The sequence below is a fragment of the Entelurus aequoreus genome, linkage group LG17 (genome assembly GCF_033978785.1).
Source record: "Entelurus aequoreus isolate RoL-2023_Sb linkage group LG17, RoL_Eaeq_v1.1, whole genome shotgun sequence".
In the NCBI taxonomy this organism is placed as follows: Eukaryota; Metazoa; Chordata; class Actinopteri; order Syngnathiformes; family Syngnathidae; genus Entelurus; species Entelurus aequoreus.
The window spans coordinates 45657645-45801823 of record NC_084747.1 but is presented as its reverse complement, the minus strand read 5'-3'; the positions used below and the strand labels follow the sequence as shown (position 1 = coordinate 45801823).

Sequence of the window (144179 nt, the reverse complement as noted above, 5' to 3'; positions counted from 1 at the left end):
ACCAGAATTGTGCTGCTGAAGCAAGTCTGTTTTTTTGAATTTTTTTTACGACATTTTGCAAAATATTTTTTTTCCGTAAAATATGTATTTTCTTCTAATTTCTTCCATTTTTGGGTTTAGTCGGGACTCCTGATGACATTTTGAGACATCTCCTACAACTACAGCACCAGAATTGTGCTGCTGAAGCAAGTCCGTTTTTTGGAATTTTTACGACAGGGTCCCCCCTTACGACATTTTAAGAAAAAATGTTTTTCTTAAAAAATGCATTTTCTTACATTTTCTTACATTTACAGGTTAGGTCGGGACTCCTGATGACGTTTTGAGACATCTCCTACAACTACAGCACCAGAATTTTGCTGCTGAAGCAAGTCCGTTTTTTGGAATTTTTACGACAGGGTCCCCCCTTACGACATTTTAGCAAAAAAATGTTTTCTTAAAAAATGCATTTTCTTACATTTACGGGTTTAGTCGGGACTCCTGATGACGTTTTGAGACATCTCCTACAACTACAGCACCAGAATTGTGCTGCTGAAGCAAGTCCGTTTTTTGGAATTTTTACGACAGGGTCCCCCCTTACGACATTTTAGTAAAAAATGTTTTTCGTAAAAAATGCATTTTCTTACATTTTCTTACATTTACGGGTTTAGTCGGGACTCCTGATGACGTTTTGAGACATCTCCTACAACTACAGCACCAGAATTGTGCTGCTGAAGCAAGTCTGTTATTTGAATTTTTTTTGTAAAAAAAAAGTTTTCCCAAAAAAAGCATTTTATGCCATTTTTAGGTTTTGTAGGGACTCCTGATGACGTTTTGAGACATCTCCTACAACTACAGCACCAGAATTGTACTGCTGAAGCAAGTCCGTTTTTTGGCATTTTTACGACAGGGTCCCCCCTTACGACATTTTAGCAAAAAATGTTTTTCTTAAAAAATGCATTTTCTTACATTTTCTTACATTTACGGGTTAAGTCGGGACTCCTGATGACGTTTTGAGACATCTCCTACAACTACAGCACCAGAATTGTGCTGCTGAAGCTAGTCCGTTTTTTGGAATTTTTTTTACGACATTTTGCAAAATATTTTTTTTCCGTAAAATATGCATTTCCTTCTAATTTCTTCCATTTTCGGGTTTAGTCGGGACTCCTGATGACTTTTTGAGACATCTCCTACAACTACAGCACCAGAATTGTGCTGCTAAAGCAAGTACGTTTTTTGGAATTTTTAACGACAGGGTCCCCCCTTACGACATTTTAGCAAAAAATGTTTTTCTTAAAAAATGCATTTTCTTACATTTTCTTACATTTACGGGTTTAGTCGGGACTCCTGATGACATTTTGAGACATCTCCTACAACTACAGCACCAGAATTGTGCTGCTGAAGCAAGTCCGTTTTTTTGAATTTTTTTTACGACATTTTGCAAAATATTTTTTTTCCGTAAAATATGCATTTTCTTCTAATTTCTTCCATTTTTGGGTTTAGTCGGGACTCCTGATGACGTTTTGAGACATCTCCTACAACTACAGCACCAGAATTGTGCTGCTGAAGCAAGTCCGTTTTTTGGAATTTTTACGACAGGGTCCCCCCTTACGACATTTTAGCAAAAAATGTTTTTCGTAAAAAATGCATTTTCTTACATTTTCTTACATTTACGGGTTAAGTCGGGACTCCTGATGACGTTTTGAGACATCTCCTACAACTACAACACCAGAATTGTGCTGCTGAAGCAAGCCAGTTTTTTGGAATTTTTACGACAGGGTCCCCCCCCTTACCACATTTTAGCAAAAAATGTTTTTCGTAAAAAATTTATTTTCTTACATTTTCTTACATTTACGGGTTAAGTCGGGACTCCTGATGACGTTTTGAGACATCTCCTACAACTACAGCACCAGAATTGTGCTGCTGAAGCAAGTCCGTTTTTTGGCATTTTTAAGACAGGGTCCCCCCTTACGACATTTTAGCAAAAAATGTTTTTCTTAAAAAATGCATTTTCTTACATTTACGGGTTTAGTCGGGACTCCTGATGACGTTTTGAGACATCTCCTACAACTACAGCACCATATTTGTGCTGATGAAGCAAGTCCGTTTTTTGGAATTTTTTTTACGACATTTTGCAAAATATTTTTTTTCCGTAAAATATGCATTTTCTTCTAATTTCTTCCATTTTCGGGTTTAGTCGGGACTCCTGATGACGTTTTGAGACATCTCCTACAACTACAGCACCAGAATTGTGCTGCTGAAGCAAGTCCGTTTTTTGGCATTTTTACGACAGGGTCCCCCCTTACGACATTTTAGCAAAAAATGTTTTTCTTAAAAAATGCATTTTCTTACATTTTCTTACATGTACGGGTTTAGTCGGGACTCCTGATGACGTTTTGAGACATCTCCTACAACTACAGCACCAGAATTGTGCTGCTGAAGCAAGTCTGTTTTTTTGAATTTTTTTTACGACATTTTGCAAAATATTTTTTTTCCGTAAAATATGCATTTTCTTCTAATTTCTTCCATTTTTGGGTTTAGTCGGGACTCCTGATGACGTTTTGAGACATCTCCTACAACTACAGCACCAGAATTGTGCTGCTGAAGCAAGTCCGTTTTTTGGCATTTTTACGACAGGGTCCCCCCTTACGACATTTTAGGAAAAAATGTTTTTCTTAAAAAATGCATTTTCTTACATTTTCTTACATTTACAGGTTAGGTCGGGACTCCTGATGACGTTTTGAGACATCTCCTACAACTACAGCACCAGAATTTTGCTGCTGAAGCAAGTCCGTTTTTTGGAATTTTTACGACAGGGTCCCCCCTTACGACATTTTAGCAAAAAAATGTTTTCTTAAAAAATGCATTTTCTTACATTTACGGGTTTAGTCGGGACTCCTGATGACGTTTTGAGACATCTCCTACAACTACAGCACCAGAATTGTGCTGCTGAAGCAAGTCCGTTTTTTGGAATTTTTACGACGACATTTTAGCAAAAAATGTTTTTCGGAAAAAAATGCATTTTCTTACATTTTCTTACATTTACGGGTTTAGTCGGGACTCCTGATGACGTTTTGAGACATCTCCTACAACTACAGCACCAGAATTGTGCTGCTGAAGCAAGTCTGTTTTTTGAATTTTTTTTTGTAAAAAAAAAGTTTTCCCAAAAAAAGCATTTTATGCCATTTTTAGGTTTTGTAGGGACTCCTGATGACGTTTTGAGACATCTCCTACAACTACAGCACCAGAATGGTGCTGCTGAAGCAAGTCCGTTTTTTTGAATTTTTTTTACAACATTTTGCAAAATATTTTTTTCCCGTAAAATATGCATTTTCTTCTAATTTCTTCCATTTTCGGGTTTAGTCGGGACTCCTGATGACGTTTTGAGACATCTCCTACAACTACAGTACCAGAATTGTGCTGCTGAAGCAAGTCTGTTTTTTGGAATTTTTAGGACAGGGTTCCCCCCTTACGACATTTTAGCAAAAAATGTTTTTCGTAAAAAATGCATTTTCTTACATTTTCTTACATTTACGGGTTTAGTCGGGACTCCTGATGATGTTTTGAGACATCTCCTACAACTACAGCACCAGAATTGTGCTGCTGAAGCAAGTCTGTTTTTTGAATTTTTTTTTGTAAAAAAAAAGTTTTCCCAAAAAAAGCATTTTATGCCATTTTTAGGTTTTGTAGGGACTAATGATGACGTTTTGAGACATCTCCTACAACTACAGCACCAGAATTGTACTGCTGAAGCAAGTCCGTTTTTTGGCATTTTTACGACAGGGTCCCCCCTTACGACATTTTAGCAAAAAAATTTTTTCTTAAAAAATGCATTTTCTTACATTTTCCTACATTTACGGGTTTAGTCGGGACTCCTGATGACGTTTTGAGACATCTCCTACAACTACAGCACCAGAATTGTGCTGCTGAAGCAAGTCCGTTTTTTGGAATTTTTACGACAGGGTCCCCCCTTACGACATTTTAGCAAAAAATGTTTTTCTTAAAAAATGCATTTTCTTACATTTTCTTACATTTACGGGTTTAGTCTGGACTCCTGATGACGTTTCGAGACATCTCCTACAACTACAGCACCAGAATTGTGCTGCTGAAGAAAGTCCGTTTTTTGGAATTTTTACGACAGGGTCCCCCCTTACGACATTTTAGCAAAAAACGTTTTTCGTAAAAAATGCATTTTCTTACATTTTCTTACATTTACGGGTTTAGTCGGGACTCCTGATGACGTTTTGAGACATCTCCTACAACTACAGCACCAGAATTGTGCTGCTCAAACAAGTCAGTTTTTTTAATTTTTTTTTGTAAAAAAAAAGTTTTCTCAAAAAAAGCATTTTATGCCATTTTTAGGTTTTGTAGGGACTCTTGATGACGTTTTGAGACTTCTCCTACAACTACAGCACCAGAATTGTACTGCTGAAGCAAGTCCGTTTTTTGGCATTTTTACGACAGGGTCCCCCCTTACGACATTTTAGCAAAAATAGTTTTTCTTAAAAAATGCATTTTCTTACATTTTCTTACATTTTCTTACATTTACGGGTTTAGTCGGGACTCCTGATGACGTTTTGAGACATCTCCTACAACTACAGCACCAGAATTGTGCTGCTCAAACAAGTCAGTTTTTTGAATTTTTTTTTGTAAAAAAAAAGTTTTCTCAAAAAAAGCATTTTATGCCATTTTTAGGTTTTGTAGGGACTCCTGATGACGTTTTGAGACTTCTCCTACAACTACAGCACCAGAATTGTACTGCTGAAGCAAGTCCGTTTTTTGGCATTTTTACGACAGGGTCCCCCCTTACGACATTTTAGCAAAAATTGTTTTTCTTAAAAAATGCATTTTCTTACATTTTCTTACATTTACGGGTTCAGTCAGGACTCCTGATGACGTTTTGAGACATCTCCTACAACTACAGCACCAGAATTGTGCTGCTGAAGCAAGTCCGTTTTTTTGAATTTTTTTTACGACATTTTGCAAAATATTTTTTTTCCGTAAAATATGCATTTTTTTCTAATTTCTTCCATTTTCGGGTTTAGTCGGGACTCCTGATGACGTTTTGAGACATCTCCTACAACTACAGCACCAGAATTGTGCTGCTCAAACAAGTCAGTTTCTTGAATTTTTTTTTGTAAAAAAAAAGTTTTCTCAAAAAAAGCATTTTATGCCATTTTTAGGTTTTGTAGGGACTCCTGATGACGTTTTGAGACTTCTCCTACAACTACAGCACCAGAATTGTACTGCTGAAGCAAGTCCGTTTTTTGGCATTTTTACGACAGGGTCCCCCCTTACGACATTTTAGCAAAAATTGTTTTTCTTAAAAAATGCATTTTCTTACATTTTCTTACATTTACGGGTTTAGTCGGGACTCCTGATGACGTTTTGAGACATATCCTACAACTACAGCACCAGAATTGTGCTGCTGAAGCAAGTCCGTTTTTTTGAATTTTTTTTACGACATTTTGCAAAATATTTTTTTTCCGTAAAATATATGCATTTTTTTCTAATTTCTTCCATTTTCGGGTTTAGTCGGGACTCCTGATGACGTTTTGAGACATCTCCTACAACTACAGCACCAGAATTGTGCTGCTGAAGCAAGTCCGTTTTTTGGCATTTTTACGACAGGGTCCCCCCCTCACGACATTTTAGCAAAAAATGTTTTTCTTAAAAAATGCATTTTCTTACATTTTCTTACATTTACGGGTTTAGTCGGGACTCCTGATGACGTTTTGAGACATCTCCTACAACTACAGCACCAGAATTGTGCTGCTGAAGCAAGTCCGTTTTTTGGAATTTCTTACGACATTTTAGCAAAAAATGTTTTTCTTAAAAAATGCATTTTCTTACATTTTCTTACATTTACGGGTTTAGTCGGGACTCCTGATGACGTTTTGAGACATCTCCTACAACTACAGCACCAGAATTGTGCTGTTGAAGCAAGTCCGTTTTTTGGCATTTTTACGACAGGGTCCCCCCCTCACGACATTTTAGCAAAAAATGTTTTTCTTAAAAAATGCATTTTCTTACATTTTCTTACATTTACGGGTTTAGTCGGGACTCCTGATGACGTTTTGAGACATCTCCTACAACTACAGCACCAGAATTGTGCTGCTGAAGCAAGTCCGTTTTTTGGAATTTTTACGACAGGGTCCCCCCTTACGACATTTTAGCAAAAAATGTTTTTCTTAAAAAATGCATTTTCTTACATTTTCTTACATTTACGGGTTTAGTCGGGACTCCTGATGACGTTTTGAGACATCTCCTACAACTACAGCACCAGAATTGTGCTGCTGAAGCAAGTCCGTTTTTTGGCATTTTTACGACAGGGTCCCCCCCTCACGACATTTTAGCAAAAATTGTTTTTCTTAAAAAATGCATTTTCTTACATTTTCTTACATTTACGGGTTTAGTCGGGACTCCTGATGACGTTTTGAGACATCTCCTACAACTACAGCACCAGAATTGTGCTGCTGAAGCAAGTCCGTTTTTTGGAATTTTTACGACAGGGTCCCCCCTTACGACATTTTAGCAAAAAATGTTTTTCGTAAAAAATGCATTTTCTTACATTTTCTTACATTTACGGGTTTAGTCGGGACTCCTGATGACGTTTTGAGACATCTCCTACAACTACAGCACCAGAATTGTGCTGCTGAAGCAAGTCCGTTTTTTGGCATTTTTACGACAGGGTCCCCCTTACGACATTTTAGCAAAAATTGTTTTTCTTAAAAAATGCATTTTCTTACATTATCTTACATTTACGGGTTTAGTCGGGACTCCTGATGACGTTTTGAGACATCTCCTACAACTACAGCACCAGAATTGTGCTGCTGAAGCAAGTCCGTTTTTTTTAATTTTTTTACGACATTTTGCAAAATATTTTTTTTCCGTAAAATATGCATTTTCTTCTCATTTCTTTAATTTTCGGGTTTAGTCGGGACTCCTGATGACGTTTTGAGACATCTCCTACAACTACAGCACCAGAATTGTGCTGCTGAAGCAAGTCCGTTTTTTTGGAATTTTTACGACAGGTACCCCCTTACGACATTTTAGCAAAAAATGTTTTTCTTAAAAAATGCATTTTCTTACATTTTCTTACATTTACGGGTTTAGTCGGGACTCCTGATGACGTTTTGAGACATATCCTACAACTACAGCACCAGAATTGTGCTGCTGAAGCAAGTCCGTTTTTTTGAATTTTTTTTACGACATTTTGCAAAATATTTTTTTTCCGTAAAATATGCATTTTTTTCTAATTTCTTCCATTTTCGGGTTTAGTCGGGACTCCTGATGACGTTTTGAGACATCTCCTACAACTACAGCACCAGAATTGTGCTGCTGAAGCAAGTCCGTTTTTTGGCATTTTTACGACAGGGTCCCCCCCTCACGACATTTTAGCAAAAAATGTTTTTCTTAAAAAATGCATTTTCTTACATTTTCTTACATTTACGGGTTTAGTCGGGACTCCTGATGACGTTTTGAGACATCTCCTACAACTACAGCACCAGAATTGTGCTGCTGAAGCAAGTCCGTTTTTTGGAATTTTTACGACATTTTAGCAAAAAATGTTTTTCGTAAAAAATGCATTTTCTTACATTTTCTTACATTTACGGGTTTAGTCGGGACTCCTGATGACGTTTTGAGACATCTCCTACAACTACAGCACCAGAATTGTGCTGCTGAAGCAAGTCCGTTTTTTGGAATTTTTACGACAGGGTCCCCCCTTACGACATTTTAGCAAAAAATGTTTTTCTTAAAAAATGCATTTTCTTACATTTTCTTACATTTACGGGTTTAGTCGGGACTCCTGATGACGTTTTGAGACATCTCCTACAACTACAGCACCAGAATTGTGCTGTTGAAGCAAGTCCGTTTTTTGGCATTTTTACGACAGGGTCCCCCCCTCACGACATTTTAGCAAAAAATGTTTTTCTTAAAAAATGCATTTTCTTACATTTTCTTACATTTACGGGTTTAGTCGGGACTCCTGATGACGTTTTGAGACATCTCCTACAACTACAGCACCAGAATTGTGCTGCTGAAGCAAGTCCGTTTTTTGGCATTTTTACGACAGGGTCCCCCCCTCACGACATTTTAGCAAAAATTGTTTTTCTTAAAAAATGCAATTTCTTACATTTTCTTACATTTACGGGTTTAGTCAGGACTCCTGATGACGTTTTGAGACATCTTCTACAACAACAGCACCAGAATTGTGCTGCTGAAGCAAGTCCGTTTTTTTGAATTTTTTTTACGACATTTTGCAAAATATTTTTTCCGTAAAATATGCATTTTCTTCTAATTTCTTCCATTTTCGGGTTTAGTCGGGACTCCTGATGACGTTTTGAGACATCTCCTACAACTACAGCACCAGAATTGTGCTGCTGAAGCAAGTCTGTTTTTTGAATTTTTTTTTGTAAAAAGAAAGTTTTCCCAAAAAAAGCATTTTATGCCATTTTTAGGTTTTGTAGGGACTCCTGATGATGTTTTGAGACATCTCCTACAACTACAGCACCAGAATTGTGCTGCTGAAGCAAGTCCGTTTTTTGGAATTTTTACGACAGGGTCCCCCCTTACGACATTTTAGCAAAAAATGTTTTTCGTAAAAAATGCATTTTCTTACATTTTCTTACATTTACGGGTTTAGTCGGGACTCCTGATGACGTTTTGAGACATCTCCTACAACTACAGCACCAGAATTGTGCTGCTGAAGCAAGTCCGTTTTTTGGCATTTTTACGACAGGGTCCCCCTTACGACATTTTAGCAAAAAATGTTTTTCTTAAAAAATGCAATTTCTTACATTTTCTTACATTTACGGGTTTAGTCAGGACTCCTGATGACGTTTTGAGACATCTTCTACAACAACAGCACCAGAATTGTGCTGCTGAAGCAAGTCCGTTTTTTTGAATTTTTTTTACGACATTTTGCAAAATATTTTTTCCGTAAAATATGCATTTTCTTCTAATTTCTTCCATTTTCGGGTTTAGTCGGGACTCCTGATGACGTTTTGAGACATCTCCTACAACTACAGCACCAGAATTGTGCTGCTGAAGCAAGTCTGTTTTTTGAATTTTTTTTTGTAAAAAGAAAGTTTTCCCAAAAAAAGCATTTTATGCCATTTTTAGGTTTTGTAGGGACTCCTGATGATGTTTTGAGACATCTCCTACAACTACAGCACCAGAATTGTGCTGCTGAAGCAAGTCCGTTTTTTGGAATTTTTACGACAGGGTCCCCCCTTACGACATTTTAGCAAAAAATGTTTTTCGTAAAAAATGCATTTTCTTACATTTTCTTACATTTACGGGTTTAGTCGGGACTCCTGATGACGTTTTGAGACATCTCCTACAACTACAGCACCAGAATTGTGCTGCTGAAGCAAGTCCGTTTTTTGGCATTTTTACGACAGGGTCCCCCTTACGACATTTTAGCAAAAATTGTTTTTCTTAAAAAATGCATTTTCTTACATTATCTTACATTTACGGGTTTAGTCGGGACTCCTGATGACGTTTTGAGACATCTCCTACAACTACAGCACCAGAATTGTGCTGCTGAAGCAAGTCTGTTTTTTTGAATTTTTTTTACGACATTTTGCAAAATATTTTTTTTCCGTAAAATATGCATTTTCTTCTAATTTCTTCCATTTTTGGGTTTAGTCGGGACTCCTGATGACATTTTGAGACATCTCCTACAACTACAGCACCAGAATTGTGCTGCTGAAGCAAGTCCGTTTTTTGGAATTTTTACGACAGGGTCCCCCCTTACGACATTTTAGCAAAAAACGTTTTTCGTAAAAAATGCATTTTCTTACATTTTCTTACATTTACGGGTTTAGTCGGGACTCCTGATGACGTTTTGAGACATCTCCTACAACTACAGCACCAGAATTGTGCTGCTCAAACAAGTCAGTTTTTTGAATTTTTTTTTGTAAAAAAAAAGTTTTCTCAAAAAAAGCATTTTATGCCATTTTTAGGTTTTGTAGGGACTCCTGATGACGTTTTGAGACATCTCCTACAACTACAGCACCAGAATTGTACTGCTGAAGCATGTCCGTTTTTTGGCATTTTTACGACAGGGTCCCCCCTTACGACATTTTAGCAAAAAATGTTTTTCTTAAAAAATGCATTTTCTTACATTTTCTTACATTTACGGGTTTAGTCGGGACTCCTGATGACGTTTTGAGACATCTCCTACAACTACAGCACCAGAATTGTGCTGCTGAAGCAAGTCCGTTTTTTGGAATTTTTACGACAGGGTCCCCCCTTACGACATTTTAGCAAAAAATGTTTTTCTTAAAAAATGCATTTTCTTACATTTTCTTACATTTACGGGTTTAGTCGGGACTCCTGATGACGTTTTGAGACATCTCCTACAACTACAGCACCAGAATTGTGCTGCTGAAGCAAGTCCGTTTTTTGGCATTTTTACGACAGGGTCCCCCCCTCACGACATTTTAGCAAAAAATGTTTTTCTTAAAAAATGCATTTTCTTACATTTTCTTACATTTACGGGTTTAGTCGGGACTCCTGATGACGTTTTGAGACATCTCCTACAACTACAGCACCAGAATTGTGCTGCTGAAGCAAGTCCGTTTTTTGGAATTTTTACGACAGGGTCCCCCCTTACGACATTTTAGCAAAAAATGTTTTTCGTAAAAAATGCATTTTCTTACATTTTCTTACATTTACGGGTTTAGTCGGGACTCCTGATGACGTTTTGAGACATCTCCTACAACTACAGCACCAGAATTGTGCTGCTGAAGCAAGTCCGTTTTTTTGAATTTTTTTTACGACATTTTGCAAAATATTTTTTTTCCGTAAAATATGCATTTTTTTCTAATTTCTTCCATTTTCGGGTTTAGTCGGGACTCCTGATGACGTTTTGAGACATCTCCTACAACTACAGCACCAGAATTGTGCTGCTGAAGCAAGTCCGTTTTTTGGCATTTTTACGACAGGGTCCCCCCCTCACGACATTTTAGCAAAAAATGTTTTTCTTAAAAAATGCATTTTCTTACATTTTCTTACATTTACGGGTTTAGTCGGGACTCCTGATGACGTTTTGAGACATCTCCTACAACTACAGCACCAGAATTGTGCTGCTGAAGCAAGTCCGTTTTTTGGAATTTTTACGACAGTCCCCCCTTACGACATTTTAGCAAAAAATGTTTTTCTTAAAAAATGCATTTTCTTACATTTTCTTACATTTACGGGTTTAGTCGGGACTCCTGATGACGTTTTGAGACATCTCCTACAACTACAGCACCAGAATTGTGCTGCTGAAGCAAGTCCGTTTTTTGGCATTTTTACGACAGGGTCCCCCCCTCACGACATTTTAGCAAAAAATGTTTTTCTTAAAAAATGCATTTTCTTACATTTTCTTACATTTACGGGTTTAGTCGGGACTCCTGATGACGTTTTGAGACATCTCCTACAACTACAGCACCAGAATTGTGCTGCTGAAGCAAGTCCGTTTTTTGGAATTTTTACGACAGGGTCCCCCCTTACGACATTTTAGCAAAAAATGTTTTTCTTAAAAAATGCATTTTCTTACATTTTCTTACATTTACGGGTTTAGTCGGGACTCCTGATGACGTTTTGAGACATCTCCTACAACTACAGCACCAGAATTGTGCTGCTGAAGCAAGTCCGTTTTTTGGCATTTTTACGACAGGGTCCCCCCCTCACGACATTTTAGCAAAAATTGTTTTTCTTAAAAAATGCATTTTCTTACATTTTCTTACATTTACGGGTTTAGTCGGGACTCCTGATGACGTTTTGAGACATCTCCTACAACTACAGCACCAGAATTGTGCTGCTGAAGCAAGTCCGTTTTTTTTAATTTTTTTACGACATTTTGCAAAATATTTTTTTTCCGTAAAATATGCATTTTCTTCTAATTTCTTTAATTTTCGGGTTTAGTCGGGACTCCTGATGACGTTTTGAGACATCTCCTACAACTACAGCACCAGAATTGTGCTGCTGAAGCAAGTCCGTTTTTTTGGAATTTTTACGACAGGTACCCCCTTACGACATTTTAGCAAAAAATGTTTTTCTTAAAAAATGCATTTTCTTACATTTTCTTACATTTACGGGTTTAGTCGGGACTCCTGATGACGTTTTGAGACATCTCCCAGAACTACAGCACCAGAATTGTGCTGCTGAAGCAAGTCTGTTTTTTGAATTTTTTTTTGTAAAAAAAAAGTTTTCCCAAAAAAAGCATTTTATGCCATTTTTAGGTTTTGTAGGGACCCCTGATGACATTTTGAGACATCTCCTACAACTACAGCACCAGAATTGTACTGCTGAAGCAAGTCCGTTTTTTGGCATTTTTACGACAGGGTCCCCCCTTACGACATTTTAGCAAAAAATGTTTTTCTTAAAAAATGCAATTTCTTACATTTTCTTACATTTACGGGTTTAGTCAGGACTCCTGATGACGTTTTGAGACATCTTCTACAACAACAGCACCAGAATTGTGCTGCTGAAGCAAGTCGGTTTTTTTGAATTTTTTTTACGACATTTTGCAAAATATTTTTTCCGTAAAATATGCATTTTCTTCTAATTTCTTCCATTTTCGGGTTTAGTCGGGACTCCTGATGACGTTTTGAGACATCTCCTACAACTACAGCACCAGAATTGTGCTGCTGAAGCAAGTCCGTTTTTTGGCATTTTTACGACAGGGTCCCCCCTTACGACATTTTAGCAAAAAATGTTTTTCTTAAAAAATGCATTTTCTTACATTTTCTTACATGTACGGGTTTAGTCGGGACTCCTGATGACGTTTTGAGACATCTCCTACAACTACAGCACCAGAATTGTGCTGCTGAAGCAAGTCTGTTTTTTGAATTTTTTTTTGTAAAAAGAAAGTTTTCCCAAAAAAAGCATTTTATGCCATTTTTAGGTTTTGTAGGGACTCCTGATGATGTTTTGAGACATCTCCTACAACTACAGCACCAGAATTGTGCTGCTGAAGCAAGTCCGTTTTTTGGAATTTTTACGACAGGGTCCCCCCTTACGACATTTTAGCAAAAAATGTTTTTCGTAAAAAATGCATTTTCTTACATTTTCTTACATTTACGGGTTTAGTCGGGACTCCTGATGACGTTTTGAGACATCTCCTACAACTACAGCACCAGAATTGTGCTGCTGAAGCAAGTCCGTTTTTTGGCATTTTTACGACAGGGTCCCCCTTACGACATTTTAGCAAAAATTGTTTTTCTTAAAAAATGCATTTTCTTACATTATCTTACATTTACGGGTTTAGTCGGGACTCCTGATGACGTTTTGAGACATCTCCTACAACTACAGCACCAGAATTGTGCTGCTGAAGCAAGTCTGTTTTTTTGAATTTTTTTTACGACATTTTGCAAAATATTTTTTTTCCGTAAAATATGCATTTTCTTCTAATTTCTTCCATTTTTGGGTTTAGTCGGGACTCCTGATGACATTTTGAGACATCTCCTACAACTACAGCACCAGAATTGTGCTGCTGAAGCAAGTCCGTTTTTTGGAATTTTTACGACAGGGTCCCCCCTTACGACATTTTAGCAAAAAACGTTTTTCGTAAAAAATGCATTTTCTTACATTTTCTTACATTTACGGGTTTAGTCGGGACTCCTGATGACGTTTTGAGACATCTCCTACAACTACAGCACCAGAATTGTGCTGCTCAAACAAGTCAGTTTTTTGAATTTTTTTTTGTAAAAAAAAAGTTTTCTCAAAAAAAGCATTTTATGCCATTTTTAGGTTTTGTAGGGACTCTTGATGACGTTTTGAGACTTCTCCTACAACTACAGCACCAGAATTGTACTGCTGAAGCATGTCCGTTTTTTGGCATTTTTACGACAGGGTCCCCCCCTCACGACATTTTAGCAAAAAATGTTTTTCTTAAAAAATGCATTTTCTTACATTTTCTTACATTTACGGGTTTAGTCGGGACTCCTGATGACGTTTTGAGACATCTCCTACAACTACAGCACCAGAATTGTGCTGCTGAAGCAAGTCCGTTTTTTGGCATTTTTACGACAGGGTCCCCCCCTCACGACATTTTAGCAAAAATTGTTTTTCTTAAAAAATGCATTTTCTTACATTTTCTTACATTTACGGGTTTAGTCGGGACTCCTGATGACGTTTTGAGACATCTCCTACAACTACAGCACCAGAATTGTGCTGCTGAAGCAAGTCCGTTTTTTGGAATTTTTACGACAGGGTCCCCCCTTACGACATTTTAGCAAAAAATGTTTTTCGTAAAAAATGCATTTTCTTACATTTTCTTACATTTACGGGTTTAGTCGGGACTCCTGATGACGTTTTGAGACATCTCCTACAACTACAGCACCAGAATTGTGCTGCTGAAGCAAGTCCGTTTTTTGGCATTTTTACGACAGGGTCCCCCTTACGACATTTTAGCAAAAATTGTTTTTCTTAAAAAATGCATTTTCTTACATTATCTTACATTTACGGGTTTAGTCGGGACTCCTGATGACGTTTTGAGACATCTCCTACAACTACAGCACCAGAATTGTGCTGCTGAAGCAAGTCCGTTTTTTTTAATTTTTTTACGACATTTTGCAAAATATTTTTTTTCCGTAAAATATGCATTTTCTTCTAATTTCTTTAATTTTCGGGTTTAGTCGGGACTCCTGATGACGTTTTGAGACATCTCCTACAACTACAGCACCAGAATTGTGCTGCTGAAGCAAGTCCGTTTTTTTGGAATTTTTACGACAGGTACCCCCTTACGACATTTTAGCAAAAAATGTTTTTCTTAAAAAATGCATTTTCTTACATTTTCTTACATTTACGGGTTTAGTCGGGACTCCTGATGACGTTTTGAGACATCTCCCAGAACTACAGCACCAGAATTGTGCTGCTGAAGCAAGTCTGTTTTTTGAATTTTTTTTTGTAAAAAAAAAGTTTTCCCAAAAAAAGCATTTTATGCCATTTTTAGGTTTTGTAGGGACCCCTGATGACGTTTTGAGACATCTCCTACAACTACAGCACCAGAATTGTACTGCTGAAGCAAGTCCGTTTTTTGGCATTTTTACGACAGGGTCCCCCCTTACGACATTTTAGCAAAAAATGTTTTTCTTAAAAAATGCAATTTCTTACATTTTCTTACATTTACGGGTTTAGTCAGGACTCCTGATGACGTTTTGAGACATCTTCTACAACAACAGCACCAGAATTGTGCTGCTGAAGCAAGTCCGTTTTTTTGAATTTTTTTTACGACATTTTGCAAAATATTTTTTCCGTAAAATATGCATTTTCTTCTAATTTCTTCCATTTTCGGGTTTAGTCGGGACTCCTGATGACGTTTTGAGACATCTCCTACAACTACAGCACCAGAATTGTGCTGCTGAAGCAAGTCTGTTTTTTGAAATTTTTTTTGTAAAAAGAAAGTTTTCCCAAAAAAAGCATTTTATGCCATTTTTAGGTTTTGTAGGGACTCCTGATGATGTTTTGAGACATCTCCTACAACTACAGCACCAGAATTGTGCTGCTGAAGCAAGTCCGTTTTTTGGAATTTTTACGACAGGGTCCCCCCTTACGACATTTTAGCAAAAAATGTTTTTCGTAAAAAATGCATTTTCTTACATTTTCTTACATTTACGGGTTTAGTCGGGACTCCTGATGACGTTTTGAGACATCTCCTACAACTACAGCACCAGAATTGTGCTGCTGAAGCAAGTCCGTTTTTTGGCATTTTTACGACAGGGTCCCCCTTACGACATTTTAGCAAAAATTGTTTTTCTTAAAAAATGCATTTTCTTACATTATCTTACATTTACGGGTTTAGTCGGGACTCCTGATGACGTTTTGAGACATCTCCTACAACTACAGCACCAGAATTGTGCTGCTGAAGCAAGTCTGTTTTTTTGAATTTTTTTTACGACATTTTGCAAAATATTTTTTTTCCGTAAAATATGCATTTTCTTCTAATTTCTTCCATTTTTGGGTTTAGTCGGGACTCCTGATGACATTTTGAGACATCTCCTACAACTACAGCACCAGAATTGTGCTGCTGAAGCAAGTCCGTTTTTTGGAATTTTTACGACAGGGTCCCCCCTTACGACATTTTAGCAAAAAACGTTTTTCGTAAAAAATGCATTTTCTTACATTTTCTTACATTTACGGGTTTAGTCGGGACTCCTGATGACGTTTTGAGACATCTCCTACAACTACAGCACCAGAATTGTGCTGCTCAAACAAGTCAGTTTTTTGAATTTTTTTTTGTAAAAAAAAAGTTTTCTCAAAAAAAGCATTTTATGCCATTTTTAGGTTTTGTAGGGACTCTTGATGACGTTTTGAGACTTCTCCTACAACTACAGCACCAGAATTGTACTGCTGAAGCATGTCCGTTTTTTGGCATTTTTACGACAGGGTCCCCCCCTCACGACATTTTAGCAAAAAATGTTTTTCTTAAAAAATGCATTTTCTTACATTTTCTTACATTTACGGGTTTAGTCGGGACTCCTGATGACGTTTTGAGACATCTCCTACAACTACAGCACCAGAATTGTGCTGCTGAAGCAAGTCCGTTTTTTGGAATTTTTACGACAGGGTCCCCCCTTACGACATTTTAGCAAAAAATGTTTTTCTTAAAAAATGCATTTTCTTACATTTTCTTACATTTACGGGTTTAGTCGGGACTCCTGATGACGTTTTGAGACATCTCCTACAACTACAGCACCAGAATTGTGCTGCTGAAGCAAGTCCGTTTTTTGGCATTTTTACGACAGGGTCCCCCCCTCACGACATTTTAGCAAAAATTGTTTTTCTTAAAAAATGCATTTTCTTACATTTTCTTACATTTACGGGTTTAGTCGGGACTCCTGATGACGTTTTGAGACATCTCCTACAACTACAGCACCAGAATTGTGCTGCTGAAGCAAGTCCGTTTTTTGGAATTTTTACGACAGGGTCCCCCCTTACGACATTTTAGCAAAAAATGTTTTTCGTAAAAAATGCATTTTCTTACATTTTCTTACATTTACGGGTTTAGTCGGGACTCCTGATGACGTTTTGAGACATCTCCTACAACTACAGCACCAGAATTGTGCTGCTGAAGCAAGTCCGTTTTTTGGCATTTTTACGACAGGGTCCCCCTTACGACATTTTAGCAAAAATTGTTTTTCTTAAAAAATGCATTTTCTTACATTATCTTACATTTACGGGTTTAGTCGGGACTCCTGATGACGTTTTGAGACATCTCCTACAACTACAGCACCAGAATTGTGCTGCTGAAGCAAGTCCGTTTTTTTAAATTTTTTTACGACATTTTGCAAAATATTTTTTTTCCGTAAAATATGCATTTTCTTCTAATTTCTTTAATTTTCGGGTTTAGTCGGGACTCCTGATGACGTTTTGAGACATCTCCTACAACTAGAGCACCAGAATTGTGCTGCTGAAGCAAGTCCGTTTTTTTGGAATTTTTACGACAGGTACCCCCTTACGACATTTTAGCAAAAAATGTTTTTCTTAAAAAATGCATTTTCTTACATTTTCTTACATTTACGGGTTTAGTCGGGACTCCTGATGACGTTTTGAGACATCTCCCAGAACTACAGCACCAGAATTGTGCTGCTGAAGCAAGTCTGTTTTTTGAATTTTTTTTTGTAAAAAAAAAGTTTTCCCAAAAAAAGCATTTTATGCCATTTTTAGGTTTTGTAGGGACCCCTGATGACGTTTTGAGACATCTCCTACAACTACAGCACCAGAATTGTACTGCTGAAGCAAGTCCGTTTTTTGGCATTTTTACGACAGGGTCCCCCCTTACGACATTTTAGCAAAAAATGTTTTTCTTAAAAAATGCAATTTCTTACATTTTCTTACATTTACGGGTTTAGTCAGGACTCCTGATGACGTTTTGAGACATCTTCTACAACAACAGCACCAGAATTGTGCTGCTGAAGCAAGTCCGTTTTTTTGAATTTTTTTTACGACATTTTGCAAAATATTTTTTCCGTAAAATATGCATTTTCTTCTAATTTCTTCCATTTTCGGGTTTAGTCGGGACTCCTGATGACGTTTTGAGACATCTCCTACAACTACAGCACCAGAATTGTGCTGCTGAAGCAAGTCCGTTTTTTGGCATTTTTACGACAGGGTCCCCCCTTACGACATTTTAGCAAAAAATGTTTTTCTTAAAAAATGCATTTTCTTACATTTTCTTACATGTACGGGTTTAGTCGGGACTCCTGATGACGTTTTGAGACATCTCCTACAACTACAGCACCAGAATTGTGCTGCTGAAGCAAGTCTGTTTTTTTGAATTTTTTTTACGACATTTTGCAAAATATTTTTTTTCCGTAAAATATGCATTTTCTTCTAATTTCTTCCATTTTTGGGTTTAGTCGGGACTCCTGATGACATTTTGAGACATCTCCTACAACTACAGCATCAGAATTGTGCTGCTGAAGCAAGTCCGTTTTTTGGAATTTTTACGACAGGGTCCCCCCTTACGACATTTTAGGAAAAAATGTTTTTCTTAAAAAATGCATTTTCTTACATTTTCTTACATTTACAGGTTTAGTCGGGACTCCTGATGACGTTTTGAGACATCTCCTACAACTACAGCACCAGAATTTTGCTGCTGAAGCAAGTCCGTTTTTTGGAATTTTTACGACAGGGTCCCCCCCTTACGACATTTTAGCAAAAAAATGTTTTCTTAAAAAATGCATTTTCTTACATTTACGGGTTTAGTCGGGACTCCTGATGACGTTTTGAGACATCTCCTACAACTACAGCACCAGAATTGTGCTGCTGAAGCAAGTCCGTTTTTTGGAATTTTTACGACAGGGTCCCCCCTTACGACATTTTAGTAAAAAATGTTTTTCGTAAAAAATGCATTTTCTTACATTTTCTTACATTTACGGGTTTAGTCGGGACTCCTGATGACGTTTTGAGACATCTCCTACAACTAAAGCACCAGAATTGTGCTGCTGAAGCAAGTCTTTTTTTTGAATTTTTTTTGTAAACTAAAAGTTTTCCCAAAAAAAGCATTTTATGCCATTTTTAGGTTTTGTAGGGACTCCTGATGACGTTTTGAGACATCTCCTACAACTACAGCACCAGAATTGTACTGCTGAAGCAAGTCCGTTTTTTGGAATTTTTACGACAGGGTCCCCCCTTACGACATTTTAGCAAAAAATGTTTTTCTTAAAAAATGCATTTTCTTACATTTTCTTACATTTACGGGTTAAGTCGGGACTCCTGATGACGTTTTGAGACATCTCCTACAACTACAGCACCAGAATTGTGCTGCTGAAGCTAGTCCGTTTTTTGGAATTTTTTTTACGACATTTTGCAAAATATTTTTTTTCCGTAAAATATGCATTTTCTTCTAATTTCTTCCATTTTCGGGTTTAGTCGGGACTCCTGATGACTTTTTGAGACATCTCCTACAACTACAGCACCAGAATTGTGCTGCTAAAGCAAGTACGTTTTTTGGAATTTTTAACGACAGGGTCCCCCCTTACGACATTTTAGCAAAAATGTTTTTCTTAAAAAATGCATTTTCTTACATTTTCTTAAATTTACGGGTTTAGTCGGGACTCCTGATGACATTTTGAGACATCTCCTACAACTACAGCACCAGAATTGTGCTGCTGAAGCAAGTCCGTTTTTTGGAATTTTTTTTACGACATTTTGCAAAATATTTTTTTTCCGTAAAATATGCATTTTCTTCTAATTTCTTCCATTTTCGGGTTTAGTCGGGACTCCTGATGAAGTTTTGAGACATCTCCTACAACTACAGCACCAGAATTGTGCTGCTGAAGCAAGTCCGTTTTTTGGAATTTTTACGACAGGGTTCCCCTTACGACATTTTAGCAAAAAAAATGTTTCTTAAAAAATGCATTTTCTTACATTTACGGGTTTAGTCGGGACTCCTGATGACGTTTTGAGACATCTCCTACAACTACAGCACCAGAATTGTGCTGCTCAAACAAGTCAGTTTTTTGAATTTTTTTTTGTAAAAAAAAAGTTTTCTCAAAAAAAGCATTTTATGCCATTTTTAGGTTTTGTAGGGACTCCTGATGACGTTTTGAGACATCTCCTACAACTACAGCACCCGAATTGTGCTGCTGAAGCAAGTCCGTTTTTTGGCATTTTTACGACAGGGTCCCCCCTTACGACATTTTAGCAAAAAATGTTTTTCTTAAAAAATGCATTTTCTTACATTTTCTTACATTTACGGGTTTAGTCGGGACTCCTGATGACGTTTTGAGACATCTCCTACAACTAAAGCACCAGAATTGTGCTGCTCAAACAAGTCCGTTTTTTGAATTTTTTTTTGTAAAAAAAAAGTTTTCCCAAAAAAAGCATTTTATGCCATTTTTAGGTTTTGTAGGGACTCCTGATGACGTTTTAAGACTTCTCCTACAACTACAGCACCAGAATTGTGCTGCTGAAGCAAGTCCGTTTTTTGGCATTTTTACGACAGGGTCCCCCTTACGACATTTTAGCAAAAAATGTAATTCTTAAAAAATGCATTTTCTTACATTTTCTTACATTTACGGGTTTAGTCGGGACTCCTGATGACGTTTTGAGACATCTCCTACAACTACAGCACCAGAATTGTGCTGCTGAAGCAAGTCCGTTTTTTGGAAATTTTTTTACGACATTTTGCAAAATATTTTTTTTCCGTAAAATATGCATTTTCTTCTAATTTCTTCCATTTTCGGGTTTAGTCGGGACTCCTGATGACGTTTTGAGACATCTCCTACAACTACAGCACCCGAATTGTGCTGCTGAAGCAAGTCCGTTTTTTGGCATTTTTACGACAGGGTCCCCCCTTACGACATTTTAGCAAAAAATGTTTTTCTTAAAAAATGCATTTTCTTACATTTTCTTACATTTACGGGTTTAGTCGGGACTCCTGATGACGTTTTGAGACATCTCCTACAACTAAAGCACCAGAATTGTGCTGCTCAAACAAGTCCGTTTTTTGAATTTTTTTTTGTAAAAAAAAAGTTTTCCCAAAAAAAGCATTTTATGCCATTTTTAGGTTTTGTAGGGACTCCTGATGACGTTTTAAGACTTCTCCTACAACTACAGCACCAGAATTGTGCTGCTGAAGCAAGTCCGTTTTTTGGCATTTTTACGACAGGGTCCCCCTTACGACATTTTAGCAAAAAATGTAATTCTTAAAAAATGCATTTTCTTACATTTTCTTACATTTACGGGTTTAGTCGGGACTCCTGATGACGTTTTGAGACATCTCCTACAACTACAGCACCAGAATTGTGCTGCTGAAGCAAGTCCGTTTTTTTGAATTTTTTTTACGACATTTTGCAAAATATTTTTTTTCCGTAAAATATGCATTTTCTTCTAATTTCTTCCATTTTCGGGTTTAGTCGGGACTCCTGATGACTTTTTGAGACATCTCCTACAACTACAGCACCAGAATTGTGCTGCTGAAGCAAGTCCGTTTTTTTGAATTTTTTTTACGACATTTTGCAAAATATTTTTTTTCCATAAAATATGCATTTTCTTCTAATTTCTTCCATTTTCGGGTTTAGTCGGGACTCCTGATGACGTTTTGAGACATCTCCTACAACTACAGCACCAGAATTGTGCTGCTGAAGCAAGTCCGTTTTTTGGCATTTTTACGACAGGGTGCCCCCTTACGACATTTTAGCAAAAAATGTTTTTCTTAAAAAATGCATTTTCTTACATTTTCTTACATTTACGGGTTTAGTCGAGACTCCTGATGACGTTTTGAGACATCTCCTACAACTACAGCACCACAATTGTGCTGCTGAAGCAAGTCCGTTTTTTGGAATTTTTTTTACGACATTTTGCAAAATATTTTTTTTCCGTAAAATATGCATTTTCTTCTAATTTCTTCCATTTTCGGGTTTAGTCGGGACTCCTGATGAAGTTTTGAGACATCTCCTACAACTACAGCACCAGAATTGTGCTGCTGAAGCAAGTCCGTTTTTTGGAATTTTTACGACAGGGTTCCCCTTACGACATTTTAGCAAAAAAAATGTTTCTTAAAAAATGCATTTTCTTACATTTACGGGTTTAGTCGGGACTCCTGATGACGTTTTGAGACATCTCCTACAACTACAGCACCAGAATTGTGCTGCTCAAACAAGTCAGTTTTTTGAATTTTTTTTTGTAAAAAAAAAGTTTTCTCAAAAAAAGCATTTTATGCCATTTTTAGGTTTTGTAGGGACTCCTGATGACGTTTTGAGACATCTCCTACAACTACAGCACCCGAATTGTGCTGCTGAAGCAAGTCCGTTTTTTGGCATTTTTACGACAGGGTCCCCCCTTACGACATTTTAGCAAAAAATGTTTTTCTTAAAAAATGCATTTTCTTACATTTTCTTACATTTACGGGTTTAGTCGGGACTCCTGATGACGTTTTGAGACATCTCCTACAACTAAAGCACCAGAATTGTGCTGCTCAAACAAGTCCGTTTTTTGAATTTTTTTTTGTAAAAAAAAAGTTTTCCCAAAAAAAGCATTTTATGCCATTTTTAGGTTTTGTAGGGACTCCTGATGACGTTTTAAGACTTCTCCTACAACTACAGCACCAGAATTGTGCTGCTGAAGCAAGTCCGTTTTTTGGCATTTTTACGACAGGGTCCCCCTTACGACATTTTAGCAAAAAATGTAATTCTTAAAAAATGCATTTTCTTACATTTTCTTACATTTACGGGTTTAGTCGGGACTCCTGATGACGTTTTGAGACATCTCCTACAACTACAGCACCAGAATTGTGCTGCTGAAGCAAGTCCGTTTTTTGGAAATTTTTTTACGACATTTTGCAAAATATTTTTTTTCCGTAAAATATGCATTTTCTTCTAATTTCTTCCATTTTCGGGTTTAGTCGGGACTCCTGATGACGTTTTGAGACATCTCCTACAACTACAGCACCCGAATTGTGCTGCTGAAGCAAGTCCGTTTTTTGGCATTTTTACGACAGGGTCCCCCCTTACGACATTTTAGCAAAAAATGTTTTTCTTAAAAAATGCATTTTCTTACATTTTCTTACATTTACGGGTTTAGTCGGGACTCCTGATGACGTTTTGAGACATCTCCTACAACTAAAGCACCAGAATTGTGCTGCTCAAACAAGTCCGTTTTTTGAATTTTTTTTTGTAAAAAAAAAGTTTTCCCAAAAAAAGCATTTTATGCCATTTTTAGGTTTTGTAGGGACTCCTGATGACGTTTTAAGACTTCTCCTACAACTACAGCACCAGAATTGTGCTGCTGAAGCAAGTCCGTTTTTTGGCATTTTTACGACAGGGTCCCCCTTACGACATTTTAGCAAAAAATGTAATTCTTAAAAAATGCATTTTCTTACATTTTCTTACATTTACGGGTTTAGTCGGGACTCCTGATGACGTTTTGAGACATCTCCTACAACTACAGCACCAGAATTGTGCTGCTGAAGCAAGTCCGTTTTTTTGAATTTTTTTTACGACATTTTGCAAAATATTTTTTTTCCGTAAAATATGCATTTTCTTCTAATTTCTTCCATTTTCGGGTTTAGTCGGGACTCCTGATGACTTTTTGAGACATCTCCTACAACTACAGCACCAGAATTGTGCTGCTGAAGCAAGTCCGTTTTTTTGAATTTTTTTTACGACATTTTGCAAAATATTTTTTTTCCATAAAATATGCATTTTCTTCTAATTTCTTCCATTTTCGGGTTTAGTCGGGACTCCTGATGACGTTTTGAGACATCTCCTACAACTACAGCACCAGAATTGTGCTGCTGAAGCAAGTCCGTTTTTTGGCATTTTTACGACAGGGTGCCCCCTTACGACATTTTAGCAAAAAATGTTTTTCTTAAAAAATGCATTTTCTTACATTTTCTTACATTTACGGGTTTAGTCGAGACTCCTGATGACGTTTTGAGACATCTCCTACAACTACAGCACCACAATTGTGCTGCTGAAGCAAGTCCGTTTTTTGGAATTTTTACGACAGGGTCCCCCCTTACGACATTTTAGCAAAAAATGTTTTTCGGAAAAAAATGCATTTTCTTACATTTTCTTACATTTACGGGTTTAGTCGGGACTCCTGATGACGTTTTGAGACATCTCCTACAACTACAGCACCAGAATTGTGCTGCTGAAGCAAGTCTGTTTTTTGAATTTTTTTTTGTAAAAAAAAAGTTTTCCCAAAAAAAGCATTTTATGCCATTTTTAGGTTTTGTAGGGACTCCTGATGACGTTTTGAGACATCTCCTACAACTACAGCACCAGAATTGTACTGCTGAAGCAAGTCCGTTTTTTGGCATTTTTACGACAGGGTCCCCCCTTACGACATTTTAGCAAAAAATGTTTTTCTTAAAAAATGCATTTTCTTACATTTTCTTACATTTACGGGTTTAGTCGGGACTCCTGATGACGTTTTGAGACATCTCCTACAACTAGAGCACCAGAATTGTGCTGCTGAAGCAAGTCCGTTTTTTTGAATTTTTTTTACGACATTTTGCAAAATATTTTTTTTCCGTAAAATATGCATTTTCTTCTAATTTCTTCCATTTTCGGGTTTAGTTCGGACTCCTGATGACGTTTTGAGACATCTCCTACAACTACAGCACCAGAATTGTGCTGCTGAAGCAAGTCCGTTTTTTGGAATTTTTACGACAGGGTCCCCCCTTACGACATTTTAGCAAAAAACGTTTTTCGTAAAAAATGCATTTTCTTACATTTTCTTACATTTACGGGTTAAGTCGGGACTCCTGATGACGTTTTGAGACATCTCCTACAACTACAGCACCAGAATTGTTCTGCTGAAGCAAGTCCGTTTTTTGGAATTTTTACGACAGGGTCCCCCTTACGACATTTTAGCAAAAAATGTTTTTCGTAAAAAATGCATTTTCTTACATTTTCTTACATTTACGGGTTTAGTCGGGACTCCTGATGACGTTTAGAGACATCTCCTACAACTACAGCACCAGAATTGTGCTGCTGAAGCAAGTCCGTTTTTTGGAATTTTTTTTACGACATTTTGCAAAATATTTTTTTTCCGTAAAATATGCATTTTCTTCTAATTTCTTCCATTTTCGGGTTTAGTCGGGACTCCTGATGACGTTTTGAGACATCTCCTACAACTACAGCACCCGAATTGTGCTGCTGAAGCAAGTCCGTTTTTTGGAATTTTTACGACAGGGTCCCCCCTTACGACATTTTAGCAAAAAATGTTTTTCTTAAAAAATGCATTTTCTTACATTTTCTTACATTTACGGGTTTAGTCGGGACTCCTGATGACGTTTTGAGACATCTCCTACAACTACAGCACCAGAATTGTGCTGCTGAAGCAAGTCCGTTTTTTGGCATTTTTACGACAGGGTCCCCCTTACGACATTTTAGCAAAAAATGTAATTCTTAAAAAATGCATTTTCTTACATTTTCTTACATTTACGGGTTTAGTCGGGACTCCTGATGACGTTTTGAGACATCCCCTACAACTACAGCACCAGAATTGTGCAGCTGAAGCAAGTCCGTTTTTTTTAATTTTTTTTACGACATTTTGCAAAATATTTTTTTGCCATAAAATATGCATTTTCTTCTAATTTCTTCCATTTTCGGGTTTAGTCGGGACTCCTGATGACGTTTTGAGACATCTCCTACAACTACAGCACCAGAATTGTGCTGCTGAAGCAAGTCCCTTTTTTGGCATTTTTACGACAGGGTCCCCCCTTACGACATTTTAGCAAAAAATGTTTTTCTTAAAAAATGCATTTTCTTACATTTTCTTACATTTGCGGGTTTAGTCGGGACTCCTGATGACGTTTTGAGACATCTCCTACAACTACAGCACCAGAATTGTGCTGCTGGAGCAAGTCCGTTTTTTTGAATTTTTTTTACGACATTTTGCAAAATATTTTTTTGCCATAAAATATGCATTTTCTTCTAATTTCTTCCATTTTCGGGTTTAGTCGGGACTCCTGATGACGTTTTGAGACATCTCCTACAACTACAGCACCAGAATTGTGCTGCTGAAGCAAGTCCGTTTTTTGGCATTTTTACGACAGGGTCCCCCCTTACGACATTTTAGCAAAAAATGTTTTTCTTAAAAATGCATTTTCTTACATTTTCTTACATTTACGGGTTTAGTCGGGACTCCTGATGACGTTTTGAGACATCTCCTACAACTACAGCACCAAAATTGTGCTGCTGAAGCAAGTCTGTTTTTTGAATTTTTTTTTGTAAAAAAAAAGTTTCCCAAAAAAAGCATTTTATGCCATTTTTAGGTTTTGTAGGGACTCCTGATGACGTTTTGAGACATCTCCTACAACTACAGCACCAGAATTGTACTGCTGAAGCAAGTCCGTTTTTTGGCATTTTTACGACAGGGTCCCCCCTTACGACATTTTAGCAAAAAATGTTTTTCTTAAAAAATGCATTTTCTTACATTTTCTTACATTTACGGGTTTAGTCGGGACTCCTGATGACGTTTTGAGACATCTCCTACAACTACAGCACCAGAATTGTGCTGCTGAAGCAAGTCCGTTTTTTTGAATTTTTTTTACGACATTTTGCAAAATATTTTTTTTCCGTAAAATATGCATTTTCTTCTAATTTCTTCCATTTTCGGGTTTAGTTCGGACTCCTGATGACGTTTTGAGACATCTCCTACAACTACAGCACCAGAATTGTGCTGCTGAAGCAAGTCCGTTTTTTGGAATTTTTACGACAGGGTCCCCCCTTACGACATTTTAGCAAAAAATGTTTTTCGTAAAAAATGCATTTTCTTACATTTTCTTACATTTACGGGTTAAGTCGGGACTCCTGATGACGTTTTGAGACATCTCCTACAACTACAGCACCAGAATTGTTCTGCTGAAGCAAGTCCGTTTTTTGGAATTTTTACGACAGGGTCCCCCCTTACGACATTTTAGCAAAAAATGTTTTTCGTAAAAAATGCATTTTCTTACATTTTCTTACATTTACGGGTTTAGTCGGGACTCCTGATGACGTTTAGAGACATCTCCTACAACTACAGCACCAGAATTGTGCTGCTGAAGCAAGTCCGTTTTTTGGAATTTTTTTTACGACATTTTGCAAAATATTTTTTTTCCGTAAAATATGCATTTTCTTCTAATTTCTTCCATTTTCGGGTTTAGTCGGGACTCCTGATGACGTTTTGAGACATCTCCTACAACTACAGCACCCGAATTGTGCTGCTGAAGCAAGTCCGTTTTTTGGAATTTTTACGACAGGGTCCCCCCTTACGACATTTTAGCAAAAAATGTTTTTCTTAAAAAATGCATTTTCTTACATTTTCTTACATTTACGGGTTTAGTCGGGACTCCTGATGACGTTTTGAGACATCTCCTACAACTACAGCACCAGAATTGTGCTGCTGAAGCAAGTCCGTTTTTTGGCATTTTTAAGACAGGGTCCCCCCTTACGACATTTTAGCAAAAAATGTTTTTCTTAAAAAATGCATTTTCTTACATTCACGGGTTTAGTCAGGACTCCTGATGAAGTTTTGAGACATCTCCTACAACTACAGCACCAGAATTGTGCTGCTGAAGCAAGTCCGTTTTTTTGAATTTTTTTTACGACATTTTGCAAAATATTTTTTTCCGTAAAATATGCATTTTCTTCTAATTTCTTCCATTTTCGGGTTTAGTCGGGACTCCTGATGACGTTTTGAGACATCTCCTACAACTACAGCACCAGAATTGTGCTGCTGAAGCAAGTCCGTTTTTTGGAATTTTTACGACAGGGTTCCCCTTACGACATTTTAGCAAAAAAAATGTTTCTTAAAAAATGCATTTTCTTACATTTTCTTACATTTACGGGTTTAGTCGGGACTCCTGATGACGTTTTGAGACATCTCCTACAACTACAGCACCAGAATTGTGCTGCTGAAGCAAGTCCGTTTTTTGGAAATTTTTTTACGACATTTTGCAAAATATTTTTTTTCCGTAAAATATGCATTTTCTTCTAATTTCTTCCATTTTCGGGTTTAGTCGGGACTCCTGATGACGTTTTGAGACATCTCCTACAACTACAGCACCCGAATTGTGCTGCTGAAGCAAGTCCGTTTTTTGGCATTTTTACGACAGGGTCCCCCCTTACGACATTTTAGCAAAAAATGTTTTTCTTAAAAAATGCATTTTCTTACATTTTCTTACATTTACGGGTTTAGTCGGGACTCCTGATGACGTTTTGAGACATCTCCTACAACTAAAGCACCAGAATTGTGCTGCTCAAACAAGTCCGTTTTTTGAATTTTTTTTTGTAAAAAAAAAGTTTTCCCAAAAAAAGCATTTTATGCCATTTTTAGGTTTTGTAGGGACTCCTGATGACGTTTTAAGACTTCTCCTACAACTACAGCACCAGAATTGTGCTGCTGAAGCAAGTCCGTTTTTTGGCATTTTTACGACAGGGTCCCCCTTACGACATTTTAGCAAAAAATGTAATTCTTAAAAAATGCATTTTCTTACATTTTCTTACATTTACGGGTTTAGTCGGGACTCCTGATGACGTTTTGAGACATCTCCTACAACTACAGCACCAGAATTGTGCTGCTGAAGCAAGTCCGTTTTTTTGAATTTTTTTTACGACATTTTGCAAAATATTTTTTTTCCGTAAAATATGCATTTTCTTCTAATTTCTTCCATTTTCGGGTTTAGTCGGGACTCCTGATGACTTTTTGAGACATCTCCTACAACTACAGCACCAGAATTGTGCTGCTGAAGCAAGTCCGTTTTTTTGAATTTTTTTTACGACATTTTGCAAAATATTTTTTTTCCATAAAATATGCATTTTCTTCTAATTTCTTCCATTTTCGGGTTTAGTCGGGACTCCTGATGACGTTTTGAGACATCTCCTACAACTACAGCACCAGAATTGTGCTGCTGAAGCAAGTCCGTTTTTTGGCATTTTTACGACAGGGTGCCCCCTTACGACATTTTAGCAAAAAATGTTTTTCTTAAAAAATGCATTTTCTTACATTTTCTTACATTTACGGGTTTAGTCGAGACTCCTGATGACGTTTTGAGACATCTCCTACAACTACAGCACCACAATTGTGCTGCTGAAGCAAGTCCGTTTTTTGGAATTTTTACGACAGGGTCCCCCCTTACGACATTTTAGCAAAAAATGTTTTTCGGAAAAAAATGCATTTTCTTACATTTTCTTACATTTACGGGTTTAGTCGGGACTCCTGATGACGTTTTGAGACATCTCCTACAACTACAGCACCAGAATTGTGCTGCTGAAGCAAGTCTGTTTTTTGAATTTTTTTTTGTAAAAAAAAAGTTTTCCCAAAAAAAGCATTTTATGCCATTTTTAGGTTTTGTAGGGACTCCTGATGACGTTTTGAGACATCTCCTACAACTACAGCACCAGAATTGTACTGCTGAAGCAAGTCCGTTTTTTGGCATTTTTACGACAGGGTCCCCCCTTACGACATTTTAGCAAAAAATGTTTTTCTTAAAAAATGCATTTTCTTACATTTTCTTACATTTACGGGTTTAGTCGGGACTCCTGATGACGTTTTGAGACATCTCCTACAACTAGAGCACCAGAATTGTGCTGCTGAAGCAAGTCCGTTTTTTTGAATTTTTTTTACGACATTTTGCAAAATATTTTTTTTCCGTAAAATATGCATTTTCTTCTAATTTCTTCCATTTTCGGGTTTAGTTCGGACTCCTGATGACGTTTTGAGACATCTCCTACAACTACAGCACCAGAATTGTGCTGCTGAAGCAAGTCCGTTTTTTGGAATTTTTACGACAGGGTCCCCCCTTACGACATTTTAGCAAAAAACGTTTTTCGTAAAAAATGCATTTTCTTACATTTTCTTACATTTACGGGTTAAGTCGGGACTCCTGATGACGTTTTGAGACATCTCCTACAACTACAGCACCAGAATTGTTCTGCTGAAGCAAGTCCGTTTTTTGGAATTTTTACGACAGGGTCCCCCTTACGACATTTTAGCAAAAAATGTTTTTCGTAAAAAATGCATTTTCTTACATTTTCTTACATTTACGGGTTTAGTCGGGACTCCTGATGACGTTTAGAGACATCTCCTACAACTACAGCACCAGAATTGTGCTGCTGAAGCAAGTCCGTTTTTTGGAATTTTTTTTACGACATTTTGCAAAATATTTTTTTTCCGTAAAATATGCATTTTCTTCTAATTTCTTCCATTTTCGGGTTTAGTCGGGACTCCTGATGACGTTTTGAGACATCTCCTACAACTACAGCACCCGAATTGTGCTGCTGAAGCAAGTCCGTTTTTTGGAATTTTTACGACAGGGTCCCCCCTTACGACATTTTAGCAAAAAATGTTTTTCTTAAAAAATGCATTTTCTTACATTTTCTTACATTTACGGGTTTAGTCGGGACTCCTGATGACGTTTTGAGACATCTCCTACAACTACAGCACCAGAATTGTGCTGCTGAAGCAAGTCCGTTTTTTGGCATTTTTACGACAGGGTCCCCCTTACGACATTTTAGCAAAAAATGTAATTCTTAAAAAATGCATTTTCTTACATTTTCTTACATTTACGGGTTTAGTCGGGACTCCTGATGACGTTTTGAGACATCCCCTACAACTACAGCACCAGAATTGTGCAGCTGAAGCAAGTCCGTTTTTTTGAATTTTTTTTACGACATTTTGCAAAATATTTTTTTGCCATAAAATATGCATTTTCTTCTAATTTCTTCCATTTTCGGGTTTAGTCGGGACTCCTGATGACGTTTTGAGACATCTCCTACAACTACAGCACCAGAATTGTGCTGCTGAAGCAAGTCCCTTTTTTGGCATTTTTACGACAGGGTCCCCCCTTACGACATTTTAGCAAAAAATGTTTTTCTTAAAAAATGCATTTTCTTACATTTTCTTACATTTGCGGGTTTAGTCGGGACTCCTGATGACGTTTTGAGACATCTCCTACAACTACAGCACCAGAATTGTGCTGCTGGAGCAAGTCCGTTTTTTTGAATTTTTTTTACGACATTTTGCAAAATATTTTTTTGCCATAAAATATGCATTTTCTTCTAATTTCTTCCATTTTCGGGTTTAGTCGGGACTCCTGATGACGTTTTGAGACATCTCCTACAACTACAGCACCAGAATTGTGCTGCTGAAGCAAGTCCGTTTTTTGGCATTTTTACGACAGGGTCCCCCCTTACGACATTTTAGCAAAAAATGTTTTTCTTAAAAATGCATTTTCTTACATTTTCTTACATTTACGGGTTTAGTCGGGACTCCTGATGACGTTTTGAGACATCTCCTACAACTACAGCACCAAAATTGTGCTGCTGAAGCAAGTCTGTTTTTTGAATTTTTTTTTGTAAAAAAAAAGTTTCCCAAAAAAGCATTTTATGCCATTTTTAGGTTTTGTAGGGACTCCTGATGACGTTTTGAGACATCTCCTACAACTACAGCACCAGAATTGTACTGCTGAAGCAAGTCCGTTTTTTGGCATTTTTACGACAGGGTCCCCCTTACGACATTTTAGCAAAAAATGTTTTTCTTAAAAAATGCATTTTCTTACATTTTCTTACATTTACGGGTTTAGTCGGGACTCCTGATGACGTTTTGAGACATCTCCTACAACTACAGCACCAGAATTGTGCTGCTGAAGCAAGTCCGTTTTTTTGAATTTTTTTTACGACATTTTGCAAAATATTTTTTTTCCGTAAAATATGCATTTTCTTCTAATTTCTTCCATTTTCGGGTTTAGTTCGGACTCCTGATGACGTTTTGAGACATCTCCTACAACTACAGCACCAGAATTGTGCTGCTGAAGCAAGTCCGTTTTTTGGAATTTTTACGACACCCTTACGACATTTTAGCAAAAAATGTTTTTCGTAAAAAATGCATTTTCTTACATTTTCTTACATTTACGGGTTAAGTCGGGACTCCTGATGACGTTTTGAGACATCTCCTACAACTACAGCACCAGAATTGTTCTGCTGAAGCAAGTCCGTTTTTTGGAATTTTTACGACAGGGTCCCCCCTTACGACATTTTAGCAAAAAATGTTTTTCGTAAAAAATGCATTTTCTTACATTTTCTTACATTTACGGGTTTAGTCGGGACTCCTGATGACGTTTAGAGACATCTCCTACAACTACAGCACCAGAATTGTGCTGCTGAAGCAAGTCCGTTTTTTGGAATTTTTTTTACGACATTTTGCAAAATATTTTTTTTCCGTAAAATATGCATTTTCTTCTAATTTCTTCCATTTTCGGGTTTAGTCGGGACTCCTGATGACGTTTTGAGACATCTCCTACAACTACAGCACCCGAATTGTGCTGCTGAAGCAAGTCCGTTTTTTGGAATTCTTACGACAGGGTCCCCCCTTACGACATTTTAGCAAAAAATGTTTTTCTTAAAAAATGCATTTTCTTACATTTTCTTACATTTACGGGTTTAGTCGGGACTCCTGATGACGTTTTGAGACATCTCCTACAACTACAGCACCAGAATTGTGCTGCTGAAGCAAGTACGTTTTTTGGCATTTTTACGACAGGGTCCCCCTTACGACATTTTAGCAAAAAATGTAATTCTTAAAAAATGCATTTCCTTACATTTTCTTACATTTACGGGTTTAGTCGGGACTCCTGATGACGTTTTGAGACATCCCCTACAACTACAGCACCAGAATTGTGCAGCTGAAGCAAGTCCGTTTTTTTGAATTTTTTTTACGACATTTTGCAAAATATTTTTTTGCCATAAAATATGCATTTTCTTCTAATTTCTTCCATTTTCGGGTTTAGTCGGGACTCCTGATGACGTTTTGAGACATCTCCTACAACTACAGCACCAGAATTGTGCTGCTGAAGCAAGTCAGTTTTTTGGCATTTTTACGACAGGGTCCCCCCTTACGACATTTTAGCAAAAAATGTTTTTCTTAAAAATGCATTTTCTTACATTTTCTTACATTTACGGGTTTAGTCGGGACTCCTGATGACGTTTTGAGACATCTCCTACAACTACAGCACCAGAATTGTGCTGCTGAAGCAAGTCCCTTTTTTGGCATTTTTACGACAGGGTCCCCCCTTACGACATTTTAGCAAAAAATGTTTTTCTTAAAAAATGCATTTTCTTACATTTTCTTACATTTGCGGGTTTAGTCGGGACTCCTGATGACGTTTTGAGACATCTCCTACAACTACAGCACCAGAATTGTGCTGCTGAAGCAAGTCCGTTTTTTTGAATTTTTTTTACGACATTTTGCAAAATATTTTTTTGCCATAAAACATGCATTTTCTTCTAATTTCTTCCATTTTCGGGTTTAGTCGGGACTCCTGATGACGTTTTGAGACATCTCCTACAACTACAGCACCAGAATTGTGCTGCTGAAGCAAGTCCGTTTTTTGGCATTTTTACGACAGGGTCCCCCTTACGACATTTTAGCAAAAAATGTTTTTCTTAAAAATGCATTTTCTTACATTTTCTTACATTTACGGGTTTAGTCGGGACTCCTGATGACGTTTTGAGACATCTCCTACAACTACAGCACCAAAATTGTGCTGCTGAAGCAAGTCTGTTTTTTGAATTTTTTTTTGTAAAAAAAAAGTTTCCCAAAAAAAGCATTTTATGCCATTTTTAGGTTTTGTAGGGACTCCTGATGACGTTTTGAGACATCTCCTACAACTACAGCACCAGAATTGTACTGCTGAAGCAAGTCCGTTTTTTGGCATTTTTACGACAGGGTCCCCCCTTACGACATTTTAGCAAAAAATGTTTTTCTTAAAAAATGCATTTTCTTACATTTTCTTACATTTACGGGTTTAGTCGGGACTCCTGATGACGTTTTGAGACATCTCCTACAACTACAGCACCAGAATTGTGCTGCTGAAGCAAGTCCGTTTTTTTGAATTTTTTTTACGACATTTTGCAAAATTTTTTTTTTTTCCGTAAAATATGCATTTTCTTCTAATTTCTTCCATTTTCGGGTTGAGTTCGGACTCCTGATGACGTTTTGAGACATCTCCTACAACTACAGCACCAGAATTGTGCTGCTGAAGCAAGTCCGTTTTTTGGAATTTTTACGACAGGGTCCCCCCTTACGACATTTTAGCAAAAAATGTTTTTCGTAAAAAATGCATTTTCTTACATTTTCTTACATTTACGGGTTAAGTCGGGACTCCTGATGACGTTTTGAGACATCTCCTACAACTACAGCACCAGAATTGTTCTGCTGAAGCAAGTCCGTTTTTTGGAATTTTTACGACAGGGTCCCCCCTTACGACATTTTAGCAAAAAATGTTTTTCGTAAAAAATGCATTTTCTTACATTTTCTTACATTTACGGGTTTAGTCGGGACTCCTGATGACGTTTTGAGACATCTCCTACAACTACAGCACCAGAATTGTGCTGCTGAAGCAAGTCCGTTTTTTGGAATTTTTTTTACGACATTTTGCAAAATATTTTTTTTCCGTAAAATATGCATTTTCTTCTAATTTCTTCCATTTTCGGGTTTAGTCGGGACTCCTGATGACGTTTTGAGACATCTACTACAACTACAGCACCCGAATTGTGCTGCTGAAGCAAGTCCGTTTTTTGGAATTTTTACGACAGGGTCCCCCCTTACGACATTTTATCAAAAAATGTTTTTCTTAAAAAATGCATTTTCTTACATTTTCTTACATTTACGGGTTTAGTCGGGACTCCTGATGACGTTTTGAGACATCTCCTACAACTAGAGCACCAGAATTGTGCTGCTGAAGCAAGTCTGTTTTTTGAAATTTTTTTTGTAAAAAAAAAGTTTCCCAAAAAAAGCATTTTATGCCATTTTTAGGTTTTGTAGGGACTCCTGATGACGTTTTGAGACATCTCCTACAACTACAGCACCAGAATTGTGCTGCTGAAGCAAGTCCGTTTTTTGGAATTTTTACGACAGGGTTCCCCTTACGACATTTTAGCAAAAAAAATGTTTCTTAAAAAATGCATTTTCTTCCATTTTCTTACATTTACGGGTGTAGTCGGGACTCCTGATGACGTTTTGAGACATCTCCTACAACTACAGCACCAGAATTGTGCTGCTGAAGCAAGTCCGTTTTTTTGAATTTTTTTTACGACATTTTGCAAAATATTTTTTTGCCATAAAATATGCATTTTCTTCTAATTTCTTCCATTTTCGGGTTTAGTCGGGACTCCTGATGACGTTTTGAGACATCTCCTACAACTACAGCACCAGAATTGTGCTGCTGAAGCAAGTCCGTTTTTTGGAATTTTTACGACAGGGTCCCCCCTTACGACATTTTAGCAAAAAATGTTTTTCGTAAAAAATGCATTTTCTTACATTTTCTTACATTTACGGGTTTAGTCGGGACTCCTGATGACGTTTTGAGACATCTCCTACAACTAGAGCACCAGAATTGTGCTGCTGAAGCAAGTCTGTTTTTTGAATTTTTTTTTGTAAAAAAAAAGTTTCCCAAAAAAAGCATTTTATGCCATTTTTAGGTTTTGTAGGGACTCCTGATGACGTTTTGAGACATCTCCTACAACTACAGCACCAGAATTGTACTGCTGAAGCAAGTCCGTTTTTTGGCATTTTTACGACAGGGTCCCCCCTTACGACATTTTAGCAAAAAATGTTTTTCGTAAAAAATGCATTTTTTTACATTTTCTTACATTTACGGGTTTAGTCGGGACTCCTGATGACGTTTTGAGACATCTCCTACAACTACAGCACCAGAATTGTGCTGCTGAAGCAAGTCCGTTTTTTGGAAATTTTTTTACGACATTTTGCAAAATATTTTTTTTCCGTAAAATATGCATTTTCTTCTAATTTCTTCCATTTTCGGGTTTAGTCGGGACTCCTGATGACGTTTTGAGACATCTCCTACAATTACAGCACCCGAATTGTGCTGCTGAAGCAAGTCCGTTTTTTGGAATTTTTACGACAGGGTCCCCCCTTACGACATTTTAGCAAAAAATGTTTTTCTTAAAAAATGCATTTTCTTACATTTTCTTACATTTACGGGTTTAGTCGGGACTCCTGATGACGCTTTGAGACATCTCCTACAACTACAGCACCAGAATTGTGCTGCTGAAGCAAGTCTGTTTTTTGAAAATTTTTTTGTAAAAAAAAGTTTCCCAAAAAAAGCATTTTATGCCATTTTTAGGTTTTGTAGGGACTCCTGATGACGTTTTGAGACATCTCCTACAACTACAGCACCAGAATTGTGCTGCTGAAGCAAGTCCGTTTTTTGGAATTTTTACGACATTTTAGCAAAAAATATTTTTCTTAAAAAATGCATTTTCTTACATTTTCTTACATTTACGGGTTTAGTCGGGACTCCTGATGACGTTTTGAGACATCTCCTACAACTAGAGCACCAGAATTGTGCTGCTGAAGCAAGTCTGTTTTTTGAATTTTTTTTTGTAAAAAAAAAGTTTCCCAAAAAAAGCATTTTATGCCATTTTTAGGTTTTGTAGGGACTCCTGATGACGTTTTGAGACATCTCCTACAACTACAGCACCAGAATTGTACTGCTGAAGCAAGTCCGTTTTTTCACATTTTTACGACAGGGTTTACGACATTTTAGCAAAAAATGTTTTTCTTAAAAAATGCATTTTATTACATTTTCTTACATTTACGGGTTTAGTCGGGACTCTTGATGACGTTTTGAGACATCTCCTACAACTACAGCACCAGAATTGTGCTGCTGAAGCAAGTCTGTTTTTTGAAAATTTTTTTGTAAAAAAAAAGTTTCCCAAAAAAAGCATTTTATGCCATTTTTAGGTTTTGTAGGGACTCCTGATGACGTTTTGAGACATCTCCTACAACTACAGCACCAGAATTGTGCTGCTGAAGCAAGTCCGTTTTTTGGAATTTTTACGACATTTTAGCAAAAAATATTTTTCTTAAAAAATGCATTTTCTTACATTTTCTTACATTTACGGGTTTAGTCGGGACTCCTGATGACGTTTTGAGACATCTCCTACAACTAGAGCACCAGAATTGTGCTGCTGAAGCAAGTCTGTTTTTTGAATTTTTTTTTGTAAAAAAAAAGTTTCCCAAAAAAAGCATTTTATGCCATTTTTAGGTTTTGTAGGGACTCCTGATGACGTTTTGAGACATCTCCTACAACTACAGCACCAGAATTGTACTGCTGAAGCAAGTCCGTTTTTTCACATTTTTACGACAGGGTTTACGACATTTTAGCAAAAAATGTTTTTCTTAAAAAATGCATTTTATTACATTTTCTTACATTTACGGGTTTAGTCGGGACTCTTGATGACGTTTTGAGACATCTCCTACAACTACAGCACCAGAATTGTGCTGCTGAAGCAAGTCAGTTTTTTGGAATTTTTTCGACAGGGTCCCCCCTTACGACATTTTAGCAAAAAATGTTTTTTGTAAAAAATGCATTTTCTTACATTTTCTTACATTTACGGGTTTAGTCGGGACTCCTGATGACGTTTTGAGACATCTCCTACAACTACAGCACCAGAATTGTGCTGCTGAAGCAAGTCCGTTTTTTTAGAATTTTTTTTACGACATTTTGCAAAATATTTTTTTTCCGTAAAATATGCATTTTTTTCTAATTTCTTCCATTTTCGGGTTTAGTCGGGACTCCTGATGACGTTTTGAGACATCTCCTACAATTACAGCACCAGAATTGTGCTGCTGAAGCAAGTCCGTTTTTTGGAATTTTTTTTGTAAAAAAAAAGTTTCCCAAAAAAAGCATTTTATGCCATTTTTAGGTTTTGTAGGGACTCCTGATGACGTTTTAAGACATCTCCTACAACTACAGCACCAGAATTGTGCTGCTGAAGCAAGTCCGTTTTTTGGAATTTTTACGACATTTTAGCAAAAAATGTTTTTCGTAAAAAATGCATTTTCTTACATTTTCTTACATTTACGGGTTTAGTCGGGACTCCTGATGACGTTTTGAGACATCTCCTACAATTACAGCACCAGAATTGTGCTGCTGAAGCAAGTCTGTTTTTTGAATTTTTTTTTGTAAAAAAAAAGTTTTCCCAAAAAAAGCATTTTATGCCATTTTTAGGTTTTGTAGGGACTCCTGATGACGTTTTGAGACATCTCCTGCAACTACAGCACCAGAATTGTACTGCTGAAGAAAGTCCGTTTTTTGGTATTTTTACGACAGGGTCACTAACTTAAATCTCTACCACAGATAGAGGCAAAAACCTCATGTTTTTATACGAGGCAAAAATTCCGTCTATGACCCACCTTCAGAGCGATCGCTGTTACCAGCCTGCAGTAAAACCATCTCACAGAACACAATTAGTGGCCTACCCTTTGATTTAGTAAATGAATAACAAATACTTTGATCATGAACATAATTAGATGAATGTATATAGACTTATGACTGTAAGACATTTGCAAAAATATTTTTTCCGGCATTTGCAATGAATGTAGTTACCAATATTGTTAATTACCAATTGATTTTGAACACACAACTGAATTTCGTATGAGTCCATGTTCGATTAGTGCTCGTATAGATGGCTCGGTGGTGCCTCAGGCTGGTGGCCTGCCGACACCTCGTTGGGCTTTTGGCTGCCTTGGTGAAGAAAGAGATCCACTCAAACAGTCTCTCTGTCTCTTCTTGGGGTGTGGCCCAGTCCATTTGTCAGACTGTGCAGTGGCATGTCCGTGCTGGCCGAAATTGGGGAAAAGCTGAGAAAAAGTATGGGGCGTTGGGGCTTTGGTCCAGGCCCTTGGCTTGCTTCAAGGCCTCCTTGCCGCTTCGGCACTCCCGACACCTCCTTCCACAGCTGCTGGAGTCCCGACGGACACATTGGCTGGCAACCTTAGTCGTTCTCGTCATCGCTGGCAAGGTGTTGTCTCCCCTCTCGGTTCCTTCCAGTCAGGTATCGGGTGTTAGTCCTGGATTGGCTTTGACCGTGCCCCTCTTAGCGAGTGCAAGGGAATCTGGGGTGGCTGCTTTCATCCTCAAATCTGCACAGAGGAACTGGCACACAAATTCTACATTTTGCAAACATACCATTTTGGTCTCATGGTCTTTCCGCCTTCCTAGGAAGCTGCTGGTCCTGAGAAGTGCTGATCTTGTGACTGAAGATGATAACCTGTTTTCTTAAAATGGGTGCCGTTGTTTGACCTAATCTTTTTGGGGAAACCATGTCGGGATATTAGATCATTCACAAAACATTTAATTACTGAATTGGCATCCTCCTTCGAGGTTGGAGTTGCTTCCGCCAACCACTGCAATTGTCAATCTAAATCATTACGTTCCCTTATTCTTGTACCGGATTGATCATATCGATTAAATAAAATCTCAACACGCTCAAACTTGACCCAATCCAAAGTCACCTCCCCCCTCTGTCCCTCTCACAGGTCATGTTTGAGGTCACTGTTCGCTTTTGCAATAGTACTTTGATATTTTACAACACCTAGTGAATTATTGTGGCCTCAATAATTCACTAAATAGTTGTATTTAATTTAGTCTATCTATGATGCACAGAAACATTAAGTTCAGAAACAGATATGTTCTGTACCAGATGATATCTAAATAGCTACTTTCCATCTGCAGTCCCTGGCTACCTAAATTAAAGGGATCCAAAAATCAAGCAATACATTTATGACACTAATTAACCATAATTAATAATATATATACATTCATAATAATTAATAATCAACAAATAATCATACTATAGCATGTAATCAAATTAAGAAAAGTCATAAAATGCCCATGGACACATTCTTAATATACAATACAACCACACCTTATTTACAACATCACACAAAGACAATACATGCTCTTGTTCACATCTGTCATCACTTTTAAAAACTAAAAACAACCATGATTTTAACAGCCATACCTCACATTTTACAACAAAATTGCTCTCATGGATAAATATAATACACATTAAGTTGATTTGTCAACATAATGCCCCTCTTTGTGACCGTGTGAGCAGCCTTGATTGCTCCAAAGCCACTTTTTAACTTCAAATTTTCTATTCCTTTGGATATAACGGGGAGAAGGCTAATTGGTCTGTACATGTTCTGGTCTTCTTTATTTCCTGCTTTATGGATTTAATCATAGTAGCAGTTTCTCTACGTGGTAGGGAAAGTGTTTTCCGTTATTGATTTATTTATCAATCGTTGTTATACGAGCAATAATACAATCCTTACATGTTTTTAGGAAGATAGTGTCCAACCCATATATATATCTCTAGATCGTGAGTCTGATAATGCAGTGAAGATTTTGTTTAACTTTGTTTCATTTGTTACTTCTAAAAGTAGTCCATCCTGAATAAATGACAATTATTTGCACTGATTTTGAGGGATTTTTATTCAGGGTTTGTACAGACTGGATGAAATGTTCATTAAAATTATTACTTATGTCCAGACTGTCTGCGATAGTAGCGCCATTGATATTTAATGTTATAGTGTTGTTTCTTGTTTGCTCTCTTCCCGTAAGTTTGTACATGGTTTTCCATAACTGTTCTAATGTTCCCTTTTGCAGCTTTGATTAATTCTAAATGAAAGTCAGCCTTAGACTTCCGCATAAACATTGTTACCTTGTTCCTCCAAACTTTTAAAACATACGATCTGTATTTAGACCTGTTATAATTGCTCTTTTGAGAGCTGAGTCCCGATGTCTTTATTAGAATCCAAATTGTTTTATTAATCCAATGGTATTTTTATTTTAGCACTCTTCTTTCTGGTTTTGTATTCGTGTATTTACAGATGTTCTCTTTAATTTTTGTCATCCAATTGTAATTCTAGTAGGGCTGCTTATCATTTGTATCATATAGAAGCCGTTTATAATATCCTTAAGTTTCTTTCTACGTGTTTTATTTAACCAGTCCAGATTAACGTCCCCCATGACGTTACTTCTTTCATACTATGCTGTTTGAGGATGTCTAAAAATGAATCAAGAAAAATTTCTTTAGCTGTGGTCGGTCGGTATACTACAATTACCTTGAAATACATTTCTGAGGAAAATGTGATTTTAATTTCAACATTCTCAAATTGATCTACTTTTAATGTTTTCCCTTTCATAAATCATAATTCCTCCCCCCTTTGTCACTCGATCTGTCTTTTCTGTAATCTTGTCCCCCGGGACATTAATTAGAACGAAAGGTGTTGTGGGTTTTAACCATGTCTCTGATAGACAAGGTAATCCGGATTAGAGTCTGACAGTAACCGCTGTATTTGTTCAGTATGTTTCCTGTGGTAGAAAGTTTAATAATGCGGACACGTTTGTTACTGAATACTTTCTACAGACTTCTGTCTCTCTACAGACTTCTGTCTCTCTGCGACTTTGTGTATGTAATAAGCAACTATAATTTTTTGATATGCTTAAATTTTATTTTAGCTCAGCTTTTGTATAGCTGCTAGCTCTTTGTAGCCTACAGCAGGAATGTCCAAATTGCAACCAATAGCTATGTTTTTAACAGACAACCGAAATAATTGAAAATGTGGTATTTGCGTATCGGTTCAATACGCAAATACAGAGAGCAAAGGAACAATGTGGGTCATTAGTTGTCCATCTTATACCATTCTAATTGTTGTAAGGATAGTTCACATGAGCGGCCATACCTTGAGTCCCACCATATATAAGAGACAAAAGGCTCCTATTATGAGTCGTCTAATTGGTGATCATACACTTTGGCGGTTTGGGTGGCAGGACACACGGACGCACCTCAGTCAGCAAGTGCTAGGACAGTTGGAGCAGTCCCCGTCTTCCATTCGTTCCTGGGAGGCGTCCCTATTAGTTGTCAGCTGATGTCGTGCTGTCAGGCAACATCAGGAAGTTCCTTCTGTGCAGTATTGAATTGTCAGGGCACAGTTCGTAAGCAGGTCATTACAAGGTGTGTGCAGGTTGACCACAAAGGAATGCTTCAAAGATTGTGTTGAACATTGTCCGTTGACACTTGTGTCCAGGAGGGGTCTGTTTGTATCCTGCTGTTCGTCCTCTGTCACACCTGTATTTTTTGTGAGCATGTTCTGGCTACAACTTTGGAGCTTGTCTTGTTCAGAGAAGTTGGCAGTCCCCCGGCTGCATAACAGTTTCCACCCTAGCTTGACCTAGGACAACCGTGACTACCACCCAAGTCCGTCTGTATGGTTTTACGTTTTGTTGAGGTTTTTGTTTTTTGTTTTTTTTTCCTCCAGAATTTGGAACTCAAAACATGTACACCCATTGTTTTCATATCCTCTTGGTTAGGTCAATTTTGCATATTACGTTTTAAATCACAGTCTTAACCATCCCATTAAATGTTAATCAATAACTCTACTTCAAAGATTATACGTACTACTTCATGTGTATTTAAGTACCCTTTTAATTCACTTAAAGATTATCTATAAATTGATTTAAACTATCATTTGTCTATCAGTAAGCGCAAGCAAGCTGTAAGTCATGCTACAGGCAGAATGTTTTTTATTCTCGTTTTTCCATCTTCTCTTTCACACTAGTCACAACATGCACACACACACATTGTTTTGTGCCAGCTGTCCTGATATCGCAGCACAAACACCTCACAAGGCCACCTCCCAGATGTATGGTGGAATGCAATGTCTAATTAAAAATATAAATTACTCCAAACTAAAAATGTCAGACTGCACTTTAAAGTTACCTGACTTAAAATTACTTTTATTAAATTCATTTCCAAACTCACCTCCACCACAGCAGACATCTTCCTCAATCCTATGCCAATACTCCCATAAATTAAAAGTGTTTCACAACAGTGGTTAAGTAGTTATTTTAAGTAATAGATCTCAATATGTAGAAATTAATAAGACTAAATCTTTACCAGAAAGTGTAACTTGACAGAGTATATGAACTAACTTCTTGAGAATAATAATTGATCATTAATATGTTGGAATCCACATATTGAACATATTAAAGAAACATATCCAAATCCATTGCCATTCGGTATAAAGTAAAACACATGCTGAATAAGAAATGTCTGCACATGTTATATTATTCATTTATTAATTCCATACGTAATATTGTTTTGAAGTTTGGGGAAATGTTTATAGAAGAAATATAGACCCAATACTTAAACTTAACAGGCTCATTTCAATAATACACAAAGCTGCTACCATGATCATACCAATCCATTTTTTATAAGTCATAAATCTATTTTTAAAACAATGGCAATTATGTTTCGAGTAAAGAACAACAGCCTTCCAGTTTGTATTCTTAGCTTATTTACATTATGAGGAGAAAACTATCATTTACGGGGGATATTGATTTTTAAAATAGGTCAAGTAAAATAAAAATAAAAACACAAATGTATTTCAGTTTTAGGAGTTAAATGATGGACCATCCTCAGTGATGAGCTGAACACATGTAGTTTTTTGTTATGGTTTTGGAGACCCTTGAAAAGTAAAGTTTTTTGAACATTATAAAATATAGTAACAATTACTTTCATCTTTTAACGTTGATGTTCCAGGTAATTTAATGTTCAGTAAATGTATAGGATAGGCCAATATAAGCTTTGGCTTCCGCCTATTCTTTTTTCGGTCATTCTTTTTCTTTTCTTTGCTGTGTGTAAATGTGTATGATTGTTAATATGTCTAATTTACTGTTAAACTGCTCACACAAATTGGTTGATGGTTGATTATATGACCAAAATAAACTTATTTCATTTATTCATTCATTATCTATCGCACTCATAGTTTTATTCCATTTTGCATGTAATTATTCCTATTGATTTCTTCCCATTTCACTCAAACAACTAAACAAACAAACAATTAAACAAACTTGCAGCTAACCACAATCAACAGCATACCATTTACGAATACCTTCATTTGTCACTTTCTCATCTTTTCTTCACTTTCGTTTTCCTTTACAAACAACATCCTGTATCTGTCTCTTCCTTACACTTCACACAATGTTTCTATTTTCTGTTCTCCTAGAAACCATTCACGTAACGTAAGGTTATAAACATCCTTTTCCCATATTTTCTCAAACCATCCTCTTCACCCTCAATCTTCCTTCACCTGCTCTCTCTTCCTCTCTCTCTCACTCTCTCTCCTTCTCTCACCATACAAACACAACAATCCAAAATAATCAGTCTTATAAAATAATTTTAGCTTTAGATATGATTTAGGGCAGTGGTTTTCAACCTTTTTTTCTCAGTAAAATAAAGAAATAAAATACAGCATAATGTCATCAATTTCTGATTTATTAAATTGTATAATAGTGCACCATATTGCTCATTTGTTGTGGTCTTACTTTACTTATTTGGACAACAACAAAAAATATAAGAATAACTAAAATGTTTTAAAAATTAAACAAGTGATTAAATTATATTAAAGATTTCTATACATATAATCTATCATCAACCTTCTTTGGATATTGTAATAGTGATTCATCTGGACTCGTGAACTTAATTCTAAATATTTATTTTGTTGAAGTATTATTCTATAATTATATTTATAAAGGATTTTGAATTGTCGCTATTTTTAGAATATTTAAAATCTCAGGTACCCCCCTCTTTGTCCGAGCGGAAACACCATACCCTCCTTTGAGAACTACTGATTTAGCCTATAAAAAATCCTTTGTCCCACACATCATTAGACTGTACAACTCCTCTTTGTTATATTCTTATTTTACTGTTCTCTTTTTATTCTCCTTGTAATATTTTTCTATTTTGTTTCCATTTATACCTTTATTAGTTACTGTTTACTTTTTACTTCTTCTTCCTGAGGGAACTCTCCTGAAGGAATCAATGACGTGTTATCTGTCTATCTATCTATCTATTATTAACCCGAGCACAATTCATAACGTCATGCTCATCTTGCAGACAGTTATTTCCGTTTAGTTGTATTCTTTACATGTAATTCTACATGCACCTTCATTTATCACTTTGAAATTTTGCTTTCTTTTGTTATTAATATCAATTTTTGTTTTGCAGTTAATTTACGTTCTCTTTCTTTGTCTGTCTTCTGATTAGAATTTGTTTAACGCTTCTCTACGTTTTGTTTTGACTATGGCGCTGAGTGTTGGCGACTCTTATCTGTACTTCTTCAGACTCCATGTTTCACAGTTTGCACAGATGTTTTTTTAGAAGTTTTAGAATATATATTTAAATTTTACTTCATCGTGATTTTTCTTGAAATAATTAAAATGTCAATATAATTAAATAATCAATTTACCTTTATTAAATTTAATTTTGTTTAATGTGTTTGCTATATCATTATTTATTCAAAGCTACAATGTGTTCCAACCTATGATGTGCGTGTGTGTGTGTGTTTGTCTCAACTTCCACACAGGACCTGGATGGATCAAATAAGCAACAAGGCTGTTCATTACAGTATATTACACACATAATTAATGACTAATAAATTGAACAATGCTTCAATGTCCCAGTCCATTTATATGTATTGATATTTAAATGTTTATTTATTCATATACAGTGTTTTTTATTTTTCCTATTATCAAAACCAACCTGTCAGCACTCTCCTCAGACTGAGTACAGCTGTCCACTATATATATAAATATATATATATATTTTTTTAACCTAGCTCAATGCTAATCTAATCCAATGCTATGCTAACTCAATGCTAACCTAGCTCAATGCTATGCTAACAGTGTCAAACCTCTTCGACCCACGTCTCGTGCAGCTGTCACTCACACAGCCTTGTCACAATGACACACTCTTATCTCAAAATGTCTCCCAGCTGAGCCTCCTTTTTCTTTTATATGCGTCACACACAGAGAATTCACCAGAGAGCGAGAGCCATTTTTCCGTATTTATAGTTTCAATGCCTTCTTACAACTATAATATCGCACAGTCACAATCACCAGCACAGTTAAAAACAAATTCAAATGACTGGAATTCGCTCGCAGCGCCAAAGAGGGGGAGTACTGGGCTTCCCTGCTTAGGCTGCTGCCCCCGCGATCCAACCTCCGAGAGCGGAATAAGATAATTAAATGGATAGATCATTCACTCATATGTTTTCTATACATAACTTTGTGTATTTTCTCACAAACACACACATTTTGGACAATTTCCCAACTTTTACAGATAGCGGGGCTGTGAGAAAAAGCGTGAAGGGAGGTTGCGAGAGGGAAGGGGGGGGGGGAATTAAAACAGATAAGAAAACAGGTGCTACACAAAAGTTATTAAATTACGCACATACTTCTCAACATTCATTATATATATATACACACATTTATAACTATTAACCCCAAAAACCCTGGTCCGGACCCATATACCAATATAAACAACTTTGCACGCGTGCTTGTGGAATCGGCCGTCTCATAACACAAAAACCAGGTTCCATCATTGCTCATACAACGGCGATTAACCCGTTTCATTGGAGCAGCACCTGCGTTATCAAACTGACCAACACGGATCACTGGCCTTAGGCGCCATAGAATCACTAGGAATCACCCAACAATCCTACAGACATCGTGTCTGGTCAGTCCCATACAGTTTCACCAAGTTTCACCAAAGTTCTACCATATGGAGCCCGAGACGCCACCTGTCTATTCTGCAGCCATTAAACAGATTCGTGACAACTTGGCTCAGTTGATCTCCTTTACCGGAGTTACTGAATCGTCACCTAATATCAGGCTTTTTTACACGCTGAGTCACAAGGACTAGGGACCGCTGCAGTTTCCACATAGACAGGTGTCTCGCACTTTCATAGACTTCATAAATTTGTATGGGCCAAATGTCACATATGTTAGCAAACCCTGCCTTAAATTTAGCTGTATCCAACTTTGGCTAATTCTGATGCACTTGCAGAAAGAAGCCTCCTTTTCCGACAATGAAAAAGGAGGAAGAGGTTAAGAAATGTATTCGTCTCACATAGTCTATGCTTCAAAACACTCCAAACCACCAAAATTCTAATAACAATCCCCTTATAGCTAAAAACAAGAAATCACAAGTTTTCAACAAACATACAGACAAATAATCACATGTAAAACAACTCAAGCCAACCATAATTTACCCCATTCCAGGTTGTTTTTGGAGAACCTGCTAGGCCTATCTTTTATGAAAAAAAAATTCAGTTTTCCGATCCCGTTTCTCTTCAGACAGATAACTTTTACACAATAAGCAAAATAGCTATTACCTTTTAATAGATGCGCACGTGCAACCGTTGTCTGCCTGAGAGAGAAGCCGGGAGCGGATGTTGACTTGCAGAGTTCTGGACCATCCTAGTTCGTGACGCCAATTTGTGTAGTGGATTGTCCGAAGCTTAAGCAGGCAACAAAGGTAGTTTAGTAAAACAAATGTATTTACCCATTATCAGAAGTGCAGGTTGAATTGAGTTGTCCGTGCAGACAGACCACATGTACTCCGGAGCACACAAGACACACACAAGCCAAAATCACTCTCTAGTCCCGGTCTTCTGCCATTTTTTATATGTCTCTTGTGCGTCACTGTTTTTTATCTCGTGCGTCATGATTGTTTTGTTTTGGTTTGTCTGTTCCAAAACAACCTCGTATCTCTTAGTCATATTTGGAAAATCTAAACATTCTGTAGACAGGTTGGCATAACTCCATATTCACCTTTGTCCCACAACTGGTCCATTCAATGGCACAAAATAGAAGACAAATGAAAATGAGCAGACATTCTTAATAGACAAGAAATATAGGTCAAAAGGTCAGAAATTCTACGACACGTGCGTGCGTGCGTGCGTGCGTGCGTGCGTGGCTTAGATCAACATTTGCACTCCAACCATCGGAAATAAAAGTTAGTGTGAAGGAGGAGAAACAGACAATCCGTGTTCATTCTAATTCCAATTCTTAAATGCAAATCAAAAACAAATTTCGGGCCATTTTTTCTATTATTTCTGAAACAAAAGTTGAACAACTAATGACACTTTTTTAAAACGACAGTAGGACTCCTGCTGAACAAAGATGTTACCGTTATGCTGAAAACATGCTAAACGCAATGGAAAAGCTAAAATACTGCTTCCGGTTCAATTTGTCATATAACAGATAAACACGCATTTTTGCAATTTGGATGAACGTATATTAGATTTTTGTGTTAACTGGGAAAAAAATCCATAAAAGGAAAACAGGACAAAATTAAATTTTATGGCAATATTTTAATGGAAATCAACCCTTTTTTGTTTGTTTTAAAATTTGCCATATATATAAAAAATAACGGCCCTAATTTAGTTTTTTGATTTGCGTTTTTAAGAATTGGAAATAGAATGAATGGAAGGTACACTGACCCAAAAAAGGGTTGATTTTCATTCAAATATAGCCATAAAATTGGATTTTGTGCTGTTTTCCTTTTATGGATTTAAATTTTTCCAGATAAATAAAAAAATCTAAAAATAAATTTTGTCCAAAATGCATCTGTGTGATGACAAATTGAACCTGAAGCAGTATTTTAGCTTTTCGGTCCATGTACCTTTTGTTCATTCTATTTCCAATTCTGAAACACAGATCAAAAAATAAAATGATATCCGTTTTTCGAATTTTATTATATATGGCAGATTTTAAAACAAAACAAAAAAGGTTTGATTTACATTAAATTATTGCCATAAAGTTGGATTTTGTGCTGTTTTGCTTATATGGATTTGAATTTTTCCAGATAAATGAATTTTTTTTTTACAATTATTTGTGTGATGACAAATTGAACCGGAAGCAGTATTTTAGCCTTTCCTTTGCGTTTAGCATGTTTTTAGGACAACGCTAACATATTTGTTCAGCAGGAGTCCTATATATGAAAAAAGTGAATTAAATAGTTGTCCAACTTTTGTTTCAGAAATGAAAATAGAAAAATGGTCTGAAACTTGTTTTTCTGCTGAACAAATATGTTAGCGTTGTGCTAAAAACATGCTAAAAGCAAAGGAAAGGCTAAAATACTGCTTCCGGTTCAATTTGTCATCACACAGATAGCTACACATTTTTGCACTTTTTAAAAAAAAAATTGTGCTTATCTGGAAAAATAAAAATCCATGAAAGGAAAACAGCACAAAATTTAATATTACGGCAATATTTAATGAAAATCAACCCCTTTTTGTTTGTTTTAAAATCTGCCATATATAATAAAAATCGAAAAACGGCCCTGATTTTATTTTTTGATTTGCATTTCAGAATTGGAAATAGAAAGAACGGAAGGTACACAGACCCTTTTCCTTTGCATTTAGCATGTTTTTAGCATAACGGTAACACCTTTGTTCAGCAGGAGTCCTGTTGTCGTTTTTAAAAAGTGTCATTAAATAGTTGTCCAACTTTGGTTTCACAAATGAAAATAGAAAAAATGGTCCGAAATGTGTTTTTTGATTTGCATTTAAGAATTTGAAATAGAATGAAAGAAAGGTACACAGACCATGAACTTACTTATTGTGAATTCAATTGAAGTAGTTTCACGTGCACTTAGGCTTTGGCTTTTTTTCAACTCAGTCGAAATAAAGTTGAAATTATGAGATGTTTTCTTATGTATTATTGTTTTAACCTACCCGAACATTGAAGGTGTAGTAGTAAGCAGTACAAAAATAGAAATATATGCATATTTTAAATATCCATGTTTGTCTGGATATAGCTGTGATATCTGGCGAAACTCTGTATGCAAGAATGCCTCCAAGATTTTTTTTCTCTCCAAGGGCTAAGGGGAGGCTTGAACAATATGTGGGGGGGGCTAAGAAAACAATCGATTTTTATGACGTAAGTACATTTTATTTATAAAGCGCTTTTCACAGATAAAATCAAACAGCACTACACAAAACATAGGTGAAGTAAAACAACATTTCAATTTAAGACAACAGGGGCAACATCCAAAAAAAGATACAAAGTGGATTAAAAATTATAGTTAAAAGGTGCATTAACTAAGCTTTTCAAATGTTTCATGAAAGTTTCAACACAGTCAAGATCACGGAGAGACTGGTGCAAATTGTTCCAGAGTCTGGGCGCTATAGCCTGGAATGCCAGGTTTCCACGGGTTTTAAAACAAGTTTTTGGGATCTCTAGAAGACCCTGGCCTGAAGACCGAAGACTGCGCCCTCAAGAGTAGGGGCATAACAAGTCAGTCATGTACTGAGGGGCCCCACCATGCAATGCACATAAATGTCAGGACTAAATTGTAAAAAACTCAATGCGGAATTTAACTGAAGCCAATGAAGACTGGATAAAACGGGGGTCATATGGGCTGTTCTGGGTGCACCGGTCAAAAGTCTGGCAACCACATTTTGTACAGTCTGAAGTCTCTTTAGCTTTGACTTGTTGAAAAGAGTGAAAAGAGAATTGCAATAGTCATTGCGAGACGAAATGAACACGTGAATAATCATTTCGAGATCCAATTTTGACAACAAATTTCTCACTTTAGAAATATTTCTGACATGAACAGTTTTTGGTCAGTTGACGACAGTGACCCTCCAAAGACATGGATTGATCAAACACAACCCCAAGGTTTCTGAGGCTGCTTTTAACAGAATCACTCAGAGCACCAAGGGAGTTCTTGATCAAGGGGATCTTTTTATTGGGAGCAATTATCAGTTTCCATTTTGTTAGAATTTATCTGGAGGAAATTTGAGGACACTTCAGTTCTCATTTTTTCAATAAAAGCAGTTGTGATACCCAGCACAAGCAAGTTCAATGTACAAATAATTTATAACTGAATTTGACCAAATTTGACCAAAGAATACTCAACAAAATAGTTAAATCTAACACTCGCGACAATTGCAAAAATGTTTTACGTACAAAGGTGACAAGACCAAAACAATTGAGGTACTGCCGTACTAATAATGCCATTAAATCACTGTTTGATTATTATATTATATATAGATTTGTACTGTTTATCTTTATTTTCAACGTTATTAAAACAAATCTTAACATTTTTAAAAACATTTTACATTGATTAGATTTGGATTATATTATATCGTTGTTTTTTTTTCCGTTTTCTATTTTTTAATGTGTAACAATTAGAGTGTAAAAAAAAACATCCATCCATCCATTGTCTACCGCTTGTCCCTTTCGAGGTCGCGGGGGGTGCTGGAGCCTATCTCAGCTGCATTCGGGCGGAAGGCAGGGTACACCCTGGACAAGTCACCACCTCATCGCAGGGCCAACACAGATAGACAGCATTCCCAAAATAAATGTATATCCGTTTTTGGAATTTTATTATATATGGCAGACTTTAAAACAAAACAAAAAAGGGTTGATTTTCATTAAATTATTGCCATGAAGTTGGATTTTGTGGGGGCCTGGAGGCGAGCTGGTGCCTGGAGGTGAGCTGGTGCCGATCGGCGCGTCGCTCCAGTCCCGGAAACGTTGCCAAGGACGAGGGACGTCAGGAAAGGCTTCCGCGAGTGGACAGGATGCGCCGCTCCCGTGGGCTCCTCCCCCTCCAGGCGGAAATGGACGACAGCCAGCCTGGCAGCTCCAGGAGGACGCCACAGATCTGGAGGTTTTTTTTCCAAATTCTCTTTCTTTTGATCACCCGCCCCCAGCAAAAGACTCTAATTCCATGATAAAAAAAATACCAAGACATGTTTTTAGAAATAAGATCCTGTTAAACCAAGACGTGTCCGAGTTTTCATGCTACGCCCACGCCACAAGATTTTTCTTTTTCTTCACCCACAAAAACCCAGGTGGGTAGAAAAAAAAAGACAATTTGGACAATTTAGAGGGGAGGATTCTGCCCACCTCCTGACCTCCCTCCACCCACCCCAAAAAACGGTTCCAGACCGCGGAGAGCGCGTCTGGTATCCGCTCCTTGAGGGGGGGGGGGGGGGGGGCTAGGGCCGGGAACTGTTCAGGTGGGGTGGCTCAGCATCGTCATGCCAGGCCACAGCCTGCGGCCCGGCCGACGCCACCAGTTCTTCGCCATGCCTGGCCACAGCCTCCAGCCCGGCCGCCACTACCAGTCTTTCGGCCTGCCAACCCGCAACCTCTGGCCCGGCCACCACCACCTGTCTTTCGGCGTGCCAAGCCGCAACCCCCAGCTAGGCCACCCCCACCAAAGACAAGGCTAACACCACGGCTAGCACCAGTAGCTGCCCCATGGCTAGCTCCACGCGAAATGCCAAGGCTAGCACCTGCTCCAAAGCTAGCAAAATGCCAAGCTCCACGGCGGGTTCCAGTTTCTGCACCACGGCAAGCTACAGTACCTGCACCACGCACCTGCACCACGCCAAATACCAGTCCCTGCACCATGCCAAGTACTAGTCCCTGCACCACTCCAAATAGCAGGCCCTGCACCACGCCAAGTACCAGTCCCTGCACCACGCCAGGTACCAGTCCCTGCACCACGTCAGGTACCAGTCCCTGCACCATGCCAAGTACCAGTCCCTGCACCACGACAGGTGCCACTACCTGCACCACGACGCCAAGACTCAAGCCAGGACTCAAGCCAGGACTCACCAAGCCAGGACCCACCACGCCAAAACCCACCACGCCAAGACCCAAGCCAAGCTTTGTCTGCTGCTGCACCCACGCCTGCTTCGTCTGCTGCACCCGCGCCTGCTTCGTCTGCTGCCGAACCCACGCCAGACTCATCTGCTGCCGAACCCACGCCAGACTCGTCTGCTACCGCTTCCATGCCTGACTCGTCGTCTGACTCCATGCCTGCCACGACGAGGACACGCGCATCCACGCCTGCCACGACGAGGACGCGCCCACCTCCTCGTCAGCCACGGATGTGGCCATTCCCTGGGCGTCCGCCACGCCAGGTATGCCGACCTCCTCGTCGGCCATGGACGTGGCCGTTCTCGGGTCGCCCACCTCGTCAGGTTCAGCGGCGGTCTACGCGTCGCCGCCACCTGATTCTGCCCCGGTGGATTCGGGGACACGTGGTCTGGCGACCCACCGCCAAGTCAACCCCTCCCGCCCTCCCATGACTCTTGATCATTGTTTTTTTTTTTGACATCTGGGATCTGTCCTTAAAGGGGGTCTCTGTCATGTCTGTGATCATGTTTTGTTTAAGTTATGTCCGGTTTTGTTTTTGGACTCTTTTTGGTTCCTGTTTTCACTCCATTGTTTTGTCACCATAGCAACCATTAGTTTCACCTGTTTCACATTTGGACTCACGCACCGGACTCATTTGGACACACGCACCTGTTGTAATCAAGACAATATTATTTAAGCTTGTGGTTGCCAGGCAGTCGGCCTGGCGACATTACTTCTGTTCACTCTGCTCATGCCAATGTTATGCTGCCATAGTTCATGCTGCTCGTTTCTTGCCACGTGAGTTTTGTGTATTCGTGCCACAGTAAGTGTTGTTTATTTCATGTCCATAGTTTTGCCTTTGTGTTAGTTTTTTGTTTCATAGCCAAGTTTGTACCTCCGCCTTGTGCGCGCCTTTAGTTTATTCTTTTTGTTAGTATTAAAATAAATTATGTATGTACCTTCACGCCACGTCCGGTCCAGTTTCTCTTGCATCTCGGGAAAACAAACCCCCGAAGGCCACGTCATGACACTGGCTAATTGTCACAGAGTTTCTGCACCCAATTACAGGCCAGGAGAAAGGCTTGGGTTGTCTACAGAGAACTTACCACTACACACAGATTCACGCAAACTCCAACCCAGATTAATTCGCCCATGCCTGTATGTAGTAGAGCGCATAATCTATCCTACATCTCTCGAGCTGCGCCTCCCAGATGCCATCAGAATACACCCTGTATTCCACATCCCTCTCCTCAAGCCTGTGGCTACCAGGCTAGTCGATGGCCATACCGCATTTACGTTAAAGGCCATTTTGGACATGAAAAGAAGGGGCAGGGGGGTTTCAATTCCTGGTGGACTGGGAAGGATATGCCCCCAAGGATCCATCAAAAAGTTCTCCGTGTCTCATTCTCGATCCTAATCTATTTATACAGTTTTACCATCGTTTTCCAGAAAAGCCAAGTAAGCCGCCAGGTGGTGTCCGTTAAAGGCCTACTGAAACCCACTACTACCGACCAAGCAGTCTGATAGTTTATATATCAATGATGAAATCTTAACATTGCAACACATGCCAATACGGCCGGGTTAACTTATAAAGTGCAATTTTAAATTTCCCGCTAAACTTCCGGTTGAAAACGTCTATGTATGATGACGTATGCGCGTGACGTCAATCGTTGAAACGGAAGTATTCGGACACCATTGAATCCAATACAAAAAGCTATGTTTTCATCTCAAAATTCCACAGTATTCTGGACATCTGTGTTGGTGAATCTTTTGCAATTTGTTTAATGAACAATGAAGACTGCAAAGAAGAAAGTTGTAGGGGGGATCGGTGTATTAGCGGCTGACTACAGTAACACAACCAGGAGGACTTTGACTTGGACAGTAGACGCGGTATCCGACGCTAGCCGCTGACCGCACGGATGATCGGGTGAAGTCCTTCGTCGCTCCGTCGATCGCTGGAACGCAGGTGAGCACGGGTGTTGATGAGCAGATGAGGGCTGGCTGGCGTAGGTGGATAGCTAATGTTTTTAGCATAGCTCTGTGAGGTCCCGTTGCTAAGTTAGCTTCAATGGCGTCGTTAGCAACAGCATTGTTAAGCTTCGCCAGGCTGGAAAGCATTAACCGTGTATTTACAGGTCCATGGTTTAATAGTATTGTTGATTTTCTGTCTATCCTTCCAGTCAGGGGCTTATTTCTTTTGTTTCTAAATGCAGTTTAGCCCGATGCAATCACGTTAGCTCTGTAGCTAAAGTGTTTCGCCGATGTATTGTCGTGGAGATAAAAGTCACTGTGAATGTTCATTTTGCGTTCTCGACTCTCATTTTCAAGAGGATATAGTATCTGAGGTGGTTTAAAATACAAATCCGTGATCCACAATAGAAAAAGGAGAGAGTGTGGAATCCAATGAGTCCTTGTACCTAAGTTACGGTCAGAGCGAAAAAAGATACGTCCTGCACTGCACTCTAATCCTTCACTCTCACGTACCTCATCCACAAATCTTTCATCCTGGCTCAAATTAATGGGGAAATCGTCGCTTTCTCTGTCCGAATCGCTCTCGCTGCTGGTGTAAACAATGGGGAAATGTGAGGAGCCTTTCAACCTGCGACGTCACGCTACTTCCAGTACAGGCAAGGCTTTTTTTATCAGCGACCAAAAGTTGCAAACTTTATCGTCGATGTTCTCTACTAAATCCTTTCAGCAAAAATATGGCAATATCGCGAAATGATCAAGTATGACACATAGAATGGATCTGCTATCCCCGTTTAAATAAAAAAATGTCATTACAGTAGGCCATTAAGGGGGGGTACTGTTAACATTCCAGTGCTTTCTGTCTGCTTTTCCTGGCTATGCTCTTTATCTCCCTCTAGTGTTTGGATGCGGGAAGGAAGGTTTGAGCACGGGGCACACCTGTTCACAATCACTATCGCATTATTCTAGCTGATTGCACTGACCTGATGTTGCTTTCTCTTAGCTTGTATTTTTGTTTGCTACTTTGTCTACCTGTTTTTTCTTGGCACTGTTTAGTTTTTTAGTTTCTTGTGCTTATTATAAAAACTTTGTTTATACGGAAAACTCCCCGTTTTGCTTTTGTCCATTTTGCTCCAAGAGCGTAACACTACCTCTGAGACAGTTGGGATAATTAACAGATCAAGCGATGTGTTTAGAGCAGAGGGCTGGGAGTTGCTGCTTAAATAGCAGAAAGAAGCCTCGTGGTTGGGGCAACAAGGAGAGAAAGGAAGCATGGCTGCTGGCAGGAGAGGGACCGCAGGTCTGAGGGCCGTTGGGTCTGAGCAGAGACCGCGGCTACTCCTCCGCCCGCAGCAGAGATCTGAGGAGAGCGCCATCGACTGAGAGTGAGAAGTGGACCGCAGGAGGAACAGGCCGGCCACAAGCGAGAGTGACGTGCAAAGAAAATGGAATGTGTTTTGCAAACCTACTGTAGAAAGAGGAAAAGGACTGGAGTGAGGACGCACGGCAGACGGACGGCAGGTGGCCAGAATGAGAACGCGCCGAATGGCAACATCGGCTCAAGGCTTGCAATGCACTAACAGTGGGTACTGGTGCGAGGATCTGCAGGCCCGTAAAGTCAAGCCTAAGGGATCGACGTGCTCGGAAAGCCTTTCTAATCTTTATTGCACATGTTTACAATTATATATGTTTCTTTTTAATCTGTTGATTGACTGTTAGCTGTTGTATTAAATTAATTCCGGCTGTTGGTATCTATTTCTTAACGGTGGAATTTTGCTTTTTAATTACTGGTATAAACATAAAAAGAACTTCACCTTTCCCGACATATTCCCAGGTAACAAGGGAACGTTATGTGAACGTTAGGAGAACGTTGTGGCATTGTTCTGGGAACGTTCGTTTATAACGTTCAAAGAACGTTTGGTTGTGGAGTTCTTGCTTGGTTAGCAGAACGTTAGCCAAGAGCGTTTGGCTAGAACGTTTAGGGAACTGTTTAGGAACATGCTATTTACATCTGTTTTTATGCTATATTGTCAGGAATAACACTCAAACAGAAATTTCAACAGAATTAATTATTTGTGATAGTGATTTCAACAGAAATAATTCTTTATTAGTGATATAACAATAACAGTGAAATACTTTTTCATAACAGGGTCACTACTGCCTAGTTTCTCTTGTTATATTCTTATTTTACTGTTATATTTTTATTCTCATCGTTGCTTTTTATTTTTATTCTATTGTAATATTTTTCTATTTTGTCTCCATTTATACCCCCATTATTTACTTTTTCAATTTTGTACACTGCTGCTGGAATTTAAATTTTCCTGAGGGAACTCTCCCGAAGGACTCAATAAAGTACTATCTATCTATCTATATAATACAAAAATGGGGACGGCGTGGCGAAGTTGGTAGAGTGGCCGTGCCATCAATCGGAGGGTTGCTGGTTACTGGGGTTCAATCCCCACCTCCTTCTATCCTAGGCACGTCTGTTGTGTCCTTGGGCAAGACACTTCACCCTTGCTCCTGATGGCTGCTGGTAGCGCCTTGCATGGCAGCTCCCTCCATCAGTGTGTGAATGTGTGTGTGAATGGGTGAATGTGGAAATACTGTCAATTGCGCTTTGAGTACCTTGAAGGTAGAAAAGCGCTATACAAGTATATACGTACTTGTATAGCGCTTTTCTACCTTCAAGGTACTCAAAGCGCTTTGACATATAACCCATTTATCATTTATAAATGGAATGGAATGCAGTGGTCTTGGTCGTGCGCGTCAGTGTATCCTGCCCCTTCTTGGTTCTCTTCCTGGAAGTAAATCCATCCATCCATCTTCTTCCGCTTATCCGAGGTCGGGTCTCGGGGGCAGCAGCCCAAGCAGGGAAACCCAAATCCTGGAAGTAAATAATTATCACAAATACAACAAAGACAGCACTTGAATGTAGATTAATTGAATTGAATTAAAAAATTGGCATAATTACTTTAGCATTTACCTCTCATCTCACTCTGTTCTTTTGCTTGTTTCTTTTTCCTTTTTTGTCCTCCCTCTTAATTCCTCCTCTTCTCCTGCAAGTAGTTATAATTGCAAATTCAAAAGACATGCAGTGGAACTTCAATAAAATGGAATTCAAAATTGGGATATCTTCTCTTCTCCGTACCTCAAATTTTGAACCTCCCTTTCGAAAAGTGGCCAGTTTCAGGACCTCTCCAAGCTCACAATCCACTTCAGCTGTGGTCATCTGCTTGTAAACACCCCTGCATGCCTCTGCAATCACCAGTACAATTTAGAATTCCCTTTAGAATAAATACTGTAATAATAACAGCTAGATCGACCTTGTGAGCATACATGCAACATATGCTCAAAGATGCAAACCTATTATTAACACTTACTATTTATTATTCTGTAAAGGGGCAAGTCCTCAAACGCCACTTTTCCTGACTTTCCACGGAGGCCAAGCTGCTCCAGGACTTTGTTTGTGGCAATTTTCCTCAGCATTGTCCTCACTGTGTCTGCCAAATTCTGCCCACCTAGAGCAGCAAGAGCTTTCACCTATACAAATAAATAAACAACAATATTGTACTTGATTAGAAATTGTTTTTTGATAACTGAGCAAGATATTTTTGCAGTGGGGAATTAAAACTAATTACCAGCTGCTTTCTGAGCAGAAGATCAGTGTCGAGCCGTTCACAGAAGGCCTTCAGCTGCTCAAGAGTCTCGAAAGGCTGATCAATGAGATCTTGAACATCCACAGATTCTGGCCCCACAGACTGTGCTGCCAGCCCTCTCAGCATGCGCATAATTTCTCCCTGGTTCTCAAGTATATTTTGAACTTTCATGTTCAACTGGAAAACGGCAAAGACAACAAAAGTCAGAGGTAATTCGTATTACTGCCCGTTGTAACAGCCTGTTTAACACCACCTATCAACAGTTAAATAGCCAACTAACGTTCACTGTCAAGGGCATTCCTGCTGCTTCTTGGAGCGGTCTGGTACTGATTCGTACTGGCTGGAGTGGTCTGGTACTGGCTTGAGCGGTCTGGTACTGGCTTGAGCTGGATGCATTCCTGTCTGGACTGAGCCTGGAAGTGCTGCTTCTCGCTGGGCTGTGAGGTCGGCCTGGATGCCTTGGAGTGGTCTGGTATTGGCTGAAGTGGTCAGGAACTCGCTGGAGATTGGAAAGTTAAAGGTTGGGAGCTCTGGCAGTGGGGGTGCCTGGACGAAGATCTGTGTTTTCTCTTTTCTGCACTTCTTTTTTGGCCGAATTTCCTCTTCATCTAAACCAGGGGTCGGCAACCCGCGGCTCCGGAGCCGCATGCGGCTCCTTGACCACTCTGATGCGGCTCAGCTACATACATGCCGACCCCCCCGATTTTCCCAGGAGATTTATGGATCTCAGTGTCTTTCATAGATTACTCCCAGGGAAAAAATAATCCTATTTACACTCTAATTACTAAATAAAGGGCGTGCCCTAATTGCACTGCAGTAATTGTCCTCTATAACATTTACATACAGCGTGCCGGTCCAGCCACATGTTGCATGTTGTTATTACTTGCACACACAGGAGACAGCAAAGCATACTTACTCATCAGCCACACAGCTTACACTGACGGTAGCCGTATCAAACAACTTTAACATTGTTACGTTACAAATATGCGCCACACTGTGAACCCACACCAAAAAAGAATGAAAAACACATTTCTGGAGAACATCCCACCGTAACACAACATAAACACAACACAACCATTACCCAGAATCCCATGCAGCCCTAACTCTTCCGGTCTACATTATACACCCCCGCTACCACCAAATCCCCCCACACATCAACCCCCCCCCCCCCCCCCTCTCCGTGCGTTGGTTGAGCGGAAGAGTTAGGGCGGCATGGGATTCTGGGTATTGGTACCGTCAGTGTAAGATGTGTGGCTGCTGAGTTAGTACGCCTTGCTGTCACTTACGTGAGCAAGCTGAAATTGCATTCTACGTGTGGTCGATCAGGTACACTGTTAGGGCAGGCTGTAGAGGGTGCCAAATGCAGTGTCATCACGCTCTGATATTCGGGAGTCTCCCGGGAAAAATGAGAAGGTTGGCAAGTATGACGCTATCAAGCGCCATTCATTCAAAACTCGCGGGCTACACCAACATCAAATTTCCACATTAAAGTGCGTGCCGGTGCATGTGTCGGAGACCCCTGGTTAACATAGCACAAAGCATTTAAGCTTTGTATGCAGTGTTTTTCATTTTAAATTTTAAATTTTTTTTTGTAGCTCCCATTACTTTCTTTAATTTGTGAAACTTGCCAAAATGGCTCTTTGAGTGGTAAAGGTTGCCGACCCCTGATCTAAACCAACGAAGACAAAAAAATGTATGCACCACTAAGTAGTATTTGAGTATTGTAAGTAAACAGTCTTTGAAAAGTGACTATACCGTCAGCATCAAACACATCTTCCTCATCGTTTCTGTAGCGTTCAGGGGTGATGTGGCTCCGTTTGGTTAACACTTCTTCTGGGCTCGAAAACATTTTAGCTTGTTTTTCGTATTGAAGGGCCTTGTCAAAGTCTTCTGCAAAATTTCAAAGTATGCCGATGACTCAAGATGAATTTAACTTATGTTGTTTAAAATATACATGATATGACTTAGACAATATTCCCTTACCAGTCAATGTTTTCCTGAAAACCCGAATTGGCAGCCTCTCCCAGAATTGTTTGTCAGGAATCTCAGCTTTCCGGATTCTGGAGTGGGTAGGATTTGGCCTTGGCCAATAGCAGAAGGTATTCTGAAGATGAAATAATCATGATGAATGACATAATAATAATAAGCTACAATATTATGCCTATGCACAGTACTTTTCAGAAAAAGTAATAACCTTTCCATCATCTTCTGTCCATTTGGTTGGGACAACAGCGACTGAATGTTCACCAAGGAACTCAACGACCACAAAAGAAGGAGCCATCTGGAAAACAATCAGATAATATTACTATTTCAATACTGCATCAAAGAGTTATTTATGAATCCTGATACAGTTAGTCAGTTATTCTTAGTCTGCACACAGCATCCATGTACTTTGTCACTGTTTCTGGAGTTGATGTTGTGTCATTCTCTTGCTCGCTATCATCACTCTCTAATTCTAAAGTTGACTGTCGGCATTGCTTCTTCAAATGCCTAGTTGTGGCATCCCATCTACGCTTATAAGCCCTCTGTTGAAACTTCTTCATATTGTGTTTATTCTATAAAAAAAACCCCAAGGAAAATGGGTTGCCCTATTATCGCACACACGGAACTATAACATTAAAACATTGGCATAATTACTTTATCATTTACCTCTCATCTCACTCTGTTCTTTTGCTTGTTTCTTTTTCCTTTTTTGTCCTCCCTCTTAATTCCTCCTCTTCTCCTGCAAGTAGTTATAATTGCAAATTCAAAAGACATGCAGTGGAACTTCAATAAAATGGGAATTCAAAATTGGGATATCTTATCTTCTCCGTACCTCAAATTTTGAACCTCCCTTTCGAAAAGTGGCCAGTTTCAGGACCTCTCCAAGCTCACAATCCACTTCAGCTGTGGTCATCTGCTTGTAAACACCCCTGCATGCCTCTGCAATCACCAGCACAATTTAGAATTCCCTTTAGAATAAATACTGTAATAATAACAGCTAGATCGACCTTGTGAGCATACATGCAACATATGTTCAAAGATGCAAACCTATTATTAACACTTACTATTTATTATTCTGTAAAGGGGCAAGTCCTCAAACACCACTTTTCCTGACTTTCCACGGAGGCCAAGCTGCTCCAGGACTTTGTTTGTGGCAATTTTCCTCAGCATTGTCCTCACCGTGTCTGCCAAATTCGGAACGTTCAGGCAGCATTCAAACCATATCACTGACGGGGCAAATTATTGTTTAACTAAACTACAAATAAATCCACCCTTCTTCAGAAGTCATTCGTTGGTCTTTGGTCAGTTTGGAAACTTTATAACAGCCAACCTGCACGAGAAATGTATGCTAGTTAGCGCCGGCGTGCATTTATACACAACGCTAAAACCGTAAAATGGTCTGAAATTAATCATGTAGGTTGGAAATTGTTATACAAAAACGTGCTTCGTATTTCACTCTTTCTATACTTACTTGTGATAAATGGATGGCGCACCAAATGGCTTTAAAATCGGGATTCTGGAAGTAGTTAGCCTTCGTCCTTCTTTGTCTCACGGAGCAGCTTCAATTGTGCATGCGTGCAGCCTTCTTCTCCTTCTTCTTCATCTTCTTCTGATTTTCATGGCGGTTGGCAAGCAACCTTGTGTGTGCATTACCGTCACCTACTGTGCGTGCAGCCTTGACTCAGCCGGCGTCAGATTGTTCACAAAACACAACACTTTCGCAGAAAGTTAGGGAAACGTTACAACATACTGTATAAAAAGTAAATTTGCGAAAAAACACTTATAAAAGCCTAACAGTTGCTGTTTCCATTGCAGGCAAATTATATTTGGTATATAGATGAGAACGTTCTAAGAACGTTCTAATAACGTTCTTAGAACATATTAAAAAAAACAAACATATTTTTTAATATGTTCTAAGACCGTTCTTAGAACGTTCTTAGAACGTATCAAAAACTTTATTTTTTTACATGTTCTAAGATAAGAACGTTCTTAGAACGTTCTTAGAACGTTCTCATCTTGCAAAACCAAAAGAGAACCATAAGGGAACGTTACGTTAACGTTAGGTGTTACCTGGGTTCAAACTAGGGTTGTACGGTACACCGGTGGTATTATAATAATACCGCGATACTAATGAATCACATTCGGTACTATACCGCCTCCGAAAAGTACCCATCTGCATTCCCCAAATGTAAACAAATGCCATTGGTGGATCTACACCTAACATCCACTGTAATAATACCAAGTACAGTCGATATTACTATGATTACGTCGATATTTTTTGGCATCAAAACATCTTCTTACGTTTTTTTTTATTTACATTATGTTTATAAACTCAGGAAATATGTCCCTGGACACATGAGGACTTTGAATATGACCAATGTATGATCCTGTAACTACTTGGTATCGGATTGATACCCAAATTTGTGGTATCACCCAAAACTAATGTAGAGCATCAAACAACAGAAGAATAAGTGATTATTACATTTTAACAGAAGTGTAGATAGAACATGTTAAAAGAGAAAGTAAGCAGATATTAACTGTAAATGAACAAGTAGATTAATAATTCATTTTCTACCACTTGTCCTTAATAATGTTGACAAAATAATAGAATGATAAATGACACAATATGTTACTGCATACGTCAGCAGCTAAATTTGGAGCCTTTGTTTGCTTACTTACTAATAAAAGACAAGTTGTCTTGTATGTTCAGTATTATCATATAGTCATCACTTTGTACATAATGTTTTGTCAAAAGGGTAACTTTAAAGCTTGAAACGTAATATTATGACCTATGCATCTCTTATGTATCATCTTTTTATATGTAAAGGGTACGTTTAAACTTCAAACGTAAAATTATGACATATGCATCGTGTTTCCCTTGTGGGATGTGTTATTGACACTGAATGGGTTTGCTGCTGCCCATGTCAAGGAATCCAACTGAGTCTTCTTGTGCTGGTAAGTAGATATATATATTTTTTTCACTTCCTCCAGGTTTGCAAAGGTTTTTTGGAGGGATTGTGATTAAATGACATGCTCTCAGCTTTTACAAGTTGTAAATCAAGGCTCAATCTCCAAGGAGCACTGTTAGTGTTAGCAGAGGTAGCCTATACAGTACATTGCGGCCGCCCGTTGGTCTCGTATGAAAATAAATCCTCATATCAGCTGACTCAAGCGTAGTTATAAGACACATATCAGGACTGCTAGTTAGTAGTGCTAACATGAGAGCACAGTGATAAAACTTAACAGACACTAAGTTAAGATTTGGATGTTCTGACAGATATCCTCATAGAGTGTCCGCCCTGAGATCGGTAGGTTGGAGTTCAAATCCCAGCCGAGTCATACCAAAGACTATAAAAATGGGACCCATTACCTCCCTGCTTGGCACTCAGCATCAAGGGTTGGAGTTGGGGGTTAAATCACCAAAATGATTCCCTGGCGCGGCGCCGCTGCTGCCCACTGCTCCCCAAGGGGATGGTTCAAATGCAGAGGACAAATTTCACCACATCTAGTGTGTGTGTGACAATCATTGGTACTTTAATCTTTAATCTTTAATATATTGACCTACATTAGATTTCTGTGAGCATCTTTAAAGGCCTACTGAAATAAAATGTTTTTATTTAAACGGGGATAGCAGATCCATTCTATGTGTCATACTTGATCATTTTGCGATATTGCCATATTTTTGCTGAAAGGATTTAGTATAGAACAACGATAAAGTTCGCAACTTTTGGTCTCTGATAAAAAAAAACTTGCCCCTACCGGAAGTAGCGTGATGACGTTGTCAGTTGTTCACTCCCTCATATTTTCCTATTGTTTTCAACGCAGCTAGAGCTATTCGGACCATTACCCCATTAATTTGAGCGAGGATGAAAGATTCGTGGACGAGGAACGTTAGAGTGACGGACTAGAATGCAGTGAAATACATACTTTTTTTCGCTCTGACCGTAACTTAGGTACAAGCTGGCTCATTGGATTCCACACTCTCTCCTTTTTCTATTGTGGATCACGGATTTGTATTTTAAACCACCTCGGATACTATATCCTCTTGAAAATGAGAGTCGAGAACCCGAAATGGACATTCACAGTGACTTTTATCTCCACGACAATACATCGACGAAGCTCATTAGCATGAGCTAACGTGATAGCATCTTTCTCAAATGCAGATAGAAACCAAATAAATAAATCCATGACTGGAAGGATAGACAGAAGATCAACAATACTATTAAACCATGTACATGTAACTACACGGTTAATAGATCTCAGCCCGGCAAAGCTTAACAATGCTGTTGCTAACGACGCTAAGGCTGACTTAGCAACTTAGCAACCGGAACTCACAGAGCTATGATAAAAACATTAGCGCTCCACCTACGCCAGCCAGCCCTCATCTGCCCAGCTCATCAACACCCGTGCGCACCTGCGTTCCAGCGATCGACGGCGCGACGAAGGACTTCACCCGATCATTCGTGCGGTGGCCAGTTAGCATCGGCTAGCGCGTCTGCTATCCAAGTGAGTAATCCTTGTTGTGTTGCTACAGCCAGCCGCTATACACCGATCCCACCTACAACGTTGTTCTTTGCAGCCTCCATTGTTCATTAAACAAATTGCAAAAGATTCACCAACACAGATGTCCAGAATACTGTGGAATTATGAAATGAAAACAGAGCTTTTTTGTATTGTATTCAATGGGGAAGGCATACCTCTGTTCCCCGGGCTACGTCACGCGCATACGTCATCCTCCGAAGGCTTTTTCAACCGGAAGTGTGGCGGGAATTTTAAAATTGCACTTTATAAGTTAACCCGGCCGTATTGGCATGTGTTGCAATGTTAAGATTTCATCATTGATATATAAACTATCAGACTGCGTGGTCGGTAGTAGTGGCTTTCAGTAGGCCTTTAATGTACAGAATGTATCAAAGAGTGACTTGCTACCCTAGTGTTCGTGGTGTCTTATAGACAGAATTCTGATCATACTTGGTTATAGTCAGGATTCATCTGTTTCAGACATGTTTAACAGTTTACAATAAGGAACGTCACTTGGTCATATTTGCTTAACTCTGAAATGGAGTGGGAAGAAGCAAACCTTAATTAATCCTACTCCTTCCATGTATTTTATTGATAATTCATTCACACCATAACATTAAGTTCACGTTCTCTGTGAAAGGAAGAAACGTGTTGGAAAAAATATGAATAGCATTAGGTATAAAAAGAGATATAAATAAAAAGAGCAAGCGCATTGAGACTAAATGTAAATTCTGGTCTACAAATGTATACTTCATAATTATTCCATAAAGTAATAACTTAGCGGCGAGTGTCAATGAATATAATATATTAATATTGTTATTGTTGACTTCAGAAACATTGGGTAAGATGTGTCTTTTATGTGCTTGTATTATGATGTCGTAAATGTGCAGTCTTTTGATGTTTTTGATAACAAGCAAGTAACCTGGAGCTGGTGGAATAAAAGACAAAAGGGTAAAAGAAAACACATTTTTGGGTGTATTAATAGATGATAAAATGAATTGTAAATCTCATGTAAAAAATATACAACATAAAGTAGCAAGAAACACATCAATAATGAATAAAGCAAAACAAAATCACTTCATATTTACTGCTCACTAGTGTTACCATATCTGAGTTATTGTGCAGAAATATGGGGAAACTAAAAATGTGCGCTTCATTCACAAACTGTGTTACGAAAAAGATCAATCAAAATAATACATAATGTTGGATATAGAGAACATACAAACCCTTTATTTATTAAATCACAATTATTGAAATTCAACGATTTGGTGCATTTGCAAACAGCTAAAATTATGTACAAAGCAAACTATAACCTGCTCCCCAAGAATGTACAACAATTATTCTCAACAAAAGAGGAGAAATATAACCTTAGAGGAAAATGTAATTTAAAACATGTGTATGCTTGTACAACACTTAAAACCTTTACCATATCAATATGTGGAATAAATTATGGAACGGATTAACCAAAGAAATCAAACAAAGCACCAATGTGATTCAGTTTAAGAGACTGTTCAAACTACAAGTGTTCACAAAGTACACACAGAACAAGAATTATAATAAACATCTTGAACCTTTTTTTTCCTTTTTTTTTATTGAGACAAAGATTATTTATGTATTTAATATTTGTTTGCTCACTATGGTATATTATTTATTTGTTCGCTGTTTTGTAACAGAGAACGAGGAAATTGGATAAAATTGCCGGATATGAAAAGCAGTAGGATTAAATAAACTCTGCTTCTTTCTACTCCTTTTCGTACGTGCTGTGATGAAACAACTGGAATTGTGTGATGCATTACATTGTATCGTATGCATGTTTGAAATGAACTGAACTGAACTGAACAATGTCATTTCTGTTTCATTTTACAGCAGGCTCCTGTCCAACAGTCCAATGATGATGTCTGTGCTGTGGTATTTTGCAGCTGGGCTGGCGTTTTGCACCAAAAACCCATCTTGGGCTTTTGAAATCATCTCCACCAAGGAGGACTATTACGCAGTCAAAGAATCAAACGTCACGCTTTCCTGCAAATTCACACATGACTTCGATAACATCTCAAACAGAATTATAATTAGGTGGTATTTTCAGTCTCCAGAAGAAAAGCAGACAGAGATGTTAATGTATCATGGAGGCCAACTTGATATTGACCCAAACTACAGCAGGGTTCACTTCACAACTCCTGAACCCGGCCATGGAGATGCTTCCATAGAGATTAGTGACCTGCGTATGTCAGACGAGGGGATCTACCAGTGCAGCCTAGGGTGCAAGCTGAATCTGCATTCTAGTACCAACATAATTAGGAACAAGATCGCGAGACTGAAAGTCATGGAGAAGCTGAGCACACCAGTTTGTGCCATGGAAGGCGATCCTGTGTGGGGCAATGACGTGACGCTCCAATGCGAATCCTCACAAGGCACCCCCCCGCTGAATTACAGCTGGAAAAAGATGAGTGGAAACCAGATGTTGCCTCCTAACGCCAGTGGGGACGCCATAGGAGGGAACTTGACTGTAAAAAGGCTCTCCGAGGACAACTGTGGACGCTATCGCTGTACGGTGGAAAATCTGGTTGAGACCCAACTCTGTGAGATCCTACTACCGTGTCTAAATGACCCAGTGATGGTGAGAAGAAACAAAATAAAAGTTATCACTGCAGCGGCAACGTCAATCGTTATCCTTTTGGTGGTTATTGTTGTCAGTGTTTGGGACTTGAGGAGAATTAATCATCAAGAGCAAGTGACCATATAAATAGTGGCGACACCTCATCCAAGTGGTTTTCCACTGAGAAAACCTTCCGACAAACATTTTTCTGACACTCAACTGTGGTTTTTACCCCTAGGGTAAATACATGTTTATGGTGAGGTAGGCGCTCTTGGAGGATGACACCCTGTAACATTTGTCATGCGACCTAATTTGAGGACACATTTAAAGGTTATGTACACATGAAGAACACCGATTGGTCCAAGATGTCCATTTGAGAAAATAAATTATTTTGATTAAAATCACAGAAAGAAACCTCTCCACTGCAACAACCAAGACAAAAGAGCTGTCATAGGACCATTGTGGACCTGCACAAGACTACTTTGGTCTACAAGAAGCTTTTTGAGAAGAGATCGCTATTGGCTTAATAATTCATAAATGGAACACATACAAAATAACAGTCAAAATCTCCATTACTCACAGGATGATTGAGAGAAAGGTGAGGGAGCAGAGCCTATTTTCAAAAGAGGAGCTGGTAACAATCTCAAGGAAGTTGGAAAACGCATTTTCTCCACCAAGTACTGTGTGACATTTTGCATAACGTATTCATTTATAACCTTTACTTACGTAATTTTTTCATGTTTTTAATGACATTCAGTTTTTGTTAAAATAAAACTGCAGTGGTATTTTAACACGAGTATGAGTAGATAATGAGCAGTCTCTCAGCTTCTTGTTATTCTTAAGGTTGAGAGCGTTTTTAGTGGGTTGAAGTGATATTTGTGAAAGGGTTAATGCCGTTTGAGTGATAGTTGTTCCTGTTTTTATTTTTACTCAAGAAACAAAACTGAACAATAAATTGTTGATATCGTATTCATTTATTACCTTTATGTAATTTTGTCATGTTTTTAATGACATTCAGTTTTTGTTCAAATAAAACTGCGGTGGTATTTTAACACGAGTACGAGTAGACAATAAGCAGGCTCTGATCTTATTGTTATTCTTTAGGTTGAGAGCGTTTTCAGTGGGTTGAAGTGATATTTGTGAAAGGGTTATGCAGTTTGAGTGATAGTTCACGTTTTTTTTACTCAAGAAACAAAACTGAACAATAAAGTGTGTGTGTGTGTGTGTGTGTGTGTGTGTGTGTGTGTGTGTGTGTGTGTGTGTGTGTGTGTGTGTGTGTGTGTGTGTGTGTGTGTGTGTGTGTGTGTGTGTGTGTGTGTGTGTGTGTTGCTTAGATCAACATTTGCACTCCAACCATCGGAAATAAAAGTTAGTGTGAAGGAGGAGAAACAGACAATCCGGTCCGTGTACCTTCCGTTCATTCTAATTCCAATTTTTTCTATTTTTATTTCTGAAACAAAAGTTGAACAACTAATGACACTTTTTTTTAAACGACAGTAGGATTCCTGCTGAACAAAGATGTTACTGTTATGCTAAAAACATGCTAAACGCAAAAGAAAAGCTAAAATACTGCTTCCGGTTCAATTTGTTATCACACAGATAAACACGCATTTTTGCCATTTGGATGAACGTATATTAGATTTTTGTGTTTATCTGGGAAAGAAAATCTGTAAAAGGAAAACAGCACAAAATCCAATTTTATGGCAATATTTTAATGAAAATCAACCTCTTTTTGTTTGTTTTAAAATCTGCCATATATAAAAAAAATGACGGCCCTAATTTAGTTTTTTGATTTGCATTTTAAGAACGGACCCAAAAAGGGGTTGATTTTCATTAAAATATAGCCATAAAAGTGGATTTTGTGCTGTTTTCCTTTTATGGATTTACATTTTTCCAGATAAATACAAAAATCTAAAAAAAAAATTCGTCCAAAATGCATCTTTGTGATGACAAATTGAACCGGAAGCTGTATTTTAGCTTTCCGGTCCATGTACCTTCCGTTCATTCTATTTCCAATTCTGAAACGCAGATCAAAAAATAAAATTATATCCGTTTTTTAAATTTTATTATATATGGCAGATTTTAAAACCCAAAAAAGGGTGGATTTTCATTAAATTATTGCCATAAAGTTGGATTTTGTGCAGTTTTGCATTTATGGATTTGAATTTTTCCAGATAAATGCAAAAAAAAATGTTGGTTATCTGTGTGATGACAAATTGAACCGGAAGCAGTATTTTAGCCTTTCCTTTGCGTTTAGCATGTTTTTAGGACAACGCTAACATATTTGTTCAGCAGGAGTCCTATTGAGTCCTATATATAAAAATATAAAAAAAAGTGTCATTAAATAGTTGTCCAACTTTTGTTTCAGAAATGAAAATAGAAAAAATGGTCCGAAACTTGTTTTTTAGGACTTCTGCTGAACAAATATGTTAGCGTTGTGCTAAAAACATGCTAAAATGATAAATAAATAAATGATAAATGGGTTATACTTGTATAGCGCTTTTCTACCTTCAAGGTAAAAGCAAAGGAAAGGCGACTGCTTCCGGTTCAATTTGTCATCACACAGATAACTATGCATTTTTGCAAAATTTTTTTTAATTTTTGTGTTTAACTGGAAAAATAAAAATCGATAAAAGGAAAACAGCACAACAATTAATTTTATGGCTATATTTTAATGAAAATCAACCCCTGTTTGTTTGTTTTAAAATCTGCCATATATAATAAAAATCGAAAAATGGCCCTGACTTTATTTTTTGATTTGCATTTCAGAAATGGAAATAGAATGAACGGAAGGTACACGGACCCTTTTCTTTTGCATTTAGCACGTTTTTGGCATAACGGTAACACCTTTGTTCAGCAGGAGTCCTATTGTCTTTTTAAAAAAGTGTCATTAAATAGTTGTCCAACTTTTGTTTCAGAAAGCATGTTTTTGGCATAACGGTAACACCTTTGTTCAGCAGGAGTCCTATTGTCTTTTTAAAAAAGTGTCATTAAATAGTTGTCTAACTTTTGTTTCAGAAATGAAAATAGAAAAAATGGTCCGAAATGTGTATTTTGATTTGCATTTAAGAATTTGAAATAGAATGAAAGAAAGGTACACAGACCATGAACTTACTTATTGTGAATTCAGTTGAAGTAGTTTCACGTGGACTTGGGCTTTGGCTTTTTTTCAACTCAGTCGAAATAAAATTGAAATTATGAGATGTTTTCTTATCTATTATTATTTTAACCTACCCGAACATTGAAGGTGTAGCATAGTAAGCAGTACAAAAATAGAAATATATGCATATTTTGAATATCCATGTTTGTCTGGATAGAGTCGTGATATCTGGCGAAATTCCGCATGCAAGAATGCCTCCAGGATTTTTTTTCTCTCCAGGGGCTAAGGGGAGGCTTGAACGATATGGTAAGAAATGGTAAGAAAACAATCGATTTTTACGACTTAACATTTTATTTATAAAGCGCTTTTCACAGATAAAATCAAACAGCACTATACAAAACATAGGTGAAGTAAAACAACAATTCAATTTAAGAAAACGGGCCACATTCTAAAAAAGATACAAAGTGGATCAAAAATGATAGTTAAAAGCTGCATTAACTAAGCTTTTCAAATGTTTCATGAAAGTTTCAACACAGTCAAGATCACGGAGGGACTGGTGCAAATTGTTCCAGAGTCTGGGAGCTATAGCCTGGAATGCCAGGTTTCCACGGGTTTTAAAAAAGTTTTTGGGATCTCTAGAAGACCCTGGCCTGAAGACCGAAGACTACGCCCTCAAGAGTAGGGGCATAACAAGTCAGTCATGTACTGAGGGGCCCCACCATGCAATGCACATAAATGTCAGGACTAAAATGTAAAAAGCTCAATGCGGAATTTAACTGGAAGCCAATGAAGACTGGATAAAACGGGGTTGATATGGGCTGTTCTGGGTGCACCGGTCAAAAGTCTGGGAGCGGAATTCCCTGGTTAAATTCAGCAAACTCTTGAAAGCACAACAATGAAGAGCTGGTAAGGAATGCCACTCAGTTTCAAGATGTCCATCGTGAGAAGTGGAACGAGTTGATCTCTGCAACAGCCCTGAGGAACATAGCTGAAGAAAAGTGGAATGCACCACAACTTATGCCCTTCACTGAGGATGTTAAAAAAAAATGCATCAGTTTCTCAGTCAAATGCATGATGAGCGTAGCAGTGTGCTATCTGAAAATTCTTCCACAAAAGCCTGGTCAGACCTGACAAAAGTATGTTTGACACAGATCATCCTTTTTAACGAAAAGAAGGAGAGGTAGCAGCCATGCCCTTGTTGGCTTTTTTGTCAAGAGACACAACTGATCCTCATGAAGATGTTGATTGGGCACTCTCTGAATTGGAAAAAAACTGTGCAGACATTTTTCAAGGATTGTCATCAGGGGAAAACGAGGCAGACCTGTTCCTATTCTCTTGACTCCAACAATGGTGTGTGCATTAGAACTTCTCGTTAAGTACAGGGAAACTTGTGTGGTTCTCAAAGACAACAGTCACCTGTTTGCATTGGCGTTGTTAGGCCTATTTTAGGGGGGCTCAAGCCCCCCTAAAATATTCTTAAGCCCCCCTAAATAATTTGGTGTTATATATATATATATAATATATATATATATATATAATATAATATAATATAATATAATATATATATATATATATATATATATATATATATATATATATATATATATATATATATATATATATATATATATATATATATATATATATATATATATGAAAGGATTTAGTAGAGAACATCGACGATAAAGTTCGCAACTTTTGGTCGCTGATAAAAAAAAGCCTTGCCTGTACCGGAAGTAGCGTGACGTCACAGGTTGAAGGGCTCCTCACATTTCCCCATTGTTTACACCAGCAGCGAGAGCGATTCAGACCGAGAAAGCGACGATTACCCCATTAATTTGAGCGAGGATGAAAGATTTGTGGATATGGAACGTGAGAGTGAAGGACTAGAGTGCAGTGCAGGACGAATTTAATTAAATAATAAATGGGTTAAACTTGTATAGCGTTTTTCTATCTATCCTTCAAGGTACTCAAAGCGCTTTGACAGTATTTCCACATTCACCCATTCACACACACATGGCGGGAGCTGCCATGCAAGGTGCTAACCAGCACCCATCAGGAGCAAGGGTGAAGTGTCTTGCCCAAGGACACAACGGACGTGACTAGGATGGTAGAAGCTGGGGATTGAACCCCAGTAGGGATTGAACCCCAGTAACCAGCAACCCTCCGATTGCTGGCACGGCCACTCTACCAACTTCGCCACGCTGTCCCCGTTAATAGTGCTATTATGAAGTGCAATGTCAGCACTATTTTTTTTCCTGCAATTTCAAATGCACTTGTTTTAATAAATAAATACAGCGTTTTAAAAGCATACACAATCTGTGTAAATATATTAGTCTGTGGTTAAAAGGACTTGAAAGGAGTCGAAACTCAAAATGCAGGACTTGGGACTTTTATTAGCCTTTATTTAACCAGGTAAAATCCCATTGAGATCAAAGATCTCTTTTCCAAGGGAGACCTGGCCAAGAGGGCAGCAGCAAGGTTACATTAAAAACAGTAAACAAATACATAAAACATCACATTTACGACATTAAAACTTGCTCACATAACACATGTGCATACAGACAAGGTAGACTGCAATCCTTTCACAGAAGCTTTAAACTCATTCAACGTAACAAGGGTTTGAAGTTTAATATTCGATTGTAGGTTATTCCAAGACTTGACTTGAGACTTTCCAGTCTTGACTTTGGACTTGACTCGAGACTTGAGGGCAAAGACTTGAGACTTACTTGTGACTTGCAAAACAATGACTTGGTCCCACCTCTGCCTTTAAGTCTTTCATATATATATATATATATATATATATATATATATATATATATATATATATATATATATATATATATATATATATATATATATATATATATATATATATATATATATATATATATATATATATATATATGTATATATATATACATACATGTATATATATATACATGTATGTATATATATATATATATATATATATATATATATATATATATATATATATATATATGTATGTATGTATGTATGTATGTATGTAAGACTTAATGTATATATATATATATATATATATATATATATATATATATATATATATATATAGATATATATATATAGATATATATATATATATATATATATATATATATATATTTTTTTTATATATATATATATATATATATATATATATATATATATATATATATATATATATATATATATATATATAAGAAAAACCCAGACACCATCTTTGTAGTCATTTTTCTCCTGCGTGGACTTCCGTCTTCCTTTACAATGAGTGAAGCTGCACGAAACCTTGTGTCTGCAATTGTAAATAATTTAGTTTTTAAGTTTTCTGTTTCTTGTAGAATCTATATAAAGTAATATACATTAGTCTATTGTTAAAATAATGAAAAAAACATCATTAAATATATTTTTCTTATTGTATTGTTACATTAATAGCTGTTGTATTATTATAGGATGGCTTGTTAAACATTTCATAGCATTTTCAGAGGGAGGAAAAACCAAGACATTTAATATAAAATGTAAAATGAATAAATACATAAAAAGAAAAAGAAAAAAAATGGTTAAAAGCCATCGTCCCGGGGAGCATTTCATTTCGTCCCGTGCATTTTTTTTTACCGTCCCCGGGACGACGGGACTACATTAATCTCAAGCCCTGGAAGTTACATTTTATTGTTTGCATTATTTGTTTCAGCATTGCACTTTGAAAATGGTCCCTCAGCTCTTTGACAGCTTTGGCTCTTTTTCAGATCAGCAGACGGACTCTAAGTCTTTCTTAATTACAGTATATATAAACGTTTCTCATTTCTATTCAGACTTCCATATATATTTAATTTCCTTAACGGTTTGCCATAATATATAAATATATATATTAATATATTATATATAAGACAAATTATCCCGATCCAGGTATTACTTTAATTCAAGTAATTAAGTAATATTTCCAGGGCTTGAATTTACAACCATTTTAGTCACATATGTGCCCAAAATGTAATCTGTGCAACTTCAAAATATTTGGGAACAAACAATTATTGTATTGTGAGCGAAAGTGGTGGCATTAGCCTCTATGTTGTGAATTAATAATATAGAGGCTAATGCCATGACTTTCATTGTGTTTCAGTGTATCTTGAAGGATCATGCAAGTCACTGTTTCTTGTTGATGCTGTAAACAAAATGTCATTGTGCAAACCCATGTTTGTTGTTGTACTGAACACACATTGAAAATAAACCCACTGAAATAATAATAATAACAATGATTCATTTCTAAGTCTTTGTTAGCCGTTTGTGAAGTTTTGTGCTCGTGCGCTACGTTCGCTCGCACCCTGTGCATCTCCTGGGGGCTAAGCCCCCCCTGTCCTTAAAAGCTAGTGACGCCCGTGCCTGTTTGCAAGACCCACAGCGATGACGTATTTCCGTGGTTCTGACTGCATACGAGACTATGCAAAAGCATGTCATGCAAAGTGTCCTGTGTCACTTACAGTACATCCACAAAACTACGAAAACATGCTGCCACACTTTCAACTGTGGTAAACATGACAGACACAGAGATGGACCAGCTGGCCAACTTTCTTGGCCATGTTATTAGAATCCATCGCGAGTTCTATAGACTCCCTGAAAAGACACTGCAGCTGGCAAAAATCAGCAAAGTTTTGATGGCACTCGAGCAAGGTCGATTATCAGAGTTCTATGGAAAGAACTTAGATGAAATCACAATCGGTCCAAATTGTAAGTTGTCATCTTTGTTGTTTCCTTTGTCTATAATTTTTTTCCATCATTTTGTTTGGTTTGAATTCAATTATAAGCTTAACATGTTATGTGTACCACAGAATGTCTTTTGGAAACTGAAGAAGATCTTACCAGAGAGGATGAACACTATTCATGTCCTGATAATGGTATGTAATGTCAATACTCATTTTTGTGGTTTATTAAATGTGGCCTATGGTAAGCATGACACTGAATGTTTATTACATTGAACCTACAGAAGAGCTGACCTTTCCAACCACTGAGGATGAACAAATCCCGCCCCCCAACAGACTGACACAACTTTCAAAAGAAAGGGATGGATCATCACGACATCGTGCAGTGAGACATTCTTCCAAAGGTAAACTATATACACAAACTGTTTTTTTTAGTTAAGTTTTATCAGTCTTTGTTTTCTCACAAATAATGCAAATGCATATATATGCATTGTTCTCTGTGGTTTAAAGACATAATAGCAAACAAACGTATAACTTAATTTCTTAATCTTCTTTTATTTCTTTTATTTTCATGCACATATTTTGTATGGTCACTTGCAGGTAAAGCTGCCCAGAAAAGGCGACCCTGGACACAGAAAGAGGTGAAGGCTGTCGAGAAGCACATGAAGCGATTCATCCCTTCTGGTATTGTACCAGGAAAGAGTGACTGTTTAAAATGTTTGAGGGCCGAACCGGAAGCTCTCCAAAACCGGGAATGGCAAGCATTGAAGTTCTATGTGTACAACCGCATTACGGCCTACAAAAGAAGATTGCAGCTAAAATAGAAGATTAAGAGATAATCAGCAAGACTGGTTAAGTAGAACAATTTTTTTATGTTCTTTATGTTCAATGTTGTTAAAAATAAAAAGTAAAAATGAAAGTTTAAATGAGTTTGTATTTTATTTCTGTGGTTTAAGGTAAGATAAGATAATCCTTTATTGATCCCACAACAAGGAAATTTGGGTTACTTTGTTTACGTGTTTCAAATATTGGTAAAAGAGAAAATGAATTTTCTTGAAAAGTGAAACATGGGTTATCCTGGCATTAACCCTTGTGTGGTGTTCATATTGTTGTTCATTAGCCAGTGTTTGTGGGTCTGATGGACCCGTTGCATTTTGTGGCTTTTGATGCCTCACAATCAAACACTCTTATGTTAAAATACTGAACAGATGTTTACCTTATCCCAAAAAACATCTGTAATGAAGTGCTTCGAGAGGCTGGTAAAGGAATACATGGTCTCCAGACTTCCCCCCACATTCGACCCATACCAGTTTGCTTATCGCCCTAACCGCTCCAAAGAGGACGCCATCTCCTCTGCACTCCACCTGAGCTTAGAACGTCTGGAAGGAAAGGACACACATGTGCGGATGTTGTTTCTGGACTTCAGCTCGGCATTCAACACCAACATCCCGCAGCACCTGGTGAGCAAACTGGCCTCCCTTGGATTCAGTACCCCCCGATGCAACTGGCTGCTAGACTTCCTCACAGACAGACCCCAGTCTGTGAGAGTGGGCAACAACACCTCCAGTGCCATCTCCCTGAGCACCGGCTTCCTGAATCCGCTGCTGTTCACGTTGATGACCCATGACTGCTGCGCCAGGTCCACTACTAACCACCTTGTGAAGTATGCGGACGACACGACATTAGTGGGCCTCATCCGTGACAACAACGACATGGACTACAGGGAGGAGGTGAAACATCTGGTTGACTGGTGCAGAACCAACAACCAGGTCCTGAACATCGACAAGACCAAGGAGATCATCGTTGACTTCAGGAGGCACCAGTCCAGCCACGCTCCACTCTTCATCAACGGCACAGCGGTGGAGATCGTAAGCAGCACCAAGTTCCTTGGGGTGCAGATAACTGCAGTGTTGTTTTCGTCAACGATGACGATGACGCCACTTTTTTTCATGACGATAACGAGACAGTGACGAGATAAACATGTCTCTCTGATGACGAAAACATGACGAGACGTGTGTGAGTTTTCGTTGACGAGACGAGAACGGACGAAAATGTTAGTGGGTAATCTGTCAGACGTTTAAAATGCATGACATTTCTGTTTATTGTGTGTGTCAATTAAAACCACACCCACCAACTGCTGTGCAGAGCACAACACGTGCTCAACACGTCAGACTGTTGTAGAGACGACATATGGGTGTATTTTAAATATAACTCAGCAGATAATAAAACAGAGTGTATTGTGAAGGAAGACGGTGACAAATGTGGCCACAAAATATGCGGAAAAAATACGACCAACCGCGGCACAGGCTCGCCACAAGGATATTTTTTCGAAGGTAAGTTACAAATGCTGTTACCATAATCGATAAATGTCATAGTTAGCTAATACATTAGTACGTTTTCCACATACTCCTGGCGCAAATGGGCTGCTAACTTCAGGCTAAAGTTAGCTTTTGTTACGCTAACGTCAATTCATTATGTGTGTGTTACTTTAGCAGCATGTTTAGCCATGTTTACATTCAGTGACGGTGTGGTTATCTCTTTGTGAGTACGTTCTGTCAGCACGTAACTTGATACGTTAAACAGGTCGAGTTACTGTTATACGTAGAGTCTGCTAGCTTTAGCCTAAAAGCCACAAGTGACGTTGTGCAGCCCCATTAAGGAATCAGGAATTAAGTGATTATTTTATTACATGGTTTGCACAAATTAAAGAGAGTGGGGTTGTATGATATCTGTTGTAATTGCACTGGCAGACAGGGCCAAGTTGAGCATATGTGTTCCTCATCCATCACTCATATTTTGGGCATGTTTATGTTCATTGTACTTTAACAAATTCTGAGAAATAAAGCCACAATTGCTGAAGTAGAATGTTTTTGTTTTTTGGCTTTTTTGGAGTAATGAACTTTGATTCCACTGTTACCACTTTATCTGTGTGTAATACACAATCCTTGGATCAGAAATTTGCTGTTGGGTGGAAACCTTATATGTCTAAAACCATTCCTTTATTGTTATTATTTGTGGAAAATAGCAGATCTGCAAGCTTACAATGGGTTGAACTTATAGATCTGCTGCTATTTTCACAACTTATGTGTGACACTGCCCAACAGCAATCTCCAATACTTATTGACCTAAATTAATTTGTTAAAAGACTATACTTATATACTTATATTATACTTTTTATTCTTTTTTTTGGACTAAAACTAGACTAAAACCTTTTTCACTTTTCATCGACTAAAACTAGACTAAAACCCTTTTGAGTTTTCGTCGACTGAAACTGGACTAAAACTATCACATATAAAAGTGACTAAAATGTGACTAAAACTAATAAACATTTTAGTCCAAAAGACTAAGACTAAGACTAAATGTAAGATGGTTGTCAAAAACAACACTGGATAACTGACAATATGACTTGGTCCCTACACACCGGAGCTCTTGTAAAAAGAGCTCAGCAGCGCATGCACTTTTTGCATCGGATGAAAAGAGCACAGCTCCCTCCCCCCGTTCTCACCACATTCTACAGAGGCACTATAGAGAGCCTACTGACCAACTGCATCTCTGTCTGGACTGAGCCTGCAGGGCCTCAGACTGGAAGTCTCTCCAGAGAGTGGTGAGGACTGCGGAAAAGATCATCAGGACTCCTTTTCCTCCTATCCAGGAGATCGCAAAAAGCCGCTACCTGACCAGGGCTCAGAAAATCTGCAGAGACTCCCCAGAGTAGTCATCACTTTGTACATCATCTTTTTTGTCACAAGGGTAACTTTAAGCTCCAAACGTAAGATTATGACCTATGCATCTCTTATACATCATCTTTTGTAAAGGGAACCTTTAAACTTCAAACGTAAAATTATGACATATGCATCGTGTTTCCCTTGTGGGATGTGTTATTGACACTGAATGGGTTTGCTGCTGCCCATGTCAGGGAATCCAACTGAGTCTTCTTGTGCCGGTAAGTAGATATATATATTTTTTCACTTCCTTCAGGTTTGCAAAGGTTTTTTGGAGGGATTGTGATTATTTTTTACATCCTGTCGGGCAAACCACGTCTACACCAGGCAGGATCTCATAGAAGTCGGATCTCCCGGAGAAAGCGCCGTCACGGCCGAGTTTATCCGTGTAAACAACATCCCGGAAGAAATTGCGAGACAACCCGGATCTCCATGGTACACTATACCTGGAACAAAGCGCCGCAGGTGGCGTAGAGAACGTAAACAGAAACGAGGCTGCAGAGCTGGTCTGCTGGAGAGGCTAAGACAACGACCGAACAGACCACCACTGCCGAGTATATTTCTCACAAATGCAAGATCACTTGCAAACAAGATGGACGAACTGAGGCTACAGGTAGCAACGAACACCACCGTGAGGAATAGCTGCGTGCTAATAGTCACAGAAACCTGGCTCCATTCATCCATCCCGGACCTAGCTATCGAGCTAACAGGCTACACTCTACACCGCCTGGACAGGACAAAAGAGGCTACAGGGAAATGGCGTGGAGGAGGACTATTAATATTCACAAAGGACACATGGGGAACACACACAAGCATTGTGAGTAGCCACTGTTCCCCTAATCTAGAATATCTGACTATTAAATGTCGACCCTTTTACCTGCCGAGGGAATACAATGCTGTGTTGCTAACCGCAGTGTACATAGCGCCAGATGCTAACGTTAGCACGGCGCTAGGTCAGCTGCATGATACAATCAACCAGCAACAAAGCATGTATCCGGAGGCTGCTCATATCATCACAGGAGACTTTAACCATGCTAATCTGAAGGTAGTGCTCCCCAAACTACACCAGCATGTAAAATGTGCCACAAGAGGCAAAAACACACTGGACAAGGTTTACTCAAATATTAAACTGGGCTACAGAGCTAAACCTTTAGCACACATGGGCCAGTCAGACCACACATCCCTGCTACTCATCCCAGCATACACCCCCACCCGGATAAGTGCTCCCACCACAACAAAGTCCATCAAAACCTGGCCTGAAGGTGCCACTGAAAAGCTGCAAGACTGCTTTGACACCACTGCGTGGGAGGTCTTTGAAGACGAGGACCTGGAGAAATACACATCTGGAGTACTGGGCTACATAAAACACTGCACAGACTGTTACTGTGTCCGAGTCTATTCCAACACAAAGCCATGGATGACGAGAGAGGTGCAGAGGCTGCTGAGGGAGAGGGACACCGCGTTCAGATCTGGCGACGAGGAGCTCTACAGCACTGCCAGAGCCAGCCTGAAGCGTGGTATCAGGGAGGCTAAGGAGGACTACAAAACGAAGATTGAGGACTGCTTCCAAAGCAACGACTCCAGGAGGGTATGGCAGGGGGTCCACTCTGAAGCCCTTCCGTTACTCCGCTCGCCATGACCACGCTGTGTGTTGACTGAACGTGCGAACAACATTTTTTTTGTTTCATATATCAAACCGCGGATCACGTTGTTGATCCGTTGCACCACTAGTAAACACAGACACACCCCCACCCCCCACCCCCCCCCTCCCCACACCCACACCCATAGCGCGCCTCTTTTCTTCTCTCCCTTGTGACAGAGGAAGAATTAGAAGGACGACACTGCAGCGCTCCAATAAAACACAATCAGATCTTCTGTTTCTAGCCGATACTACATAAAAAATAACGTAAAATAACGCAGTGACGCATCATGTAGTAACGGTAACTGAGTTACTGAATATAATAACGCGTTAGATTACTAGTTACCGCCGAAACTAACGGTGTTACAGTAACGCGTTACAAAGTAACACGTTAGTCCCAACACTGGTTATAAGACACATATCAGGACTGCTAGTTAGTAGTGCTAACATGAGAGCACAGTGATAAAACTTAACAGACACTAAGCAAAGATTTGGATGTTCTGACAGATATCCTCATATATTGACCTACATTAAATTTCTTTGAGCATCTTTAATGTACAGAATGTATCAAAGAGTGACTTGCTACCCTAGTGTTTGTGGTGTCTTATAGACAGAATTCTGATCATACTTGGTTATAGTCAGGATTCATCTGTTTCAGACATGTTTAACAGTTTACAATAAGGAACGTCACTTGGTCATATTTGCTTAACTCTGAATTGGAGTGGGAAGAAGCAAACCTTAATTAATCCTACTCCTTCCATGTATTTTATTGATAATTCATTCACACCATAACATTAAGTTCATGTTCTCTGTGAAAGGAAGAAACGTGTTGGAAAACAATTTATAAATAGCATTAGGTATAAAAAGAGCAAGTGCATTGAGACTAAATCTAAATTCTGGTCTACAAATATATACTTCATAATTATTCCATAAAGTAATAACTTAGCGGCGAGTGTCAATGAATATAATATATTAATATTGTTACTGTTGACTTCAGAAACATTGGGTAAGTTGTGTCTTTTATGTTCTTGTATTATGATGTCGTATATGTGCAGTCTTTTGATGTTTTTGACAACAAGCACGTAACCTGGAGCTGGTGGAACAAAAGACAAAAGGGGAAAAGAAAACACATTTGTGGGTGTATTAAAAAATGATTAAATGAATTGGAAATCTCATGTAAAAAATATACAACATAAAGTAGCAAGAAACACATCAATAATGAATAAAGCAAAACATGTTCCCCTGAAGGGAATAAGCGGTAGAAAATAGATGGATGGATGGATGTTCTAGACCAAAAATCACTTGATATTTACTGCTCACTAGTGTTACCATATCTGAGTTATTGTGCAGAAATATGGGGAAACTACAAATGTGCGCTTCATTTACAAACTGTTACAAAAAAGATCAATTAGAATAATACATAATGTTGGATATACAAAACATACAAACCCTTTATTTATTAAATCACAATTATTGAAATTCAACGATTTGGTGCATTTGCAAACAGCTAAAATTATGTACAAAGCAAACTATAACCTGCTCCCAAGCTCTATTGATAACCTCACTAACAGCTTTAACGACGCCCTGCGCGGCACCATTGATAGTGTAGCACCGCTAAAGCTAAAAAGGGCCCTTAAAAGGCGTACCCCATGGTTTACAGAAGAAACTAAAGCCCAGAAATTATCATGTAGAAAGCTGGAACGCAAATGGCGTGCGACTAAACTTGAGGTTTTCCATCAAGCATGGAGTGATAGTTTAATAACTTATAAACGCATGCTTACCTCAGCTAAAGCTAAATATTACTCAAATCTCATCCACCTCAACAAGAATGATCCTAAATTTTTGTTTAGTACAGTAGCATCGCTAACCCAACAAGGGACTTCTCCCAGTAGCTCCACCCACTCAGCAGATGACTTTATGAATTTCTTTAATAAGAAAATTGAAGTCATTAGAAAAGAGATTAAAGACAATGCATCTCAGCTACAGCTGGGTTCTATTAACACAAATACGACTGTATATACGACGGACATTGCCCTCCAAAATAGTTTCTCTCTCTTTGATGAAATAACATTGGAGGAATTGTTAAAATGTGTAAATGGGACAAAACAAACAACATGTTTACTTGACCCAATTCCTGGGAAACTTATCAAGGAGCTTTTTGTTTTATTAGGTCCATCAGTGTTAAATATTATAAACTTATCACTTTCCTCTGGTACTGTTCCTCTAGCATTCAAAAAAGCGGTTATTCATCCTCTACTTAAAAGACCTAACCTCGATCCTGACCTCATGGTGAACTACCGGCCGGTGTCCCACCTACCGTTTATCTCGAAAATTCTCGAAAAAATTGTCGCACAGCAGCTAAATGAACACTTAGCGTCTAACAATCTCTGTGAACCTTTTCAATCCGGTTTCAGGGCAAATCACTCTACGGAGACAGCCCTCGCAAAAATGACTAATGATCTATTGCTAACAATGGATTCTGATGAGTCATCTATGTTGCTGCTTCTTGATCTTAGCGCCGCTTTCGATACTGTTGATCATAATATTTTATTACAGCATATCAAAACGCGTATTGGGATGTCAGACTTAGCCTTGTCTTGGTTTAACTCTTATCTTACTGACAGGATGCAGTGTGTCTCCCATAACAATGTGACCTCGGACTATGTTAAGGTAACGTGCAGAGTTCCCCAGGGTTCGGTTCTTGGCCCTGCACTCTTTAGTATTTACATGCTGCCGCTAGGTGACATCATACGCAAATACGGTGTTAGCTTTCACTGTTATGCTGATGACACCCAACTCTACATGCCCCTAAAGCTGACCAACACGCCGGATTGTAGTCAGCTGGAGGCGTGTCTTAATGAAATTAAACAATGGATGTCCGCTAACTTTTTGCAACTCAACGCTAAGAAAACGGAAATGCTGATTATCGGTCCTGCTCAACACCGACATCTATTTAATAATACCACCTTAACATTTGACAACCAAACAATTAAACAAGGCGACTCGGTAAAGAATCTGGGTATTATCTTCGACCCAACTCTGTCGTTTGAGTCACACATTAAGAGTGTTACTAAAACGGCCTTCTTTCATCTCCGTAATATCGCTAAAATTCGTTCCATTTTGTCCACAAGCGATGCTGAGATCATTATTCATGCGTTCGTTACATCTCGTCTCGATTACTGTAACGTTTTATTTTCGGGCCTCCCTATGTCTAGCATTAAAAGATTACAGATGGTACAAAATGCGGCTGCTAGACTTTTGACAAAAACAAAAAAAGTTTGATCATATTACGCCTATACTGGCTCACCTGCACTGGCTTCCTGTGCACCTAAGATGCGACTTTAAGGTTTTACTACTTACGTATAAAATACTACACGGTCAAGCTCCTGCCTATCTTGCCGATTGTATTGTACCATATGTCCCGGCAAGAAATCTGCGTTCAAAGAACTCCGGCCTATTAGTGATTCCCAGAGCCCAAAAAAAGTCTGCGGGCTATAGAGCGTTTTCTATTCGGGCTCCAATACTCTGGAATGCCCTCCCGGTAAAAGTTAGAGATGCTACCTCAGTAGAAGCATTTAAGTCTCATCTTAAAACTCATTTGTATACTCTAGCCTTTAAATAGACTCCCTTTTTAGACCAGTTGATCTGCCGTTTCTTTTCTTTTCTTTTCTACTCTGCTCCGGGGTGGACCGCTAGCCTGTTCATCAGATGGGGACATCTCTACGCTGCTGACCCGTCTCCGCTCGGGATGGTTCCCGCTGGCCCCACCATGGACTGGACTTTCGCTGATGTGTTGGACTTTCACAATATTATGTCAGACCCACTCGACACCGAGGATGTCGTTGTGGCTTGTACAGCCCTTTGAGACACTTGTGATTTAGGGCTATATAAATAAACATTGATAAACATTGAATGTGCAACAATTATTCTCAACAAAAGAGGAGAAATATAACCTTAGAGGAAAATGTAATTTAAAACATTTGTATGCTCGTACAACACTTAAAACATTAAGCATATCAGTATGTGGAATAAATTATAGAACGGATTAACCAAATAAATCAAACAAAGCACCAATGTGATTCAGTTTAAGAGACTGTTCAAACTACAAGTGTTCACAAAGTACACAGAACAAGAATTATAATGAACATCTTAAAACCCTTTTTTTCCTTTTTTTTAATTGAGACAAAGATTATTTATGTATTTAATATTTGTTTGCTCACTATGGTATATTATTTATTAATTTTTTATTTGTTCACTGTTGTGTAACAGAGAAAAAGGAAATTGGATAAAATTGCTACGGTATGAAAAGCAGTAGGATTAAATAAACTCTGCTTCTTTCTACTCCTTTTCGTACGTGCTGTAATGAAACAACTGGAACTGTGTGATGCATTACATTGTATCGTATGCATGTTCGAAATAAACTGAACTGAACAATGTCATTTCTGTTTTATTTTACAGCAGGCTCCTGTCCAACAGTCCAATGATGATGTCTGTGCTGTGGTATTTTGCAGCTGGGCTGGTTATTTGCACCAAAAGCCCAGCTTGGGCTCTTGACATCATCTCCACAAAGGAGGACTATTACGCAGTCAAAGAATAAAACGTCACACTTTCCTGCAAATTCACACAGGACATCGATGACATCTCAAACAGAATTATAATTAGGTGGTATTTTAAGTCTCCAGAAGAAAAGAAGACAGAGATTTTAATGTATCATGGAGGCCAACTTGATATTGACCCAAACTACAGCAGGGTTCACTTCACAACTCCTGAACCCGGCCATGGAGATGCTTCCATAGAGATTAGTGACCTGCGTATGTCAGATGAGGGGATCTACCAGTGCAGCCTAGAGTGCAAGCTGAATGTGCATTCTAGAATCACCGTAATCATAGACAGGTACATGAACCTGAAAGTCATGGAGAAGCTGAGTGCACCGGTTTGTGCCATGGAAGGCGATCCTGTGTGAGGCCATGACGTGACGCTCCAATGCCAATCCTCACAAGAAAAAAAATCCATAAAAGGAAAACAGCACAAAATCCAATTTTATGGCAATATTTTAATAAAAATCAACCCCTTTTTGTTTGTTTTAAAATTCGCCATATATATAAAAAATAACGGTCCTAGTTTTTTGATTTGCGTTTTTAAGAATTGGAAATAGAATGAATGGAAGGTACACGGACCCAAAAAAGGGTTGATTTTCATTAAAATATAGCCATAAAATTGGATTTTGTGCTGTTTTCCTTTTATGGATTTAAATTTTTCCAGATAAATACAAAAATCTAAAAATAAATGTTGTCCAAAATGCATCTGTGTGATGACAAATTAGAACCTGAAGCAGTATTTTAGCTTTTCGGTCCATGTACCTTCCGTTCATTCTATTTCTGAAACACAGATCAAAGAATACAATTATATCCGTTTTTCAAATTTTATTATATATGGCAGATTTTAAAACAAAACAAAAAAGGGTTGATTTACATTAAATTACTGCCATAAAGTTGGATTTTGTGCAGTTTTGCTTATATGGATTTGAATTTTTCCAGATAAATGAAACTTTTTTTTACAATTATCTGTGTGATGACAAATTGAACCGGAAGCAGTATTTTAGCCTTTCCTTTAAGTTTAGCATGTTTTTAGGACAACGCTAACATATTTGTTCAGCAGGAGTCCTATTGAGTCCTATATATAAAAAAAAGTGTAATTAAATAGTTGTCCAACTTTTGTTTCAGAAATGAAAATAGAAAAAATGGTCCGAAACTTGTTTTTTAGGACTTCTGCTGAACAAATATGTTAGCGTTGTGCTAAAAACATGCTAAAAGCAAAGGAAAGGCTAAAATACTGCTTCCGGTTCAATTTGTCATCACACAGATAACTACGCATTTTTGCAAATGTTTTTACATTTTTGTGTTTATCTGGAAAAATAAAAATCCATAATAGGAAAACATCACAAAATTTAATTTTATGGCAATATTTTAATGAAAATCAACCCCTGTTTGTTTGTTTTAAAATCTGCCATATATAATAAAAATCAAAAAACGGCCCTGATTTTATTTTTTTATTTGCATTTCAGAATTGGAAATAGAATGAACGGAAGGTACACAGACCCTTTTCCTTTGCATTTAGCAGGTTTTTAGCATAACGGTAACACCTTTGTTCAGCAGGATTCCTATTGTTGTTTTAAAAAAGTGTCATTAAATAGTTGTCCAACTTTGGTTTCAGAAATGAAAATAGAAAAAATGGTCCGAAATGTGTTTTTTGATTTGCATTTAAGAATTTGAAATAGAATGAAAGAAAGGTACACAGACCATGAACTTACTTATTGTGAATGGCTTTTTTTCGATGAATCACATTCGGTACTATACCGCTTCCGAAAAGTACCGGTCTGCATTCCCCAAATGTAAACAAACGCCATTGGTGGATCTACACCTAACACCCACTGTAATAATACCAAGTACAATCAATACTACTATGACTACGTCGATATTTTTTGGCATCACAACATCTTCTTTCGGTTTTTTTTATTTACATTATGTTTATAAACTCAGGAAATATGTCCCTGGACACATGAGGACTTTGAATATGACCAATGTATGATCCTGCAACTACTTGGTATCGGATTGATACCCAAATTTGTGGTATCATCCAAAACTAATGTAGAGCATCAAACAACAGAAGAATAAGTGATTAGTGCCAGCAATCGGAAGGTTGCTGGTTACTGGGGTTCAATCCCCACCTCCTACCATCCTAGTCACATCCGTTGTGTCCTTGGGCAAGACACTTCACCCTTGCTCCTGATGGGTGCTGGTTAGCGCCTTGCATGGCAGCTCCCGCCATCAGTGTGTGAATGTGTGTGTGAATGGGTGAATGTGGAAATACTGTCAAAGCGCTTTGAGTACCTTGAAGGTAGAAAAGTGCTATACAAGTATAACCCATTTATCATTGTATTATTATTACATTTTAACAGAAGTGTAGATAGAACATGTTAAAAGAGAAAGTAAGCAGATATTAACAGTAAATGAACAAGTAGATTATGAATTCATTTTCTACCACCTGTCCTTAATAATTTTGACAAAATAATAGAATGATAAATGACACAATATGTTACTGCATACGTCAGCAGCTAAATTAGGAGCCTTTGTTTGCTTACTTACTAATAAAAGACAAGTTGTCTTGTATGTTCACTATTTTATTTAAGGACAAACTTGCAATAACAAACATATGTTTAATGTACTGTAAATTTTTTGTTAAAATAAAGACAATATTGCAGTTTTTTGTAGTCCCTTTTTATTTAGAAAAGTACCGAAAAGTATCGAAATAATTTTGGTACCGGTACCAACATATTGGTATCGGGACAACACTAATTGAAACATACATACTATATATATTTAGTTATTCTACAATGTGGAGCCTCAGGGGTTACATTTTTCCTCAATCCTCAGTGTTTTGTTTTTGTTTTGTTATTGTCAATAGTGTGTGTGTGTGTGTGTGTGTGTGTGTGTGTGTGTGTGTGTGTGTGTGTGTGTGTGTGTGTGTGTGTGTGTGTGTGTGTGTGTGTGTGTGTGTGTGTGTGTGTGTGTGTGTGTGTGTGTGTGTGTGGATAGATAGTACTTTTTGTGTGGGAGTGTGTGTGTGTGTGTGTGTGTGCACGCACATTTGTTTTTGTGTTTTCTTTCTTTTTTTGTGTAAAGTACTTTAATTGCCACTTGCCTGTTTATGATAAGTGCTGTACGAATAAATAGAGATTCATGTGATAGGATAGACTTTTATTAATACCACAATGGCGAAATTACTTGATGTACATAGAGCAGGGGTGGGCAATTAATTTTTACCGGGGGCCGCATGAGCAACCTGAGCACTGCTGGAGGGCCACATCGACCATATTTCAATTAAATTTTGCTCAATATTATTTTTGATATATACCGTAAGATAAATAATAATAATAATAATTATAGTAATACTTCATGTAACAGCATTCCATGACTAATATAAATAAATTAACATTAATAATAAATGACAGTAAAATAAGCACACGTATGACTGAGGAGTCATAGTGTAACTTTGTGTGGTGTTTGAGTTGTCTGACTTTTTGTGTGGCCATAAACGCACCAGTGGTTTAGTGCTATGCGTGTTGGTGACATATGACAAGTTGCATGTGCACCTTCACTCGCAGGTTACACACGGACACACGCCCATAAATACTACTTTTCAAAATAAAAGTAGCACAGTTGTATTGCGCGCACGACATAGATGTTTTTTCAACTTTATTTTGTAATTTGTAATTGCAGCTGTTCACATTCACTCACAATCACGCACACGCATAGGTCCACACGGAAGTAATACAAATAACGATTTTCAAAACAAAAGCAGCACCGTTGTATTGCACACTCGACATAGATACTTTTTTAAAATTATTTTGTAATTTATAATTGGCCTCACGCGGGCCGGACAGGGACGTACAAAGGGCCGGATGCGGCCCGCGGGCCGCAGAATGCCCAGGTCTGACATAGAGGGACAATGGATGGATGGATAGATGGACACATGAGGGATATGTAACTTTTTTTTTAAATTTTTGTTGGATAAACCCACCTCACCAGTATGGTTATCATGTAGTCATCACTTTGTACATCATCTTTTTTGTCAAAAGGGTAACTTTAAAGCTTCAAACGTAAGTTTATGACCTATGCATCTCTTTATGTATCATCTTTTTATATGTAAAGGGAACCTTCAAATTTCAAACGTAAAATTGGGACATATGTACCGTGTTTCCCTTGTAGGATGTGTTATTGACACTGAATAATACCTGGGATTTATATAGCGCTTTTCTAAGTACCCAAAGTCGCTTTACATGTTAAAAACCCATCAATCATTCACACCTGGTGGTGGTAAGCTACTTTCGTAGCCACAGCTGCCCTGGGGTAGTCTGACGGAAGCGTGGCTGCCAATTTGCGCCTACGGCCCCTCCGACCACCACCTATCATTCATTCAACATTCAATCACCGGTGTGAGCGGCACCGGGGGCAAGGGTGAAGTGTCCTGCCCAAGGACACAACGGCATGGTAAGAGGCGGGGAGCGAACCTGCAACCCTCAGGTTTCTGACACGGGCACTCTACCCACTACGCCATGCCGCCCCATAAATAGGTTTGCTGCTGCCCATGTCAAGGAATCCAACTGAGTCTTCTTGTGTCGGTAAGTAGATATATATATTTTTTCACTTCCTCCAGGTTTGCAAAGGTTTTTTGGAGGGATTGTGATTAAATAACATGCTCTCAGCTTTTACAAATTGTAAATCAAGGCTCAATCTCCAAGGAGCACTGTTAGTGTTAGCAGAGGTAGCCTATACAGTACATTGCGGCCGCCCGTTGGTCTCGTATGAAAATAAATCCTCATATCAGCTGCCTCAAGCGTAGTTATAAGACACATATCAGGACTGCTAGTTAGTAGTGCTAACATGAGAGCACAGTGATAAAACTTAACAGACACTAAACTAAGATTTGGATGTTCTGACAAATATCCTCATATATTGACCTACATTAGATTTCTTTGAGAATCTTTAATGTACAGAATGTATCAAAGAGTGACTTGCTACCCTAGTGTTTGTGGTGTCTTATAGACAGAATTCTGATCATACTTGGTTATAGTTAGGATTCATCTGTTTCAGACATGTTTAACAGTTTACAATAAGGAACGTCACTTGGTCATATTTGCTTAACTCTGAATTGGAGTGGGAAGAAGCAAACCTTAATTAATCCTACTCCTTCCATGTATTTTATTGATAATTTATTCACACCATAACATTAAGTTCACGTTCTCTGTGAAAGGAAGAAACGTGTTGGAAAAAATATGAATAGCATTAGGTATAAAAAGAGCAAGCGCATTGAGACTAAATGTAAATTCTGGTCTACAAATGTATACTTCATAATTATTCCATAAAGTAATAACTTAGCGGCGAGTGTCAATGAATATAATATATTAATATTGTTATTGTTGACTTCAGAAACATTGGGTATGTTGTGTCTTTTATGTTCTTGTATTATGATGTCGTATATTTGCAGTCTTTTGATGTTTTTGACAACAAGCACGTAACCTGAAGCTGGTGGAACAAAAGACAAAAGGGTAAAAGAAAGCACATTTGTGGGTGTATTAATAGATGATAAAATGAATTGGAAATCTCATGTAAAAAATATACAACATAAAGTAGCAAGAAACACATCAATAATGAATAAAGCAAAACATGTTCTAGACCAGACCTGGGCCTTTGTGCGTCCCTGTCCGGCCCGCGTGAGGCCAATTATTACTTCCGTGTGGACGTATGCGTGTGCGTGATTGTGAGTGAATGTGAACAGCTGCAATCACAAATTACAAAATAAAGTTGAAAAAACATCTATGTCGTGCGCGCAATACAACTGTGCTGCTTTTATTTTGAAAAGTATTATTTATGGGCGTGTGTCCGTGTGTAACCTGCGAGTGATGGTGCACATGCAGCGACAAGTGATGCACGGTTTACACCCGAGACGCTAAAAAGAGAAAAGTTGATGAAGAATGGCGTGTTTCCAACAAGACATGGACTGCCATGCAACGTTCCCTCTAAGGTGCGTGCCTGCGCAATTGCGCACTGCTCAAGCGTCTGCTGTGCGCAGCAAATATATGCCCCGCACCAAATCAAATCCCATCTGAATTCTAAACAAAATAAACAGATTTATTCTATGTAATTTTGCAATGCAACTTTGAGTGACAGTGACAACAAGCGGCCCTAATGGTGTTCGTCAACACCGTTCAATTGAACACCGTTCAATTATTGTAACGTCTATCCAGATGCTTCGAGGCCAGGAATTATATCGATCACTTTATTGAGCAAAACTGTTTATATTCGGACATAACCACACCAAAAACATGAGTAAAACAATTCTATCTCGAAAAACTAGTCATTTTCTGCCGTACAAACCAGGCCAAAACCAACTTGTCATCTGTCACCAACACGCATAGCACTAAACCACTGGTGCGTTTATGGCCAACAAAAAGTCGGACAACTGAAACACCACACAAAGTTACACTATGACTCCTCAGTCATACGTGTGCTTATTTTACTGTCATTTATTATTAATGTTAATTTATTTATATTAGTCATGGAATGCTGTTACACACACTATGTTGAAGTATTACTATTATTATTAATTATTATTATAATTATTATGTATCTTACGGTATATATAAAAAATAATATTGAGCAAAATTTAATTGAAATATTGTCGATGTGGCCCTCCAGCAGTGCTCGGGTTGCTCATGCGGCCCCCGGTAAAAATTAATTGCCCACCCCTGTTCTAGACCAAAAATCACTTCATATTTATTGCTCACTAGTGTTACCATATCTGAGTTATTGTGCAGAAATATGGGGAAACTACAAATGTGCGCTTCATTCACAAACTGTGTTACAAAAAAGATCAATTAGAATAATACATAATGTTGGATATAGAGAACATACAAACCCTTTATTTATTAAATCACAATTATTGAAATTCGACGATTTAGTGCATTTGCAAACAGCTAAAATGATGTACAAAGCAAACTATAACCTGCACCCCAAGAATGTACAACAATTATTCTAAAGAGAAATATAACCTTAGAGGAAAATGTAATTTAAAACATTTGTATGCTCGTACAACACTTATAACCAAAGAAATCAAACAAAGCACCAATGTGATTCAGTTTAAGAGACTGTTCAAACTACAAGTGTTCACAAAGTACACAGAACAAGAATTATAATGAACATCTTGAACCCTTTTTTTTCTTTTTTTTTTTATTGAGACAGATTATGTATTTAATATTTGTTTGCTCACTATGGTATATTATTTATCAATTATTTATATGTTCACTGTTCTGTAACAGAACGAGAAAATTGGATAAAATTGCTACGATATGAAAAGCAGTAGGATTAAATAAACTCTGCTTCTTTCTACTCCTTTCCGTACGTGCTGTAATGAAACAACTGGAATTGTGTGATGCATTACATTGTATCGTATGCATGTTCGAAATAAACTGAACTGAACAATGTCATTTCTGTTTTATTTTACAGCAGGCTCCTGTCCAACAGTCCAATGATGATGTCTGTGCTGTGGTATTTTGCAGCGGGGCTGGCGTTTTGCACCAAAAACCCAGCTTGGGCTTTTGCCTTCATCTCCACCGAGGAGGACTATTACGCAGTCCAAGAATCAAACGTCACAATTTCCTGCAAATTCATACAAGACATCCATGACGTCCATGACATCTCAAACAAAATTATAATTAGGTGGTATTTTAAGTCTCCAGAAGAAAAGCAGACAGAGATTTTAATGTATCATGGAGGCCAACTTGATATTGACCCAAACTACAGCAGGGTTCACTTCACAACTCCTGAACCCGGCCATGGAGATGCTTCCATAGAGATTAGTGACCTGCGTATGTCAGACGAGGGGATCTACCAGTGCAGCGTATGGTGCAAGCATAAAGGGAATTCTGGTGGCGTAACCCTGATCCAACACATGAACCTGAAAGTCATGGAGAAGCTGAGCGCCCCGGTTTGTGCCATGGAAGGCGATCCTGTGTGGGGCAATGACGTGACGTTCCAATGCGAATCCTCACAAGGCACCCCCCCGCTGAATTACAGCTGGGAAAAGATGAGTGAAAACCAGATGTTGGCTCCTAACGCCAGTGGGGACGCCATAGGAGGGAACTTGACTTTAAAAAGGCTCTCCGAGGACAACTGTGGAAGCTATCGCTGTACGGTGGAAAATCTGCTTGAGACCCAACTCTGTGAGATCCTACTACCGTGTCTAAATGACCCAGTGGTGGCGAGAAGAAACAAAATAAAAGTTATCACTGCAGTGGCAATGTCAATCGTTATCCTTTTGGTGGTCATTGTTGTCGGTTTTTGGAGCTTGAGGAGAATTAATCAAGAGCAAGTGTCCAATTAAATAGTGGCGACACATCATCCAAGTGGTTTTCCACTGAGAAAACCTTCCGACAAACATTTTTTTGACACTCAACTGTGGTAACATTTGTCATGCGACGTAATTTGAGGACACATTTAAAGGTTATGTACCCATGAAGCACACAGATTGGTCCAAGATGTCCCTTGAAGAAAATAAGTTATGTATATTAAAATCACATAAACTAACCTCTCCACCGCAACAACCAAGACGAAAGAGCTGTCATAGGACCATTGTGGACCTGCACAAGACTACTTTAGTCTACAAGAAGCTTTTTGAGAAGAGATCGCTATTGGCGTAATAATTCATAAATGGAACACATACAAAATAAGACAAAATCTTCACTCATGGACTGATTTTGAGATAGGTGATGTAGCAGAGCCTATTTTCAAGCGGTGCAGATAACTGACAATATGACCTGGTCCCTACACACCGGAGCTCTTGTAAAAAAGAACTCAGCAGCGCATGCACGAGCACAGCTCCCTCCCCCCTGTTCTCACCACATTCTACAGAGGCACTATAGAGAGCCTACTGACCAACTGCATCTCTGTTTGGACTGAGCCTGCAGGGCCTCAGACTGGAAGTCTCTCCAGAGGTGAGGACTGCGGAAAAGATCATCAGGACTCTTCTTCCTCCTATCCAGGAGATCGCAAAAAGCCGCTACCTGACCAGGGCTCAGAAAATCTGCAGAGACTCTCCAGAGTAGTCATCACTTTGTACATCATCTTTTTTGTCACAAGGGTAACTGTAAGCTCCAAACGTAAGATTATGACCTATGCATCTCTTATACATCATCTTTTGTAAAGGGAACCTTTAAACTTCAAACGTAAAATTATGACATATGCATCGTGTTTCCCTTGTGGGATGTGTTATTGACACTGAATGGGTTTGCTGCTGCCCATGTCAGGGAATCCAACTGAGTCTTCTTGTGCCGGTAAGTAGATATATATTTTTTTTCACTTCCTCCAGGTTTGCAAAGGTTTTTTGGAGGGATTGTGATTAAATAACATGCTCTCAGTGTCATGTCTGTGTTGATCTTGTTTTTGTTTTGCTTGGTTTTTGGACACTTTTTAGTTCCTGGTTTCACTTCCTGGTTTTGTTTTGTTTCCATGGTTACTCATTAGTTTCACCTGTTCCACATTTGGACTCACACACACCTGTCTCACGTTTTCACATTGTCATGTCACGCACCTGTTCACAGTTAGTCACGCACCTGTTTTCACTTATCATGTCACTATATAGTTTTTTCTGTTTCTGTTGTTCGTCCTGGCGACATCACACATTCATGCCATGTTCACAGTTCCTTGTCACGTAAGTTTTTGTTTGTTTCATGGTCATAGTTTTTTTTTTGCTCAAGTGCTAGTTTTTTTGTTTCATTAGTCAAGTTTGTTCTCCGCCTTTGTGCGCGCCTTTTGTTTGTACCCTTTTGTTTGTACTTTGTAGTTTATAGTAGTGATGGGTCCGGCAACACCGATGCATCGGCGCATGCGTCGAGCTCATAGAGCGATACCCTGTGTCGGTGCGCGTATCGCTTTTAGAAAGTCACGTGACCGAACACGAGCTGTTTTGGTCACGTGACCGCTCATGAACTGTATCGCACTGACGCCTGCGCGCCAAACTGTGTTTATTAGGAAGCGGCGCAATGCGTGTTGTTGACTAACACCATTAGGGCCGCTTGTTGTCACTGTCACTCAAAGTTGCATTTCAAAATTACACAGAATAAATGTGTTTATTTTGTTTAGAATTCAGATGGGTTTGATTTGGTGCGCGGCATATATTGGCTGTGCGGCGCACGGTGTGCGCGGAGGACGCTTGAGCACTGCGCAATTGCGCAGGCGCGCACCTTAGAGGGAAGGTTGCTCACAGGGCACAGAGGAGGCGTCAGTGCGATACAGTTCGCGTATCGGTCACGTGACCAAAGCAGCTCATGATCGGTCACGTGACTTTCTAAAAGCGGTACGCGCACCGACACAGGGTTCGCTCTATGAGCTCGACGCATGCGCCGATGCATCTGTGTGGACCCATCACTACTGTTACTAGAGAAGGTACAGGAATGACGGCGTGGCGAAGTTGGTAGCGTGGCTGTGCCAGCAATTGGTTACTGGGGTTCAATCCCCACCTTCTACCATCCTAGTCATGATACATGTTCACATTATTTGACTGTAATTAAAAAACATATTTTTATTTAAATGAAGATATGAAATAATCCTAAATGAAATACAATGACTTGGTTTATATTATTGTATATAGTAGGTCATAATATCAGTGTCAGTTGAGTCGGTCCATAGGTTGCCTGTAGGGATTTTTAACGTCCAGCAGATGTCAGTATTTAGTGACACAGTATCGACACAGTATCAATACAGTTTTGCAATGTGTCGAAACGCTTCATGAGGCCTCATCAACCCATCACTAGTTCATAGTAATAATTAAACTATGTCTTTACCTGCACGCCACGTCCGTTCCAATTCTTGCATCTTGGGAAAACAAAATCCTCACAGTCCACGTTATGACAGAATGTCGCCAGCACGAACAACAGAAACACAAAAAACTATATAGTGACATGATAAGTGAAAACAGGTGCGTGACTAACTGTGAACAGGTGCGTGACATGACAATGTGAAAACGTGAGACAGGTGTGTGTGAGTCCAAACGTGGAACAGGTGAAACTAATGAGTAACCATGGAAACAAAACAAAACCAGGAAGAGAAACCAGGAACTAAAAAGTGTCCAAAAACCAAGCAAAACAAAAACAAGATCAACACAGACATGACACTCAGCTTTTATAAGTTGTAAATCAAGGCTCAATCACCAAGGAGCACTGTTAGTGTTAGCAGAGGTAGCCTATACAGTACATTGCGGCCGCCCGTTGGTCTCGTATGAAAATAAATCCTCATATCAGCTGACTCAAGCGTAGTTATAAGCAGTGTTGGGTTAGTTACTGAAAACCAGTAACTAGTTACAGTTACTTTATTTCAAAAGTAACTCAGTTACTAACTCAGTTACTTACACTAAAAAGTAATGCGTTACTGTGAAAAGTAACTATTTAGTTACTTTTTTTTTTTTTTTTTTTAAAGGCCTACTGAAACCCACTACTACCGACCACGCAGTCTGATAGTTTATATATCAATGATGAAATCTTGGTCATATTTGCTTAACTCATAAATGGAGAGGGAAGAAGCAAACCTTAATTAATCCTACTCTTTTAATGTATTTTATTGATAATTCATTCACACCATAACATTAAGTTCACGTTCTCTGTGAAAGGAAGAAACGTGTTGGAAAACAATTTATAAATAGCATTAGGTATAAAAAGAGCAAGTGCATTGAGACTAAATGTAAATTCTGGTCTGCAAATGTATACTTCATACATATTCCATAAAGTAATAACTTAGCGGCGAGTGTCAATGAATATAACATATTAATATTGTTATTGTTGACTTCAGAAACATTGGGTAAGATGTGTCTTTTATGTTCTTGTATTATGATGTCGTATATGTGCAGTCTTTTGATGTTTTTGACAACAAGCAAGTAACCTGGAGCTGGTGGAACAAAAGACAAAAGGGTAAAAGAAAACACATTTTTGGGTGTATTAATAGATGATAAAATGAAGGAAATCTCATGTAAAAAATATACAACATAAAGTAGCAAGAAACACATCAATAATGAATAAAGCAAAACATGTTCTAGACCAAAAATCACTTCATATTTACTGCTCACTAGTGTTACCATATCTGAGTTATTGTGCAGAAATATGGGGAATAAAAATGTGCGCTTCATTCACAAACTGTTACAAAAAGGATCAATTACAATAATACATAATGTTGGATATTGAGAACATACAAACCCTTTATTTATTAAATCACAATTATTGAAATTCAATGATTTCCTTAGAGGAACATGTAATTTAAATGCTCGTACAACACTTAAAACCTTTAGCATATCAGTATGTGGAATAAATTGTAGAACGGATTAACCAAAGAAATCAAAACAAAGCACCAATGTGATTCAGTAAGAGACTGTTCAAACTACAAGTGTTCACAAAGTACACGGAACAAGAATTATAATGAACATCTTAAAGGCCTACTGAAATGATGTTTTTTTATTTAAACGGGAATAGCAGATCCATTCTATGTGTCATACTTGATCATTTCGCGATATTGCCATATTTTATCATTTCGCGATATTGCCATATTTTTGCTGAAAGGATTTAGTAGAGAAAATCGACGATAAAGTTCGCAACTTTTGCTCGCTGATAAAAAAAAGCCTTGCCTGTACCGGAAGTAGCGTGACGTCACAGGAGCTAGGATTCCTCACAATTCCCCGTTGTTTACAATGGAGCGAGAGAGATTCGGACCGAGAAAGTGATGATTACCCCATTAATTTGAGCGAGGATGAAAGATTCGTAGATGAGGAACGTTACAGTGAATGACTTGAGAGGCAGTGATGGACGTATCTTTTTTCGCTCTGACCGTAACTTAGGTACAAGCTGGCTCATTGGATTCCACACTCTCCTTTTTCTATTGTAGATCACAGATTTGTATTTTAAACCACCTCGGATACTATATCCTCTTGAAAATGAGAGTCGAGAACGCGAAATGGACATTCAGTGACTTTTATCTCCACGACAATACATCAGCAAAATGCTTTAGCTACGAGCTAACGTGATAGCATCTTGCTTTAACTGCATATAGAAACAAAATAAATAAATCCCTGACTGGAAGGATAGACAGAAGATCAACAATACTATTAAACCGTGGACATGTAAATACACGGTTAATGCTTTCCAGGCTGGCGAAGGTTAACAATGCTGTGCTAACGACGCCATTGAAGCTAACTTAGCAACCGGACTGCACAGAGCTATGCTAAAAACATTAGCTCTCCACCTACGCCAACCAGCCCTCATTTGCTCATCAACACCCGTGCTCACCTGCGTTCCAGCGATCGGCAGAAGGACGAAGGACTTCACCCGATGCGTTTGGCGGCCCGGAGACGTAGGAAGTCAAGGTGAGGTCGGCGGCTAGCGCTCCAACAAAGTCCTCCTGGTTGTGTTGCTGTAGTCCGCTGCTAATACACTGATCCCACCTACAACTGTCTTTGCAGCCTTCATTGTTCATTAAAAAAATTGCAAAAGATGTCCAGAATACTGTGGAATTATGAAATGAAAACAGCTTTTTGTATAGGATTCTACGGGGTACCATAACTTCCGTTACTCGGACTTCGTCACACGCATACGTCATCATACCGCGATGTTTCAGCCGGATATTTAAATGTCACTTTATAAGTTAACCCGGCCGTATTGGCATGTGTTGCAATGTTAAGATTTCATCATTGATATATAAACTATCAGACTGCGTGGTCGGTAGTAGTGGCTTTCAGTAGGCCTTTAAAACCCATTGAGACAAAGATTATGTATTTAATATTTGTTTACTCACTAAGGTATATTATTTATTATTTGTTCACTGTTGTGTAACAGAACGAGGAAATTGGATAAAATTGTTACGGTATGAAAAGCAGTAGGATTAAATAAACTCTGCTTCTTTCTACTCCTTTTTGTACGTGCTGTAATGAAACAACTGGAATTGTGTGATGCATTACATTGTATCGTATGCATGTTCGAAATAAACTGAACTGAACAATGTCATTTCTGTTTTATTTTACAGCAGGCTCCTGTCCAACAGTCCAATGATGATGTCTGTGCTGTTGTATTTTGCAGCGGGGCTGGCGTTTTGCACCAAAAACCCAGCTTGGGCTTTTGAAATCATCTCCACCAAGGAGGACTATTACGCAGTCAAAGAATCAAACGTCACGCTTTCCTGCAAATTCACACATGACTTCCATAACATCTCAAACAAAATTATAATTAGGTGGTATTTTCAGTCTCCAGAAGAAAAGCAGACAGAGATTTTAATGTATCATGGAGGCCAACTTGATATTGACCCAAACTACAGCAGGGTTCACTTCACAACTCCTGAACCCGGCCATGGAGATGCTTCCATAGAGATTAGTGACCTGCGTATGTCAGATGAGGGGATCTACCAGTGCAGCCTAGAGTGCAAGCTGAATCTGCATTCTGATAGCTTCACAATCATGACCCAGGACAAGAACCTAAAAGTCATGGAGAAGCTGAGCACACCAGTTTGTGACACGGAAGGCTATCCTTTGTGGGGCTATGATGTGACGCTCCAATGCGAATCCTCACAAGGCACCCCCCCGCTGAATTACAGCTGGAAAAAGATGAGTGGAAACCAGATGTTGCCTCCTAACGCCAGTGGGGACGCCATAGGAGGGAACTTGACTGTAAAAAGGCTCTCTGAGGACAACTGTGGACGCTATCGCTGTACGGTGGAAAATCTGCTTGAGACCCAACTCTGTGAGATCCTACTACCGTGTCTAAATGACCCAGTGGTGGCGAGAACAAGCAACAAAATAAAATTTATCGCTGCAGTGGCAACGTCAATCTTTATCCTTTCGATGGTCGTTGTTGTCAGTGTTTGGGGCTTGAGGAAAATTTGGGACTTGAGGAGAATTAATCATCAAGAGGAAGTGACCATATAAATAGTGGCGACACCTCATCCAAGTGGTTTTCCGCTGAGAAAACCTTCCGACAAACATTTTTTTGACACTCAACTGTGGTTTTTACCCCTAGGGTAAAAATACATGTTTATGATGAGGTAGGCGCTCTTGGAGGATGACACCCTGTAACATTTGTCATGCGACCTAATTTGAGGACACATTTAAAGGTTATGTACACATGAAGAACACCGATTGGTCCAAGATGTCCCTTGGAGAAAACAAGTTATGTATATTAAAGTCATAGAAAGAAACCTCTCCACTGCAACAACCAAGACAAAAGAGCTGTCATAGGACCATTGTGGACCTGCACAAGACTACTTTAGTCTACAAGACGCTTTTTGAGAAGAGATCGCTATTGGCTTAATAATTCATAAATGGAACACATACAAAATAACAGTCAAAATCTCCCATCACTCACAGGATGATTGAGAGAAAGGTGAGGGAGCAGAGCCTACTTTCAAAAGAGGAGCTGGTAACAATCTCAAGGAAGTTGGAAAACGCATTTTCTCCACCAAGTACTGTGTGACATTTTGCATAACGTATTCATTTATAACCTTTATTTACGTAATTTTTTCATGTTTTTAATGACGTTCAGTTTTTGTTCAAATAAAACTGCAGTGGTATTTCAACACGAGTACAAGTAGATAATGAGCAGTCTCTCAGCTTCTTGTAATTCTTAAGGTTGAGAGCGTTTTTAGTGGGTTGAAGTGATATTTGTGAAAGAGTTATGCAGTTTGAGTGATAGTTGTTCCTGTTTTTATTTTTACTCAAGAAACAAAACTGAACAATAAAAAGTTAATATTTTGTTGCAAGTTGTTGTTCATGCTTTGTTTACATAAGAAACATTGATTCGAGTGTGTGTGTGTGTGTGTGTGTGTGTGTGTGTGTGTGTGTGTGTGTGTGTGTGTGTGTGTGTGTGTGTGTGTGTGTGTGTGTGTGTGTGTGTGTGTGTGTGTGTGTGTGTGTGTGTGTGTGTGTGTGTGTGTGTGTTTGAGTGCTGCTTAGACCAACATTTGCACTCCAACCATCGGAAGTAAAAGTTAGTGTGAAGGAGGAGAAACAGACAATCCAGTCCGTGTACCTTCCGTTCATTCTAATTCCAATTCTTAAATGCAAATCAAAAACAAATTTCGGGCCATTTTTTCTATTTCTGAACAAAAGTTGAACAGCTAATGACACTTTTTTAAAACGACAGTAGGACTCCTGCTGAACAAAGATGTTACCGTTATGCTGAAAACATGCTAAACGCAATGGAAAAGCTAAATACTGCTTCCGGTTCAATTTGTCATCTAACAGATAAACACGCATTTTTGCATTTTAGAGAACGTATATTAGATTTTTGTGTTTATCTGGAAAAAAAATCCATAAAAGGAAAACAGCACTAAATCCAATTTTATGGCAATATTTTAATATCAACCCTTTTTGTTTGTTTTAAAATTTGCCATATACAAAAAAATACGGCCTAATTTAGTTTTTTGATTTGCGTTTAAGAATTGGAAATAGAATGAACGGAAGGTACACAGACCCTTTTCATTTGCATTAGCATGTTTTTAGCATAACGGTAACACCTTTGTTCAGCGGGAGTCTATTGTCGTTTTAAAAAAGTGTCATTAAATAGTTGTCCAATTTTGGTATCAGAAATGAAAATACAAAAAATGGTCCGAAATGTGTTTTTGATTTGCATTTAAGAATTTGAAATAGATTGAAAGAAAGGTACACAGACCATGAACTTACTTATTGTGAATTCAATTGAAGTAGTTTCACGTGGACATGGGCTTTGGCTTTTTTTCGATTCAGTCGAAATAAAGTTGAAATTATGAGATGTTTTCTTATTTATTATTGTTTTAACCTACCCGAACATTGAAGGTGTAGCATAGTAAGCAGTACAAAAATAGAAATATATGCATATTTTAAATATCCATGTTTGCCTGGATATAGCTGTGATATCTGGCGAAACTCTGTATGCAGGAATGCCTCCAGGATTTTTTTTTCTCTCCAAGGGCTAAGGAGAGGCTTGAACAATATGTGGGGGGGGGGGGGGGGGGGGGGGGGAAACAATCGATTTTCACGACGTAAGTAAATTTTATTTATAAAGCGCTTTTCACAGATAAAATCAAACAGCACTATACAAAACATAGGTGAAGTAAAACAACAATTCAATTTAAGACAACAGTGGCAACATCCTAAAAAAGATACAAAGTGGATTAAAAATTATAGTTAAAAGCTACATTAACTAAGCTTTTCAAATGTTTCATTAAAGTTTCAACACAGTCAAGATCCCGGAGGGACTGGTGCAAATTGTTCCAGAGTCTGGGAGCTATAGCCTGGAATGCCAGGTTTACACGGGTTTTGAAACAAGTTTTTGGGATCTTTAGAAGACCCTGGCCTAAAGACCGAAGACTGCGCCCTCAAGAGTAGGGGCATAACAAGTCAGTCATGTACTGAGGGGCCCCACCATGCAATGCACATAAATGTCAGGACTAAATTGTAAAAAACTCAATGCGGAATTTAACTGGAAGCCAATGAAGACTGGATACAACGGGGGTGATATGGGCTGTTCTGGGTGCATCGGTCAAAAGTCTGGCAACCGCATTTTGTACAGTCTGAAGTCTCTTTAGCTTTGACTTGTTGAAAAGAGTGAAAAGAGAATTGCAATAGTCATTGCGAGACGAAATGAACTTGTGAATGATCATTTCGAGATCCAATTTTGACAATAAATTTCTCACTTTAGAAATATTTCTGAGATGAACAGTTTTTGGTCAGTTGACGACAGTGACCCTCCAAAGACATGGACTGATCAAACACAACCGGTTTCTGAGGCTGCTTTGAACAGAATCACTCAGAGCACCAAGGGAGTTCTTGATCAAGGGGATCTTTTTATTGGGAGCAATTATCAGTTTCCATTTTGTTAGAATTTATCTGGAGGAAATTTGAGGACACTTCAGTTCTCATTTTTTCAATAAAAGCAGTTGTGATACCCAGCACAATCAAGTTCAATGTACAAATAATTTATAACTGAATTTGACCGAAGAATACTCAACAAATTAGTTCAATCTAACACTCGCGACAATTGCAAAAATGTTTTACGTACAAAGGTGACAAGACCAAAACAATTGAGGTACTGCCGTACTAATAATGCCATTAAATCACTGTTTGGTTATTATACCTAGATTTGTACTGTTTATCTTTATTTTCAACGTTATTAAAAAAAATCTTAACATTTTTAAAAACATTTTACATTGATTAGATAAGGATTATATTGTATCGTTGTTGTTTTTTCGTTTTCTATTTTTTAATGTGTAACAATTAGATCAGGGGTAGGGAACCTATGGCTCTAGAGTCAGATGTGGCTCTTTTGATGACTGCATCTGGCTCTCAGATAAATCTTAGCTGACATTACTTAACAGGATAAGTACTGAATAATTCCGCTGGTAATCACAGTGTTAAAAAATAACGTTCAAAATATAAAACATTCTGATGCATTTTAATCCATCCATCCGTTTTCTACCGCACCTGTTCAAGAAGTCGCATTAATGGTAAGAAGTATTTTATTTATTATTGGTTAGCTTCAGAATAACAATGTTATTAAAAAGAATGAGGGACTGATTATACTCTAAAAATGTTGGTCTTACTTAAAAATGCACGCATTTAGTTGTATTCAGTGTTAAAAAAAATATTATATGGCTTTCACGGAAATACATTTTAAAATATTTGGCTTTCATGACTCTCTCAGCCAAAAAGGTTCCCGACCCCTGAATTAGATTGTAAAAAAACATCCATCCATCCATTGTCTACCGCTTGTCCCCTTCGGGATCGCGGGGGGTGCTGGAGCTTATCTCAGCTGCATTCGGGCGGAAGGCGGGGTACACCCTGGACAAGTCGCCACCTCATCGCAGGGCCAACACAGACAGACAGACAACATTCACAGTCACACACAAGGTTATTATATAGGTTACTGAACATAAATGACGTATTGGTGATAGTAATTGAATGCGTTTTTAAAGTGACTTAGAGTTGGAATTGATTCCTCCCATTAGCTGCATTGCTAGCCACCAAGAACGAGCAAATGTTTATATGTTAAAATGCAAAAAAAAAAAATGTTTGTCAGTTTGTCATGATCCGTGGCCGGATCATGTTTTGTTTGGTTATGTTCTGTTAGTTTTGGACTCCCTTAGTTCCTGTTTTGTGCACTTCTGGGTTTGTTTTGGTTACCATGGGTACTAATTGGTTTCACCTGCCTCTGATTAGTGTTCGGCACGTTCACCTACTGCCGAGCACTAATCAGAGAGCTCTTTATTCACGTTGCTCGCCACACTCGGCCCGGCTTCATTGTTTGCGGTATGCAAAAGTCACGCAGGTTGATTTCTTGCTTCTTGGCTTCTAATTCATGATTCTAGTGCTAAGTTTTGGTTCTTTAGATTCTCGTGCGAACGGCACGCTTTCCTTTTGCTTGTTTCCTGTTTTTGGTTTAAGCTATGATTTATGATAATAAATCATACTCCTACCTTCACGCTTTGTCCGGAGTTGTTCGTTCTGCATCCCGGGAGAACGACCCCCCAGTGAGCTGCGACCCCACATGTGACAATGTTCTTCTTGTCTCTCATAACTACGGAGCCCCTAAGGCAGACCTGGGCAAATTAAGGCCCGGGGGCCACATGCGGCCCGTTAAGCTTTTCAATCTGGCCCGCCGGACATTCCCAAATAAATTTTTTTTACATCTTTAAGATGGAAACTGCAGCTGCCATTATGATGTGCAGTGATGTTTTCTAATGACTGTAAGTCTTCAACTATACTAAGTCTTTCAATGGTTGGAATCTGCACTTTTGGATGATATTCCAGTTACTATGGTAATCTAATTATTTACTATGGTAATCTAATTAGTTACTATGGTCGTCTAATTAGTTACTATGGTAATCTACGTCACAGCAGCTCAAACGAGGCACCAAGCAGTGTGGGCGGGAAGCGTTTCCACAGAGATTTTCACAACAAAGTTCTAAAGCTTAGTGATGTATCAGATATATCAGATTGTAGGTGGGTTTATTTTGTACCCTTCGCGTTCATATTTCACCGCTTGTTGCATTTTTGTTGCATTTCACTTGATTGTAAAATATGTCAATCGAAAGGGGGTGTGACGTTCATATTTTGTCAATATTCAGTGTTTTATCGTGCATAGAAAAATGAAAAATTCCATTACATTTTTTAAGGCGGTCTGTCATAACGTTTTTAGCATTCAATCAGACATTATTGTGAGGTTTTGTATTAGTGTTCCTAAAAATAGATCAACCGGCCCCCAGACACGTTTTTTTCTCTAAATGTGGCCCCCGAGTCAAAATAATTGCCCAGGCCTGCCCTAAGGGGACATGGATGTTTTGCGAGATCTCGCAATATTTTATGCGAGATCTCGCAAAAGGTTTTTTTCCTATGTCAGTGAGCCGGAAGTGAAACAGACACAGCGATGGTGAACCGGAAGTGAAACAGACACAGCGATGGTGAACCGGAAGTAAAAACCGACACATCGGTGTTGAACCGGAAGTGAAACAGACACAGCGATGGAGGATCGGTAGCATGCGGGAGCCTACCCATCATCTGTGCTCTGTTGTGGGACCATAATACGATTTGATGGGGTTGGGGGGGGGCGGGGTTTGGTGGTAGCGGGGGTGTATATTGAAGCGTCCCGGAAAAGTTAGTGCTGCAAGGGGATCCGGGTATTTGTTCTGTTGTGTTTATGTTGTATTACGGTGCGGATGTTCTCCCGAAATGTGTTTGTCATTCTTGTTTGGTGTGGGTTCACAGTGTGGCGCATATTTGTAACAGTGTTAAAGTTGTTTATACGCCCACCCTCAGTGTGACCTGTATGGCTGTTGATCAAGTACGCCTTGCATTCACTAATGTGTGTGTAAAAGCCGCATATATTATGTGACTGGGCCGGCACGCTGTTTGTATGGAGGAAAAGCGGACATGACGACAGGTTGTAGAGGACGCTAAAGGCAGTGCCTTTAAGGCACGCCCCCAATATTGTTGTCCGGGTGGAAATCGGGAGAAATTTGGGAGAATGGTTGCCCCGGGAGATTTTCGGGAGGGGCACTGAAATTCGGGAGTCTCCCGGGAGAATCGGGAGGGTTGGCAAGTATGCTTCCGGTTCACCATCGCTGTGTCTGTTTTACTTCCGGTTCACTGACATAGGAAAAAAACCTTTTGCGAGATTTCGCGAAACGTTTTTTTCCCCTCCATGCCCCTTTAGGGGCTCCGTACATAACGGTTGTGAACGATTGGCAAAGTCCCCCCCAAAAAAAGTGCAGTTCCCCTTTGGGCGACTGAGCTGCCAGTAGATCTGCAATGATACTGCTGACGATACCATCCTCACAAAGTAAGTGTCACTTTTTTTTCACATTGCTTTTCACAATGGAAATGCCAATGCATGTAATTGCGTCAGTGTGCTCAGTTAACAGGTGTGGAAGTCATTGGCTGAAGATGAAAAGGAAAGTTTAGGTGAGGTCAGCCTGCTGCTGATGCTGATGATGCTGCTGGGACTCCCAGACTGAGCAGATGGAATTGTGGGAAAAGATGAGATGTGAGACGGGCTCTCTCTCTCTCTCTCTCTCTGTCTCTCTCTTTCTCTCTCTCTCTCTCCCCCTCCCCTCCCTCCGTGCGCCTCAGGGCGGCCACACATCGGGCTGTCTCGACTCCTCAACAGCCTCCGTTTCTTTATCTCCTCTCATCTAACGGATCGACCCCAGCTGATGTCTGCCTGCTCTCCCACCACCTCCGGTATCATCCTTGTCTTACACACATGCATCCAGACAAGGGGGTGCATTGCTTGATGTGGACTTTTTTTTCGCTAGGAGAACTCTGGGTTTTGTCTTTATCTTTTCATCGGATCTTTTGTGTGCAGACGGCGAGGCTGACGTGATACTCCGGTGAGTCTGATACTGTTATCGTGTTATCGACTTCTGCACTTTTTTCAAACCTCTTCTTCATACGTTTCAGGGGATGCAGTGTTCATTGTTTGGCTAGTTTAAAGACACACACGAACACACACAGACACACGCACACACACACACACACACACACGCACACACACGCACACACACACACACACACACCAGCAGCTGCTGCATCAAGCCAGTGTGCTGACACCTGCAAATACACAGACCCTCTAAAGCAGTGGTTCTTAACCTTGTTGGAGGTACCGAACCCCACCAGTTTCATATGCACATTCACCGAACCCTTCTTTAGTGAAAAATAAAATGTTGGTTTTTTTCAAATTCAAGACAGAGTTATATGTTTTTGGTAACACTTTAGTATGGGGAACATATTCTAAGTAACAAAGACTTAATTTAGAGTTATTTGGTTAGGGTTAGAGGGCTAGGGCCAGGGTTAGTGGGTTAGGGTTATAATAAGGCCATGCCGAATAAGGCATTAATAAGTACTTAATAATGACTAGTTAAGAGCCAATATGTTTCTAATTTGCATGTTAATAAGCAACTAATTAATGGTGAATATGTTCCCCATACTAAAGTGTTACCATGTTTTATTACTGGTGCACAAAATGAACCGTGCATGAACATCACCTTGTTCAAACAACAAAACCAACACAGTGCATAAACTCACAACAAATGACACACCTGCAAATCAGTGTGACGTCTGCTGTTGCCGTATCCGTAATACGCCGATAGGGAGAAGTTTTTATTTACACGATGAGTCGGGTGTGTTTTGACCTCCGCCGAACCCCTGAGGCCGAGTCACCGAACCCCTAGGGTTCGATCGAACCCAGGTTAAGAACCACTGCTTTAAAGTCCAACGCAATCAGTTCCTAGATTTGTTCATAATTCAAAACATTTAAAAAATTTAAAAAAAAGTCATTTTCAGGGTGAAGTTATCACCATCATAACATTTGCCTGTTTTAAACCAAATTTGGACTTTTTTTTATTTTTGATTACCTGGCATGAAAAAGAAGTAGTGAACTAAAATATACAACATGCACTGCCTTTGACAGGATGTATTGTTAAGTGTAATACAAGTGTAAAAACAAGTTAACTCACATTAATAATAATTATAATAATAATAATAATAATAATAATAATACATTTTATTTATAAGGCGCCCTCCTGGGCACTCAAGGACACCGTACAAAATCAAAACAATAAAATCAAATTGGATAAAAACAACAATAATAACAACAACAAAGATAGAGAGGAAAAGATGATTACAATGAATAAGCAGTCAGGAATAGGTATGTTTTGAGTCTTGATTTGAAGAGGGATATTGAGTCCAAGTTACAAAGGTCTGGTGGCAAAGAGTTCCAAAGATGTGGGGCAGAGCGGCTGAAAGCTCGGGCACCCATGGTAGACAGTTTAAATAAAGGGACAGTGAGATGGATGGATGAAGAGGATGACTGTGTGAGCCAGAGGTAAGGCACTTCTTGTCGACTAGTCGTGTATTGCAGTGGTCCCCAACCACCGGTCCGGGGACCGGGACCGGTCCGTGAAGCATTTGCTACCGGGCTGGAGAGAAGCATTGAATAATTTATAAAGGACTGCATTTTCTCCGACTTAACTTAGGCCAGGGGTGTCAAACTTGTTTTCATTGAGGGCCACACCGCAGTCATGGCTGCCAATAGAGGGCCGCTTGTAACAGTAAATAATTTAATGAATTTAAATGTGTTTTTTTTACGTAAAGAGTAAAACAAATCTGTGGATTTGACCGCTTTTCTTTACAAGGAAAAAAACTGGCAGCTTAGTTGCCAGACTTTTACTGTAAAATATATGGTGTTATTTTATTATTATTATTTTTACAACATATTACTGTAAATAAATATACAGTACCGCTGTTTAATTTTATTTTGGCAACTCAGCTGCCAGTTTTTTACCATAATAAAATGTGGTACCTAGGGATGTCCGATAATGGCTTTTTTGCCGATATTCCGATATTGTCCAACTCTTAATTACCGATACCGATATCAACCGATACCGATATATACAGTCGTGGAATTAACACATTATTATGCCTAATTTTGTTGTGATGCCCCGCTGGATGCATTAAACAATGTAACAAGGTTTTCCAAAATAAATCAACTCAAGTTACGGAAAAAAGTGCCAACATTGCACTGCCATATTTATTATTGAAGTCACAAAGTGCATTGTTTTTTTTAGCATGCCTCAAAACAGCAGCTTGGAATGTGGGACATGTTCTCTCTGAAATAATCCTGACACCCACCACAACTATGGGAAACACTGTACTTTGACTTTCACAAAGTGCTTTTTTTTTTTTTTAAACATGCCTCAAAACAACAGCTACAAAAACAATGAAGGCACACAGCTTTAATCCAGAGTATACTATAAACTGGGCTCAATCTGCCCTGTTCTTAACGTATTCGTATGAGTAACAAAAATGTGCAAATAAAAACAAGAAAGGCACAAAAATAAAAAACTGCTTCAGTCTAGACTAGTAGAAAACACAGCCATCCTTTAAAGTGCATGGGGAAAAAAGGCACAAAACATTAATAAAACAGCTTCACTCTGTCCAGACTATTAGTCTATCTGTGCAACAGATGAAGCTCAAAGAGTGGGCTAATTCTTTTTCTCCTTGTCATTACGTGTGAGAGGTAGATTTTTCTGAATGAAAACAAGCATTTGCAAGGGGTTCTGGGTATTTGTGCTGTTGTGTTTATGTTGTGTTACGGTGCGGATGTTCCCCCGAAATGGGTTTACAGTGTGGCGCATATTTGTAACAGTGTTAAAATTGTTTATACGCCACCCTCCGTGTGACCTGTATGGCTGTTGACCAAGTATGCTTGCATTCGCTAGTGCGTGTGTCAAGCCGTAGATAGTATGTGATTGGGCCAGTACGCAAAGGCAGCGCCTTCAAGGATTTATTTGTCGCTCTGTACATCTTCCTGCGTCCGTGTACACAGCGGCGTTTTAGAAAGTCACAAATTTTACTTTCGGAAACCGATACCGATAATCTTGAAACCGATAATTTCCGATATTCCTGTTTAAAGCATTTATCGGCCGATAATATCGGCGGTCCGATATTATCGGACATCCCTAGTGGTACCATAAAATCATCAACCGTGGATTTAAAAAAAACTAAAACTGACAGCTCAGTCGACAGAATTTTACTGTAAAAAAAACAAACATTGGTCGTTTTTTTTCAACTTATATGCTGTAAAAAAAACTCCCTAAATTATACAGTAAAATCTATTGGTCTTTTTTATAGTGTACAATTTGATGGATAACTTGCAATGTAACAAGGTTTTCCAAAATAAGAGAACAACTTCAACTCAAGTTATGGAAAAAAGTGCCAACATGGCACTGCCATATTTATTATTGAAGTCACAAAGTGCTTTTTTTTTTTTAACATGCCTCAAAACAGCAGTTTGGAATTTGGGACATGCTCTCCCTGATATAATTCAGATACCTACTACAACTATGGAAAATACTATACTTTGACTTTCACAAAGTGCATTATTTTGGTGTGGTTTTTGTTGTAGTTTAGTTTTTTCTCGGCGGAGTCTTTAAGCGACAACTGTGTGGTACTACTTTTTTTCGGTGTTTGGTTTTCATCCATCTTCTGCTTGTATTCATCGTGTATCTCCTTATAATTCTTGAAGAGGTGGGAGATCAAATTGCTCGTATTAAAGGAAGACGTCTTGGTTCCTCCTCGCATAACCAACTTTTTGCAGTCATTGCAAATTGCCAGTTTTTTATCCGTCAGACACACTTTAAAACAATCCCAAACCATAGACATGGTGTCGTTAGTCAGTCACCGAGCGAGCTCGCTTGTTAGCCACGGCTACAGCACCGGCAACAACACACTCTTGTTGTTGTTATGCTGCGCTCGTGGCGGTTTGATGAGGTCATCAGGCGTCGCTAGTAAATCTCTCATGCTGCAGTCGGGCTGCTGACTGGGAGACGCAACTGCTCTGTACTTATCCCTACATCCGTGTTTTACCGGATATGTACCGCTCCATACAGCGGCGTTATAAAAAGTCATTCATTTTACTTTTTGAAACCGATACCGATCATTTCCGATATTACATTTTAAAACATTTATCGGCCTCCGATATTATCCGACATCTCTAGTAAAATGTATTGTAATTTTTATTAATTTGATGGCTAGTTTGCTGTAAAGTTAAGTATTTTTATTTAGACAAAGACATGCACCTGGGGATAGGTTGATTGACAACACTAAATTGGCCCTAGTGTGTGAATGTTTTGATTGATTGATTGATTGAAACTTTATTAGTAGATTGCACAGTACAGTACATATTCCGAACAATTGACCACTAAATGGTAACACCCGAATAAGTTTTTCAACTTGTTTAAGTCGGGGTCCACTTAAATCAATTCATGGTAAAATGTGAGTGTGAATGTTGTCTGTCTAAATGTGTTGGCCCTGTGATGAGGTGGCGACTTGTCCAGGGTGTACCCCCCCTTCCGCCCGAATGCAGCTGAGATAGGCTCCAGCACCCCCCGCGACCCCAAAAGGGACAAGCGGTAGAAAATGGATGGATGGATGTTTGGAAAGTATGGTAATATACTGTAATATTTGTTGCAATATTGGATACTATTAAAGGCCTACTAAAATGAATTTTTTTTATTTAAACGGGGATAGCAGATCTATTCTATGTGTCATACTTGATCATTTCGCGATATTGCCATATTTTTGCTGAAAGGATTTAGTATAGAACAACGACGATAAAGATTGCAACTTTTGGTATCTGATAAAAAAAAGGCTTGCCCCTACCGGAAGTAGCGTGACGTAGTCAGTTGAACATATACGCAAAGTTCCCTATTGTTTACAATGATGGCCGCATGAAGTGAGAGAGATTCGGACCGAGAAAGCGACAATTTCCCCATTAATTTGAGCGAGGATGAAAGATTTGTGGATGAGTAAAGTGCAAGTGAAGGACTAGTGGGGAGTTGAAGCTATTCAGATAGGGAAGATGCTGTGAGAGCCGGGGGTGACCTGATATTCAGCTGGGAATGACTACAACAGTAAATAAACACAAGACATATATATACTCTATTAGCCACAACACAACCAGGCTTATATTTAACATGCCACAAATTAATCCTGCATAAAAACACCTGCGTGTTTGTTATGCTAGCTCCTAGCTCCTCTGCTAGCTCCTAGCTCCATAGAACACGCCAATACAATTCAAACACCTGATCAACACACACAATCACTCAGCCCAAAAGACCGTTCACCTAACCCAAGGTTCATAAAGCTTATATATTTTTAAAAAGTTACGTACGTGACGCGCACGTACGGTACGGTACGTGTTATGCTAGCTCCTAGCTCCTATGCTAGCTCCTAGCTCCATAGAACACGCCAATACAATTCAAACACCTGATCAACACACACAATCACTCAGCCCAAAAGACCGTTCACCTAACCCAAGGTTCATAAAGCTTATATATTTTTAAAAAGTTACGTACGTGACGCGCACGTACGGTACGGTACGTGTTATGCTAGCTCCTAGCTCCTATGCTAGCTCCTAGCTCCATAGAACACGCCAATACAATTCAAACACCTGATCAACACACACAATCACTCAGCCCAAAAGACCGTTCACCTAACCCAAGGTTCATAAAGCTTATATATTTTAAAAAAGTTACGTACATACGCAAAAAAAAGTTGCGCACATACGGTCAAGCGATCAAATGTTTAGAAGCCAAAGCTGCATACTCACAGTAGCACGTCTGCGTCTTTGTCATCCAAATCAAAGTAATCCTGGTAAGAGTCTGTGTTGTCCCAGTTCTCTACAGGCGTCTGTGTATCGAAGTCAAAAGTCCTCCTGGTTAGAGTCTCTGTTATCCGAGTTCTTCCATCTTGACTGCATCTTTCGGGAATGTAAACAAAGAAGCGCCGGCTGTGTACTGTTGTGGCTGACTACGTTCGAAAAATACGTCCATTTCGCACCGACAACTTTCTTCTTTGCTTGCTCAGCTTCCTTCTCCATAATGCAATGAACATGATTGAAACAGATTCACGAACACAGATGTCCAGAATACTGTGGAATTATGAAATGAAAACAGAGCTTTTTCGTATTGGCTTCAATGTGGAAGGCATACCCGTGTTCCCCGGTCTACGTCACGCCCATACGTCATCCTCAGAGGCGTTTCGAACCGGAAGTTTAGCGGCAAATTTAAAATGTCACTTTATAAGTTAACCCGGCCGTATTGGCATGTGTTATAATGTTAAGATTTCATCATTGATATATAAACTATCAGACTGCGTGGTCGGTAGTAGTGGGTTTCAGTAGGCCTTTAAGGTTTAAAAGGTATGCAATTTCAAGCAGTACATATATTATTTCTGTCAAAAGGAAAAAAATCTATTATATTTAGTGAGAAAATATTAAGTACTTTATTGATACATAACATTTCCAGGTGTTTGTGGGCCAGATAAAATGATGTTGCGGGCCAGATCTGGCCCCCGGGCCTTGAGTTTGACACCTGTGATCTAGAGGTATGCCAAAGATACACTTGATTAAAGTACAGTGTTTTATTTTCCTTTATTCAAACACAGTGTTACTGTTCAAACTGTGTGTAACGTTACAGTGGCAAAATATGAACTATACTTGTTAAATAAAACCTCTTTTGTTAATGTTAATGAATAATTAGGCCTACTACGCTATAGTGTTTTAATGTAGGTTATTATGGTGGTACTTGGAGAGCCAAGTGTTTTCTGAGCTGGTACTTGGTGAAAAAAGTTTGTGAACCACTGGTGTAGTATTTATGCATCGGTTTTCATCACGTTTTTTTTTAACAGTGCTATTGTGATGATTCTATTGAACTAATTTTGAAAAGTCAGCTGCTGTTGCATAAGCTGCAGAATAAACGACGAGTGAGTTCAAACACACAGACTCACTCACACACTCACACAAAGCGTTGTCTCCAGCGGTGATGCATTATTTATAAAGTAAGTCCAGAGCTGCACCTCCCACCCAGTACCGACGCAAGCAGCTTTCTCCTTCTCACTCTCTCAGCTCACTTTGCACTCTGCGTCGACTGTGAGGTGAACACAAACATGAAAGAGTAAAATGTGTTATTTCAGGAGGGGGCTGCAATATTTTGTCTACGTGTTATTTACTGCATATAACCGTGGTAGTTTAGCGATATCTAAAAGAAGCTGGCAATTTAACAATCATATTTTTTTATCGTGGTTGGCAGTTTATACACACTTTCCAATAATTACAGGGTTAAGATATTAATTACAAAAAAAGTATGACACGCTATACCATCCTATATTATATTTATATATATATATATATATATATATATATATATATATATATATATATATATATATATATATATATATATATATATATATATATATATGTGTGTGTGTGTGTGTGTGTGTGCATATATATGTATATATATATATATATATATATATATATATATATATATATATATATATATATATATATATATATATATATATATATATATATATATATATATGTGTGTGTGTGTGTGTGCATATATATATATATATATATATATATATATATATATATGAATATATATATATAGTATATAAATATAATTTGATCATATACATTTTTATAATATAAACTATAAAGAAAATACAAATAAAAAATAAAAAACACTATCTAATCTAGGAAAACACTAAAATATATTTTTCATTTTTCAGAATAGATAGACAAAAAACAAACAAATATATATGTGTATTTATATTATTTTATTGATTTTTTTAATACATTAGATACAGTATTTGTATTGTTTTTTTCTATTTTCCATTCATCCATCAATCCATCCATCTTCTTCCGCTTGGTTGAGGTCACAGGTCATTGTCTTTAAATATATTTTTTATATTGTAATTGTTTTTGTATGGATTTTAATTTGGAACAATTCATTTGCTTTATATTAATTTTTATTTTTTTTAATTTATCTTTTTTTTTAATATATGGATTAGATTTGAAGCATCCTAATGGTTTTAATCAGTATATACACAATATTAAAATAATTAGATCGATGTATTATTTTTCCTATTCTTATTATTAGAAAATATTCGTTTTTATTGTTTACGAAGAGACCCTGCAACGACGTGACGATTTGTCAAGGGTGCAGCCGGGATAGGCGCCAGCACCCCCGCGACCCCGAGAGGGACAAGCGGTAGAAAATGGATTGATGGATGTTTATTAAGAGTAAGTCTCTAGATACCACAGGGTTTCGAGGGCCAAACCCAAATGATTTAAATGATAGACAATAGTGATTTTCTTATCGTGCACTAAACACCTTTTGTTAAAGAACATGTATTATTCAATGCCACAAATTTAATGCATCTTCTGATGAACTATACTAGCAAATTCTAAATTTTATAAAACATGCTTCATTAAAAAAAAATATTAAATTTAGTTGCTTGTTCTAGCAAATTCTACATTTAATAAAATAAGCTTTATAAAAATGTTATTTACTTTAGTTACCTGCCATACAACATTTTCAGTTCTATTATCTATTGTCACAGTACCCGATCTGGACTATAAATCGGATAGGATTGGAGGCCAAAAATGTTAACTGGAACATGCATGGTTTGAATGTCCATCTGTCTATTTTCTACCACTTATCTCTCTCAGGGTCGCGGGGGAAGGGGCCGGGGGACTGGAGCCTATCCCAGCTGCATACAGGTTTGGAGCAACATAGGTTGCCATCCAAGCAACTTCTTTTTCATGGACGCCCCTGCTTATTTCAGCAAGACATTCTGTATGTGTTACAACAGCGTGGCTTCGTAGTATAAAAGAATGCAGGTACTTGACTGGCCTGCCTATAGTCCAGACTTGTCTCCCCTTAAACATTTGTGGCGCATTATGAAACGTAAAATACGACAACGGAGACCCCGAACTGTTGAACAACTTAAGCTGTACATCAAGCAAGAATGGGAAAGAATTTTACCTGAAAAACTTCAAAAATTGGTCTGTTTCCAAAAGTTTACTAAGTGTTGTTAAAAGGAAAGGCCATGTAACACAGTGGTAAAAATGCCCCTGTGCCAACTTTATTCTAAGTTAATGATTATTTGCGAAAAAAAAAAAAGTTTCAAACATTAAATATCTTGTCTTTGCAGTCGATTCAATTGAATATAAGTGGAAAAGGTTTGCAAATCATTGTATTCTGTTTTTATTTAGGATTTACACAATGTGCCAACTTCACTGGTTTTGTAATTTTTAAATAATTTGTACAGTTTTGGATTTATATTGATGGGTTGTATTGTTTTTGTTTAGAATTGCTGTCATTAGTAGAATGGTAAGGTTAACATAACCATTGAAACTATAGAGGACTTTTATTGTGTTTTATTTATTCCCGTTTATTATTTATTTCCGTTTATCAGTCTTTCATTTAAAATTGTTCTTATATTTCTTATTTAATTTGAATAAATTAAATTTTAGATGTGTAAATGCAACATCTGTTATTATTATTGGCTCTATAATGTTATATGTGTATGTGTATATGTATATATATATGCATATGTATGGATATGTGCATGTGTGTGGATATATATATATGTATATACTGTACATATCTTCTTTTTGATCTTTTTTTTTTTTTTTACTATTTATATTACTAAATTACTGTGTATGCACCTTAGGGGATCTGCTCCAATTTCGTTGTTCTTTGAACCTGTTCACTGTAATAATGACAATAAAACTATATTCTATTCTAATAATATTGTGAAGGCGTACCTAATACTGTGGCCAGTGAGTGTGACATCAAGGACAATAGTTTGGCACCAGCTCAGAGCGAAGCGTCATATTGAAGTAGATGATCTTTGTCAGCCATATATTGCCATGTGACACTAACTCTTCTATAATTGAGACTCTGTTGTTGTGTGACTTTCATCTATCTTCCTCCCCCAGCAGCAGCAGATGTGCCGGCCTGAGTGACGCAACTATTGGTGGGATGCTGACCACCCCCCACCCCCCACCCCCCCAATCCAAGCGTATAGGCAACAGGAAGCAGATTTGCAAAGGGATTAAAACACACGATGCTGCACCATCATTGGTTGTCTATGGACACCACTAGAAGACACTGTATACATTTTTGCCGTCATGGATGAAGAGGACGACAACATCATTGAGTCTTACAAGTTGCCTGACTCCGCCCACTTCCTCCTCCTGACCTCCCTGTATGGACAAAGAAGAAACATGTCTGCATGCGTTTACATCCACCATCAAGACGACATCTAATCCAAAGTACCTCAAAACCACGCAGCAGCCATGGCCAGACAAGACACCTCACACTTCCCCCATGGCTTTGACCTCAGCGCCCACTTTGTTGACCTGCGGCCCCTCGGCGCTGGCGGCACAGGTCTGGTCCTGTCGGCAGTGGACCAGCGTACGGGACGACGCGTGGCCATTAAGAAGCTGCTGATGCGGGACGCTGTGACGGTGAAGCACGCGCTGAGGGAGGTCAAAATCGCCCGCCGGCTGCACCATGAGAATGTAGTCCAGGTCCACGAGGTTTTGGCACCCTACGGAAGCCCCCCGGCGAAAGATCCGGCCCAGCTGGGAGCTCTGTATGTGATCCAGGAGTGCATGGAGATGGATTTGGCCAGACTGCTGGAGCAAGGAGCTCTATCTACAGGTACTCTGATTCATTACACTGATAAATTGTATATCATGTGTTTAACTACACACCCCTGTCCCGACATTGCAGATTACCCTTGTACACAGGCAGTGATCAGACTACCTTTAAAGTCCTCAAATAGCCGGCCATTTTTTACACATGCTGCACAATAGTCATGTGCAATCCTTTTTCACACAGTACTCTAAGGGTGTAACGGTACGTGTATTTGTATTGAACCGTTTCGGTTCGGTTCGGAGGTGTACCGAACGGGTTTCCACACGGACATATTAAGCAGCGTACCACACGTTGTGTAAACAATGCACACTGAGGCACAACACACGGCATGCTAGCAGCGACCGGGCTACTACAACATGCAAAAGCCAGAGCTGGAAGACCCTCCTGCCTCGTTAAGATCTCCCGTTTTGGGAACATTTCGGTTTCGCGGTGCGATACAACAATGGATAACATCGCTTCAACGAAGAGAAAGACGAACAAACACAGCTCCCACCGCATTCAAGCAGCCTCTCCTCGGCGAGCCAGGCAGGGCTAAAGCAATAACAAATGCCGTTGGTGTTTTTATAGCAGCAGATTTAAGACCATATTGCATTAAAAACTAGATTTTGACCCACTTCTATGGTGGAAGAACAATGAGCCCATATATCCTTACTGCCAAGTTAGCCAGGCACTACCTCGCCATACCTGCTACCTCTGTGCCCAGCCAAAGGGTATTTTCCACAGCTGGAGACATTTTAACTGCAAGCAGGTCTGCTCTTTCTGCAGACAATGTGGATAAACTGATTTGTCTGGCAAAAAACATGAAAATTGAGTGAAAGTCACCAGGGTTAAAGGCTGGGGGGGAAAGAAAAGTTAATCTGAGGCTGAGTTGACTTGAAACTGTTTAATGTTGCACTTTTTATATGTAGAAGAAAAGTTTTGTCATTTTATTTAATCTGAGCAACAACTTGAAGCAGTTTAATGTTGCACTTTATATGTGGAAATGTTGCACTTTATATGTAGAAAGGTTTTGTTAAGAAACCAATTCTGAGCCTTATCTTATTTAGTTTTTATTTTATATATGTTGACTGCATTAACCCTGGCAATCGACCCTGTGTGTATATGTATGTTATTGTTATGTTAAAAGGATAAAGCCATTGTTTACAAATTTTGGTAAATAAATAACCAGAAAATGTATATTTTGTTTTTTTCTTACTGTACCGAAAATGAACCGAACCGTGACCTCTAAACCGAGGTACGTACCGAACCGAAAATTTTGTGTACCGTTACACCCTTACAGTACTCTCAAAATAGCTGCGTTCAGCAAAAGATAATGTATCCACATTTTCCTTTTACACAGAACCAAGTGTATTGCTGCAACTGTGTGTTTATGCTGAAATCAGAAAATGAGATGACAGTTGCAACAACAATTGCTTTCAAACAACACTGAGTGTTTGGTATCGCAGAATACCCTTGCACACAGGCAGTATATAGTTTTAACACCACCTTCTTAGTTGTGAAATAGCTGGGTTGAATCCTAAGTCTCCTTTTACACAGGCATCAAGCTTTAATACTACCTTTGTTGTCTACAAATAGACGGGTTCTTGTTCTGGTTCTTCTTTCACACAGAGGTCCCAAATAGCCACATTCGAATAATAACAGATTGTTTATCCACTTTTGCTTTTTACACAGACCCTGTGTGCATCCTCACACTGAAATCAGATCATTAGATGACAGTTGCAACAACAATTGCTTTCAAACAACACTGAGAGAAGTGAGTTTTTGGCATTGCATAATACTCTTGCACACAGGCAGTTTTCAGTTCTAACACTACCTTCTCCGGTGGAAACTACCCGGGTCGACTCTTAAGTCTCCTGTTACACAGGCAGAAAGCTTTAATACTACCTAAGTGGACAGAAACTAGCCGAGTAGACTTCTTGTTCTTCATTCACACGGAGGTCCCAAATAGCCACAATCGAGTATGAACAGATTATTTATCTACCTTTTCCTTTTACACAGAGCCCAGGGTAATTCTGAAACTGTGTGTGTTCACACTGAAATCAGATGATGAGATGACAGTTGCAACAACAATTGCTTTCAAACAACACTGTGAGAGAAGTGAGTTTTTGGCATCGCATAATACCCTTGCACACAGGCAGTGTCCAGTTCTAACACTACTTTCTCTGGTGGAAAAATACCCAGGTCGACAATTAAGTCTCCTGTTACACAGGCATCAAGCTTTAGTACTACCTTTGTTGCCTACATATAGACGGGTTCTTGTTCTGGTTCTTCTTTCACACATAGGTCCTAAATAGCCACATTCGAGTAGTAACAAATTGTTTATAAACGTTTGCTTTTTACACAGACCCTGTGTGCATCCTCACAATGAAATCGGATAATTAGATGACAGTCGCAACAACAATTGCTTTCAAACAACACTGTGAGGCAGTGTTCAGTTCTAACACTACCTTCTCCGGTGGAAAATACCCGGGTCGACTCTTAAGTCTCCTGTTACACAGGCATTAAGCTTTAATAATACCTTTGTGGGCGGAAAACAGCCGAGTAGACTTCTTGTTCTTCATTCACACAGAGGTCCCAAATAGCCACAATCGAGTACGACCACATTATTTATCTACCTTTGCCTTTTACACAGAGCCCAGGTTAATTCTGACACTGTGTGTGTTCACACTGAAATCAGATAATGAGATGACAGTTGCAACAACAATTGCTTTCAAACAACACTGTGAGAGAAGTGAGTTTTTGGCATTGCATAATACCCTTGCACACAGGCAGTGTTCAGTTCTAACACTACCTTCTCTGGTGGAAAATACCCAGGTCGACACTTAAGTCTCCTGTTACACAGGCATCAAGCTTTAATACTACCTTTGTTGCCTACTAATAGACGGGTTCTTGTTCTGGTTCTTCTTTCACACATAGGTCCTAAATAGCCACATTCGAGTAGTAACAAATTGTTTATAAACGTTTGCTTTTTACACAGACCCTGTGTGCATCCTCACACTGAAATCAGATAATTAGATGACAGTCGCAACAACAAATGCTTTCAAACAACACTGTGAGGGATAGTGTTCAGTTCTAACACTACCTTCTCCGGTGGAAAATACCCGGGTCGACTCTTAAGTCTCCTGTTACACAGGCATTAAGCTTTAATAATACCTTTGTGGGCGGAAAATAGCCGAGTAGACTTCTTGTTCTTCATTCACACAGAGGTCCCAAATAGCCACAATCGAGTACGACCACATTATTTATCTACCTTTGCCTTTTACACAGAGCCCAGGTTAATTCTGACACTGTGTGTGTTCACACTGAAATCAGATAATGAGATGACAGTTGCAACAACAATTGCTTTCAAACAACACTGTGAGAGAAGTGAGTTTTTGGCATTGCATAATACCCTTGCACACAAGCAGTGTTCAGTTCTAACACTACCTTCTCTGGTGGAAAATACCCAGGTCGACACTTAAGTCTCCTGTTACACAGGCATCAAGCTTTAATACTACCTTTGTTGCCTACTAATAGACGGGTTCTTGTTCTGGTTCTTCTTTCACACAGAGGTCCCAAATAGCCACATTCGAATAGTAACAGATTGTTTATCCACTTTTGCTTTTTACACAGACCCTGTGTGCATCCTCACACTGAAATCAGATAATTTTATGACAGTCACAACAACAATTGCTTTCAAACAACACTGAGAGAGAAGTGAGTTTTCGGCATTGCATAATACCCTTGCACACAGGCAGTGTTCAGTTCTAACACTACCTTCTCCGGTACGAAAATACCCGGGTCGACTCTTAAGTCTCCTGTTACACAGGCATTAAGCTTTAATACTACCTTTGTGGGCGAAAAATAGCAGAGTAGACTTCTTGTTCTTCATTCACACAGAGGTCCCAAATAGCCACAATCGAGTATGAACAGATTATTTATCTACCTTTGCCTTATACACAGAGCCCAGGGTCATTCTGAAACTGTGCGTGTTCACACTGAAATCAAATAACGATATGACAGTCGCAACAACAATTGCTTTCAAACAACACTGTGAGAGAAGTGAGTGTTGGGTATAGCAGAATACCCTTGCACACAGGCTGTGTATATGTTTAACACTACCTTCTCCGGTGGAAAATAGCCGGGTTGATTTCTAAGTATCCTTTTACACAGGAATCCCGCAAAGAAGAAGTGTCAAAAACGTAGTAGAACCTTTGCTTGTGCCTTTGATGCAAAACACAGCAAAAACTTATGTTGCCTCTCTTTCACACAGCCACACAGTGTCCCTTAATCAGATGGATAATGTGGGCGTCAGGCGGCTGTAAATGTTTTTTTTTTAAAGAATCAGAATCGAGAATCGTTGTTAACCGGAATCGAAACAAGGAGCTGGAATCGGAACCGGAAACGTGTAAATTCAAACAATGCCCAAACCTAATGCCTGTTCGTACAGAACAGTGACATGGAATTAAGCGGGGAAAATCAAATCAAATCAACTTTAGTTATAAAGCACATTTAAAATTTACCACAGGGGTAGCCAAAGTGCTGTACAATGGCAGGTTAAAAGATAATACGAGTACTGAGCAAACACAACACAACAAAAACAAAACACAATAAAAAATAAATAAATAAAATAAATAAAACATAAAAAACAGGTTCACCGCAGGTGTATTATGGGGCGCCATTGCAGGATGGATATCACTCAGTGTTAAAAGCCATGGAATAAAAGTATGTTTTTAAGAGAGATTTACAAACAGGAAGAGAGGAGGCTTGTCTAACACTCAGAGGTAGGTCGTTCCAGAGCTTGGGAGCAGCAGCGGCGAAAGCTCTGTCACCTCTAAGCTAAAAGGTCGATATTAACCTGCAAGTGTCAAGGGTCAACGGGGAAAGTTGTGGCCAGTGTCAGTGTGTCTCAGAGCACCCTTTTGATACCAGAATACAGCAACAGCGAAAGGAGAGTGCCAAAAAAAAAGCAGTATCCTTTTTTGCGACGTTTCCAAATGGGAACACAAACATGTGGTACTCAAGTGTACTGGGTGGAATAATAAGTTGGGATTTGGCCTCTTTGACCCTCCACAGGCCACGCTACTCTCCTTTTCTACCAGCTGCTGAGGGGACTCAAGTTCATCCACTCGGCTAACGTGCTGCACCGAGACCTGAAACCTGCCAACATTTTCATCAACACCGACCAACTGCTGCTCAAGATCGGAGACTTCGGCCTAGCCAGGATTGTCGACCCTCACTATTCTCACAAGGTAAAGTTTTAAAGATACAGTAAGGAACAATTGTATCATCGTCATTATGTTTTGTTACAGTTCATTTTTTCCTTGCTGTCTTTCTTATTAAACATTTCTGGGCAGAGTTAGCAGTGGGTGATCACACACACACACACACACACACACACACATGCAAGCACACTCGCACACATCACACAAAGTAAATATAACGTGTAAATGTTTGCCTCAAGTCAACTCCCCCCCCCAAATCTTCCTCGTTTGTTCTCTGACCCCTCTACCTCTGTGTGCACCCAGCTGATCTGCTGTCCTGTGATCTGAGCTGACGCCGATCACCTTTCACAAGGACTTTCAGCGCACACACACACACACACACACATACACTTGTATTTGTTACTTTCTTGAGACCTCCGAATAATGCCTACCTCTTTAGGACCACCCTTTCTAGATATCTAAAGATTTGTATTTACAACATTAATAATATATACATACTATGCAAACGTAAAAAAAGTTGTTGTGCAAAATGAGTTGGAATTTCACAAGAAAAAGGTCACAATTTCACAAGAAAAACGTATTGTATTATTATAAGTATTATAATAAAAGTCGTCATTTTACTCAACGCTAGAGATGTCCGATAATATCGGTCTGCCGATATTATTGGCCGATAACAGCTTTAAAATGTAATATCGGAAATTATCGGTATCGGTTTTTTTTATTATCGGTATCGTTTATTTATTATTTTTTATCAAATCAACATAAAAAACACAAGATACACTTACAATTAGTACACTCATTCACACAAAAGGGTTGTTTCTTTCTGTTATTGATATTCTGGTTCCTACATTATTTATCAATATATATCAATACAGTCCGCAAGGGATACAGTCCGTAAGCACACATGATTGTGCGTGCTGCTGGTCCACTAATAGTACTAACCTATAACAGTTAATTTTACTAATTTTCATTAATTACTAGTTTCTATGTAACTGTTTTTATATTGTTTTACTTTCTTTTTTATTCAAGAAAATGTTTTTTATTTATTTATTTATTTATCTTATTTTATTTTATTATTATTTTAAAAAGGACCTTATCTTCACCATACCTGGTTGTCCAAATTAGGCATAATAATGTGTTAATTCCACGACTGTATATATCGGTATCGGTTGATATCGGTATCAATAATTAAAAGTTGGACAATATCAGAATATCGGATATCGGCAAAAAGCCATTATTGGACATCCCTACTCAACGCAACAACATTTTACAAGAAAAACTGAACATTTGTGCAATATTATGATAAAAGTTGGAATTGTTCTCAATAACAGTCGCAATTTTACAAGAAAAGCTTAAAATGTTGGCAAGGTCACAATTTCACAAGAAAAACGTATTATATTATTATAAGTATTATAATAAAAGTCGTCATTTTACTCAACGCAAGTCAAAATTTTACAAGAAAAACTGAACATTTGTGCAATATTATGATAAAAGTTGAAACTGTTCTCAATAACAGTCGCAATTTTACAAGAAAAGCTTAAAATGTTGGCAAGGTCACAATTTCACAAGAAAAAGGTATTATATTATTATAAGTATTATAAAAAAGGCGTCATTTTACTCAACGCAAGTCAAAATTTTACAAGACAAACTGAACATTTGTGCAATATTATGATAAAAGTTGTAATTGTACTCATGAGATCGGTAGGTTGGAGTTCAAATCCCAGCCGAGTCATACCAAAGACTATAAAAATGGGACCCATAACCTCCCTGCTTGGCACTCAGCAACAAAGGGTTGGAGTTGGGGGTTAAATCACCAAAATGATTCCCGGGCGCGGCGCCGCTGCTGCCCACTGCTCCCCAAGGGGATGGGACAAATGCAGAGGACAAATTTCACCACATCTAGTGTGTGTGTGACAATCATTGGTACTTTAATCTTAATCTTAATAACAGTCGCAATTTTACAAGAAAAGCTTAAAATGTTGGCAATTTTATGAAAAAAGTCATGATTTTACTCAACAAAAGTCCCAATTTTATAAGAAAACCTTAAAAATGTTGGCAATATTTTAATAGTAATCGGAATTTTACTCTGCAAAATTATGACAAAAGTCAAAATTTTACTCAAAAAATGTCACAATTTTACAAGAACAACAACAAAGAGAGTTGGCAATATTGTGATAAAAGTCAAAATTTGATATGACAAATGTCACCATTTTGCATTAAAAAAAAATAATTTTACATAAAAAAGTAAGAATTTTACGAGAAAATATTGCAATATCACAGAAACAAAATTGTATAAGAAAAAAGTCGACACGTGAGAAAAAGACTGCTTTTAGTTCATTTTTAAAATGTTTTATTTTTTGTTTGTAAATGTTTTTTAATCTTTATTTACTTTAAGTTATTACAGTATGTCTCTATAAATACATTTTGGCCAAAGGGAGTGCATTTCAATTTCTTACATGCACTTGTTATTACTATGTTGGCCAGAGGGGGAGCACTTCAAATTTTTACACACACTTGTTATTTCATATGTTGACCAGAGGGGGAGCACTTTTAAAACTGACACACAGTCAATTGGAAAAATCCCTCCTTTTTGGGACCACCCTAATTTTGATAGATTTCACCACTAGGGGTGCAAATGAGACATTCTCTATCAGATGCAATGGTTTTCCGTATTGGGACCATGATTTCGGTCCTAACTTGTTCACCGGTGCTCATATGGAAGGTACTTTTCCTTGTTGATGTCTCAAGAAGGGTAGAATTACAAGAACACACACACACACACACACACACACACACACACACACACACACACACACACACACACACACACACACACACACACACACACACACACACACACACACACACGCACACACGCACGCTGCTCGACTTGTGTTACAGTATTGCAGGGGGATTGCTGACATGAAGCAGCCTATTAAACAGATAACAGATATCTGCACACCTGATAATGTGCCAAGTTTAGGCCAGAGACAAGTATAAACAGTATAATTACTAAAAGTGCTAAAAAAAAATCAATTCACATCCAAATCGCAATTTTTATCTATTCTGATTCTAAATTATTCCTCATTTTCGAAAATCCATTAAAAAATATATATATTTTTTTTAAGAATCATTTAAAAAAAAGACGTTTAAGCTATCTCCATGATTATTAGCTGCGCGTATATGGCATTCATCAGCAAACAAAAGGAGGTTTTGTAGCCTGTAACCTGTTTTGCAAAGGTTTAGTTATAAATATTATACCAAAAAAATATATTGCCAGAATCTGTTTGAATCGAGAACCATATTGAATCGACAATCAATTCTGAAGCGAATCGTCTCCCCCAGAATCGGAATTAGATCGAATCGTGAGTAGCCTAAAGATTCACACCTTTAATAATTACTGATTTCATTGGATTTGATTTCATATATTACAAATTTACAGGACCCATAGCGCCCAGATGACCAAAATTTCACTAACAAGTTCTTTTCATGTATTTTTGATCATAAAAATGAATCTGGCAGTCATTTCCCATAATATCAATTTGTTTTTGATTATTCGCTAGATAACAAATTTTCCGCCACCAGAATCGATATGCCGCCCCTCTTAGTGTGACGTCATCTACAGAACTGGAGCCCATGTTCTCGCATAGAGATTGTGAATGAAGGCATGTAAAACTAGTGTTTTGATCACTTAATTACATGTTTTTGTCGCCTTAGTCCATGATTACTTCAAAATGAATATGGTCGCAGTTTTTTTCATAGTTTGGCCGGGTGCGACTTATACTCAGGATCGACTTATTTGTGAAATTATTAACACATTACCGTAAAATATCAAATAATATTATTTAGCTCATTCACGTAAGAGACTAGACGTAAAAGATTTCATGGGATTTAGCGATTAGGAGTGACAGATTGTTTGGTAAACGTATAGCATGTTCTATATGTTATAGTTATTTGAATGACTCTTTCCATAATATGTTACGTTAACATACCAGGCACGTTCTCAGTTGGTTATTTATGCGTCATATAACGCAGTGTTTTTCAACCACTGTGCCGCGGCACACTAGTGTACCGTGATATATTGTTTGGTGTGCCGTGGGAGATTATGTAATTTCACCTAATTGGGCTAAAAATATTTTTTGCAAACCAGTAATTATAATCCGCAAATGTGCCGTTGTTGAGCGTCTATGCTGTCTAGAGCTCGGCAGAGTAATCATGTAATCCTCTTCCATATCATCATCATCAATGTGCCGCCGTAGCCGAGAGACCTAGCACAACCCTCCGCCAGCAGTCGGGGTCACCCATGGCAGAGCCCAGCTCTAAAACAAGGATCCCAGTGTCCCGTGCGATTAGGTGAGGCAACCCCTGGTAGATTGTTTCCAAAGAAGGAGCTGTGATATCAGCTCCCTCTTGGCACAGAAGCGGTGACCAGCAAACTGTGCGCGACGTAGGCTCAGACGGGTGCTTGCTCGATGTCGGTTGCCGTATATTTGGTCCAAGGTGGGACGGGACTGCCACGACAAGCTTTGAACCCTTCGAAGCAGGTTGGTATAGCAACCGTCAAGGCGTTTGTGAAGGCGCGCATTGAGGGTCCAGGCCTCGGAGCCGTAGATGAGGATGGGTTCGATGGTAGACATGAAGAGGTCTAGCTTGAGTGAATTGGGCATGTTGGAGTGCCATATGCTGTTAATTTTATTTTCTTCCATATCAGTAGGTGGCAGCAGGTAGCTAATTGCTTTGTAAATGTCGGGAACGACGACAACGGTTTGCAAGTCAAAAGGTATCTAACGCTTAAACCAAAAATAAAAAAAAGGCGAGTGCTACTAAGAAAAGGCATTGAAGCTGAGGGGTGGCTGTGCAAAACGAAGCTAAAACTGAACTGGCTGCAAAGTAAACAAAAACAGAATGCTGGACGACAGCAAAGACTTACAGCGTGTGGAGCAGACGGCGTCCACAAAGTACATCCGTACATGCCATGACAATCGACACCAAAATAGGAGCGCAAGACAAGAACTAAAACACCACACACAGGAAAACACCAAAAAACTCAAAATAAGTCACGGCGTGATTTGACAGGTCGTGACAGTACACCTACATTGAGACAAAAGCTATAGTGATGCATGGTTGGTTATGGTTTGAATTCATATCCAACAATTGCGAGAACAACTTTTTACTGTCAATATCGGCTGGGTTAATTTTTTTAAATGTTTTCTGCTGGTGGTGTGCCTCGGGATTTTTTCAATTAAAAAATGTGCCTTGGCTCAGAAAAGGTTGAAAAACACTCATATAACGTGCACTTATTCAGCCTGTTGTTCAATATTCTTTATTTATTTTAAATTGCCTTTCAAATGTCTATTCTTGGTGTTGGGTTTTATCAAATACATTTCACCAAAAAATGCGACTTATACTCCAGTGCGACTTATATATGTTTTTTTCCTTCTTTATTATGCATTTTCGGCCGGTGCGACTTTTACGCCGAAAAATACGGTACATTACAACCGAAAAAATAAATACAAAATAATCTGGAAATATTATGTGTTTGCTCTGATTTAAATTCCGAGTCTGAGATTTTTCTCCCAATAATTAGGCTAAAGAAAGCTATATTTAGCCCCCAATTGCCATACTGACTGGGCCCTGGCTGTGGGCGGTGCAACTACTGATCACTGTGCTCTCAAGCGTCTTAAGGAAAACATCAGTAGAAGAGGACGAAAAATAGAATATTAGTGGCTAACCTACTTTTTCTCTCGTTTTTGAGCACCTAATCTGTTCTTTTTTCTGTTTTTTCCTCAGGTTTCAACTCAGTCTTTCTCCCCTTGAAAGTGCTCCTGATTTTCAGGGTCATATTTGGCTTGAATCTTTTCCATTTTTTTCTGGATGAGTAACCAAGCAGAATATCTCGTCTTTCCCCAGGGCTATCTGTCCGAAGGTCTGGTCACTAAGTGGTACTGTTCTCCTCGCCTGCTGCTGTCCCCCAACAACTACACAAAGGCTATAGACATGTGGGCCGCAGGTTGCATCCTGTCAGAAATGCTGACTGGACGCATGCTCTTTGCAGGTAACAGCGATACATGTTATATGTGCTGCATGTGTCATGTTAAGTGGCTACAGTACGACAATAAAGTGACAATAGTACAAAACCCAAAACCAGTGAAGTTGGCATGTTGTGTAATTCGTAAATAAAAACAAAACACAATGATTTGCAAATCCTTTTCAACCTACCGGATAGACTGCAAAGACAAGATATTTAATGTTCGAACTGAGAAACTTGGTTGTTTTTTTTGCAAATAATCATTAACTTAGAATTTAATGGCAGCAACACATTGCAAAAAAGTTGGAACAGGGGCATTTTTACCACTGTGTTACATGGCCTTTCCTTTTATCAACACTCAGTAAACGTTTGGGAACTAAGGAGGCCAATTTTTGAAGCTTTTCAGGTGGAATTATTTCCCATTCTTGCTTGATGTACAGCTTAATTTGTCCAGGGTCTCTGTTGTGGTATTTTACGCTTCATATTGCGCCACACATTTTCAATGGGAGACAGGTCTGGACTACAGGCAGGCCAGTCTAGTACCCGCACTCTTTTACTATGAAGCCACGCTATTGTAACACGTGGCTTGGCATTGTCTTGCTGAAATAAGCAGGGGCGTCCATGATAATGTTGTTTGGATGGCAACATATGTTGCTCCAAAACCTGTATGTACCTTTCAGCATTAATGATGCCTTCACAGATGTGTAAGTTACCCATGTTTTGGGCACTAATACACCACCATACCATCACAGATGCTGGCTTTTGAACTTTGCGCCTATAACAATCCTGATGGTTCTTTTCCTCTTTGGTCCGGAGGACACGACGTCCACAGTTTCCAAAAACAATTTGAAATGTGGACTCGTCAGACCACAGAACACTTTTCCACTTTGCATCAGTCCATCTTCGATTAGCTCGGGCCCAGGGAAGCCGGCAGCGTTTCTGGGTGTTGATGAGCATTCCTCAACTTTCTCAGTCTTTTTTGCCACTTGTGCCAGCTTTTTTGAAACATGTTGCAGGCATCAAATTCCAAATGAGCTAATATTTGCAAAAAAGAACAAAGTTTTCCAGTTCGAACGTTAAGTATCTTGTTTTTGCAGTCTATTCAATGGCATATAGGTGGAAAAGGATTTGCAAATCATTGTATTCTGTTTTTATTTACGATTTACACAACGTGCCAACTTCACTGGTTTTGGGGTTTGTACAATTTAACTGAGGGGGAGAAGATTTACAGTTATGGGAATAAAGTTGTAATAGACAAAAAGTCAATATGTCACAACAATAAAAGGGTAGTATCATACGTAAACTTTTAGGATGTAATTGTAATGTTAAGAAAAAAGTAGTAATTGTGACATACACATATATAAAGAAAAAAGTCATACTGTTAGAAGACAAAAAGTCGACAAAAGTTGTAATATTACTTCAACTAAACCAAAAGGCATTGTGAAATGTTACCAGAAAAAAGTCTGAATGTTACGAGAAAAAAGTTACTCATACTGCATGTTACAAGTTATAAGGTACGAGTTGTAATGAAACCGCGATGAAGTTATAATACTAAAACAAAAAGGCATGTTGAAATGTTACGGGGGTGGAGGGAAATTCAGTGTTATTAACTAAAAAGTCTGAATGTTACAAATATAAATTTGTAACGTGACAAAGATAATCTACAAGAAATACTGTTACAAGCGAAAAGTCATATGGTACGACAGAAGTTGTGTGTGTGTGTGTGTGTGTGTGTGTGTGTGTGTGTGTGTGCGTGTGTGTGTGTGTGTGTGTGTGTGTGTGTGTGTGTGTGTGTGTGTGTGTGTGTGTGTGTGTGTGTGTGTTGGGTTTTATTTTAATGAAATGTTTTACTGAATAATAATAATTTTGTAATATTATGAAAATAAATAAGCAACAATGCTTATTTAACTTTAATAATGCAAGAATGAAGTCATAATTACAGAAAAAAGCTGCCCAAAGTCATAATATTACAATAATACATTTGTAATGTTACGAAATAAAAGTTGCAATAATACGAGGATAAAATTGTAATATTACACAAATTAAGTCTGCAAGGCTATTAATAAAGTTGCAAGAATGTGAGTGTGAATGTTGTCTGTCTGTGTTGGCCCTGTGATGAGGCGGCGACTTGTACACTGCCTTCCGCTCGAACGCAGCTGGGATAGGCTCCAGCCACCTCGCGACCACGAAAGGGACAAGCGGTAGAAAATGGATGGCTGGATGTAACAAGAATACATTTGCAATGTTGCGAGAATAAACACGGTGATTTTTTATAATACAGGAAATATAACAAGAAAAAAAGATGTAATATTTTGAGGTAAAAGTTGCAGTGTTATTGGAATAAAATTGTAATGTTACGACAATACATCTGGAAATTTGACAATAATAAAGCCGTAATATTACATGGTAATAAATACAAATATAAAGAAAAAATAAAGAAGTAATGGGTGGAAAGTTACATCATTACAAGAAAAACTAAGTTGTAACGCTATGAGAAGAAAATGGAATGTTAATCAACATTATTATACGAGAAAGAGTAATGTTTGAAAAACTTAATATTTAAAGAAAAAAGAAGAAAAAAGTTGTAACCCAGCAGTCACAAGACATTAAAACAACGTTGAGAACCTGTTGAATTAGGTCCTGAATAGAGATGTCCGATATTATCGGCCGATAAATGCTTTAAAATGTGATATCGGAAATGATCGGTTTCAAAAAGTAAAATTTATGACTTTTTAAAACGCCACTGTGTACACGGACGTAGGGAGAAGTACAGAGCGCTGATAAACCTTAAAGGCACTGCCTTTGCATGCCGGCCCAATCACATAATATCTACGGCTTTTCACACACACAAGTGAATGCAAGCATACTTGGTCAACAGCCATACAGGTCACACTGAGGGTAGACGTATAAACAACTTTAACACTGTTACTAATATGCGCCACACTGTGAACCCACACCAAACAAGAATGACAAACACATTTCGGGAGAACATCCGCACCGTAACACAACATAAACACAACAGAACAAATACCCAGAACCCCTTGCAGCACTAACTCTTCCGGGACGCTACAATATACACCCCCGCCACCCCCTACCCCCCCCCACCTCAACCCCGCCCACCTCAACCTCCTCATGCTCTCTCAGGGAGAGCATGTCCCAAATTCCAAGCTGCTGTTTTGAGGCATGTTAAAAAAAATAATGCACTTTGTGACTTCAATAATAAAAATGGCAGTGCCATGTTGGCATTTTTTTCCATAACTTGAGTTGATTTATTTTGAAAAACCTTGTTACATTGTTTAATGCATCCAGCGGGGCATCCCAACAAAATTAGGCATAATAATGTGTTAATTCCACGACAGTATATATCGGTATCTGTTGATATCGGAATCGGTAATTAAGAGTTTGACAATATCGGATATCGGCAAAAAAGCCATTATCGGACATCTCTAGTACTGACATAAAGCAACTTAACCCTAACGTAGGGACAAATGCTTTTTGACTACGTTTATTCAATGTCAAAAAATGGATTCGAATTCAAATCGCGATTCTCACGTTGTGCGATTCAGAATCGATTCTCTTTTTTTTTAAATCGATTTTTATTTAATTTTTTGTAAATGTATTTATTTATTTATTTATTTATTTTTTATTTAATCAATCCAACAAAACAATACACAGCAATACCATAACAATGCAATCCAATTCCAAAACCAAACCCGACCCAGAAACACTCAGAACTGCAATAAACAGAGCAATTGAGAGGAGACACAAACACGTCACAGAACAAACCAAAAGTAGTGAAACAAAAATGAATATTATCAACAACAGTATCAATATTAGTTACAATTTCAACATAGCAGTGATTAAAAATCCCTCATTGACATTATCATTAGACATTTATAAAAAATACAATAAAAATGAACAATAGTGTCACAGTGGCTTACACTTGCATTGCATCTCATAAGCTTGACAACACACTGTGTCCAATATTTTCACAAATATAAAATAAGTCATATTTTTGGTTCATTTAATAGTTAAAACAAATTTACAATATTGCAATCAGTTGATAAAACATTGTCCTTTACAATTATAAAAGCTTTTTACAAAAATCTACTACTCTGCTTGCATGTCAGCAGACTGGGGTAAATCCTGCTGAAATCCTATGTATTGAATGAATAGAGAATGGTTTTGAATCGGGAAAAAAACGTTTTTGAATCGAGAATCGTGTTGAATTGAAAAATAATCGATTTTGAATCGAATCGTGACCCCAAGAATCGATATTGAATCGAATCGTGGGACACCCAAAGATTTACAGCCCTAATGGATATGTACATATAGTCAACATTGAACCAATGTCTTGTGCCTGCTGGGAATTTATTAGTCAGTGTTACAAGAATACATTGAGGGAAACTGTGCAGTTATATCAACAAAAAACACAATTGAATTAACTTCAAGAATTAAACATACAACATACTTGTGATTTTTGTACCTACCTATTGGTAATGTAATACATTTTGCATCATATTAAATAAGGTGACATCAGAGTTTTGCCCGCTGGCTCTACTCCTCAAAGACAGTGGATGTTCTCCTGCAGTCTAAGTGATTGCCTGAGCAGAATACCAAATGATTGTAGACAAAGTCTGGCTGTGGCAACTGCATTTTCTTCCTTCTCTAGAAGCTTATTTGACCTCTTCCTGAACAGATTACACCATGGAAGACATTGCCACACATCCATCCCTGCAAGTGTTTCATTTACACTCCAGCACAGAGCAGCTGAACAATCATTTTGTTATTATTTACCAGAGGGAACACAATGTGCATTAGATACAGCACACTTGCGGTGTTACAGTATGCTGAGTGTGTGTTTTGCTATAGCTCCATCTGCTGGTGTGTTGGTTTTACTGTTTTGAATTGTATGCATCGTTTGTCCTCTTATAGGAGCTCATGAGTTGGAGCAAATGCAGCTAATCCTTGACACGGTGCCAGTGATCAGAGACGAGGACAGGCAGGACCTGCTCCAGGTGACTATGATAATGATGATCATTACAGCACGTTAAGTCGTACTTTTCAGTTGTGTCCTCCTGTTTTCATGTGCAGGTGATGCCTTCGTGTATTAATCGTGGGTGGAAGGTCAAGAAGCCCATCTCTCAGCTGGTACCTGAGGTGGATGCTGAAGGTGTGTAGGAGTTCAAACCAATCAGATCATTGGTCCCGCCCACTGCCTTGTAGTCGAGTGGCTGTCACAGCGCAAATTTGCTTGAAATACAAGGTCAAAAGTAAATAATAAATGTAAGGAATGATATCAAAATCAAAATTTAAAAATATAAATAAATAAATATTATTATAGCTAAATAAATATATACATTAAACAAGGCATGAAATGAATATATTGTTTATCAAATAAATAATACATTAAAACAGCATAATTGTTTAAGATAAGAGTCCACAATTTAATTATTTAATGGATTGTTGAATCTTATTCAAGGATTTTGAATCTTTATAATATTTAAATATAAGATTTTTTAAATTAATGAATTATTTTTTTTACATAAATTACACACATTTACATGACATACTTAGTTAATTAGTAACTGGATAATTTAATCAACTATTTATATTTATTAGTTTTTATTTTATTAATTTATCAAATTATATTTAATTTATCCGATTGATTGAAAGCCCTGAGAATTCTTAATTTGATTAATTAATTCTTCTTTTAGCTATCTTTTTTCATTGGTGTTATATGTGTGTAATTCTGACGCGAACAAACAAAAAAATCATGATTGTAACTAGGGCTGCAACTAACAACTAATTTGATAATCGATTAATCTGTCGATTATTACTTCGATTAATCGATTAATAATCGGATAAAAGAGACAAACTACATTTCTATCCTTTGCAGTATTTTATTGGGAAAAAACAGCATCCTGGCACCATACTTATTTTGATTATTGTTTCTCAGCTGTTTGTAAATGTTGCAGTTTATAAATAAAGGTTTATAAAAAAAAAATTTTTTAAAGTAGCCTCTGCGCATGCGCATAGCATAGATCCAACGAATCGATGACTAAATTAATCGCCAACTATTTTTATAATCGATGTTAATCGATTAGTTGTTGCAGCCCTAATTGTAACCATTGTTTGATAATGAGATTTTTTTATTCAATTCATTCTTAATTTGATTAATTAATTCTTAGTTGATTTGTCAATTTTATTGGCTTATTCTCTGTATTCTGGCACACACACACACACACAAAAACATAATTGTTACCATTGTTTGATAATGAGATGTATTTATTTAATTTTATTTAATTAAATTTTAATTTAGTTATTAATTCTTATTGTATTTATTAATTTTATCGGCTTTACATGTATGTATATTCTGACACATACAAATAAATCATAATTGTTACCATTGTTTGATAATGAGATGTATTTATTACATTTTTGTTTAAATCATTATTAATTTATTAAATTATTTCTTATTTTATTGATATATTTTATTGGATTGAGTAAACAAACACTTTTTTTTTAGATTTTTCTAGACTTTTTGTGTTCAATAATGGTACCTTATGGTGAAGTTATGATGTTTTGCTTTATTTTGGTCCTCATTTGTAGCATGATGCCATACCTAAAAACATAGGGCTGGTGTTTGTCCCCCTGTCCTCCCAGCTGTAGACTTCCTGGAGCAAATCCTGACCTTTAACCCCATGGATCGCCTTACGGCTGAGGCGGCACTGTCCCAACCGTTTCTGCGTCTGTATTCCTGTCCAGATGACGAGCCCACCTCGTTGCACCCCTTCCACATCGAGGATGAGCTGGAGGACTGCCTCATCATGGAGCAAGGCCTCAGCAACAGCCTCAGTCGGACCTCCAGCATCCACTGGGACTGGTACCGTAAACAACTGTATCCCATAATAACAACGCAAACCATTCGTGTTCCATTCTGTCATCCAACAGCTTATCAGCGGATGTGTACTGGCGGCAGTCCGATGGGAGGTGTCACTGCATGCCTTCTGGTCACATGACCTCTGATGTGGAAGACACCACAGAAGAAGATGAGGTCCAGAGGGACCCAAGAGCCAGCAGCGTCTCACTTTCAGAGGAGGCCCAGGTAGGGATGGGCCTTGACATTTTTGACATGCATATGCATATGTTGTTCCATAAGCTGCTTGCAACATTAGGGTTACTACCAACAAAATATTGATATTTTTGGTGCAATATTCTCTAGAAAAGAGAATAAATGAATCTGCGGTATATTTTGATTCATTAGGGAACAAGGAAACTAAATAGCGATCAGGGAGGAATGCGTATTATAAAAGTATTAAAATACATTAAAAATATGTATCTGGAAACTTTCTTTATTGATACTGTTGTCGAACAATTAAAAAAGTTAAATCATGACAAAATTTACATGCATTGGAAAGTTGGCGACCTGTAAGCTTCTGTGTAAAAGTTGCAAACAGCTCCTCTTATAAGGAGATTTTGAAATGTTATGATAAAACACAAACTGGACAGCAGCAAAAAAACTGATTCAATTTTTAAAAATTATATTTATTAACACACACAAATGTACAAAAAAATGGTATTGTTGAGTACTGGTATGGATTCCCAGGTACCAGTATTGGTTCAAATGTTATCGGTACCCATCCCAATCAGTTGGTGCCTATGAAAGTACAGATTTCGGAACGCATCCTTACTACAATGGTTTTAAGTAGGGATGTCCAATAATATTGGACTGCCGATATTATCGGCCGATAAATGCTTTAAAATGTGATATCGGAAATTATCGGTATCGGTTTCAAAATTATCGGTATCGGGTTTTTTTCACACAAGTGAATGCAAGGCATATTTGGTCAACAGCCATACAGGTCACACTGAGGGTAACCGTATAAACAACTTTAACACTGTTACAAATATGTGCCACACTGTGAATCCACACCAAACAAGAATGACAAACACATTTCGGGAGAACATCCGCACCGTAACACAACATAAACACAACAGAACAAATACCCACAACCCCTTGCAGCACTAACTCTTCCGGGATGCTACAACCCCGCCCACCTCAACCTCCTCATGCTCTCTCTGGGAGAGCATGTCCCAAATTCCAAGCTACTGTTTTGAGGCATGTTTTAAAAAAATTATGCACTTTTTTGACTTCAATAATAAGTATGGCAGTGCCATGTTGACATTTTTTTCCATAACTTGAGTTTATTTATTTTGGAAAACCTTGTTACATTGTTTAATGCATCCAGCGGGGCATCACAACAAAATTAGGCATAATAATGTGTTAATTCCACGACTGTATATATCGGTATCGGTTGATATCGGAATCTGTAATTAAGAGTTGGACAATATCGGAATATCGGATATCTGCAAAAAAGCCATTATTGAACATCTCTAGTTTTAAGTGTACCCCATACAAGGTGGTGGAAATACTTCAGTAGTTAAATAAATGGCACCAATGCCATCAATGATTTGTATGTGAGCTTGAAAGAGGTCAGGGTGAACATGGATACAATTTTCAAAAGCCGCCCTATGGTCCTCACTTTAGTCATCCCTGGGTGAGAGCATTTGTGTGTACAGTATGGAAATGAACCATATGTGATGGCTGTTCAAAATGGAGCTAACCCAGTAAAGTGTTTCCCATTTTAAGGTGGACCCACGTAAATATTCCCACAGCAGTTCCGCTGAACGCTTCCTGGAACACTCCCACTCCTCCCTGGACCGCGCATGTGGTCTGGGCTTCGGGGACTTGGACTGCGGCCGTTCGTGCGACTACAAAGTGGGCTCGCCGTCCTATCTGGACCGGATCGCTTGGCGGGAGGGCAAGCCTCAGCACTACTCGGAACCAAGGCTCATTCTGGATCTTTCTCACTGGAAGCGCAACGCCACCAGCAACCCGCCGGTGTCCATCCAGCCCATAGGTGGCAGTGTGGAGGACATGAGGGAAGTTGCGGGAACGGAAACGGGGGATTTGTTTCAGGAGATCTCCCGTTGGGTGGAGAGCACACAGTCTCGTCAGTACTCACCGAGTCCATCTTTGGAGCCACAATCGCCGCCTCTCCCTCTCTCCCCTGCTGACCTCCAGAACCCAGTCTTCCAATACTCAGAGCTCGGACCATGTGACTACGACGAGGACCGACTCAGCCCCTTTCCACCTGTCACTCCTCCATCTCTCCGCTCACTCCTCCCATCCACTCCCACCTCTCCTCCACCTCCTCAGTCGCCTCACAGCGAGTCTCCTGCTTCCTCTCCTCTTTTTCCTCCTTCCCAACCTGAACCTCTCTCCTCCTCCTCGTCCTCCGTGGCTGAATCCCGAGCGTCGCCTCTTGTCAAGCAGAAGGAGCGTCTGTTCGACCTTGATGTGTTTATCTCTCGCGCTTTGAAACTGTGCCGGCAGAATAAGGAGAGAGGAGACGGGAAAGGGCGCAGGGAAGGAGGATGGAGGGAGGAGAGCACAAATGGAAGGGTCGCAAGACCCACTGAGCATAGGACGCCGCCACCACAGACCTAAAGTCCTCTAAGTACACAAAAAGGGTGCTTACATATTGATTCTCAAATAGTTTTAAGGCTAATTGTATAAAACTTACCAACCATAATATGGTTTTAAATTATTCTTTTTTACGATTGCCTTTATACTGCAGATACATATCGGAAATTTGCATAAATGCTCTTTATTCTCAGGAGCAAAAAGGTCCCATTGACTCCCAGTGTACCACATTTATTTGATATTCAGTAGTACCTCAACTTATGAGCTTAATCGGTTCTGTTAACTCAAAACACTTGTGTGACAGACGCTTGCCGTCGTGCGGGTTCCAAGGACCATCAAGGAAGGACATTCTGCGAGCAGGTTTAGACTTCTTTATTTTTTGACAAGAAAGTCTCTTACGGGTTGCTTGTCAGCCTGGCCGTTCGTCTGCTCACCTCTCCTCCGCTCCAGCTTTGCAGCCGTGCGAGTCTTCGTCTCCCTTGCGCTCTGTCTCTTTCGCTCAGCATCAGCTTCCTGTTGGCTCTAGTTTCTCTTTCCGTCTCTCTCCCTGACGTTTACGTCTGCCGCCCTTTTATACGGTGCGAGAGGAAAAATTACATTGTGTCCAGCTGCGCGATCCAAGCACCTTATAATGATTGCGGCGTCTCTACCGGCGCGCCTCGCCTCGCTGCTCGCTCGCCGTCCACGCCTCCTCGCCGCCATCTTGGTGTGCCCTGCCTCGCCGTCGGACTGCCGGCAACGCCTCTCCACAAATTGTATCTCAAATCAACACCATCCATTAAAATGATTTAATATCAATTTTAATTAGTGCTTGGTCCCCACAAAGCAGCACCATTTTAACATGTAACATGACTATTGAAAAGAAAACACCCTTTTAGATCATTAATATTGCGTAAAAACCAAACAATAGAATGTAGTACAAACAACTACAGTAGTTTTATGAAGTCCTGTAATAATAATGCACAGCATTTACCTTAGTATCAGCAGCTTTTACATAGTTTCATGGGTAAATGTCCACTGTATGGATGTTTTTTCAACATCCTTAGCTGGCATTATCGATTCATGCTGCTTCATTATGGTGCAGACTAGCGGTGCTACATTCGTATTGCTTCACAAGCACGTGCCGTCATGTTTTTGATTTTTTTGTTTTTGTTTAATTCGATGAATATCAACCATTTCTTCTCAGCACTGTCTTTTGGGCCGATCTTAAGGTGTTCAATTTAACATTTGCAACGCCAACGAGAGGCGGGGATGCTTGTAACTCAAATTTTTGCTTACAACTTCAAGCATAACGACAGGTGCTTATCTCAAAACACTCTTAAATTGAGGTACCACTGTATTACAATCCGGACACACTAAAATGATTTCCCAGTGAATACACAATTAATTGTTCAAAGAACTCCGGCTTATTAGTGATTCCCAGAGCCCAAAAAAAGTCTGCGGGCTATAGAGCGTTTTCTATTCGGGCTCCAATATTATGGAATGCCCTCCCGGTAAAAGTTAGAGATGCTACCTCAGTAGAAGCATTTAAGTCTCATCTTAAAACTCATTTGTATACTCTAGCCTTTAAATAGACTCCCTTTTTAGACCAGTTGATCTGCCGTTTCTTTTCTTTTCTTTTCTACTCTGCTCCGGGGTGGACCGCTAGCCTGTCCATCAGATGGGGACATCTCTACGCTGCTGACCCGTCTCCACTCGGGATGGTTCCCGCTGGCCCCACCATGGACTGGACTTTCGCTGATGTGTTGGACTTTCACAATATTATGTCAGACCCACTCGACACCGAGGATGTCGTTGTGGCTTGTACAGCCCTTTGAGACACTTGTGATTTAGGGCTATATAAATAAACATTGATTGATTGATTGATTGAATTCAGTTATCTCCCTCTGAAAAATGAAAAAAAAAAAAACACTACAAGTATTGAATTTGTACCTGATTTGGGGGAGGAAATTTAACATATTTTGTCTTTTTCCCATCGCAAACAAAAACACATAGTTTTTTAATGACGAAAAGGGCATCACATATAACATAAAAACAACTTGATGTGTATTGTTTTTGATTGATTGATTGATTGAAACTTTTATTAGTAGATTGCACAGTGAAGTACATATTCCGTACAATTGACCACGAAATGGTAACACCCGAATAAGTTTTTCAACTTGTTTAAGTCGGGGTCCATGATACATGATACAGATATACTATCAGATATATACTATCATCATAATACAGTCATCACACAAGATAATCATCAGAGTATATACATTGAATTATTTACATTATTTACAATGTGAGGCCTGGATTTGCAGAGAATATTTATTCTGGTGAAAGTGCAAATTATGTCAAAGTGTTATCCCGCTTTCATGACATACACTGTTTTGGGACCCCGATAAGTGTAACTTCCGTTTAAAGGGGCCTCAAGGGTTAAATATTTAATTTCACAGTCTTTTGTGTTACTTTTATAGTAAAACAGGGGTGCCGACGTTTTGGGAATCAAAACCAGATCTTGTTTTAGTACCTTGTTAAATATGCTTTATGTTTTATATAGATAGACTGAGTATAAAAATGTGGTTGATACAAATTGAACAATTGATTTACTTCTGTTGAAAAACATTTGCAAACCACTAAGTGAGACCCTGAATTCGTTTTTGTACCATGAGTGACATTTTTACATTTGAAGAGTATACCTTGCTGGCCTTGGGAGTAAGGCGTTACCATGGAGACCACCACAAAGCCCTATGGGGTACCTTAGTGAACAGATTGTACCTCCTGCTGTACCAGTACTTATGACTGTTTACTTCTTTTTATCACTTGTAGCACTTGACACCACACAAAGAGGATTTGTTTCCAAAGCTCCTTTTCTACCAAAGGTCTTCCACACACAGGAAGTTCCTGTCAATGAGGACTATCATGTGGGGGGGGGGGGGGGGAATGCAGCAAATACTGCATTGTGATGCTGCAACATGCCTTGTAAACTTGTACAGTGTATGCAGTAATGTACATCTCTTCTGACTGTTGTGTGGTGTGTTCAAAGTGGCCTTCACGTGGAGCACATTTTTAGGTTCATTTGCAGTGTTTTGTTTGGTTTAAATGTGCAATGCTGTGTCCTTTTTTCATTTTTAAAACATTGATTTTGCAATACAGAGCTGATATATCAAGTGCACAAACTACTATACACACTGTACAATGCAATTTATAACAATGATAATATTACATGTAAATGGAAAAGGACAGCAAATATAATATCCATATAGAGAAGGCTGACATCAACTTAATCATATTGTTGTATTTGCTGCCTCTTTATATTTTTTAACGACGCAATAAGAATTTTTATTTTTTTTTACTTTGGAACTTCAAAACACACATTCAATTTATCTGATGTAAAATGAATATTTTTTAAACTTAAAGAGCACATCACCTATAAATACTTTCCGCTAAGACAGCAATAACCTATCTGACTAATGACACACATGGTTACTGAGCTCAAATTATTTTACTTTTTATTTCAATGAAGCAATGCAGATAATGTGCCTCTATACATGTTAATGCTTCCCAGCTTGCATTTGAATGTAACATAACCGCTTACACCATTTTGCATGCTTTGACGATAATCCAAATATCTTACAGCAACTTTGTAACACTGACAGTGTGCCATTATTTCTTGCAGGCTTTTTCTACTCTGGGGAAAGCTGGGAGCTTTTTAACTAAACGCTAAGTATTGATGAATCTTTTTTGCACATTTTTGTTGAAAGAAATAATAAAATATTTGTAGAACATTCCTTGCATTGTGTATTGCTTTCAACGTTTTAGCCAATTCCACTTTAAAAATATTTTTGCATGATTTAAAATAAATTTTAGAACATTTTTATTCACAAATGTATTTTTTGCTATTATTTTATACAATTACTTCACATATATTATGTATATACTTCAAATATAATTGTAGCCAATCTTTGTTTTAAATCTGGTGCTCCTGCAAAACCACTAGACCAGACGAAGCCCAAACGTACTCCTTGTGGCATCTGTATCACAGTTTGAAAGCTAATGCTCAAAATATTTAAACAGAAGCTGGCAGATTAATATTTTTTCTCCAAATAAAAGAAAATTCAAACCAATCGAATGCATAATTAAAATATTGGATTATTCCATATGATATAAATCAATTCAAACAAAAATGTATTTACTAAAATATTATAATGATAACCTTCCAGAGACTATTATTGAACACATATGAAAAAAAGTATAACTATAATCGGAAAAATAATCCAATAACTAAATAATAATATATCCAGGAAGTGATAAATTTAAAAAAATCAACAGTTAATTTATATTTTATTTATCAATGTAATAAATTATTTGGACAGTTTTGATAAACTATCTAATATTTTAACAATTTCTAAAATTGTCTTAATATTTATTTAATTCAGGAACAACAACCCTTTGAGTCGTTATGTACTCAAACAGTAAAAAAAATTATTCAAATGAAATTCTATGCATTTATAAAATTTTACAATTATATAAATATTTATCATATTAATTATTCATTTTCTGAAACTCATACATGGACCTGTAATTTAGTTACTTAGCACGACTGTTTCACATCATGTTTATGATTAATTTCATTAATGGAACATATCATAAATCATTTCACATTTTAACTAATGGATTTGTATTTAAATATTACTTTATATGTATTTAATTCAGGAACAAAAACCTTTTGAATCATTAGGTACTCAAACAGTAAAAAAACAAAACAAAGTTCAGTCATTATTCAAATGAAATTCTATGCATTTATAAAATTATATGAATCTTTATCATATTGAAAATAATTGTTAATTTTCTGAAACCCATACATGGACCTGTAATTTAGTTACTTAACACGATTATTTCACATCGTGTTTATGATTAATTTCATTAATAGAAAATATCGTAAATTATTTCACATTTTAACTAATGGATTGTATTTAAATATTACTTTATATTTATTTAATTCAAGAACAAAAACCTTTTGAATCATTAGGTACTCAAACAGTGGGAAAAGAAAAAGTTCAGTCATTATTAAAATGAAATTCTATGCTTTTATAAAATTATATAAATATTTATCATATTAAAATGAATTGTTCATTATCCTGAAACCCTTACATGGACCTGTAATTTAGTTACTTTAACACGATTATTTCACATCGTTCATCCATCCATCCATCTTCTTCCGCTTATCCGAGGTCGGGTCGCGGGGGCAGCAGCCTAAGCAGGGAAGCCCAGACTTCCCTCTCCCCAGCCACTTCGTCCAGCTCTTCCCGGGGGATCCCGAGGCGTTCCCAGGCCAGCCGGGAGACATAGTCTTCCCAACGTGTCCTGGGTCTTCCCCGTGGCCTCCTACCGGTCGGACGTGCCCTAAACACCTCCCTAGGGAGGCGTTCGGGTGGCATCCTGACCAGATGCCCGAACCACCTCATCTGGCTCCTCTCGATGTGGAGGAGCAGCGGCTTTACTTTGAGCTCCTCCCGGATGGCAGAGCTTCTCACCCTATCTCTAAGGCCGCTTGTACCCGTGATCTTTTCCTTTCGGTCATAACCCAAAGCTCATGACCATAGGTGAGGATGGGAACGTAGATCGACCGGTAAATTGAGAGCTTTGCCTTACGGCTCAGCTCCTTCTTCACCACAACGGATCGATACAGCGTCCGCATTACTGAAGACGCCGCACCGATCCGCCTGTCGATCTCATGATCCACTCTTCCCTCTTCTATTTCACATCGTGTTTATGACTAATTTCATTAATAGAAATATCGTAAACCCACATCTGCGGTCCTCTCCAAGGTTTCTCATAGTCATTCTCATTGACGTCCCACTGGGTTGTGAGTTTTTCTTTGCCCTTATGTGGGCGCTGAACCGCAGATGTCGTTCTGGCTTGTGCAGCCCTTTGAGACACTTGTGATTTAGGGCTATATAAATTGATTGATTGATTGATTGAGACTTTTATTAGTAGGTTGCACAGTGAAGTACATATTCCGTACAATTGACCACTAAATGGTAACACCCGAATAAGTTTTTCAACTTGTTTAAGTCGGGGTCCACTTAAATTGATTCATGATACAGATATATACCATCATATATACTATCATCATAATACAGTCATCACACAAGATAATCACATTGAATTATTTACATTATTTACAAACAGGGGTGTGGAGGGGGGG

The 144179-nt window shown here is 38.4% G+C and overlaps 4 protein-coding genes across 9 annotated transcripts; 3 read left to right on the top strand and 1 right to left on the bottom strand.

Moving 5' to 3' along the window:
• Positions 1-56893: 56893 nt before the first annotated feature.
• Positions 56894-63303, bottom strand: LOC133632934 (uncharacterized). 4 transcript variants are annotated; one of them, XM_062025780.1, is made up of 15 exons: positions 63206-63303; positions 61307-61550; positions 61107-61165; positions 60900-61019; positions 60668-60774; positions 60502-60574; positions 60047-60133; positions 59836-59956; positions 59608-59742; positions 58133-58351; positions 57835-58029; positions 57577-57736; positions 57345-57451; positions 57180-57252; positions 56894-57080 (listed from the first exon to the last, which is right to left on the bottom strand). In XM_062025780.1, the coding sequence occupies exons 9-14, from the start codon at positions 59632-59634 to the stop codon at positions 57235-57237; spliced, it is 726 nt and encodes a 241-aa protein (XP_061881764.1). In that variant the 5' UTR covers positions 59635-59742; positions 59836-59956; positions 60047-60133; positions 60502-60574; positions 60668-60774; positions 60900-61019; positions 61107-61165; positions 61307-61550; positions 63206-63303; the 3' UTR covers positions 56894-57080; positions 57180-57234. The 4 variants fall into 4 exon arrangements, with proteins under 4 accessions (XP_061881764.1, XP_061881763.1, XP_061881762.1 ...); XM_062025779.1 differs by having other exon boundaries at positions 59608-59956; positions 60900-61165; XM_062025778.1 differs by lacking the exon at positions 63206-63303 and having other exon boundaries at positions 60900-61165; positions 61307-61602.
• LOC133632933 (coxsackievirus and adenovirus receptor homolog) lies at positions 62638-67918 on the top strand. The gene is made up of 2 exons (XM_062025777.1): positions 62638-62790; positions 66223-67918. The coding sequence occupies exon 2, from the start codon at positions 66245-66247 to the stop codon at positions 67094-67096; it is 852 nt and encodes a 283-aa protein (XP_061881761.1). The 5' UTR covers positions 62638-62790; positions 66223-66244; the 3' UTR covers positions 67097-67918.
• On the top strand, positions 63515-94530 carry LOC133632932 (coxsackievirus and adenovirus receptor homolog). Of its 2 annotated transcripts, none has more exons than XM_062025776.1 (2): positions 63515-64341; positions 92188-94530. In XM_062025776.1, exon 2 carries the CDS (start codon positions 92210-92212, stop codon positions 93062-93064), a length of 855 nt encoding a protein of 284 aa, XP_061881760.1. In that variant the 5' UTR covers positions 63515-64341; positions 92188-92209; the 3' UTR covers positions 93065-94530. The 2 variants fall into 2 exon arrangements, with proteins under 2 accessions (XP_061881760.1, XP_061881758.1); XM_062025774.1 differs by lacking the exon at positions 63515-64341 and adding an exon at positions 88565-89303.
• An 11765-nt stretch (positions 94531-106295) lies between these two features.
• mapk4 (mitogen-activated protein kinase 4) lies at positions 106296-139366 on the top strand. Of its 2 annotated transcripts, none has more exons than XM_062024270.1 (9): positions 106296-106569; positions 116538-117264; positions 122317-122492; positions 128376-128520; positions 133429-133511; positions 133588-133666; positions 135262-135379; positions 135448-135601; positions 137147-139366. In XM_062024270.1, exons 2-9 carry the CDS (start codon positions 116898-116900, stop codon positions 138005-138007), a joined length of 1983 nt encoding a protein of 660 aa, XP_061880254.1. In that variant the 5' UTR covers positions 106296-106569; positions 116538-116897; the 3' UTR covers positions 138008-139366. The 2 variants fall into 2 exon arrangements, with proteins under 2 accessions (XP_061880254.1, XP_061880253.1); XM_062024269.1 differs by having other exon boundaries at positions 135160-135379.
• Positions 139367-144179: the final 4813 nt, after the last annotated feature.

Coding starts and splice junctions, on each gene's coding strand:
- LOC133632932 (XM_062025776.1), top strand. CDS start 92,210: ATGATGATGTCTGTGCTGTGGTATTTTGCAGCGGGGCTGGCGTTTTGC.
- LOC133632934 (XM_062025779.1), bottom strand. CDS start 59,634: ATGAGGAAGATGTGTTTGATGCTGACG. Junction 58,030..58,132: donor GAATGCCCTTGACAGTGAAC/GTTAGTTGGCTA, acceptor GCCGTTTTCCAG/TTGAACATGAAAGTTCAAAA. Junction 57,452..57,576: donor CCTTTACAGAATAATAAATA/GTAAGTGTTAAT, acceptor TGGTGATTGCAG/AGGCATGCAGGGGTGTTTAC.
- mapk4 (XM_062024269.1), top strand. CDS start 116,898: ATGGCCAGACAAGACACCTCACACTTCCCCCATGGCTTTGACCTCAGC. Junction 117,265..122,316: donor GCAAGGAGCTCTATCTACAG/GTACTCTGATTC, acceptor GACCCTCCACAG/GCCACGCTACTCTCCTTTTC. Junction 133,512..133,587: donor ACAGGCAGGACCTGCTCCAG/GTGACTATGATA, acceptor TTTCATGTGCAG/GTGATGCCTTCGTGTATTAA.
- LOC133632933 (XM_062025777.1), top strand. CDS start 66,245: ATGATGATGTCTGTGCTGTGGTATTTTGCAGCTGGGCTGGCGTTTTGC.